Below are 104,730 nucleotides of genomic sequence, written 5' to 3' on the forward strand. Positions count from 1 at the left end.
TGTGTGTGTGTGTGTCTGTGTGTGTGTTTCATCGCAGGTATACTTACCTCAGTTTTTGAGACAGAGTATCTCACTGAACCTGGAACTCATCCTTTCAGCTAGACTGGCTGGCAAAGTGAGAGTAGGGATCTACCTAGCTCTAGTTTTCCACTGCTTGGGTTATATAGATTTTCATCCTCATATCCGGTTCTTTACAGGGATGCCAGGGATTGAATTCAGGTCTTCATGCTTTTGAAACAAGCACTTAATCCACTGGGCTGTCTCCCCAGCCCAAGAGAGAAGTGTTTTCTGAATTAACTTTATCCAAGTTTCATTTACTAAAAACTTCAAACTGTACATTTACAATAAGTTCTTTAAAAAAGATTTATTTATTTTATGTATATGAGCATTTTAACTTCATTTAGGTGTGCTCACCACATTGGTACCTGGTGCCCTGGGAGGCCAGAAGAGAGTGCTGGATCCCCTAACCCTGGAGTTATAGGTTCCCATGTGGGTGGTGGTAACCATCCATGTGGGTGGTGGGAACCGAACCTGGGTCCTCTGTAAGAGCAATAAATGTTCTCAACTTCTTAGCAACAATGAGTACCTTTTATATTTAAACTATATTTCAGTAAAGTTCTTAGAAAAATAAAAACCAAGTTAGCATTGGTGGTGCATGCCTATAGTCCCTGCACTTGGGAAATAGAGGCAAGAAAAGAGGACCAGGAGTTCAAACCCATCCTCAGTTACATAGTGAGTTTGAGGCTCTATGAGACTGTCTTCAAGAAACCAAACGAAACAACATTTGGGGAGTAAGTAAAATATCTGTCGCAGTGGGATTGCAAAGTCCTAAGGGGCCCATTATCCCGCAAATATAGAAGGCTCATTGGCGCCTAATAGGTGGGAAACAAATCATCATCCACAAGGCTACTCAATGAATGAAGCAAGGGGGTGGGGGTGGGGAGCTTCCGGATGGCAGCTGGGCCCCGCTCCGCGCGTCATCGAACGATTAAGGCAGTGATTGGCCAGTTAGTGGCAGCTGTGCAGAGAAGGGTCGGGTTGTCGGGAAGCTCCACGAAGATACGAGCTAGGGGCGGGGCCGCGCGGGCCCTCGGGGCGGGGCCTGCGGGGCGGGCTTCGGGGGCGCCGGCTACGCGCATGCGTCCTGGTGTTGCGGCTGTCGCCGAGGTGAGGGAAGTGGATGCGATGGCCGGGTCCGCGTGGGTGTCCAAGGTGAGCGCCACGGGGTAGCAAGCTCACCGGCGGGCCGGGAGGGCAGACGGTGATCCTTCGTCATACCTGGCGGAGGCGAAGGCGCGGGGCTGGTGGAGGCGGCGCACGGCCCGCGGGGAGAGTTTCGGGGAGTGTGGCCAGCACGCCGAGTCTGGCGAGCCCTGAGCCCGGACAGCCGCGCCCTCGGCAGGGACGGCGTCAAGGTCAAGGCGGCCGGATCTGCTCCGAATGTCCCTACCAGCCTCCTCCGGGACTGGAGCTCAGGCCTCGCACGAGCCCCGGAAGGTCATGGAGTGGCGGTCCAGGCCCCGCGGCCCTATTACCTGCCTGTCTCAGGGCAGCCTGAAGCACGGCCCAGCTTGCGCCTCGCGGGTCCCTTAGCCTTTGACCGGCTAAACTATGGGAGCCAGAGGTTTTCTCAGGTTAGGTAATCCCGGGGCGGCCCTGCCGGCCAGATTTTTCTCCCTCTTGTAACTCTTCCTAGACTGATGCCTGATGCCCCGGTAGCTATTTTCCCTTCAGAGGACACAGGGCATCATGCTCCTTGGGATTGCACTCAACACTCAAGACTGGGAGACTACAGCATCGTCCTTTCGCCTTCCGTTGTTGGAAACCCTGCGATCCGGTGCTCCAGCTCTCTTTGATAGCCTAGGTACCAGAGCTGAAAGGCACTTAGGTTACATGTGCAATCTTTTGGCAGCTTACCTGCCTCCAAGACAAACTTACTCAAGGTCATAGAGGTTGTCATTGTCATCTGGGAGAGGAACCCAAGTATTTTGGTTTTTCAGTTCCCTTCTGCCTGTCCAGTAGCCAAGGTCACTTAGCTAATTGTGTATATAGTACTGCTCAGGCCTTAGGTCATCTGATGCTATAGTGAGTGATTCCCTAGAAATCTGCTGTAAGCAGTACAAATTTTTTATAAAATTTGGTATTGACCCTCCCCACTTTCTTGAGTTTAAAGATAGATTCAGAGATACACTGTTATTTACTGGTAATTCAATTTAGGGGTCTTAGTTTTAAATTCCAACAATGCCATTGACCCGCTGTGTGTCCTGAGCAAATTGCTTAATATCTGTGAACCCACCTGTAAGATGTCTGCTTGTGTCAGAGTTGTTTGTGCATGAAAGCACCTAGCCAATGCAGGACATGAAAACCTGAAGCTTTCTTAGCTATCAATATATCTATTTTGTCAGTTGCCAAGCAGACAGTGGTTTTTGGACAGAAGTAACTAGGCTATTTTGCTCAATAGCTAGCATCTACTTTGCCACTTTCTTCAGACCCACATTTACTTTTAAAATGTAGCAACAAGTCCGTCCTTTAATGTCTGGGCTTACATTCTCTATGGGAAGGATAAATAAAGCTATACTGGTAAAGAGTATGCTGGGAAATTGTTTTTGCTTTTTTCCTTGTAAGAAAAACTCTTAAGAGTTCAGAAATTATTGACTGTAGGGTCAGAAGATGTTCTCCTGGGACATGACTCCTTCCCTGTGTGACCTTCGGCAGAGTGGCCCAGCCTTTGGGTCAGCCTCTCTCTGGGGATTAGGGCTTCAGAAGAGGCTCCTGAGGTTAACTCGTGGTGAAGTGCTAGATGACATTTGGGGTTTCCATCAGGACAGCTACTTTACTAGGTTTCCATTTAAGGGTTTTGTTTTGGTCTCAACTAGTCTACCTGAGGCTGTAGCTAAGGCTGACCTTGAACTCCTGATCCTCTTTCTACCTTCCAAGTAGATTATAGGTCTGAGCCACCACGGTCAGTTTTCATTTAAAGTTTTGGGTTTCCTTCCCCACACACAGAGAAAATGAGGGTTTTAAAGACTTTTCAGGCCCCAAAGACTATGATGAGCAGTTTCTCACCCTATTTCCCACATAGTATCTCTTGTTCTTAGGTTGGAATATGAAGGTAAAAAGGAAAAGAAAAGCCATGGGGTTCAGATGATCCAGGGCCTGAAATCAAGTTCATGAAGTCAAGGCTAGGCTCTTTCCCTTGAGAACTCATCTCCTTAGGTTTTATAGAGGAAAATGACATACATGCATATTATACAGTAAAAGGCATTGTGTGTGCTGAAAATTTAAAGTGCTATTTGAATGAACTTTGTCAATGTGTTATTTTGTCCAAGATCATAGAAGAGAGATGGAAACACAGAAAATATGGGTTGTTAGAAGAAAGTCCTTGTAGGCATGGAAGCTGGGATGGGAACCCTCAGTTACATGTAGGATTGAGGGTGGCCTGGGTTGTTTTAGAAGGGATTTATTGAGTATCAACTATGAGGCAGGAAGTGTACCAGGCACTGTAGATACAGTAGCAGACAAAGCAAAAGATGGCTTGCATGTCTTAGGATAATTGTTTGTTTGTTGCTGTGGTGTTGGGGGTTGAGCCTGGTGCTGGGGAAGCACTCTACCACTGAGCTTCATCCTCAGCACCTCACTTTCCCTCCATTTTTAATTTTAAAGTCAGGTCTCAATAAATTACTCACTCTCTTGGACTTTAAATCCTCCTGAGTACCTGGGCTTACAAGCCCCAGCCATGAGGCCTAGGAAAAATAAGACCAGGTGTAACAAATGTTTCTTTGCTCATGTATTGAATATGAAAATGTTATATTATTTTTTTTTAGTAGATTTAAGAACCTTTGGTCTGTATACTCAATTATTTTTTTATTTTATTGTAATAAGACTTTGTACCATTTCTGAAGACGGAGCTATTACATTTGAGAGCTTTTTCTTTGAGACAGGGTCTCACTATGAAGCCTGGAACACACTATATAGACCAGGCTAACCTCCAAACTCAAGAAATCTACCTAACTCTGCTTCCCGAGTGCTAGGATTAAAGGTGTACACCATGTCACTTGGCTAGGGTTTGAAGTACCTTTTAAAACGTGTACATATGCTATTGTTTGTCAGAAAAAAAAATGTAATAGTAATGTCTTAGAGTGGTAGGATTTTTGAGTGACTTTTACTTTCCTTTTTTATATCTTTCTATAGTCTCAGAAAAATTACATCACAAGTAAAAGCAGTAACTATTGCCTTACTACTAGAAGAACTAAGTAATTAAAATATTCTGTGTGGCGTTGATATCAAGTAGTGCTAAGTGAACTGTTAATATTCTCAAAAGAGTTGGTATGTGAGTGACACAGAAGACTTGTTTTTTGGTTGTTGCTTTTTTTTTTTTTTGCCTCCTTTTGGCAGAACTGGGGCTGGTACATGATAGGTAGGTAGGTGGTCTGCCTCTGAACTATGTCCCCAGCTCTCCTTATTTTTTGAGATAGGGTCTTACTGAGTTGTCTTTGCTGGTCTTGAGGAGTACTTGTAGCCCAGACAGGCTTTGAGATTGGAACTTCCTGCTTCAGTTTACTGAGTAGCTGGGATCACAGGTCTGTTCTAACAGGCCAGGCAAGATTGTTCCTAATTTGCTGTTTGGGTGTTCATGAGATGACTTAGATGTTCTTCCAGAGGACCCGGGTTGAATTTCTAGTGTGGTGGCTCACAGCCATGTATAACTCTAGCTCCAGAAGATCTAACTCCCTCACTGGACTCCCTGGGCACCAGGCACACATGTGCAGGCAAAACACCCATATACATAGAATTCCATAATAGTAATTTTAAAAAGAACTCAGTAATTTGCTGATTGGTCACTTGAATCTTAAACAAATTCTGGATCTTTGCCCCTCTAGAAGTTTGTAGAGTCCTTCTCTGGGTCTCTTAAGGATCCTGTTGGTTTTAAATCTGGTGATAATTTTCTTTCTTTCTTTTTTTTTAAAGATTTTATTCATTTATTAGGTATACAACATTCTGCTTCCATGTATATCTGCACACCAGAAGAGGGCACCAGATCTTATAACCGATAGTTGTGAGCCATCATGTGGTTGCTTGGGAATTGAACTCAGGACCTCTAGAAGAGCAGCCAGTGCTCTTAACCTCTGAGCCATCTCTCCAGCCTCGTGATAATTTTCTTAGAGCATATAGCATCCTATGGTGGTCAAGAGCATTAATAAAACTAAACAAGAACATTAGAGAAAAACTAAGGTTTGAGGCAAAAAAAAAAAAAAAAAAAGTATAGTTCCATTCTGTCTTCAAAATCTTCGGACAGTTTACACTTATACTCAGACTTCAGAAAAGTTCAATGCTGAGATTTGAGGGGGTGAATGTTGGCCCAGTCTTTAAAGTGCTTGTCCTACAAGCATGAGAACCTGAGTTCAGATTTCCTGCGCCTACATTTAAAAAGGCTGGGCGGTGACATGCCATGTTTTGTTGATACTCATGGAAGAGCTGCCCTTTCCTAAACAGAAACGGAGGAGTGGATTGGAGGGGGTGACATGGGGGGCATACTGGGGGAGAGGAGGGAGGGGAAACTGCAGCCAGGATGTAAAATAAATTTATTTAAAAAATAAAGAGAGGCTATATGACTATAATCAAGCATTAAGGGGGCTGAGACAGGAGGATCCCTGGGGCTTGCTGTCCAGTTCTTCCTGGATTTGTGAGCTATGGCTTCAGTGACCTCACTCTTCTCAGAAACTAAGATAAGAGAGGACACTTGGTGCGGGCCTCTGACTTTCACATGCATGCACGCATGGTCATATACACACTGATATACCACACATGCATACACGAACCCCTCAAAAAAGAAAAGGTACAGTTCTATGGTTTCAAGTCAGCTACATTGAGCTAATAATATTTGAGAAAAATATTCCTGGAAAATCCTCAAGTTAAAAAAAAAAAAAAAAAAAGAATCAAATTCCTCCAACTTTCCTGAGAGAAACTATCAGAAATGACTTTGTCTCAAGCATTTATGTTTTAATTCTGTGCATTTCATTTCTCTGTTGTATTAATGTAGGTCTCTCGGCTGCTGGGTGCATTCCACAATACAAAACAGGTGACAAGAGGTTTTGCTGGTGGTGTGAGTATAATTATGTCTTTTTATTTTTTCTTTTAGAAGTTTCTCAAGAAAGATGCTCAAATACATTTACTAGCATTCCATCCTTATTTATTTAATACTAAAGGGAATTGGCCATACTTCCAATGTGTATTAAAACTATTGGCTGACAATTACATAAATCTGTCTTTTTTCTATTTAAGATAACTCTGTTACATCTGGCTATGTAAGCCTGTCCCATTAATATCTCCAAGGAGCCAAGATAAAAATAGAAGTTACCCTGAGGCTGTTAACTTTATTTTGTAATCTCATTAGTGTCTTAAGACACTTAGGGGTTTTGTTTTTTCAGAAACAAGTGCAAGTTGAGAGAAAATTGTTGAGAAGCTTCAAAAACCTGTTTTGCATTTTTTTTGTTTCCTGAGCTTCCCTAAAATGATAGATTGGTCACCATCTATGAACATCTTGTGCTTCTCTGGGCCCTACAGACCTACACTTTCCGTGTGCAGTCTATAGACCCTGAGCTAGTGCATCACCTAGTGCCCATTCAATCTGCTGCTTTTAGAATCCCTGGCTTTAGAGTTCTGTGCTTGAAAAGCTGATGCCATATTTGTGGAGTATTCCAAGACTGTGTGTCAGTGATTTCCTATTTATTATTTTCCCCCTTTTATAGAATCCTATTTGGATTTTATAATTCCTTCATTCCTATACTCCCACATCACCTTTTATGCCATGAGGAATTGATGAGACCGTAATACATTTCTCCCTCTATTTGGTGTCTATGGAGAAGAAAAGTAGCTCCCTGGATGACATTACATGTGGGAGAACAGGAAGAAGGAGCCTTTGGCCCTGCTTATGCCAAAAATGCAGATATGAACTCAGAGCAGCTGAATGCAGGCACAAGACCAGTGCAAACCAAACCAGACCAAATCCTAGCATGGAAGTGGGGTTAGGCACAAAATCCTACCTCCAGCTGTGGAGTGATTGGCAGTTATTAGCTGCTGGGAGACAAAGAGTCAGCTTTTCTGATGAGATTATAGGCCCTGGTCAGATGGTCATGCTCTACTCCAAGTCCACACATTATAGAATATTTGAGCATTACAAATTGGTCTTGATGGGTAAAAAAGAAGAAAAGGACACAAAGTTGGATGGATGGGGAAGGCAAGGGTAGATCTGGGGAGAGTTGGGGAGGGAGGTGAGTATGATCAAAACACATTGTATGGAATTCTCAAAGAACTAATATAACTTTTTTAAAAATATAGAATAAGACTTTGATTTCAAGTTCAAGAATAGCCAAGCTAACATTTCAAAACCATTCTGAAGTTGGACTTGATGGTACAAGTCTATGACCTCAGCTGCTCAGGCAGGAGGGTTAAAAAAAAAAAAAAGTACAGGACCTGCTGGCTCCAGAGAGAGGGGAAAGCCAGCCAGGGAAACATAAAAACTGTCTCAGAATACAAAGCAAGAAGGCTGGGGATGCAGCGCCGGGGCAGAGCTCTTGCCTGGCATGCACATGGCCCTGAGCCCCATCCTCACACCAACATGAACAGAAGAAAAAAAGCCCAGCGCATCTGGAAATGGATGAGACGATCATGGTTCTCTGCTGTTATTTAGTCTTTGGCTACCGATTTTTAAAAATATATTAGGTGGATCTCTGTGAGTTCGAGATCAGACTGATCTACAAGAGCTAGTTCCAGGTCAGCCTCCAAAGCCACAGAGAAACCCTGTCTTGAAAAACCAAAAAAAAAAAAAAAAAAAACTTGAGAAATAATTAGTCAGCCTATCCAGGTGTCATTGTAAGGCAAAGGCCCAGGGGAAGTTGAATTACTGATTTTAAAAAATGAATTCATGATTTAAAATATATATAATATTTCTATTAATTCTTTGAGGATACCTTTCATGTGTGTATATGGTGTATTTTATCATATTTGTCTCACTCTTTCCCCTTAATTAGTGATTTTTAAAAAATATGTAGTTGAGGGCTGGACAGTGGTGGCCTACACCTTTAATCCCAGCACTCAGGAAGCAGAGGCAGTCAGATCTATGTGAGTTTGAGGACAGTCAGGGCTACACTGTGAAACCCTGTATTGAAAAACCAAAAAAAGAAAAAAAAATGTAGTTGAAGCAACTAGACCTGTAAGAGGCCAGGTGGAATGCCGTTCCCAATGAAGAGGGGTCTGAACGAGTCTTCAAACCCTCTCATCTTTCCTTCTGACATATTTCACTCATCGAGATGCTCGTTTACTGTTGTCCAGAACATTTGGAATTGACGTCATTGATGTTACACCATAGATACACTCAATGCCATTCTAACTGGGGCCTTGCAGCTCTGATCATGGTGTTGGTTGCTGCTGCCATCCCATGCTCACTTAGACCACGTGAAGGAGCCAGTTTTATAGAGGAACTAAGGAAAGTGGAAGCCATCTGGAGATGAAGTTTGATTTTTTTCTAGGTGTTAAAACAGACCTCTGAAATTCTGGAAACATTGGAGTCTTATGAGCCTGACTGTTTCCTGAGAACTTGCAGGATTCCACAGACAGTGAAGCCAGGGCTCCTGGGAGGACCTTGAGCTTTGGTGCGAGAACAGTGCCAAAATGCCGAAATGTTTGCTCTTTTGGGATTCACAGACTTGAGTTGTTAGTCATCAACGTTTGTCTGAGAAGAAATGCAAGTCAGGAAGTATACCCAGTAGTTTATTTTTGTTTTATTAAAGAGCATCATTTGTGTTACTATTTAAATTTCCAAACTCAGTTGAAAGCAGAGACATGGAGGATTTGGTTTCTTCTCCCCGTCATGATCGCAGGAGGGTCTGTCTGTTTCCTTAAAGCATTTGGCTCTTTCTGACATATAGGGAAAGTGAGTGTCTCTGTGAGTGATACTCTCTTTTAAAAAATTTCAAAAACCAATCCTTACTGTTTTCTTCAACGATTTTTCCTATTCAGGTTCAGACAGTAACTTTAATTCCAGGAGATGGAATTGGCCCAGAAATCTCCGCCTCAGTTATGAAGATTTTTGATGCTGCCAAAGTAAGTGTATTTAAAATCCTCTTAAAGATATTCCACAGAGGCTTTCTTAGCCAAGATGAATTGTTTGAAGATTCTACATAGTTTGTAGGGTCTGTTGTTAAATAATCTTCACAGATTTTCTACTTAAAAAAAAATAGGGCTGGTGAAAAACAAAAATATTCCTATGCCTAGCTTTCAATTCAGGTAGATTTTTTGTTTGTTATTTATTTATTTATTTAATTTTAATTTTTTTTAAGATTTATTTATTATATATAGTGTTCTGTCTGCATGTATCCCTGAAGGCCAGAAGATGGCGCCAGATCTCATTACAGATGGTTGTGAGCCACCATGTGGTTGCTTGGAATTGAACTCAGGACCTTTGGAAGAGCAGTCAGTGCTCTTAACCTCTGAGCCATCACTCCAGCCCTTTTTGTTTTTTTTTGATACAGGGTTTTTCTATGTAGCTTTGGAGCCTATCCTGCACTCACTCTGGAGATCAGGCTAGCCTTGAATACACAGAGATCCACCTGCCTCTGCCTCCCGAGTGCTGGGATTAAAGGCGTGTGCCACCAATGCCCAGCCTCAGGTAGATACCTTAAAACATTTTTGTTTGGGGAATTTAGGATCGTAACCTGGGTTTTTATTGTTGTTACTACTGCTGAGTGTAAGAAATAGCAGTGAGTTGAAGAATGAAATTTATTGAAATTATATGAACTCTTTTTTTCCTGTGTGAGTTTCTAATGGAAATTCCTGCAGATAAGATGATGCTTGTAAGCTCCTTAAGAACAAGGCCACATCCTTTCTCTGTCTAGTTCTTCATAGACAGTGAGATGGCTGTCAAATGTCAGTTCTCATATGACGGGTGGAAGGAGAAAGAAGTGACCACTAGTTTATGCTTTAAACCAGGACTTCCATAGGTATTTCTTGTTCTTTAGACAGTTTTATTTAGATATAATTCACATAATACTCAAACCATTTGTGAAAATGGTACAATCCAGGGCTGGGGCGATGGTTCTAGATAAAGTGCTGTGCAAGTGTGAGGACCTGAGTTCAAATCCCCAGCACCCACGTCAAACTGGATGCAGTAGAATGTGTCTGTAATCCCAGTGCTCCTACTGTAAGATGGGAGGCGGAGATAGAGTCCCTGGGTGTCTGTAGGCTAGTTAGCCTGCCATATGCAGCAGCAAACAGTAAGAGACCCTGTCTCTAACAAGGTGGAAGGTGAGAACCAACACCAGAGTTGACCTCTGACCTTCACACATTCATCAGGACACTAAAAATAGGATTCACAAATAACTGTACAATTGAGTCCACTGATTTTTAGTATATTCAGAGTTGTGTAGCCACCCACACTGTCTAATTTAGAATAATTTTATCACCAAAAAAAATCCCATAATGCGTAACAGTTACTCTAGGGTGCCCAACTCCCAGCCCCAGACATTCATTTGCTTTCTCTTTATAGGTTTGATAACCTATTCATGTCTATAGACTCTAACATGGTCTTTTCTGGTAGACTTTTCCCTCTTAGCACTGTGGTTTCAAGGCTCATCCATGTATCAGTGCTATGAATCATGTCTATGAACCTTATATCCTCTTCTTATGCTAATCTAATTATAGCCACCTTAGGAGTCCTTGGGAAGGAAATAAATGAGCAGGTGGCGGCTGGATGTGATGACTGGGCCAGGGTAATGCAGAGAATCCCTTTGAGCACACTAGTGAATATCACTTAGAGCATGTCAGGGACTTTCAGGACCTAATGGCCCATGTTTTTACTAGTTGCATCCAGTCTTGATGAACCATCATTGTAGTCTGAATGCCAGACTCCAGTTCACTGTGCTATTGTGTGACTTCTAGGCCCCTATTCAATGGGAGGAGCGTAATGTCACTGCCATTCAAGGACCAGGAGGAAAGTGGATGATCCCTCCAGAAGCCAAAGAGTCCATGGATAAGAACAAGATGGGCTTGAAAGGTACAGTGGAGAGGAGGTTATGGTTGCTCACGGGCATTCTATGTTGAGAGTATGTGCATGTCAGCCAAATCCAGTCTGAAGTCTATCAAAAGTAAAGACCTCCTTTGATGAAGTGTCACCTGTGGTAAGGTACTTTATTTATTTATTGAATGTTTTATGTTTGTGAGACTGGGCCTCACAGTATAGCCCAGCTGGCCTAGAACTTGCCTTGAACCCAAGATTAGCTTTAAACTTGAGATTCTTTGTCCTCAGCCTTCTGAGTGATGGAATTACAGGCACAGCTCTAGATGCTGGCTTTTTTTATATGCTCTACTGGAATATATTCTTGACCTGAGATGGTTATTTCTTATTTGGGAAATTTGTTTTAAAACTCTAGTAAAAACATTAAAGTATTGTTAGCCAATACCAACTTTACTGTGTCTGTTATTTTCAACTCAATTTACCTCTAATGAGATTTTTAATTTATACATGCTTGAGGCCATGATTCAGACAGATTGAAATTTGGTGCAGGCTTTAAATCATTTTCAGATTCATCTTTTGTAAGCCACTGGCTGGTAGACTTAGACCTAGGTCTTTCTCTGGGATTGTTTAGTTTCTTCTTTTATTTGTAAGTGTCCCTCCTGGGCAGTGAGGCTTGGCAGATGCTAAGCATCTGATGTAGTGATTGGTCCTCAGTAGTTCTCAAGGCAGGAAATGCAAGTCATGTCCCAGAACCCTCCCTAGAAGATGTGTTCCTCCTCTTGGGTCTGAGGGAGAGGGTGAAGTTGAAGGCAGAACACATTTTTAGGAGCCAGGTGTGTTAGTGGGTTTCCTGTGAGACCAAGTGAACCCTGTTGTCATCCTACTGTTGTTCTTTCTGACAGGCCCACTAAAGACCCCAATAGCAGCTGGCCATCCATCTATGAATCTGTTGCTCCGTAAGACATTTGACCTTTATGCCAATGTCCGGCCATGTGTCTCAATTGAAGGTTATAAAACCCCTTACACGGATGTAAATATTGTCACCATCCGAGAGAACACGGAAGGAGAATACAGTGGAATTGAGCATGTGGTATGTTCATCTTAGAAGCTTTTTTGTTTTAGTTTGTTTGGGGGGAAGGTTTTCTGTTGTTGATGTTTTGGGAGGTGGTGTGTGTGTTGACACAGGGTCTTTACATAGTCCAGGCTGTCCTGGACCTCACTCTGTAGACCAGGCTAGCCTCGAACTCACAGAGATCCACCTGTCTCTGCCTCCCTGGTGCTGGGATTAAAGGCATGTGCCACCACACCTGGCTCAGAGAGGTTTTTATTCCCTCTGGGATTTCCTTTTGTGCAAATGAGGCAATTGTTCAAATTCTCAGTTGAAAATATCTCTGAAAGACAGATGAGTGTCACCTCTTGGGGGGGGGGCGGGCATTGGTGGGTGTCTTGGTGCTGTGTCACTGTCCAGCAAAGCTTGTGATGCCTGTCTCAGGGGCGGGGGGGGGGGGGGCTGGAGTTAACACTGACTACGCAGCCAGCCTTCCACAATAACGGGGTCCATACTCTGAAGCTGGCTGGTACCACAGTGTTGCCATACCCCTTCCAGTGAAGCAGGGCTTCCTCTCTTTCAGATCGTTGATGGAGTTGTGCAGAGCATCAAGCTCATCACGGAACAAGCGAGCAAGCGCATTGCTGAGTTTGCCTTCGAGTACGCTAGGAACAACCACCGGAGCAACGTCACAGCGGTGCACAAAGCCAACATCATGTGAGTCCCGGAGAGGCAGAGCTGACTTGCTTTGTGGTGGGGATGGAGCTTCCAGGACTCAGTCTCCAGCTTGCTCGCTGAGTCTCAGAGTTTAGAAAAGAACATTACACCAATCAGAGTGGAGTTTTCTCCTTTGGTACCTAGCTGGGGAAGTGAGAGGGACATATGAAGAGGGCCAGGATTCAGGGAGTTAAGAGGGCAGAGGTATCAGAAGGAAGCTGGAGAAGACGTTAGGTTAGCAGAGGCCATGCAGTTCATGTTTCCCATGTGGGAGAGCAAGGGTGTTTCTGAAGTGCCAGGTGCTCAGGGCTTAAAATAGAGCAGATCCTGTCAGAAGGGTTTCTCTGGCGGTGCGTTCTCAAGCCCCGTCTATTAAAGGCTCCTCTGACTGGACAGAGTCATGACTTTTCTAACCTAAGAGAGGACTGAACCTGCACAATAGGAAACCATTTAACTAAGAGTTGCCCTCCTAAAGCAATTTTCATATTAGCCAGGACATGAGTCCATATGTACCTATACTCCCAGCACTTAGCCTTTGAGGCCAGCTACACACCAAGTTTGAGGCCCTCCTGAGCTGCATGAGGCCCTGTCTTTAAAAAAAAAAAAAAAAAATGGCCAACCAAACAAACACAACTTAATTATCTCTTAGTTCTTGATGGATAATACTACAAAACTCTAGTCTTCTCTATGGTGAGTGAACTGTCTTGTTTTTACACTTTTGTGTACCAGTAAGGATCTGAAACTTTCCGACTCACAATTTATTAACTGCCCAAGAAATAATTATACTGTAATAGAAACATCATCATTTGAATTCTGGAACTTAAGTTATTTATTTGTTTATTTTCTTTTGTTTTTGAGACAGGGTCTCTATAGCCCTGTCTGGCTTGGAACTCACAGATCTCCACCACCTCTGCCCTCTAGTGCTGCCATTAAAGGCATGAGCCACTACACCAGGCTTTTCTTCCTGTGTGCATGTGTACGTGTGTGTGTGTGTGTGTGTGTGTGTGTGTGTGTGTGTGTGTGTGTGTGTGTGTGTATGGTGGACAACCACAGGTGTCCTCCTTAGGAGCAGTGTCTACCTTCTATGGGACAGGGTCTCTCATTGGCCTGGAGCTCATTGCTTGGCTAGACTGGCTGTCCAGTGGATCCTGGGGCTCCTCCTGTCTTTATCCCCAGCACTGGTATTACAGCTTTTCTGTGGGTGCTAGGGGTTTGAACCCCAGTCTTTAAGCACTTCACTGACTGAGCCAACTTCCAGCCACTTGGAGCTTAGCTTTCTCAAACTTTGATTTGATTTTATTCTTTGCTTTGCTGCAAGTCTTCATTTTAAATTTATCTCTATTTCATTAAATACAGGCGGATGTCAGATGGGCTTTTTCTGCAAAAATGCAGGGAAGTTGCAGAGAACTGTAAAGATATTAAATTTAATGAGATGTACCTTGATACCGTATGTTTAAATGTAAGTATGCATTGATGGTTACTGGTTGCTTTTCACAGTGTATAGTATGTGTATCCATGATGTGCAGATTATGATTGCTAAATGCACAACTTATTCCTTGTAGATGGTACAGGACCCATCCCAATTTGATGTTCTCGTCATGCCAAATTTATATGGAGACATCCTTAGGTAAGTTTGACTATGCCCTTTTTATTTTTGACCTAGAGTTTATATATAAACAACCTAAAGTGAATCATGGCTTTATGTTTTCAGTAATGTATTATAAGCTATCTGCTACAAAAGAACTAAATTCAGTGTCATTTTTAGTGTATTTTGTCACATGCACAGCTAGCTAGATTGTTGGTCATTATCACAATGTCTTTCCTCCTCCTGCCCCTTTGTGCTGAGCTATCATGGAGCTTTACCCACAGCCCCAGCCACTTGACATAACCTGAGACTGATAGAAGCCCCCTGTACTGAGTATCTGAGTCCTCAAATGTTGGCATCTTGCAAGCTCTTGCTCTAGCATTTCTTCCCTCTTTAGATTCCTCCTTCCTCCCCCATGGGATATTGGGAAATGTTGACTTTCAAAGCCTATTCTTTTGCATTTCGTCCATGGTGTTCTGTTGGGAAGCTTTTCCTTCTCAGAGTCTTCACACAGGCTTTTAACTCAGGAGCTTTGCACGTTATCAGGAAACTATGCTGTATTTTAAATTTTAATTTGTTTTAATTTTTGAGGTGGAGTCTACATCATCTTTTATTCATTGGTGAGTTCTTCATTGGCTCAGGTTGTCTTGACTGGGCTCCGTGCCTCCTGTCCGTGGCTCCTGTGTCCTGGGCTGGGTCTGCCCTTTGCGCCTTGCCTTACTCTGGCACAGTGAGCTGCTGCAGGCTCCTGTGCATTTCTGACCCTGAGGACTGGAATGAACACCTCCTCCAAGAAACTCTGCTTTCCTCTAGTGGCGCATCACAGTAAACACTAGAATCTTAGTGCTAGGTGACGTGCTTTCTTTGTCACAATGTTCTTTCCTGTCCGCAGTGATCTGTGTGCAGGTCTGATCGGAGGTCTTGGTGTGACTCCAAGTGGCAATATCGGAGCCAACGGTGTTGCCATCTTTGAATCGGTAAGGACCCTGATACGTACACAGATTTCATGTCTCATTGTATAGCCCAGATTGCTATCAAACTCATGATCCTCCTGCTTCAACTTCTGGAGTTGGGATGATAGATGTGTGCCTGGCTTTCAGTTTTTCAAGACTCCCATCTCAGGCCACCACTTCCTGTCAACCTAGCTTGTCTCTCTAGGATCCTGATTCCTAGAGTTCATGGCCAACTAGAACCTTAATCCACTTGATCCTGCCCCCTTGTTCATTGTTTTGCACTCCCTTTCTCTCCTTTGCCAGTTTATATCCTGCTCTGGAAAGCCCTGGGCTTCACAGAGCACTCAGCCCATAGCTGCACATGTGCAGCTCAGAACAGCACTTGGCCCTGTTGTTGGGTTCCCTGTAGTCTAAACACAGGCTCTTAACTGCAGTTTTGCACATTGTCTGGGAAGTTACTTTGTTTTTATTGTATGAATTTTTGTGACAGGGTCTGAAAATATGCCTGGCATAGAATTTGCTATGTAGACCAGGCTGGCTTCAAATTCAGAGCTCCACCTGCCTCTATTTCCCTAAGTGCTGACATTAAAGTCATGTGCCATCTATAAATTATTTATTTATTTATTTATTTTTCTGCTCATTGTTGTGTCTGTGTGAGGGTATCTGATCCCATAGGAGTTAGACAGTTGTGAGCTGCCATGTGGGTGTTGGGAATTGAACCCTGGGTTCTCTGGAAGAGTAGCCAGTGTTCTTAACCACTGAACCATCTCTCCAGTTCCACAGCTTTTATTTTTTATATAACATTGGTTTGTTTATTTTTCACCAGACATTTCTGCTTATTTGTATATTTTGGGGAGTTTTGTTACGCATCTCAGACTGGCCTCAAACTGGAGACCCTTCTGCCTTGTGTCTGGTCAGATACTTTTTATGTGCCCTCCTTCACTTTAAAATGTTTTACCAAAATTTGCTGGAAATAATTGATCCACAATTTTGTGTGTGTGTGTATGTGCTGAATGTATACAGTGTGTATGTGATGGAGAAAAAGAGAGTGAGACAGACAGACAGACAGACAGACAGACAGACAGACAGACAGACACACACACACACACACACACTCACACACACACACTCTCACTCACTCACTCTGTAGGCATGAATGTGCCATGCTTGTGTGTGTGTGTAGGTCAGTGTTAGTTCTTACTTCAGCATTGCTTGAGACAGGATCTCTTGTTTTTCTGCTGCAAATAACAGGCTTGCAAGCCCATGTGCTCCCTGAGATTACACCGTCTCCACCCCCAGTCTCACCATTGGAGCATTGGGATTATGGATGCTCCTGTTACATGTTGAGCTTTTATGTGGGTTTTGGAGATGTGAATTTATGCAGCAAGTGTTTTTCCTCACCCAGCCATCTCCCTAGTTTGGGCCCATATTTTCGCACTCAAAAATTAGCTCTTCATTTCTTCACAGCTTTATTTTATTTCTAAGATCTGTGTCAGTGAATTGTACACAGTGGCTTTCTACACACACACACACACACACACACACACACACACACACACACACACACACACACATACTTCTCCCCAAAGAAAGAGGATGGAGACTTTGGCTTCTCCAGAAGGCTGCATTGTCTTTTCATTTTTGTTGGTGTTGGGGATTGAGCCCAGAACTTGGGGCATGCTATGACTAGCACCTGTTCATATGCCTGGTCCTATCTCCCTCCTTCTGATGCTGTCTTCTTACACCATCATAGGTTCATGGAACAGCCCCAGACATTGCGGGCAAGGACATGGCCAATCCCACCGCCCTCCTGCTTAGTGCCGTGATGATGCTTCGTCACATGGGACTCTTTGACCACGCAGCCAAAATCGAGACTGCGTGTTTTGCTACAATTAAGGATGGAAAGGTATTTGTAAGCTAGACCACTGTAAACTGGGTGAATCGTGTTTCTTCTGTGGGAAGGAAACAGCCCTGAAAGACTGGATGTTAGACAGGAGTTCTGAATGTGGACTCCCTGACTGAACTTAAGAAAGGCATGTGCGCATGTATGTGTTTTTCTTGGGGAAGATCCAAGTATTTCCTCTGAAAGGGTTAAGAGGCACTGATGGCAGCAGAAAGATCATGAGAGCCAGAGAAAGGCACAGGTGCACCCCTCAGGACTGGTGTTAGTGTGTGATCTGGTCAAGCATTCTTAACATAGTGCCTCAAAGCTGGTCCCATTACTTCTTATGGCCAACATACAAGAAATGTAAACATGTTTTTAACAGCCTGACATCACTTTAGCAGCACATGATCTTGTTATTTATTCAGAGCCTGTGTTTGGGAAGTGATAGTCTAGAGCCGAGCAGAAAGATGCCTGGCTGACACAGGCTTTCTTAGTTCTGCACCATGAGCTGCAGGAGGGAATTCAACACACTGATGCCTGTTTGCAGTGAAGAGGAAATGAGTTGGTAGAAAACAGATTGGCCATACTAGAAACTTCTCCTAAAGAGGAAAGTTAGGAGTTATGTGTTTTCATGTTATTTGTCTCCAAATACTAAAATAGAGCAGAACATGTCTTATAATTTTTTTGAACTTTGAAATTTCCTCTCAGCCTTTATGCTTAGATTTTCTTTCATTTAACTATCCATAACCAACCAGTATTTTCTCAGCCAATAGTTTGAACAAAGGATAAATTCTGGAAAATTTCCCTTCTCCTTAGAAAGGCCTTATCCTTGAGAGGTGCTTGTTAGGTCTCAGGCACTGAGTGCAGGCTGGACTATAGAAGTACTTTTGGTGGTTGGATAAAACCAGTGTTCCTCAGGAACTTGTGAATCTTTTTTTGTCTTCCCAGAAAGTCATTTCTCTTGCCTCTGGCAGGAAGGACATATGGCTTTTCAGTGACATGCTCCAGTGGTTACATGCTATACGTTACAAAGCCAGCACCCTGGCCCTTCTCCCCTCCCCAGGCTTCCCTCCTCCCAGGTGCCCATTTTGTCCTTGTCTCCACCACCCATTGCGCTGCTTGCTCGCTTGCTCGCTGCACTGTCTCTTGCTGTCTCCACGGTTCTCTCATGCTTTCTCACATCTCTTGAAGATAGCCATGGACATGTCCAGTGTGTTTCTTTTTTTCTGTGCTCTGAATCTTCCAGGTACCTCTGGATACTTTTCTCTTTGTTTCTTTTTTTTTTTTTTTTCCCCCGAGACAGGGTTTCCTTGTATAGTTTTGGAGCCTATCCTGGCACTCGCTCTGGAGACCAGGCTGGCCTCGAACTCACAGAAATCCGCCTGCCTCTGCCTCCCTAGTGCTGGGTACTTTTCTCTTTCTTATTCACAATAAAAACATTGCCCTTAATGGAGCAGCCATTTCTGGGATTTCTTTCTTTTTTGAGACAGGGTTTCTCTGTGGCTTTGGAGGCTATTCTGGAACTAGCTCTTGTAGACCAGGCTGGTCTCGAACTCACAGAGATCCACCTGTCTCTGCCTCCCGAGTGCTGGGACTAAAGGTGTGCACCACCAACGCCTAGCTGTTTCTGTGATTTCTTTACCACACTTCCTTAAATACAGTGTTGTTTTGTTTTGAGATGGGTGTCTTGCTACCAAGTCCTGGATGACCTGGAACTTGATGTATAGACCAGGCTGGCTTTGAACTTGTAAGAATCTTCCTGCCTCAGCCTCTCAGTGCTGGGATTCTTGCGGTGCACCATCATGCCTGACTTGGGAACGTTTGTTTGTACACACCTCATGGGGTTTCCCCAGGCCTCCTATGGTAGGTAGATAGTATATAATGGGACTTCCCTTTAAAATCAGTAGGCAGGTACCTTGCTCGGTTCCTATTTTACTGAGTGCTTTAAGTAAATATATTCTTGCCTTAATTTAGTGTGGTGATAGATGTTTATTTTTGCATTTCCCTTTTCTCAGAGCTTAACAAAAGACCTGGGAGGCAATTCGAAGTGCTCTGACTTCACAGAAGAAATTTGCCGCCGAGTAAAGGACTTGGATTAGAACTTCTGCAGATGGATTTGCTGCTGTCAGTCACTCCAGAAGGGTACCCTGTAATCCTCCTTGAGAACACCCGCCATTGGTTTGCTTGCTTCTTGACAGAGTACATTTTCAAATCTGGCCTTTTCTTAACAAAACCCTTGCAACAGATGCACATGATGGCCTTTGGCCTTCAGTCAGAGGGTTTCCCCAAGTGCTTGTTGTATTTATTGTCTATCTGGTAAACCTTTTTTTGTAAACTGTAAGTGAACTGTATCATTTACCATTGTTACCCATTTTACACTTCAGGTAAAATAGTTTTTCCTCAGCTGTAAATATTATGATACAGAATTAATAAGAGAAAATATTTAACTTTTTAACAAAAGCCCTGTTTTTTGGTTTATGAAAAATATACTGAGACTACAGCAGGGTTTAAATGTCACACAAGATAACATTACCCTAAAACTAAATGGGCACAAAAGAAATTTCCTAGGAAAGTTCACAGCAAAAAAATGGTATATTTCTTAGCAATATGGAAAATAAAGATATTTGTCCTATACATGAATTACTATTAATAAAAATTTAAGCTCCAAGAAATATATAATGAACGATGTGTAATTTTGTTAATAACATATAGGTAATCCTTGAGTTAAAGCCCTAGATGCCCTGTGTATGCAACTATTTTGTTACCTGGAGATTTACTATTTTTGGGGGGAGTACTTTTAATTAAGGGCAGTCATTCCTCTTCACTAGACACTAGATTGTGAGTGAGCATCATGAGCTGTCTGAACCTCTCAGCCAGGGAGCCAGCCACTGCAGATCCACTCCTATAAGGCCCTAGAAAGGGCCACACTCCAGTCGGTGCTCAGGTGATACTGGAAAGGCCTGGCCGCCTGTATTGACTGTAGTTGAGGACTCTGGCATGCTGGCTATTGACTTATATTTCATAGTTGTCCCTTCACTTCCCCCTAGAGCACCCAGTCACTGCCCTCTGCCCCAGTAGCACCTACAAAAGACCCCACTGCAGAGGCGGAACTGACTCAGCCCAAACTGAGGCCCATGCTACCTGCTTCTGACCATCAGGTTCCTGTCCCCATGCCTCCCCAAAGCCTCTGCTCTGCAGCATGGAGCTATCCTCTGGCCCACAGCTAAGTCAAGCTGTCTTCCCTCAGCCCTTGTGCCAGTTTGCATAATGTATCCCGGTCACAAGGGGATCTCCTAACAACAGATATCCCCATCTGGGTCATTTTTAACGCTTTTATTCAGATTTACCATCTGTATTTTACTTTCAGCTACTGCTTTCTCTGTCTTACTGGATTGTTCTAGTTACCAGTGGCTTTGGGTTCACAGTAATAAAGAATTTAAAAACTCACTGAGATGGTTGCATTCTCTGCCTCTTTCCTGGTCAGGTGCCTTAGGGCATTTTGGCTTAGCTTGCTGTAATAGGTGGTAATAGACTTGGCTGCTTTAACTAGAACGTTCCACCTGACCCCTTATGCACCTTTGTTTATTGTAGGCCACTAATAATGTACTAATGGTTACACTTCTGTGGGTTAACTGTTCATGCATGCTCTGTCCCACCCACCCAATCGACAGAAAACATCAGGTACTTGTTGCAGGTCTGTTAAAAGTTTTAATACTCAAAATTACATATTAAATACAGTCACATAGGCAGCAACAGTTTGTTAAACATCAAGCGTGTAAGGTGGAGGAGTATCTGATAACTAGTGTTCAAGATGGTGCCAGAGTTAAGTCAGGCTGTTAAGTCAGCTGTGACTGCTGTCTGCAGCACACATTAGTAATGGGACTGTCAACCTCCTCCCTCTCCTCCAACAGCCAGCCCTGGTAGACCTGTTCGGTGAACTAGAACCTTGTTAAGTCTGCCTGGACTGAGGCCAAAATGAGCAGTCTTCTCTGTTGGAAGGAGAATGATCTCGTTTGACACTTGAACAGGAGCAGTGGTTAAAGTACTGGAGATGTCAGTGCTATGCCCTGAACTAGGGGTGAAACCAACTTGTCAGAGGTTCCTGTGTCCAGGAGGAAGACACTTGGAGCTCAGTAAGATGCTTGACAGGCTGTCTTCCCTCCAGTAGATGCCACAAGCATAGCCCCTGACTACTGTTTTTGCTCTTGGTAAAAGGCATCGATGATATCTTTGTACTTCTCCAGAACCGTTAGCCGTTTCAATTTCATGGTGGGGCCTAAAAGAAGAAATTGGAGGAAATGAGTAAAGCCTAGGTTTGGTGATTTGTGGAGGTATGGTAGTTTGAATGAAAATGGTCTCTACAGGCTCATGTGTTTTTAGGGCTTGGTTCCCAGTTGATAGAACTGTTTGGGAAGGATTAGGAGATGCGGCCTTGGAGGAGGTTTGTCACTGGGGGTGAGCTTGAGGTTTCAAAAGACTTGTACCATTTCAAATTAACTCTCAGCTATTCTTGCTGCCAGGCCTTTGTTCTGCTATTTTGTACTCTAACCCTCTGGAACTATAAGCCCATTGGATACTTTTTTTTTTTTTTTTAAGATTTATTTATTTATTATGTACAGTGTTCTGCCTGCATGTATGTTGCAGGCCAGAAGAGGGCACCAGATTTCACTACAGATGGTTGTGAGCCATCATGTGGTTGCTGGGAATTGAACTCAGGACCTTTGGAAGAGCAGGCAGTGCTCTTAACCAAGGAGCCATCTCTCCAGCCCCCCCCCCATTGAATACTTTTATACATTGATTTGGTCATGGTGTTTTATCACAGCAGTAGAAAAGTAACTAGACAGACCTCATATGAAACCCAGGAGACAGGAAGTAAGCCAGAGAAGCAGGATGTGTCACACAGCCAGCCTCTGAGGCAAGAGTCCCTCAGCTCTATCCCCTGAGCCTCCCTGTGTCATGGTCAGCTAGGGTTGGTTGGCAGCCAATAAGATACAGAGGAGGTGATAAGAGTGTCATTTCCAGGAGCAGAAGTGACTTTTTTTCCACCATTACGTAATAAAGTAGTATTCACTTTCTCCTTGACTTGTCTGTCCCCATCACAATCCTCAGCTGATTTTCCTTTGAATGAACATACCCTATCTCAGAATACAGGGGGTATTGGTCTGGAAACCTCAAATACCTAATCTAGAAAATGCTCAAAGCCTTTTATAAAACTGTGTAGTATTTACACAAAGCCCATGAAAATCCATACACGTAAAGCTATCTCTAGACTGCTCAGAATACCAAATACAGTACAAATGGTATGTAAATAAACTAGTGTTCATATAATGGGAAAAATGTATAGTCAGAGCTCTGTGGCCTGTAACCTGAGCTACTCAAGAGGCTGAGACAGGAGGATCACAAGTTCAAGGCCTGCCTGAGCTACAATGAATTCAGGGCCAGTCAGGGCAATTTAGTAAGACTTGGTCTCAAAATTAAAAAAAAAAATAAAGAACCAGGGAGACAGTTCAGTGGTAAAGCTCTTGCCTGGTGTGTTGGAGGTCCTAGCTAGAGTCAATGGCAGTACTGGGGAAAGATTCAGGGAGGCTGTCTACATAGTCACACGAATTGTTTTTTTAAGTTTTTGATCTAATGTTGTTGAGATCCATAGATGTGGGACCTTTGCATGCAGAATGTCAACTGCAAATGATGCAGCAGTCATCCGCCGTGTCTCAATCAGACATTCCTTACAGGGTAAGCCAGCGGCCATGCCAGGATATATAAGCAGCCTGTGGGAGGTCTGCTGACCAAGTACTGAAGCCTCTTGCCTCGCTGAGCCAGTCTGAGTGAGCAATTATATGAGTGGGCAATCCTGGGCTCCAGGTGTCTGCCATGCAGACTACTCTGACCAGCGTCATGGAAAACTGCCAGTCTGGCCACTCAGATCAGCTGCTCCTGGTTCTTGGCTCACCAAAATGAAGACAATGTTTATTGTTTGCTTGTTTATTTATTTGAGACAGGGTCTTGTGTAGCCTCGGTTGGCTCTGCACTTGCTATGTAGCAGAGGTTAGTTAGCCTTAAACTCCTGATCTTCCTGCCTTCACGTCTTGAGTGCTGGGATGGCAGGCACATCCTACCATACTAGGCTCCATGTCTATTGTTTAAGTGCCTCCATTTGGGAGTAGCTGTCTCACAGCAATGGCTTATACACAAAGCCTCCTCCCCGTGTTTCGGGGTCAGTTCGTAATGATAGACTTAGCTTTGATGGGTTGGGATGAGGAAGCTCCCAACAACATCTTAATGTCTAAAATGGCTTCATCAAATTAGTTTTCTTAGCCTTTGTTTCTCCCATTTAATATAAGGTTGAAAAGACCCCCAACTTAAGGTGCTGGGTAACTTTTTTGTTTTGTTTTGTTTTGTTTTCAAGACAGGATTTCTCAGTGTAGCTTAGGAGCCTATTCTGGCACTTGCTCTGTAGACCAGGCTGGCCTCAAACTCACAGAGATCCTCCTGCCTCTGTCTCCCGAGTGCTGGGATTAAAGGTGTGTGCCACCAATGCCCAGCTGCCCTTGCATTTTAATTTGAACAAATCCGGTTATGTGTTCCCAGCATCTCAGACACAGCAGAGCATTGCTGTGGACAGTGTGACTACTTGCAGTGTGTGTAGATTTGAGAGAGTCTCACCAAGGAGCCTATTCAGTGTTCTGCCATGAACACCCCAAGATGCCCAATAGGTAGGAGAGCCTCACCTGGCCAGGTGGGGCTGCCACCTGGATCTTCAGGGCTTGGACTGTGGTCCAGATAGTTTTGTCCCTTTAACAGCTATGTGGCTGATGTCACAGACTATGGTGGTTTCAGTTCAGCCCTGATGCCAGCAGGGCTATGGTGTGTGCCTGATGGGTGCACTCCAACTCAACAGAATTGAGTCTCATGGCTAAGGCAAAGCTAAACATTTCATGCTCATATTGATAAGCTCTGGCACAAATGTAATACACTCATGTCTGTGTTCACAGGTCTCAGGAGCTCCCTACTCAACACCAGACACCAGTCCAGTGTTCTGGACCCATATGTGAAATCACACGTGTTTGCACATGACCAACATGTCTTCCTTTATGCTTCTAAGTCATCTGTAGATGACTTTTGATACCTAAGACACTGTATTTTGTGAGGAGTTGTACTCTATGATTTGAGGGATAATAAAAACCCTGCATATGTTCAGGACAGATACAGCTTTTCCCCTGGGTGTTTCTAATTCAAGGTGGTTGCATCTGATGGAATTGGAAGTGACTGTTTTTCAGGCTGAACACAATCAAGGCACCCTGCTTAGATGCTGTCCGAAGCCTTATCTGACACCTCCTGCTGGCACGGTTTCCTCATAGGCTCCTCCTGCCACTGCCATGGGCTTTGCCCTTCCATATAGCCCCAAGAATAGTGAGAAGAAACCCTTACCCAGTTCTCCACCGGAAATGGAGAAGTCACGTTTGAGAATGGCCCACTTCTGGATGTGGTAGGGCCGGGCTGCTGCGTTTGCATTCACCCTCTGGATCCCCTCCTGGATGGCCTGATACACAGCCTCGTCTCTGGGCTCCACAATCTCCGATACGGTGCTGGCCCTGCTGCCCACCCTCTGGCAGAACTCCATAGCTTGCTCAGTCAGATTGTCCGTCGGCTCAGATGTCTCTGGGTCCAGTGTGCACTGCAGAGAGGAGAAGTGAACTTCCCATCCCTTGGCTCCACAGAACCAAGCTCTGGTTTGGGAGGATGTCACAGACCACAGGGTGGAAATTCCTGTGGGCTCAGGTTTAGAGTGATGCATCTAGGGTGGGTAAGATTCTGTGCTAAGCCCAGAGAAGTGTCGAAAGGAACAGTGGGCTGAGGGTTAAACATTTGTTGGTGATGTCAGCACATGTTCAACAGGGACCAGATTCCTACCTGGCTGTGCTGCTGGGGCCCTGAGCATGTGGGTGGGAATCTGGAATGGGCCGGCAAGCGGAAGGATCGTCTCAGCAGCCCAGTGGGGCAGAGAGCTTCCACCCACCCTCACAGTGCGCGGCACTGGCTGAGTGATGCCCAGATACAACTGTGAATGTCAGGTGTACCTTGGGCTACACCGCAGAAAACCATCCTGCTACACCTCCCACAGGGCCACAGGGTCAGAGCCCTTGACATACCTTCAGGGTTAGCAGCATGGACAGGAACTTCCTCTGGTCCCCGATCAGCATGGCACTACTGATGATAGGCAGCTCTGTCTTCACAGCCTCCTCAATGGGCACTGGGGGCACATTCTCCCCACCAGCAGTGATGATTAATTCTGTGGAGGCAAGTCAGGTCCAGGCTGAACCACACTCCTAGGCCACAGTTGGAGAGGCCTAAGCAGCAAGCACAGTGCTGGAGATACGGCAACTGCTGATCACGTCTCCTCAGCCTGTCGTCTGAGTTCCTCTCTGCTCAGCCAGCTCATCCCTCGATGCTCATTAGCCTCTTACTCTGCCCCTGCTTAGCCAGCGACATTTCCCTTCCCTGCCTCTGCTTGCTAACTGCCTGTTAATTATAAGGCAGTCATCAGGCCCAGGAGCTGCACAGGCCAGAGCTTTACCCTCAGCTGTTTATCAGTTCCCACAGTCAGCATCTAATGAAGGGCTCTCTCACTACCATCTGCAGAGAGGAAACTGGGGCCACTGCCTCACAGTGCTGAGTAACAAACCTAAGGTTTACACCCAGTTCAGTTCTGAGACCCAGCACTTAACATCCTCCCTCTCCTGCTATGGGGTCCCTCACTGCTTGTCATTCCCTCTGGACAGACCTGTCATTTCCACATGGCCAGCTCGCCCCATTCTGACTGCTTCCTTCTCTGCGATGTCCTCATGAATGTCTCCCTGCCCAGGACATTTCACTCATTATTTCTCATGTCTCTCTGGGAAAGGCCATGGCCACTGCACACCACTCAAGGTTTCAGCCTTCTGTTCTGGGTGATGACAGATTTCCAGGCTAGATCGCAATAAACTCTATAGAACCAAACACGGAAAAGCTTTCCAGTGAACCCTGTGCTGGGCGTGAGAGCAGTTGGAAAGCCTAACCACCAGAGAAGAGCCATCTCCCAGGACAAGAGTCTGACAGATTAGATCCACACTTCCTGCATTTCCAGAAACTGTAGCAGCACACTGTGGGCAAGGCCAAGAGGAGCTGAGAAATTCCTCTAACCCCCTAGGTCCGACCAAAGTATAAACAAACCCAATTGCCTTTTAGAAAAAAAAAAGATAAAATTATATAAAATAAATGCACCAAATACACTTTGACTGGTTCGTGAGATTGTCTCCTGCCCTCCTATGTTATCTAATTAAAAAAATGGTCACTGGCCATGATCTGTGGACATTAGGCCCAGAACAGAACAAGACTGCCTGGCTGTGAGGACTTCACAGTACCACGGGGCTGACAGGAACACTGGAGTTATAAGGACAGGAAACATGTAGCCCCACAGATGAGAAGCATGAACGGAGGTTTGACAGGCAGAGCCCACAGAAGCACATAGCTTTTGGGGGCTGAGGTGGTGGGTGAACCAGGGTGAAGAGGTCATTGCAAGACCTCTCTGCAGACGGGAAGCACTGAGTTTTGGATCAATGTTTTAGAATATTCCAGTGATTGAGGGATCAGGGGTTACTGAGGGGATGAGCTGGCCAGAGAGGGATCCACATGAGTTCAAATGACCAGGGTTTGCTGGAGCAGCAGGAGGCAGAGAAAAACAGAAACTCTGGAAACATGAAAAGACAGCTCTAGGCTTGCTCATACGCTCACATCGTCCCTCGTGAGCTTCATTCCTGCCTTTGTCTCTCACTCCACCCTCCTACCAACATCTTCAATAAGTGATTAAAACCCTTTAGAAAACTAATATGGGATGGAATTTCCTAAATCTAATGAAGCATATCTTCAACAAATCCATAGCAAACATACTTAGCAATAAACTATAGAGGATAGGCCCTTTGATAGGTGCAGCAAGTTCAAATACTAACTGAGCAAGCCTGATGAGCCAAGTTCGATTCCCCTGAACCCATAGAAAACCAGGTGTGGTAGTATACAATTGTAATCTCAATGCTCCTACAGTAAGGTGAGAGGTAGAGATAAGAGAATTACCCAGAAGCTCGTGGGTAACTAGCCTAGAGTATGCAGTGAAGAAAAAATAAGAGAGGTCCCACTTCAATAAGGCAGAAGGCAAAACTGACTCCTGAAGGTTGTCCTCAGACCTCTACACATGAGTCATGGCATGTGTGCACCTGCAAACAAATGTTAAAATTTAAAAATGTTTTTAAATGTTGAAGATAATCTGTCGAGATTAGGAACAAAACATTGTATTTCTTCTGTGTTTTTTTTTTTCTTTCTTTCTTTCTTTTTTTTTTTTTTTTTGTGGTTGGTGCTCAGGGTCAAACCCAGCTCAACTATTGCCATTTCTGTTCAACACTGTGAACGAATAAGTTTCCCCAACCTGAGTGAGAATGCCTAAATAAAAGCAGTAATAATAACAAATAAAAAGGAATAAAATTGTTATTATGTACTGATGACATGATTTTGTCCATAGGAAATTCCAAAGGACATACATGCTAGAATTAGCTTTGGGGTCAGAGGGGCAGCTCGGTGGTAGAGTACTTGCTGGCTGTAGACAATGTCTGGTTTCATTCCACAGAAGTCCAAAAAATCAATAGCAGTCATGCATGGGGCATAAAACCTGTGATCCCTGCATTTCAGATGGCTAAGACAGAAGAATTGCTATGAGTTCTAGGCCAGCTCAGACTACCTAGCAAAACCCTGTTTAATAAATGAACAAATAAAGAAATAAATGACAACAAGGCAAACACAAGACTCCAAAACAACTACTCTGTGAACTTGTTAAGGTCATTCGAAGCAGGGCCTGGTAGCATTTGTAATCTCAGCAGCTTGGCAAGTTTAAGGCACAAGGATTAAAAGCTCAAGGCCAGCCTAGGCAATGTGGCATGATCCTATCCTCAGGCACAAAAGTAAGAGTCTGGGCAGTAGGTCAATGGTAGAGTTCTTGCCTAGCCTGCTCAAGGACCTATACTTAATCCCTAGAACAAGACAAAGGATCACTTGACCCAAGACCAATATAGAAAAACAGATAATTGCATTCTATATCTTAGCAATAAACAAATTGAAAACAGAAAATCTTTAATGTCATTATTTACAATAGCAAACAAACAAAATTCTCCAAATGCATATTAGTAAAGGGACACAAAACTCTACACTGAACACTGGAATACACTGCTTAGAGAAAAGTCAGAAGATGGAAGCAAACAGAGCGGGCGGGGTGGCACATTTACGGATTGGCAGACTCAACTCTGAAAGGTGTACAACCTCATGAAATTAATCTACAAACTCAGTGAGCTGAAAATCATCTTAAGCCAACCTACCTATCAATACAACCGAACAGTGAGTCTAAAATCCAAATGGAAATGCAAATGTCCAAGGTCGACATGGAAAGGAAGACCATGGCTACAGAACCAGACCCCCGTTGCTCCAGGCCCCACCCAAAGCTACACAAGGGGAGATTGTGCCATGTAACAAGAGAATCTCAACATTGACTCGTCGACAGTCATTTGGCAGATGAGAAAGGTGGTTCTGAGGGACAGTGGAGAAACTGCGTCTTTTTGGTGAACAGTACTGGTCTAATTGTATGTTTCGGAGAAAAGATATCTGGATTCTTACCTTCTTCTTCTTCTTCTTCTTCTTCTTCTTCTTCTTCTTCTTCTTCTTCTTCTTCTTCTTCTTCTTTTCTTCTTCTTCTTCTTCTTCTTCTTCTTCTTTTTTTTTTTTTTTTTTTTTTTTCTAGATTCTTACCTTCTTCATGCTACCTAAAACCATGGCTATTCCTCCCAGGGCTGGAATGCAGGTTTCCTCATTTGTCATTACAAAAGTGAACACTAGGTGGTGGAAGCAAGCCTGTTCCCATAGCAGCAACCGGTTGCTCTAGGACCAGGTTTTTACCTGGGCTCACTGGCCAGTACAGCCCAGGGTGACCCTCTGTGTCTCCAAATGACCAGAGACTCCTTCAGTTGGGACCTAGATTGAGCTGCACCCCTGCCTGAGTAAGCTCCAGAAAGAGTGCGGTATTGCCACCTGGGGGCTATGGTACTACACAAATATCTTTCCATGGAAGAGTTGAGTTCCTATACTTCCCTTTCTCTGCAGAGAATGCCTTTGAAGTTTCATGTTTTATTTTAAATTTTATATCCACCCTGCTCTACTTTCTATTATGCCCATGTTTCTATACAAAAATACATGATACTTATGCTTTGGAGTCTCTTGGAGTCTTGTCTTATTTCTTCTGGGGAAGTAAATCCCAGAAGTCCCCCATTCACTATCTAGGTGAACCTGAAGTAGTTACATAACTTCTCTGGATGTCCTTATTTATTTGTGAAAGTACTTGCCCAGAGCTGATGCTGATAGAGAGAGGTATATTGCAGTCACCGAGGGCTCCGGGCTGGCAATGGTGATGAGCAGTGTTAGAAGCAGACTTATTTCTGCACTTATTCTGCCTTCAATCCCATCTTCCCCAGGGCAGGGGTGCTCACCTTTGAGGCGCCCAGTGATGTAGAGGAAGCCATCAGCATCCAGACGGCCCATGTCACCCGTGTGTAGCCAGCCTTCGGAATCAATGGCCTCACATGTTTTGTCCTCCATGTTCAGATAGCCCATGAAGATGGTGCGGCCCCACAGGCAGATTTCACCAATACCATCTGCATCCTGATTCACTAGCTTCACCCGGCAGCCAGGTACCACCCTGCCAGAGCTGGCAATAAAAGAGATAAGGACAGAGGAAATCCTGGGTCAGCCCCTGCTGGGGTGTTCTGGGATCCCTAACATCTCAGACTTCACTGGTGGCAGGGTACCCTCTCAAGATTTCCTTTTAAGACTTAAAAATAATTGTGTGTGAGCGTGCGTGCGTGCGTGCGTGCGTGCGTGCGTGCGTGTGTGTGTGTGTGTGTGTGTGTGTGTGTGTGTGTGTGTGTGTATAGACCAGAGGTCAATATTGGGGTCTTCTTCTATCACACTTGACTTTATTTTTTTTTTAATTGTACAGTTCTCCATCTTTCTGAGGAAAACCTTTTATTTCATGATTTACCTCAAAATCCTTATGCTCAATGACAGGTATATAAAATAAAATGTTTAAACTCCTATAAGCATAGCTAGTTATTTTTAAGTTTTAAAATATTGTAATTCTCTGGGGTTGGAGAGATGGCTCAGTGGTTAAGAGCACTGCCTGTTCTTCCAAAGGTCCTGAGTTAAATTCCCAGCAACCACATGTTGGCTCACACCATCTGCCTTCTTCTGGCCTGCAGGCATACATGCAGACAGAACACTGTACATAATAAATAAATAAATCTTTTTTAAAAAGATATTTCTTTAAGAGAAAAAAAGATTGTAATTCTCATGTTTTCTCATGTGACATTTTTCAGAAATACATTTAAATATTTCATATTTAAGTTGTAACAAAATATGCACACTACTAAAATTAAGAGTATATACACATTATCATGGTATAAGGAGGTATGAATGTGGGACAAGAGCCATTTAATGTAACAAAGGCAGAAAAGAGAGAATAAAGGAAAATACTTCTAAAGTATTTTTATAAGTAAATACTTATAAAGAAGAAGTCTTGAGTTACAAAGGGCCATGAGTACAAAATGCATTCTTTTTGGCACCCGAGGCTGCTTATCACATGCCTTTCCTCAATTCGTAACTGCAACGTTTGTGTTCCTCACTTGTTCATTCCCAACCTGACAGACTGACTATCTGTTCACGTATAGCATCTGGTGCTTAGTGCCCTATCGCCAAATGTCATAGGTTGGTTTGCTTTATTCAAAGATATGTTATTCATTTTTTTTAAAGACATGCTATTCTTTCACAGGGCCTTGACTGGAAAGATCAAAATCTTGCCTCAGTATTGGGGAATTAGATTTGACTTTATTGTTTATGATAGGATCTCTGATTGAAACTGGGACTCTCCAATCTGAGAGTGGCTACCCAGTGAGCTCTAGAGCTCTTTCTGTCTCCATATCCCCAGCATTGGGATTAGGCATGAGCCATGACACTTAAGACAGAGTCTCACTATGTATTTCTGCCTTACCTGAAACTTGTTCTATAGACCAAGCTGGCCTTAAATTCACAGCGGAGCATCTGCTGTGTCTCCCTCATGGCTTTCTACATGAGTGCAGGGAATCGGATTCTCATGCTTGTGTGGCAAATGATTTACCAGTTGAGCCACCTTAAAAGCAGAGGATTTTTGTACTTTAATTAGCACCTTAGCAATGTAAGGCTGATCCACTTGAAGGGTTTTCATCAAATGAATAAGTGAATGAATGAATGGCCAAAATGCTAATAGTAGAACTTAGAGGCCTATCATACCAGATACAGAGGGAGGTGCCAAAGTACAACAGACCACTCTTAAATCACTCCCAGAATGGACTGCCCTCCCTGCCTTCCAAAAGCCTGGCCCTGACCCTTAGCCCCACCCCAGTGGGAGCCTGTTCATCAGGTTTAGCATTCCCTGCCTTATTGGAAGAAATGGAAGGAGGAAGCGTCTTCACAAGGGACTCCTGCCCTTGGCAGCTAAGGTGTCTTCAGTCACAGGACACATGCCACAGTGACAAAGACTGCCCATCTAGATGGAGGAGGGCAAGCAAGGGGCTTGGCCCAAGACGGCACTGTTGACACTTGAGGCCAAGGCTCCATTGTGGAAGGGAGAGTAAGAGGAACAGTTCCCCAAGGCACCAAAGGACACATCTGAGGTCTCCATGTGTCCCAAATTCAGGCCTTACCTGTAAAGGCGGTAGTTGTAGGGGCTGGACATGAAGTGGGGGCCTGTGCTCTCGCTGAGGCCATAGCCTGCATACAAACGGATGTTAAGGCCCAGAAAGAAGCGCAGTGTCTCTGCAGTCATGGGGGCTGCTCCATAGAAGTTCTTCTGACACTTGGCAAAGCCCAGAGCCTGACGGACCTTGGCTAACACTAGGTAATCCGCCAGTCGGCTTGTGAAGGGCTTCAGGTCACTGTGAGAGGGGTGCGGGGAAGAATGGTCCACAGAAAGAAAAACAAGAACATTCACATGAGCACACACCTGCACGGCCATTGAAGTTGTCTGTTTTGATGACCTGCAAATATTTTGGATATTGGCCTTGTATGCAACATGAATTTGCATGCAATTGTCAGTGTGAGTGCCCCTGATTGCAGGCAAACATTTCACAAAGTCAAACAAGCCACACCATCTCTCTAACCCCTTCTTTTTGATTTGTTTTTCTTTTGAGACAGTTTCATGAATTTACTCAAGCCTTGAACTTACTCTGTGGCAGACGCATTCCTTAACTGCCATCCTCCAGCCTCAGCCTCCTGAGTGCTGGGATTACAGACTTGTCCCCCACCCCAGGCCTGGCTGCATAGTCATCTTTCATGTGTGTTAATGAAGCTGTAGGTAAGCAGATGTGTCCGCATCTCTGCCACTGGTTCAGAAGACACACTTACCTTGGAAGCCCCGCCCTTCTCCTCCCTCTTTCAGGTCAGTTGACCTGAACCCAGAGCTTTGTCCTTGCTAGGTCAACACTCTAACACTAAGCTGGACCCTCAACTTGAAATGCATTTTTATGTTGAAACAAGGCCAGATGTCTACTGTGCTATCCCCACAGCACTGTGTGGGAATTTAAAAAGCAATCACGAGACAGGCGATGGTCTACACCTATAACCCTAACATCTGGAAGGGCAAGGAAGGAGAATACTGAACTTTAGGCTAGCCTGGGCTACATATTAAGACTTTGTCTCAATAAACAAAAGGTGATAATAATAGGTAATCAGAAGGGATTTGGGAGAGATCTGAGCAGTCAAATGGAATGCTGGGAAAACTGGAATGGCTAAGCCTGTATCACTGAAGTCAACTACTGAGGGCTGTCAAGAGCGATCTATCCCTCTATCCCTAGGAGGGGGAATTCTTCTGAAAAAACAAGCCAGTCCTCCCAGCTAAGCCTCGGTCAGGTTTGTAATTGAATCAGAGTACAAGCCCAGATGTAGGCAGACTACTGCACAACATTTCCTCAAACTGAAGACCTCTGGAACCAGGACAGCCCATTAGATTCCTGCTTGTTACTGTGTATGAGCCAGCTCTGCACTTCCCCCAGGTCACCTGCCCCCGACTTACTCGCTAGGGCAGGTGAGGTTCTGTTCCAAGGTCACTGACATGGCCCACAGCAGCATCTTGCGCCGGATGAAGCCAGACTGAGCCGCCACCTCCTGGATCCTTTCCATGATCTTCTCCCACACACGGGGCACCCCCATGTGGGATGTAGGCTCCACCTCCCGCAGTGTGTTCACAAGGCTCCCCTGCTCAAGGCCAGAGAGAAGCAGAGGTGGTACCAGGCCTGAAGACACAAGCCTCACACTAAATGCTATACACAGGAGCTCCTGTAGATGGTTTTTTTTTTTGTTTTGTTTTGTTTTGTTTTTTTTTTCCGAGAGAGGGTTTTTCTCTGTGAGCTTTGGAGCCTATCCTGGCACTCGCTCTGCAGACCAGGCTGGCCTTGAACTCACAGAGATCCACCTGCCTCTGAGCTCCTGTAGATGTACACATACTTGTACTCAGTTTGTGCACATGTCTGTGGCTGTGGTTCAACAGCTGTATCTCTGTGTCTGTTGCAGAACTTTGGTGTCCCTTGCCAACCACTGTATCCAGATGCCTGAGCAACCCCTGGATCCCTCAGATCTTTCCGCATCTGTCTAACTCAAATATGATAACCTCATTTGCCAGATAAAGTGGTGCACGTTTGTAATCCCAGAATTTAGGAGACTGAAGCAGGAGGATTGTGAGTTCGAGGCTCAGACTGGACACATAGCAAGTTAAAGCCTGCCTGAGCTACTTCATGAGAGCCTATCTCAAGGCAAACAGACATATAAAACAAAACAAAAACAAACAGCCAAAAACAAGGGCCAGCAGGATGGTTCAGTGGATAAAGGGGTCTGTGGCTGAGCCCAACTGCATGAGCATGAGCTCAATCTCAGAACCTACATGGCAGAAAGATACAGCTGACCCCTGTAAGTTGTCCTCTGACTTGCACAACACTGTACACTATAGATACATAAGCCCCTGCTGTACTCTCTACAAATACAAGAATAAATAAATAATAGATATAGGATGTGGTGGTGCATGCCTTCAATCCCAGCACTTGGGGGGGGGCAGAGCAGGAGGGTATCTGTGAGTTCAAGGCCAGCCTGGTCTACAAAGCAAGTTCCAGGTGAGACAGAGCTCCTCTCTCCTCCCTCTCTCCGTATGTTTGTGTGTGTGTGTGTGTGTGTGTGTGTGTGTGTGTGTGTGTGTGTGTGTATCCCTGTCTCTAAATATTCACAATTAATTAAAAACAAAGCAAAGGGCTATGGAGATGACTCAGTTTTGAAATCATGAGACCCTGGATTCAGCTCTCATCTAAGAAAATGGTCATTGCACGTGTGCCTGAAACCTTATGTGAGAGAGTGGATCCCAGGGACTTGGCGACTGAAAGCTTTCGCTGAAATGGGGAGCCCCAGGCTCAGTAAGAGGCCTTGTCTCACATAAATGTCCTTCGTTTGCATAGTGAGAATGTGGTTTATATACATTATTATTCGGTCATGAAAAAAATGAAATCTTGAACTTTGGAGGTAAATGGATGGAACTGGAAAGGATCGTATGAGTGAGGTAACCCAGATTCAGAAAGACATATGTCACACATTCTCTCTCATTGGAGGCACCTGGCTCCCAATCTTCAGATGTGAGCACATGGCCTGTAGTTACTATAGAAACCAGGAAAGTAAAACAGGACTACTGCCAGAATAGAGGGATTGAGAGCAATAGTGAGAGGAATAGAGTACAAGTTATCAGGGGAAATGTGCAGGGGGGGGTAGAGCTCTTTAAGGAAGAGGAAGGGAGGTAAAAATAGAAGAAGATGAGTAAAATAGCAGTAAGGATGCCTGAAAAAGCCACAAGGACTCATACTATTAACTATTCGTCTAAAAAAAATCCTACAATACAAAATCCCATGCATAAATGAGCATACATAGTTTTAATGAACTTTTCTCATTTGCACTGACAATGCTCCCTCCAAGACCATCCAACAAAAATCCAAATACCAGACATAAGAAGCTGTCTTTTCAGTTGTTGACCAGGGCTGTCAAAGAGACTCACAAAATACAGCCTATTGCTGTTGCCCTTGGTTACCCACTCAGAGATGGAAAGTAAACCCCTGGAGCTGAAGATACCACATACTCCAGCAACAGGGCTCAGAAACCCCTGAGTTAGAACTGAAAGCCCCCTCCCTGAGGACTGCTTTCATGATATCAAAAGTTACCATGCAAACTGCCAAAGGAGAGAAGCAACCAATAGTCCCACCCAGGTATGATATTTATGAACCACAGCAGTGACCAGCATGGCCCCATAACCCTAAAGGTGAAGTAGCAGCAACGTCTTTAATCCCAGTACTCGGGAGGCAGAGGCAGGCGGATCTCTATGAGTTCATGGCCAGCCTGGTCTACTGAGTGAGTTCCAGGACAGGCTCCAACGCCACATAGAGAAACCCTGTCTTGGTGGGAAAAAAAAAAAAAGAATTCTGAGTGCCATGTGCACCAGGAACCAGCAACCTATGGATGCACACAGGGCCGGAAGTTAGGAAGACAGACTGACCTTTAGAGCATCGGGATCTGCAAAGCAGACCTGGGCCCCCCACTGGATGCCGGTCCATAGGTCGTAGATCTGGGCAGCAATGTGGCTGAGGGGCAAGTAGCTGACCACAACCTCCTGCTGGACTTCTGCTGGCTGGATGTCCCCAGCCTGACTGCCGTACCGTGCTGTCCATGTGATCTGAGGGGAAGGAGGTTATGAGGGCTTGGACTACCTCTGTAGAGATTCCCAGAGTATGTAGGCGCCCTCTCAGGCATTTCTACAGGTTCTGGGGACCTCTAGGGACAGGCCTCCCACCTGCTCCCTTCCCTTTCTCCTCTGCAGGGCTGTCTGTACCACAAATGGGCGGACATTCCTACTCCTCTAACTCCTTAAACTGAGCAGCCAGAGAGACTTCCACAGGCAGTTAAGTCAGGACCACAACCCAGAGTCACCCCCATCCCACCCACCCATCTGGACATTTGTCCTACATTGTCTTGACTCAGCATCACACCCTTGGGGTTTCCAGTGGTGCCTGATGTGTAGACCAGCACGCAGCACTGGTTGGGCTGCTGGGTATCAATGATGGTGTCTAGGGCCTTCTCAGGCATTTCTTGCCCCAGTTCCATGAGTTCATCCATCTGTGGCAACACAGGGCAGAGGAGTCTGTCTGAGTCGGCTGTGTAGGCACAGCCAGGCCCACTCATTACCCAGGACCCGCTATGCATACCGTGTACACATTAGGCATCTTCTTGGGAAGGGGGTCTTGGTATATGACCACTGCCTTTAGATGAGGCAAGTCTTTCCAGATCTGCATTGACAGGAAAACAAATTAGGTTTAGTAAGAAAATGGTCACATCTTGGAAACAGCCTCATCTGCATGTGTTGGTTTGTGGCAAAAGTTTCCTCTTCCTTCCTTTCTTCCTTTTTTTTTTTTTTTTTTTCTGAGACAGGGTTTCTCTGTGTAGCTTTGGAACCCGTCCTGGCACTCACTCTGTAGAGCAAGCTGGCTTCAAACTCACAGAGATCCACCTGCCTCTGCCTCCCGAGTGCTGGGATTAAAGGCATGCGCCACCAACACCCGGCCAAAGTTTCCTATTTCTGATCATTGACTCCAATGGAGCATCTCTGTCCATGGTTCCCCATTATGGGAACTTGGGTGCAGTGATGGTGGGGACCTCGGGCCTGACTGAACAAGTCACACAACAAAATGTTAGGCTGGTGCAGATGACAGAGACAGAGGTGGTATACAGGGAGTGCTAAACTCTAATATAGAGTGTCTCCTAAGTTACTAAGTGAGAAAGATGTGTGCCTCCAGCATGGCATCTTCACCCGAGGAAGGAACGCAGTGTGTACATACATGAATAATGTACACACATACAAGCAAGAGGCACTTGTTTATGATTGCCACAGGGGACTCTGGAAGGTTAAAACTAATTAACCTGACTTCCTACAGGCAGAGAGGGAACAAACACAAGAAGAAAAGGGAGGGGAAAAAATTCTTCAAGTGTAACATATGGTTTTGACTTTGGGATCATGTAAATATTATAATTATTTAACAAATACACTTATGAGTAAAAGAAAAGGATGATTCTCCAGTATATGAGACCAACCTGAAAGAAATGAATAAAACAGTCAAGTGTGGTGGTGTGTGCCTGTAACCTCAGCACTGGTGAGGCTGAGGCAGGAGGATCACAAGCCAGCCTGAGCTATAGAGTAAGATTCTGTTCAAACAAACAAACAAAAAACTAAAAGCCTCAAGCAGATACAAATGAAGACTACACATCAAGCTGGTGAAATACACACAAACATAAACACACACACACACACACACACACACACACACACACACACACACACACACACCTGCATCAAGGGTTTTTTGTCTTATTACTTGTGTGTTTTGTTTGTTTCCTAAAGATTAGGTCCCTTTATGTAGCCCTGGCTGTCCTGGAACTCACTCTGTAGACCAGGCGAGCCTTGAACTCACAGAGATCCCTGCCTCTATCTCCCAAGTGCTGGGACTAAAGGTGTGTGGTGCTGGCCCCATCAAGGGATTTTATACCTGAATTTTGATTCTTTGTTCCTAGGGGAAGAGCTAAAAGAAATCTCAAGTCATCTAGCAGGGTTGTTGTTGTTGTCTTTTTTTTTTTTTAAAAAAAAAAAAAACCTCTGTGTGATCATGTGTATATACATTTTGCCATGCCCAGCTTTAATAAGGCCTGGGGGCACTTGGGTCCTCATGATTGTACAGCAAGCACTTCACTGGCCGAATAATTTTCCTAGCTCTCTCCCAGTTTCTTCTGCCTTTAAATGCTTTTTATTTATTATTATTGCTCGTATATGAGGAGTATAATCATGCTCATGTCATGGCATGCATGTGTCAGGTCAGACAACCTTGTGGAGTTAGTTCCTCATTGTTTGTGAGTTCCAGGGATCAAACTCAGGTCATCAGACTTATACAAGTGCTTTATCTGCTGATACATCTAGCCCCCTCCCGTGTGTGTGTATGTGTGTGTGTGTGTGTGTGTGTGTGTGTGTGTGTGTGTGTGTGTGTGTGTTCTTGAGTGTGCTCCTGTGAGAGCATGTGCATGTGCTTTTTAAGACAGGGTCTTATGTAATTCAGGCTGGTTTCAAACTTGTTGACCTTGAACTTCTAAACCCTCTCCCTCCACTTCCTAAGTGTTGATATTACATGTATTTGCCACCATGTCTGGCTTCATCAGTCTTATTCTGGCAATAGATCTATACTGTTATTTTGAAATTATTTGATATGTGTTATAGGATTAGATCAATGTTAGTAGCTTCTACAATTTTTAAGGGTAGATAAGAGAAATTCAAGAATAAAATTAAACAAAGTTAAATCCCTGTCATGTAATGTTTGAATCAGAGCTATCACTCTGAATTATGATTTAAATGGACACAGACAGACAGACAGACTGACACACACACACACAAACAATACACACACACACACACACACACACACACACACACACACACGCTCCTGAGAGAAATGAGTGAGATGAGCTCCTATGAACTCAGTGTTCTGTCTGAAGATGTGAGGGGAGAGGGAAAAAGAGCAGGGGGAGGGGAGGGGGGAAGGTGAGAATAAGGGAGGTGAGATAGAGAGAGAGTAGGAGAGGGAGGAAAGGAAGGGGAGGCATGTAGGATGCAGTGTTTCTTGAACTGAGGTGGGAGAGAGAGGAGTCAGGAAGGCAAGGTAGTTCAGATGAATGGTACAGAGAGCTACAGAAGGAAGAGTTCCATACATTCTCCTGAGGTCAGTGACTCTCTGACTGAACATGCCTGCTAACAGACATTTCATTGGTGAATGTTCATGAAACTGGAGACAGAGCAATGGTGGAGCCAGAGGAAGCAGGCCCTGCACAGGTGTCTTTGTGCCATGAAGCAGAGACCCAGAAAAGCCATGTCTTAAGGGGGTTGAGACTGAACTTCCCTTCAAAAAGTTTAGAGCAGAAAAAATTAGTTGTGGCATAATATAAAGAATTTTAATTATATTCATAATTGAAATCCCTAAGTATGCTTTAAAAATAAAGCTGGAGAATTATCTAAGTTAGGTTAAAACTATAAACCCACCAAGTCAATAATCTCAGTGAATTCAAAGCACGATACACACACACACACACACACACACACACACACACACACACACCCCTGTACATTCTCAGCACAAATGCAGAGACCTCACTATTTTCCTCTGAGGTTACTTGGTTTGCTTCTGTGAACCCCAGTGTGGGGTTTGTAGGTCTGTCAGTGTGCTGCTGTGGGTTCCCATCACAAGTGACATAGTATGCTGTCTGAAGGTACATTGTAACATGCTCAAGATGCATATCATAAAGTCTAGAGCAAACTCTGAGGTAAGAATTGCAGTGGAGATAGAATGTAATGTCAAACACAACACAAGCCCAAATGCAGAAGTCAGAAAGGAGCAAAGAACAAGTAGCCACATGGTTGATTAGTGACAATTCTTTTTTCAGACAGGACAAAAAGTTAAGACTCAAATAAATGTTGTGTGCAAAAGACTCATCGAAATTTAAAGACATAAAGTTATGTTTATTTACTTATGTCTGTCTAAATTGCATGGTTGGGTATGTGTGTGGAGGTCAGAGAATGATCTGAGGAAATAGATGGCTCCTTCCTTTTACTGTGTGGATCATGGAGATCAAATTCAGGTCACCAGGCTTGGAACATCTTTACATACTGAACCATCTTGACAGCTATTTTTCTTTTTCTTTGAGACAGGGTCTCATATATCCCAGGTTGGCCTCTAACTTTATATGTAATGAGAGAATGGTTTGAGCTTCTGTCCTTCCTGCCTCCATCATCTAAGTGCTAAGACTACAGTGACGTACCTACTCATCCAGTGAGAGCACACTGATAAGTATGAAACCTGATGATGCAGGCCCTGGCTCTGTTTTTACTTGTTTGAGAGTTTTGATAATACAAATTCTGTTTCAAACCTAAGGCAGTCATTTAACCGAGGTCCTGGGTCTGGACCTCAGGTTCTTCAGACAAACTCGAGAGATGGTTTGTCTCCCAGGCAGAAAATAGTAGGTAGCTTTTTAAGCTGTCCAGCCCTCCCCAGCCCGGCATGGGAGGGTTCAAAGAAGGTGTACCATTGGCTACAGAGCCTGTCAAGTTGGTTTTCCTTCTTCTAAGTGAGGGCTCAGTGAAACCACTGAACTAGGCCATTCCATGGGTGGGAAGGAGGTTTACAGTAAATATGAAACTGCCTCATGGCTATCAGGAGAGAGATAGAGAGACAGAGACAGACAGAGACAGAGACAAGACAGATACACACAGAGAGAAAGAGACAGAGATACACACAGAGAGACAGAGAGACAGAGAGGGAGACAGAGATACAGAGAGAGACAGAGACACACACAGAGACAGAGAGATAGAGAGATAGAGAGACAGAGACACAGAGAGACAGAGAGATAGAGAGGCAGAGAGAGACAGAGACAGAGATACAGACAGACAGACAGACACACACACACACACACACAGAGAGAGAGAGAGAGAGAGAGAGAGAGAGAGAGAGAGAGAGAGTAGCCAGAGGCATTTGGGGAGTCCAAAGCTGCATGGCTCCCTGGGCCAGGAGTGAGAGCGTAGAGGGGCAGATGTGCTTGCCAGTTTTAGAGAGAATGGTATAGTTGTGGAAAGGGAGGAGGCAGAACCTGGAAGTTTAGAGTGGGGAAAAGAGGAAGTGCAGGCTTTCACATGTGTTACAGGTAAATGTTAATGTTAATGTTAGTAAGGGGAAAAGAGTCTGCAGGTTAGCTTGGAGCTTTGATATGTATTACATGTATGTGCCAACAGGGAACTAGATGTCCCAATTGCCAGGAGTAGGGAAAGTGGCTCTTCCTGGCAGGCAGAGACATACTTCCCAGGCTTCTAAGGAATGCCATGTGAGCTTCTAACTTTCGGCCAGCCTGAGATGTGTGTGCGCGTGAGTGTGTGTGTGTGTGTGTGTGTGTGTGTGTGTGTGTGTGTGTGTGTGTCCACAGGTTGACAGCAGATGCCTTTCCTCAATCACACTCAACCTTATTTTCTGAGGTCTTTTGGTGAGCTTAGTCATGGGCTTCAGGATCTACCCACTTCCTCTACTTTCGCCTGTGCACACAGGCACTTGCTACAGTGCCTGGCTTTTCATGTGCGTGCTGCTGATCCAAACTCGGGTTCTCTTGCGTACCTGGAAGGCTCTTTACTCACTGAGACATCTCCTCCAGCCCAGCTAGACTGGTTCTTTAAAAAAACAAAACAAAACTCCTTCCTTCCTTCCTTCTTTCCTTCCTTCCTTTCTTCCTTTCTTTCCTTCTTTCTGTCTGCCTTTCTTTTTTGAGATTATAATATAATTACATCATTTACTCTTTCCCTTTCCTCCCACCAAATGTTTCCACAGACCCTTCCTTGCTCTCTTTCAAATTCATGACCTCTTTTTTCATTGATTGTTGTTTTTACACACACACCACTCCCACATACGTTAATACAGCCTGTTTAGTCTGTATAATGTTACTTGCATATATATTTTTTTTTTTCAGAGCTGACCATTTGTTATTGGACAATCGGTTGGTAGGTATGCTTGGCCCTGGGGAGGGTTGGTTCTCCTGCTCCCAGTATTCTCTAGGTGCCTGTAGCTTTTTGTGCTGGAAAGATTTACGATCCAGAGGATCAGGGAGTTTGCTGTGAGATTGTGTCTCATGGTAATGTCAGAGGCTATGCCAATCAAGTCTCTAAACCTGAGCTGAGCCAGGGCAACAATAGAAATGCTAATATGGCTGGTGCGGGGAGCTCCTGAGGCCTCCACCCTATGCAAGATTGGTTCTCTGAACCATCAAATCTTCAGACCTAAGTGGGCCTGAGGGAGCCTGGCTCTGTTCTGGGTTAGGCTGTGATGAGTGAGGCCCAGAAAATGACCCAATGCCTTGGGTGCTTCTAAGGCCACTGGGCTATCTGAGGACTTCCGGGTCACGTTAAATCTAAGGGCACTTTGGAAATGTCAGAAATAGATACATGCCCCTTGTGACTACTCCAGGAAAGACAAGGGAAGGCATTTTCCAGGGCCTCTCTGGAAACCTAGGACCCATGGTTTTAGCAGGTTGACTACTTAGCCCTCAGACCAAGAGTTTGGAGAAGGAGAGAAGGCTGCCTTTAGAGAGCTCAGCCCTCCTTGTCTCAGAGTATAGTCGGGGCCACATAATCTGTACCTATCTGTTCGCTCCCAATCCTCCACTTTCATCCAAGATAGACAAATGGAGATGCTCAGAGTGATATCCAGAAAGCAGGGCTCAAAAAAAAAAAAAAAAAAAAAAAAAAAAAAAGGGCCCTGTGAAGAGGCAGGACACTCCCTCACAAGTCAAGGAGCCACTGGAGAAACCCCTCCCAGTAAAACAGAAGGCCAGCGAAATGGAGTTTTCATAGTTACTCTAAACTGGTGTGAGAGGCTGTGTTCACATGTCCTAGACTAGAGCAAACTCTCCCACTTTCCTGGCCCCCAGCTCTACATTTCCCCCAGCCCCTCTTGGGGAGGAGTGGCGCTTAGCTTTCCTTGTTACACTAGTGTTTCCTAAGCAGACCTGGACTCTGGAGGCTTCCTAGGGGTTTTCTCACTGCTGTGAGCTAGTGAGTCTCAGGGAAGCTCACAGCCTCACCCGAGGGGACCCTCTCCAGGAGTTGGGCCTGTCCCAAGGAAGATCTCCACAGCCAAGTGACAACTACAAGCCCCAGCTTGCTTCTTCTTGGTTTAAGAGACTTCTCCATCAGAGAGGAAGGGAGGCACCTACTGTGGTCTCTCTGGAGACCGAGGTTCCATGGTTCTGGAAGGTTGACCACTTGACCTTCAGGAGCAGATGAGTGGCTAAGACCCAAGGAACATCTTCAGAGTGCAAACTAAGCCACAGAGGGCCCCAATATCTACAGCTCTCCCTTTAGGTAAGAACCTATCCAGAGGGAAAGTCGTGGTAGAAAGTGAGGCTGGTCAGGAGTATAAATGAAAGGTGTTATCCCCCCATCCCCACCCCTGTGTTCGTGTGTGTGTGTGTGTGTGTGTGTGTGTGTGTGTGTGTGTGTGTGTGTGTGTGTGTGTGTGCATATGAGCTGTAGGAGATAAGGATTCTCAATGGTCAAATACAAGCATCCTTCATACACCACACGTCCAGCCTCTAACCACACACCCACTGTTCCTTCCCGCCAAACCTTCAGTATCTTTTCCAGCTGCTTCTGTGTGTCAACCACGATGACATTGGCACGGCAGTCATGGGCGATGTACTGGCAGGCTTCTGGGGAGCTAGTGGTGTAGATGCCAGTGACAATGCCCCTGTAGGAGGCACAGGAAGATTCATGTCAGGTGCAGAGGAACCATTCCCCTCCCCACAGCCTCACGTCCTCCAACCCCGGGAGAGCTCCAACACCCTTAGTCATCTCAGCAGACAGGGATGGGAAAAGGCAGGCACAGAAGTGGGGGAGTATGAGATGCTGGGGAGTTGTAGAGGGCTCCCTAAAGAGATAATTACCCTCTCTGTACTTTTTGCCTACCACCAACCCCCAGGAGACCTTTCCCCTGCCCAGCCACTCACCCAGCAAACACCGTGCCCACTGCAGAGAAGAACCACTCTGGGGAGTTGAAGCCGAGGATCGCCACGCTGTGGGCTCTCTCCAGGCCGAGCTCCAGGTCAAAGGCAGATAGGCAGGTTAGCTACACAGAAAGGGTCTTTCCCTACCCCGCTGCCTCCCAGTAGACTGCAAAGTCCCCTCCAGGCTCATCCCAGAATCCACCCAGCTACAATACCTCCCGGGGGATCAGTTTCTGGCAGCCCTGTTGGCTCTTCCTAAGGCTTTCTGAGGAGCTTTGTCTACTTGATTTCTCAGCCTTTCTTGAAGGTGGCCTGGGGTAGAAGCTCCATAAATGTAACATTCTTAGCCCAGGGCCCAGAACATAGTGTTAGCCTAACTGATGGTGTGGAGTTTTACAGTGGTGGTTTCTAGGGACCTTGCCTGGTGGGGAGTTGGGGAGGAGGCCTATGAGAGCTCAAGCTAGAAAGCAGGTCCTAGGCGGAGAAAGAATGTGGAATGGGGGGCTTCTACCTTCAGGAAGCCTTTGGCGACTTTGCGGGAAATCAGGTAGTACTGGTAGTAAGAGATGCGCTCCCACTTGTTTCTGTGCTTGAAGCCCAGGGCACTGAGGTCCCCGTACTTATCCAGGGCCTCGTAGAACATCCGGTGCACAGTATAGGGAAGCTGTGTGCAGAAGGGTTCCAGGCGAAGGCGCACTCTCCCATCAGCCCGAGTTGTCCATAGTGCTTCTTCTGCAAGGGGGAAGATGAGCACAGTCTGGTCAAAGCTCCCTGGGTTGTCTGTAGGAGATCCAGTTCTGACCTGGGTAGAGGCTCCACACCTCCTGCTGTGGCTACTGACAAGCCAGGCCTGTGGTGAGCTGGAAGCAGCTTTCAGGAGGCAGTCTTGCTTGGCCTTGGAAGGCGAGCAAGGCTTAGGGATACAGCAGGGAAGAGGAGTGGAAACAACTGGAGGGAAGCCCCAGAGATGGACTTCTAAGTCATTCTGTGTTTTTATCAGGTTGGAGTTTGCCCGCCAAGGTTGGGATGGGCAGAAGCAAAGCTCACACCCACTCACAAAAGTAAAACTGTTTCTGGGCTCAGAGCTCCTCAGGCTCCCAGCAGCAGGTGGGGACAGGTCCAGCTGGACAGAAAGTCAAGGCTTTAGAGGCAAACTGGGGAGGAGAGGTGGGCTGAAAACCAACAGGCCTAGATCCCTAGCCAGCAGAGCCTGCAGGGCAGAGGACTGGCAGCAGAAGTCTGGACAGTCAGTTATGCTTGGATCTTCTCATTCCATCCTCATGGTGTGAATCGAGGCAGCCTTATGTCACACCTGGGCAGCTGTGGCCCAGACAGGTTTACTCACTTTCCCATTATCACACAGCAAAAGAGTGGCAGAGTCAAGACTTGAACTCACATGTGCCTGATGCCTCAGACAACAGTTTGGGAGATGGTAAGGGTGGAAACAGAGCCCAGAAGCAGGTATCTTCCTCTTGGATGAACTACTTAACAGGGTGGGTTGAAGAAAACACTACAGCCTGAGCCTGCCTCCTCAGAAGGAAGGAGGGGCATTTGTCATCCAGTATGAGGATCAGAAGGAATGACATATATGAAGGAGAGTTGGGTGCTCAGTAAATGTACACTCTCCCCCATTTTTCTGTTTGTAAAGGAAGTTTGCATGGGTACTCTGAACTCTTTTAGATCCTTTTGGCTTTTATCTGTTTGTTTGTTTGTTTTCAGGGTCTTGAAGGCCAGCCTCAAATTTACAATTTTCTTGCTTCTGCCTTCCAAGTACCGGGATTATGCTGGCTGGGCCTCCCTTCCCTGGGACAAGGGTGAGCATTCTAAAGATGAGAGTGAGCTGTCCAGGACCCCCATGAGGCCTCACTGCTGCTCACTGGCCACACACGTCTTACCAATTGTTAATCACCTGTGGAAGCCAACTCCTTCATAGTGCTTGCCTCAAGGCTGGCATCAACAGGGTGTCTTGCCTCTGGTCCTGTCTGACTTAGACAAGCTGACCAGATGCCCTCATCCTTCTTAGATAACCTTCTTAGGCTGCAAATAGACTTTGATGTTGGCAGAAAGAGGCAGAGCTCACGGGGCTGAGACAGGAGAACATGTCTAGGCCCAGTCAAAAGGAATTATGAGGGACGGGACATGGCAGCCTATGAGAGATACAGGCTGGGCCAGGGGATACAGGCCAGGGGAAGGCACCAGAGAGAAGGCTTTATTGTGCCCTGTATTGGCAGAAGCCAGAACACATTGTTTGCCACCCTCCCCCTTTCCCAGACCAACTCCCTGTTGCTGCTGTTGCTACAGCTCATTGCCCATAGGGTGGAGGTGTAAGTCTTGTTCCAATGTCCTGGCCCAGCAGCCCCAGTCCCCCCAACCCTACCCTTTGCAGACTCCATCCACTAATCCGTAAGCTGAAAAAGAGTCAGGCTAACTTGGGTACTAAGCCTTGGCCCTGTCATTCCCTGCTGTGACCCTAATAAATGATCTTCCTCTGGACTACACTGTAATCATGGGGGGTAACGAGGGGTTAGTGAGGACAGAAGCTGATGCTCAGGCAGTGATGGTGGGAAGGAAGGCTGTGTCAGTCCTATCGGGAGACAGTTTAACAATTTCTCAGAGAGTTACTACACCGCCCATCATTGTGCCTCCTAGGTATCTTCTCAAGAAAAACAAAAACATGTGTCCCCTCAAACACTTGTTTGTGAATGCTCACACCAATATAATTTATCAGTCCAAGAGGGGGAAGAACTCAGATGTACACAGACAGGTAAGTGAAGGCATGATGTACTCGATACGATGGGATCCATTTCTACTCTAAGAAGGAACAAAGTACTGATTCCTGACTTGAACAGGGAGACAGCTCAAACCATGTTCAGTGAAAGAAGCCAGATGCAAAAGACCAGGCACTTCGTGATTCCAGTTGTAAGAAGTGTCCAGAAAAAGACTAGTTTGTTGCCTAAGGCTAGGGGTGGGAATGAGAATGACCACAAGAAGAGTATCAGGAATCTTTTGGGGTTGGTGAAAATATTCTAAAAGTGAATTGAAGTAATAATTACAGAACTCTGTAAATTTCTAAAAATCATTGAACTGAGCCTGGCAAGATGGTTCAGCAGGTAAAGGCGCTTGCCTAATGACCTGAGTTCAATTCCTAGGACCTACACACTGGAAGGAAAGAACTAACTCCTGCATGTTACCTGTGTACCATTGCACTTTCACATGCCCAGCCTACACACATATAATACATAAGTAAATTAAAAAAAAAACAACCTTTGGATTGCACACTTACAATAGGCAAATTAAATGGCATATCTATACCTTAGTGAAGTTGCTTCTAAAATAACTAAAGGAGGAAAATAAATGGGAGAAGGGATGGCGATGCAGCTAAGTGGGCAGGGTGCATACACCAAGCCCTGGATTCAGTCTCTGGCACTACATAAATCAAGTTTGGTAGTACATGCCTATAAAACCAGCTCAAGAAGTAGACATAGCTGGATCAGAAGTTCAAGGTCGTCCCTAGCCAGGGTCGTCCCTAGCCATAGTAAGTTTGAAGGCAGCTTGGGCTGCATAAGACCCTGTCTCAAAAAAATAAAATAAAATAAAATAATGTTGATCTTCCAAACAGAGCAAGGACCCAGAAGCTGGTGTGTTTAGTGTGTGTGGAGCTGGGCACTCAATTTCTATCTTCCTGGCCGCCTTTCCCTTCCCAGGGGAACAGAAACTTCTGACTTTTTGGACCAGAAAAAGTGGCCTCCTCTGATCTCTCCTAGAAGCCCATGCCCCACTGCACCTGTTCCCCTAGCTGCCAAGACGAGCAGAGGTAAGCCTCAGTCTTGTGATCATTGCTAAAGCCTCCCTCAAGCCAAGACTTTTCTTCCTTCTTTTTCTCCATGGACTGGAGATTGAAGCCAGAGCCCTGTGCATGCTAGGGCAGGTGCGCTCCTGCTGTACTGTATCCCCAGTCCAAACCAAGAGGCTTAACGTTAAGCAGTTATAATCTCTCGTTTTAATGACAAAAATGGAATACTTCCTCTAAGAAATATGAAATGGCCCAGAGACCTGTGCTGTGCAGAAGTGGGTGGCCTCCTTATCCAGACAGCAAAAAGAAGTTGGTTTTTATTTGGCTGTTGCTGCTGCTGGGTTGGTTTGGTTTTGTGTGCTGCTGGGGGGGGGGGGCGGCTAAGCGCTATACGCCAGCCTACCACTGAGCTACAAACACAGCTCAACAATGCAGTCAGTGTTCATCCAAAATGAAGTGGGGCAGGGGAGGGAAAGATCATGCCATTTGAGTAATTAACCAAGGAGGGAAAACTCAAAATGCCCTTGAGACTCTCATGGCTCATGTGTCAACATCATAATAAATAATGCACAGTAATAAATAATGAATGAATGAGCGCCCCAGGAATGAGGACTTGCCAGTGGAACCCACAGCACAGTCTTCATTCCCACAAAGAAAGGGACCCTCTTGCTTTCTTTGAGACCCGGGGCCTCCACTTGCACCTTCAGTTTCTTTGCCTTTGAAGGGGAACCTGAACAATGTGACATGTCTCTAATCTGAGAAAAGCCACAAATTTTGAGAGAGCACAATTAATAACAACATGTACTTTTGAAAACGGATGAGTAGATTCTGCATTCTCAGCACAAAAAGTTTCGTCTGTGAGACAGTGCATATGTTAACAGTCTCAATTTATCCACCGCACACTCACTATATATGGTTTTAAATTTGTCAATTAAAAATTTTGAGGGGGAAAATCTATAATGCAAGGACAATAATTGTGTCCCCAAGCCTTTATGTCAGAGAGGGAACAGGGATTGGTAGGGATCACTAAGGAAACGGAAGAGGATGTGCCACACTAAAAGAGGGCCTTGCTCCTCACTGGTAGAATTTGGTGCAGGCAGGATGGTGTGGTGATTTGAATGAGAATGGTCCCCTTAGGCTCATATGTTTGAATTCTTGCTCCCCAGTTGGTGGGGCTGTGTGGGAAGGAGTAGGGTGTGGCCTTGTTGGAGGAGGCATGTTACTTAGGGTGAGTTTGGAGGTTTCAAAAAGGTCTCACCATTTCCAGCTAGTGCTCTCTCTTCCTTGTGCTTGCAGATTGAGATATAAGCTCTCAGCTGCTACCCCAGCACCCTGCCTGCCTGCCTCCTGCCATACCCCCTGACATAATGATCATTACATGTAACCCTCTGGGACCATGAACCCCAAATTAAATACTCTCTTTTGTAAGTTACTTTAGTCATGGTGTTTTATCACAGCAATAGAAAAGTAACCAAGACAAATGGATACCAAAAGTTACAATAAGAAATCAGAATATGTGTGTGTACATTTTTATTTGAACATTAAAATATCTAAAAGATTATGTGGGTCAGATCAAACACAGTCATTAACCATGTATTCCAGGCCTTTTAGAGGATGAATATCTAGAGGCAGGATTCATTAATCAGGAAAAAAAGTGTTTTAAAAATATTGTTTTGATATTAGGGAATTTGATGCTTGGGGTTGAACACAACACACTCTGCCCCTGCTCCTGGTCTCCAGCCCCAGCCTTGCTTACATTTTTGGTGCACATTTTTTGACAGAATTCCCCATCTAATCCCTTCTGTCTTGTTTCTGTTTTAGCTCCTGGAGCCTATGCTTTCGTGTGCTTGGCTTACCCAGTGCTTGAGAGGAAGGCAGACAGAATGGGAAGAGAGGAGGAGTTGGTTGGTCTTTACTCCCTCTCAGTCCAGCTGTTTCATCACACAGGCCAGAGCCCTAGTCTTGGGGAACTATGCTACAAGAACAGGGCTTTCTAAGTAGCAGCATGAATCTTTCTGGCCCTCTTTTCCATAGGCCCAGTTAAGTCAGTAGGCCCTTTAGATTGGCCAGAACAGAAAACCTGGGGAAAAGGGTCTTCCCCTCCCCTCCCTGAGGCCCAGAAAGAGGTCACCATGGTCATATGAATTGGATGCTGTCTTATATGCCCACAACCTTCCATCATCTAGCTAAAGCCATACGTCTCAGGGAGGCTAAGTGGCAGCAGAGCTGGGTGGCAGAAGCGTGGTTCACAGCCATACTGCCTGACACTTAGATGGTCCTTATCTGGTGTACTGTCCCTCATAGTGGGCTTTTCTATAAACCTGGTTTCTGTATGTCCTCTGGGAAGAGATAGTTGTTCCTGCCCAAATCCTGTCTTGGTGACCTTGGACTTCTTTCTAGCTGATAACTTGTCCCACATTTCTCAAGCTTCCAAAATGACCTTTCTGAACCCAAATCAGATCTGCTCAAAATCTTCCTTTGAGCTCATGGGCCACAGTGTGTTGGCTAGCCACCCCCTCTCACAGGCTATCCTAGCCTCAGTGACCCCTTCCTTACAACCTGGGATGTTTCCAAGCCCCTCTGCCTCCTTCCTCGGTACTTTTATGCATGTTGTGACTCTAGCTGGAAGACCCTTCACTCTACTACAGGGACACATTCTGTGTTACTTCAATACCTAAAGGCCTCTTCTCTGTGCCAGGTTGCTAATACTCAGGATCCAAAGAGGCCACGAGTATGGCAAGCAGGAGAGGCAGGTGTAGCCACGGCTCAGCACCCAGTTAGCTTGGACATGGAGATTTCCAGTACTCATAGAAGAACAAGTTGGCCTCTTTCTCATCCTAGTAGAGGACTGGCCTGAGTAACTGTGTGTCAAAGAGATGCAAGGCTTTATCTTTCTATGTCACCTGGTCCCAGAGGATAGTGTGATGACAGGGCAGCGAATGATGCTATCTAAATTCAGGTGGAGAGGACCCACAAACCCGTAGAGCAGCACATACCAGACCAAGATGCAAACAATAGGGTCTGGTAGAAGGAACTTACACTGGCCAATAACCCTCTGGTTTGAGTCTACCACAGGTCCCTGACCCCTGGGTTTCTGGTGCCAGCTAAGAAGCCTGCCCTTGGACTTGGGAATAGAAAGGTGAACAGAGATCTGGGGTACCTCTTCCCCAATCCCTCCTATCTGTATTTCCTATTCCCAAGCCTGTGCAGACACAGCCTTCCTCCAACCTCTAGTCCTATAGCCAAGGGAACAAACTGGACAACAAGTTAAAAGGCCTGAGCCTAGGTCTTAGCTATTGGTGTGGTGTAACAAGTCTTTACACCAAGTCGCTGGAGCCCTGCCACCACATGGGCACCCAAAATAGTGTGGTATGTTGAATGCAGGCCAGAGAAGTCAGAAGGGTCCCATGGGTGCCGGGCCTGGACAGTAAATAGTCCTGCTACCTTGGCCAGATGAGTAAAAAAGAGCTTCAAGCTTGGCCATGTGCCCATGTATCACTGTGCAAGAAGGCAGTACAGTTAGACTACTCCAAGTAGGTAACAACTGACCCAATGAGAGCTCTTCCTCTTTCCCTCCCTCCCAGAAGTGACCACCTGAGATCAGGATAGACAAGCTGAGAGGGCAAGGTATTCAGAGTCACTCCATAGAAAGCGAAATATGCAGAAACAAAGCATAGGCAGAAGCAGCAAAGCCGAGGGAAGCTGGATCCTGTTCACTGGGGACCACAGAAGTCCTCATTTCCCACTAGCCTCTTCTTATTCTTTTTCTCTTCCCATGTCCTCTAGATAAATGCTATTTATAGCATTTCATCTCCTGAAGCATCTCACCTGCCTGCCACCTTTCATTCCTGATTCTCCTAGAAGGAAGAACCCGAGCAGCAAAGACACAGGAGGGCTCCATTGTTGGGAAGGGTGTCACACAATGTAGGACACGAACTGATGATTTTACCAAGGGTGGCTGACAATGCTGCCTCACAGAAGGAGTGTTCCTCGAGTCAGCAATGATATTCTTAAGACATCGCTCAAGTGAAACAATGAGACAAATACAGCAAGCCTACAGCAATGGGCCACCTTGTGTTCAGTTGCAAACAGCCTCAATGTCTAATAGAGATTAATCAGCTGCATCGTGGGAATCAGGGGTTCTTAGACAGTCATTGAAATAAGATATTAAAACACTTAATGACACAAAGTTGATGCTTGATGCTCATGGTTGGTGGGACGATGCCACCCAAGCATGAAGATCTGGGTTCAAATCTCCAGCACCCATGTAAAAAGTCAGACAGTGTGGGAGGTATCTATAACCCTGGCACTGTGGGGGTGGACTCAGGTGGCTTTCCCAAGCTTACTGGCAAGACAGAATATCTAATCTATGTACTCTGAGTTTAGTTAGAGACCTTGTCTCAAAAAAAAAGTAGAGTGCAAAGGCATTCAGTGTGGCTTCAATACACACATGTTACCCACATGCACACCTGTAAACAACACATACATACACAATTATCTTAGTTTATGAGAGAGAGAGGAAGGTAAGGTAAGAGGGAGGGAGGGAGGGAGGGAGGGAGAGAGGGAGGGAGAGAGAGAGAGAATTTGCTTCTGAGGAGGAGATTGAATCCCAGGGGAGCTATGGATGGGCCAAAGTCAAAGGCAGGGTTGGGACACTATCTCCATTGGTCCTGGCATTTTTCTTGTGTTCAGTAGCTAGAAAGACTGTGCAATGAATGGAGGGTAGGTCCAGGGGCTATGGTAGGCTGCTCAGAGCCATGCAGGAGGGGAAAGATCATGAGCCAATTCAGGCTTGCTGTGAGTACCTCTATCTCCCTGTCTGGGGTGGTCTGCTAGGGACTGGAAAGACTTAGGGAATCAGGTAGGACTGCTGATACCCCTCAAATTTTAACAGGGCCACAACCCTTGGCTCTTTGCTATGCTTAGGTTAAGGTTAGTGCTGGGATAATAGCTATGATCCACAGCTAGAAGTCAGGTGAAACATCCATCACCCAGCAAGGTGCCAGGACCCCCATTGGAGAAGCCTCCGACAGCAACTCATATCACTCAATCTGCCATGTCAATGGAGCCAAGCTGCTAGGAAGCCTGTGCCAGATCCACAGCCCAGCAGTCAGCTGGTACTGCCTACCCCAGACCCAGGCTGCTGGACATGTGGGGTGGGCTTTTCCTGCCCCACTCACACTGTCTATTGCCTCCCTTTTCTTCCAGTACCTTTCATGTTGCTTCTCATCTTGGCCCGGCCCTGGCGGGGTGTTTTACAATCTACCCATTGTGCTAAAGGGTGCTGGGCAGGCAGGGAGGTGTGTGCTCCAGATTTTTGGAACAAAGACTTCTAAACAGTGGAGAAAAATCACTACATTTTCTGGGAAGGAGAAAAACTCCAGCACAGGGGTGGAAGGTGAGGGGTGGAGAACAGGGGACAGGGGGTGAGGGGTTGGGGGTGTTTCCTGTAGCCTGTGGGAATAGCCAGCCCCAGAAGCCAAGTATATTTGTCGGGGATGAGGTGGGGATGACATACACTGGAACTGAGGACAAGAGGTTCTCAGGCCAGTGACAGGGTTCTCTCCAAGACCACAGGAATGAAATCAGAACAGCCTCACGGCACAGCACAACACACACAGCTCCTCCCCAGATGACCTATGGAGAATCAATCCCAGGAGGTCTGCTCACACAGAGGTCCCATGAGGGCCTCTAGGTGGGTAGCTACAGGGGCACTTTTAGGGATATAGAAGGTGCAGAGGTCACATTGGTCTCAGGACATGAGGAGGGACAAGGACAAGGCACACAGGTCTGAGTGGCCTGTCCAGACCTTGGTGGTGTGGTCTAGATTATTCAGCTGAAAGTCCAGTGATTATGTTTCTCTGTACTTGGTAGGAGAGGCCCTGAAGCTGGAGGCTTTTGCTAGGCTTCTCTGTGATTGTTCAAGCCCTGAGTGACCATAGGTAGATGCCTGCCATCCCAGAGCCTTGGTTTCCTGTCTGAATAACAAGGAAAAACATATAACTACTATGAGTTCCTTCCAGTTATTGCTCTCGGGTTTTTAGCCAGCTTGGAAGACACATAGGAGACTCTGGGCTGAAAGCATCTCTGTAGATGAATGAAGTCTAGAATTTTCCTACCTGCCCTGAAAAGGAAGTCCCCAGAAGAGAGCAGAGGGCCAGGACATCAAGCATTGTCTGAAGAATGTCTAGGAGAAGCCACACACCTTGACTCCTGGGAAGGTCTCTCCAAGTACATCTCAGAAGCGTCTTTGGCTGACAGGGCTGGGATTACCTCCTGTTTCCATCTTACAGATGAGGAAGCACTTCTACCATTTCTCCAGATCTCAGGGGAGGCCTTCCCATTTCCCCCAATCCTATTCCCACAAAGGCTAATGTAAGAGCTGGACCCCTCCCTGATCCCCAGCTTCAGTCTATGAGCTCCTAGACATAAGGCTGCTCCAGCCTAGGCACATGTAACAAGCCTCTTGGATAAGAGTGAGGGGGCAATGAAATGGTATAAATCCCTGAGGCCCTAAGGTCCTCTCTGGCCCAGGGACAAAGTAGGGCTGAATATTCCACTTCCCAATCCTAAACTTAGAGCTCCCCAGTAGGACTGGCAATTCCTTGGGGTTAGGGGTGGTGGATGGAAAGCTAGCTCCAGTCAGCACCTCTATCAGCTTTGTCCTTGGAAGCTGCTGTCCCTGGGTTACCTCCCTTTCTTCAGCTGGGGTTCATGTCCAATCTAGAAAGGGCTAGAGAGAAATGTGTCTCAGGCCCTGGCACAAGGCTGCCTTTGTGTGGAGGTCAGATTCCAGCATGGCTTGGCACCACTGCTCCCTGGGAGTCCAGCCTGGGGACTGGAGTATAGGACCCCCAAACCTCTTGGGAACTCAAGGAAACCAAAGCGCCTCTGCGGGGCCCACGCTGAACCCTGACTCCTGCAGGCAAGAATCCAGGAGCTCTGGAGCTAGGTGGTGGGAGGCTAGGACTGGTCTGACTCCTGTGTGTAACAGAGTCCAGAGCCAAAGAGACCAAATGGGCTGTTGCGAGGGCTACCTCTAGAAGGCTGTTTGGCTCACAGAAAACACTTCTGGCTGTGGAGACCTACACCTTTCACCCTAGCACTCAGGAGGTTGAGGCAGGAGGGTAGCAAGCTCAAGGACTTCTGGGCTACAGAGTGAGATGAGAGAGAAACAGAGAAAGACAGACAGACACACATAGAGAGAGAGAGACAGGGAGAGAAGAAAATTAGAAAGCCCCTAAAGCTCTCTGTGGGGTTTCTCTTCTCAGTTGGAAAGGGCATATGCACCATCCCCTCTGCTGCCAGGAGGGAGAAAATGTAAGTGTGCCTTCCTATCCTGGCCACAGTAACTGCTCAGCAAGGGGAGCTGTATTGCTGGAGAGGATTAGGGACTGGATCCTGTTGCTACCTTTTAGCCACTCTGGGGCTCCAGCAAAGTCCAGTCATCAGAAACACAAGGACAGAGGATTTGGGACAGAGGCCACAGGCTTCCTCAATTCTCTGGTCTGATTCTAATATCACTCTGTGTGTGGTTCAGGGACTTAGAAATGGCCCCTTCTTCCCTGCCTTGCCTCATTTCATACACTGCCACCCATGCTCCCAAACTTGTAGACACTTCAACCACAAGGAAAACACAGGCATACCCAAATGGAAGGCCATACAACAAAATACACCACCACTTCAAACATAGCCACTTGATAGCAATTCCCCTTCAATCTCAACCAGCTCCCCTTAGATGGCCACTGGGCTGTCTGCCTGTCTCGTGGAGGAGCCTACAACTAGCAGGCTCCTTGCTGGGAAGACCAACAACACAATGCTCAGCCTTGAAAGGTAACCCAGGCCAGGAGTGGTTACATCTCAAGGACAGCACGGAGAGTGGGAAGCTGGGAACCCCTGAGCTGGGCGCCTGTTGTTTCTTTTTTGATTTTGAAATGCTGCTTTTGTTACAATACTGTTCTGCACATAAAAGAGAACAAATACTGACATGATACAATTATCATCCAGATAAATTTTCAGGATGAATGATAACTGCCTTCCTTGAGGCACATTTATCTGAGGGGAAGGTCACAGAGAAAGCATGTGACAATCCAGCTTTCAAAACAAACTGTGCTAGCTTGCACCCATCTGCCTGCCCCATGCCCCAGTTAAATAGGTCCAAACTCCTAAGGTGTTGCTTAGCTGGCTGGGCCCCTTCCTGTCCATGGGCAACCTAAGCATGCAGGCCCTGCCTGCTAGAGTCTCCCCATTGTTGGCCTCCTTCCCAACCTTACTGAGGAAGGATTCAGACCCCAGTGATTTTCCATCATGCCTGGCCCTGACTGCAACATGGCAGTCATAAGTGAAGAGTTAGATGGGGGTTTCTGGATTGTGGACATAGCAAGATTTGGATGGACTCCTCCCAGCAGCCCCCACAACTCCCTCCAGAGACATTCCACTCATGCAAACTTACCTGAGGCATTTGATGGTGAGGCCTTCTCTGGAGCTGAGAGTTCAAGGCCATGACTTGGGGACTCTTTGGAGAGTGTTTGCCCATCAATTAAGGAGCTGGTGGGGAGGAGGGAGATGGGTAACATAGGTTAGAGTGTCCTGTGTTCTATCTCACTTCCTCCAGTCCCCTCCATTTCCCTCTGTAGGAGAGATCAAGTCCTGCTGTGTCCCAATTTGTTGTGTGTCTACCTGCAAGATCATGTCTCCCTTTGAGTCTTGGTGTCCCCATCCAGACTAGAAAAGGGTTGGGCTCTAGGGGACTCTGAGCTTCCATTCCAAGACAGTATAGACTTTAAGGGTTGGGCGAGGCCCCACCCCATCATTCTTCACACCTACTAGTCCTGGAGTTCCACTGGGAAGCTCAGAGTGGAGCCGGGGATGCTGCCAGAAGTCTTGGAATCCTAAAGGACTCCCTCATCCATGGTGTCTTCCTGCAATCTTAACTGATTACCCCGTGGAGAAGACATCAGCCAGGGAGAGCTGGGGTTTTGTCTGTCCTAGCTCTGTCTGGCCTCCCAGGCTAGGTGGCCCTGAGTAAGTGTCTTCTCTATCAGCTGCAACAGGCTGGTTCCTGGATCTCTGTTACCATCTCAGCCTCACTGTCCCCCAGCATCCGTCCTTCCCAGGGTTTACCTGGCCACACCTCACCTTCCTGGCTAGATGAGCAGAGGGATTTCAATACACACCCTCAAGACTACACAGGGCTGCAAGATTGTACAACAGCAGGGACACATACATCGTCGTCATAGCTATGTAAACAAAACCTACTGGAATTGTGTAGTGGGTAACCTGTATAGCTGGTCACAGATGCCCTAAGGGTATGACCCTGGCTCCAGGGAGTCCCATCTGTTTGTCAGGGTGGGGTTATCCCCATCCCTGCCCAGTTCCCAGGAAGCCAGGTCAATTACCTGCTTCGTACATTCGGCCTTATTCCTTGTTGGTACTGCAGGTTCAAACTAAGTTTTCGAACACACCCAGGCCCACCTGGCAGCAGTCTGCTTAAGAACCTGAGATACGTGTTAAAGCAAAAGACATGGGAAGTTATGAAGGGAGAAGGATTGGAAGGGGAAGAAGGAGAGGACTCAGTTGGTCCTTTATATGTGCACACTGTGAGTAAGGCATGTTCCACAGGGCTGGAGCATCCCTTCTGTTGCTATGGTGACCTGGCACAGAAGGGGAGGACTGAGCTGTCTCCTTGTGCACACTGTGAACAAGGCTTGGGCCACAGGGCTGGAGCATCTCCTCTGTTGCTATGGTGACCTTCTTCAGAGAGGATGGGAAGGATGACAAAGCTGGGGTTTCTGATCATTCTGGATTTCCTGACTTCAGAGCATCTGTCACACCACGGTTCTCTAGGGATGCTGGATGGAAGCTGCCCCACTAGGGGACGAGGATGGTAATGTTACCAAACAAGCCCGTGAGCTCCCTTACTGAGGCGTGCCCTCGAAAGATGGGGCCTGGACAACAAGGCCAAAAAAAACCCCTGTGCTCAGAGCTGATCCCCTTTTGAAATCAAGGACAGGAGAGCCACCACAAAATTAGCCTGTAATTGCCCACCATCTCAACAGCCTCCTCTAAGCAGGTGTGTTTTTAAGTCCCACCTTTAAAGGTACAAGTGCACTTCCACTCCCAATTAAATTTGGGCAAACTGGTTCTGGCTTTCACAAAGCTAAACAGAGGAAATGAAAAGACAGCACCGGGAAAGCCAGAAGGCTAAGCTACTTATTCTGATGAGAGCCTTCTGGTTACAGAGGGAAGCCCTCTTCCCACAACAGGTCTTTCCTGAGCTCTGGCACCCAGTGCAGAAAGCTCCATCCTTATCTGGCCACCCTATGCTTCTCTCTCCCTTCAAGGGGACCCTGATCTTCCACCAGGACTTGGTGGGAGAGGACACCTCACTTACCCTTGCAGCTGGCCCACAGAGGGTCACATTCAACCCTCATGTCCTTGGCTTAAAGAATTTGGGGTATCTGGGTTAAGAAAAAAAAATCAAAAAGGAATTTTCCAGAAAAATTGAGCTGATCTCCCCTTGCAAGGGCCTTGGAGACTGAGGTCCTTCAAGGGACTATCACCTGATTTACAATGGGTTTACCATCCTTCCTGCTGATTTGGGGTTCTAGCTAGTGGCGGAAGTGGGTTCAACTGCATGACAGCCAGAGCCATCCACACAAATCGCCAGCATGGTACTGCCTCACACCGCTTGTGTGTTTTTAAACTCTTTCCTACATCAGTTTTTGCCACTGTTGATGTAGACTCCTAGCAAGGCAACAATTTATATCAGGACAGGAGGGAAGAGGGCTGGCTGTGCTCAGACTATAGGTTCTATCAAAAGAGAGGTCTCAAGATGGAATGGCTCATGTTTTCCTCAAAAGCCTGCTCTTCTTAGACTGTCCAGAATCTCTGTGGAGTCCTGGGTGGTAGAACACTCACCTAGCACGTGTGAGGCCCCACATTCAATCCCCTGCATTAACGGGGAAAAAATGAGGGCTCTCTTTTCTTTCCAGAAGGACAGGTGACCAGTGAATGATCCCATCAGGTGAGATGACACTGTGGATAGTAGGGAGCCTGGTGGCAGTGATCGACCTTTTATGCCTGTCATTCTGGAAATTAGTGAATCAGTGCTCTGGAAGCTGGCCCGTCTCCAGCAGGAAGTCACCTCAAGTAATAAAATGACAGTGATAGTGGGAGTAGGACCTGAGCTGACTTGCTTCTGTCTATGTTTTGAATTCCAGAGTGCAAGAATCCCAAGATGGCAAGAGGCCAGCTCCCTTTCACCCAGAGTTCTTCTCACATGAGCATGCTATTTGCTTTTCACAAAAACAAACCAACAAAACCCAGCGTTCTTTGCCACCTCCCCAGGTGTGCAGGGAACAAGAAAACCAAGGTATTGTTTGAGCAACTTGGTATGGTGCGAACAGGGCAGAGGCGTGTGGCAGAGCCTGTTCACTACCTCTCTCTTAACCATTATTCTACCTCGCCTGGTCGCCCAGACTCGCCAGCATAACTAGGGGGAACCATCTGGGTGCAGAGCCTCCCTAGCCTCCTTAACTCTTCCTCCATGAAGCCCTTCTAGATTCCCTCAACACTCTCTAGCTTGACCTTTGAAGGTCATACACAGGAAGTTCCTGGAATTTCCTGGAAATTCTTCTGCTCTCTGGCCATGAGTAATCACTGTGAAAGCTTCGTAAATGATGGTTGTATATACCCATCATATCATCACTGTATGACACATAAGTTAAGGAGAGCCCTGGCTTTCCGTGCCAGTCCCTCACAGTGATCCACTTCCTATAGATTCTTGTCAAAAATTCTTCCCAGTTAGCCCTGAGCAGTAATGCAGCTGGTGTTAGATAAAAGTTTTCTGGAAACAGCCTAGCATCAAGTCTGTTCATCTGTTAGGGTGCAACTAGCTTTTCAAGCTATATGCTGTGGTCAAATAGCCATGTGTTTCTGAGCCGTTTCTAACCCATATCCTATGCTATCATGAGAAGATGAGGTAAAAAGGTACTCGGTGTAGTCGTCTGTCCTCATTCCTGGTGAACTGCCACGGATCTCTTGAGAAGTAAGAAGACTTGACAGTGAGATGGGGAGGGTGAGTGAGTAGGGCAAAAAGTCTTAGACCCAGGCCTGGGACTCGGGTGCTGTGCTAAGTACTCCCCCATGGGAGATGGTGATAAGCAGGAGGCAGGAGGATGTGGTACCCTGGATCCTTACACAGTCCTCAGGATGGAGCTGGCAGACCTGAGAAGCAGCGCCTCGGGCATGGTCCCTGTGGGGTGGCTGCACCCCTCGAGCTCACCCAGGAGAGAGCGAGAACCTCAGAGGGCGTGTCTCAGCGTCCCCTGGGGAAAGCCACCGCAGCAGCCCCCAAGAGGCCCAACTCGACCAGACCGCCCTGCAACAGAGACACAGTGTGAGTCACACTGCCCAGGCCTAGCAGGGCAGGGGCAGTTGCCTTCCTTTGAGGCATGACTCACCACTGCTGGGGCTGGGTACCTGGCTGCAATTTACTGCCTCCTAAACCCACACGTTCCTTCAATCTGGGGACAACACAAACTCACAAGAGGTGGCTTCCGTGAGTTTCTGAGCTCACTAGTCTCTAGAGCCAATTGCTTGCCCACAAGAGCAAATCAATCAGATTTCCAGGACTTCTGTTTTGCAAAGATTGTTGACTGTCCACTAGCCGCTCTGGTACATGAAGTGTTCATCTCTCTCCATTCAGAGGCAAAGAGAAAACCAACTTCAGAAATCCTGAGAAAGTTCTTAATGGAGGTGTTGGTTACCTCACTACCACCCTTCATCCTAAAAACCCCAAAGACATGCAAGGGCTCCCTAAAGAAGGCTGAGTCCACACTTTGCCATCCTGTTACCTTGTTCACCGACCCCATATCCCAGCTCCCTTTAGGTCTATACAGAATGCCTTGTCTCAAAGATGAAGCTCCTGACAGCTCTCTCCAGTCCTTGCCCTGACCCCAGATCCCCATAGAAGACTCACAGCAAGGACTTGCCCAGCAGGCTCTGCCCCAAACTCCCCGCTCACCTTCCTCTTCCTTGAGACAGCAGATTCAGGGCTACATACCCCCTGCTCCTGCAGCTAAGGCATGGTGAATATGAGAACTGGCTGCTGAAGTGGCCTAGGTTCCGGGTGATGAGCCACAAGGGCTGGGCATGAGTGGGGACCCGCCCCAACCTGCCTTAGGGCTCCTGGTGAGGTGTGGCCCCAGATACCTCTGACCTACATGGCACAGGGCCCAGCTGCCCACCTATGTGGCTCTTACATAAGTGGGACGGGAAGCAGGACGGGTACCTGTCAGTGCAGTACTAGAGACAGCTTGTTGGCTTGGAGACAGCCTTGGAGAAATTACTCCTGCTCCTGGGCCTGTATGCCTGGGAGAGCCCACCTGGGGCCTCTGGGACTAGACCAGAAGATTGATTTGTTTGTTCAGTTTGGTTTTGGGGGTCCATTTTTACGGTTCCTAAGTACACATACCTTGTCAAGTAGGCTGAGCTGGGCTTCCTGTATCCTCGGTTCTATCTTGTAATGTCAGGGTTATTAATGGCCCCATTTTCCAGATGAGTAAATGCAGACCCAGAGAGCGCTAGACTTGCTCCTTGCTACACAGCCAGTAAGAGGCAGAGCCAGCGTGTTTAAGCTGGCTCTCCACAGCTGGAACTGAAGCCAGGATGCAGGGACACTGGTTTATCCGGCACTTGCATCACAAAATCAACCATTCTATCCACCTGCCTCAGACTGCCCTCCTCCATGGACCTTGCCCTTGGCTTTCTAATGCCTCCCACTCCCCACAACACTGGCACGTTTGCAGCTGCAGCGGCTCCTTTAGTACTCTCTAAAACAAGGGTCCTGCTGCCAGGGGAGCCTCCGACTGCCTCTCCTTCTGGCTTCTCCTTAGATTTCGCTGTTTCTTGTCCCTTTTGAGAAATCCAGCCATATCTTCATCTTTAATTATCCTCTGGGAGCTAAACTCCAAACCCCAAACGGCTCCTAGGCTGAGACGAGAGGCTAGAGGCATCCCAGTCAGTGGGAGGGAAGATTCCACAAGCAAGGCACAGAGACAGCCAAGGGGGCAGGAGATAGTTGGGAGGTCCTCTGCCACTTGGGTGACAGATAGCTACCAGCAGCCCATCTTCAAGATAATTCTAACCTTCATCCTGTTTTGACACCTTAACAGCTTCTTTCCCAAGGGGCCCCTGCCCACTGCTCCATCTTGTGACATCCAGGGCATTTCACTCTTCACTCTGAAACCTGCTGAGCTATTTTGAGAATCTTCTAGAAACCCACTGCTCATTCCATCCATAGACTTCCACACTCAGAAGCATGCTTCCTATTTGAAAAACCTGTGGGACCCCAGGAGTCCAGGCCCAGCCATATGAAAAGCCCTCAGAGTTTTCTCCCACCCAGAGAGCTAATAATGGAGTTCCTCTCCTTCCCCAGTGCTGGCTTAATGCTTGGGAGCAGCTCTGGGTCTTACTGTGGGGGAGGGGTGGCAACGGTAGCCTCATACCTAAGTTTTCAGGCTCCCTGGGTGGCTGAATATAGTTTCTACATTGATGAGGTTCAGGGAGCTTGGGAAATATGTAAGCCCCTTTCTAATCCTTTGAAAAACCCATCAGTGGGCCTCCTCCAGCTGAGTTCTACTTCTCCAAGCCACACTTGCTCCAAGATGTGGTCTAAGAGGGACCCCCTCCTGTCACATCTCATCCTGGAGCTGCTAGCTAGTCTAAGGCATTTAGTTAGAGTTAGCATTTAAGGACTAGAAATCACTAGGAAACTAAAATATCAACTCAGTCCTTATTCCCAGGGTTGGAAATAGCCTCTCCCTGTCCCAGTGACTGACAGCTTCTGGGGGGGTCCTTCCTTCTACCCTGGGATGTAATGCCTTCTATGTGCTAGATGCACATGTGGGCTGTATGGGCAGAGGTGGGCAAACTGGATATGGCTTAGAGATGGTGTGCTTGATGGCTGATGAGCATTATGTATTCAAGGCTACTGGGGGTGGGGATGTCATCAGTGACAGTCTTGGGGAGGGAGAAGAGAGAACGTTGAGTGGGGCTTAAGGTATGATTACTTCGTGCCAAGCGATAGGGATAAGGTAGGGGAAGCTAGTACGGGTAATAGATTTAGGTTGTGGACCATCCAGTCTTAGTTCCCAACTCATGGGTGGAGTCTTGGGCCAAAGTAAAGATCTGCTGGGTATGTGTAGTCTTTGGAAAAGGATTAGGGTAAGGCATATATGATCTAACATGGCTCAGGGCCACCAGAAGGAACAGATTAGAGCAGAGATCCTAGGGCCCTTGACAGACTGAGTCCCAACAGGAGTGTGGTGTTTACTGAGGGGCCTCACCCTCCAACAATTCATCCTAGCTAAGCCTTGGGATGGGTGGGGCAGTCATCTAGCCAGTTCACTTTTAACCCAGCTGGCAGTACCTAGACTGAGTGTTCAACCTTGTCAAGCCAAATTGTCTGCATAAGGAAATAAATACACCAATCATCAAGTTCTATTACAGTTACTCAAAGGAGTTGGCTAGCAAATTGGTCAAACCCAAGGCACAGTTCTCTGGACACTAATCTTTGGATTCTGGCACAGGCTTTGCCTTGATCATGTGACTTCAGACAACTCCTGGTTTCCCTCTGGTACTCCACATTCTGAGATGTCTCAGATAAAGAGCCTCCCAGTTTCATGACTGTGACAATTAAGGGCCTGGGCTAGAATTCTGTTGTTCTAAGTAGAGAAAAGGCTACAGTAGGTTTGTGAGTTTCCAGGATCCCATGCCTGAGAGGGTAGGGGGAAGCACACGGGAACAAGAACAGTATGTGCTCTTATCTTTCCTATACCATGAACTTACTGGGTGTTGTGCAGTGCTTTCCACGATTTTGCATCTGGGTGGAAACATCCATCCTCACAACAGCCCAATTAAACACTGGGGCTGTCTGCATCTTATAGATCAAGAAACACACTCAGATCCAGACTTCAGAGAGGTGGGCTCCAGAGCTCATGTCCTTAGCCAGCTATATAGCCTGGAAGAAGACTTGCCCATCTTCCCAGGTGATTGGAGGGGGAAAAGGCTGGAACAAGAAGGCCAGTAGAGAATGGGGCATTTCATTGCCTTCTGCACCTGTTCTTGACTGTGTATCAAATATCCAGTGTTGTGAAAATTTTTATGGATAATAAGAAGGGTCAGAACTCAAGTTTCGAAATCCCAAGGAAGCATATTCTTCTTTTTTCAAACTCAAATATTTATTTGTGCGTGTGTGTGTGTGTGTGTGTGTGTGTGTGTGTGTGTGTGTGTGTGTCTGTGTGTGTGTACATGGACATGTGTACACACATGTGGAAGTCAGAAAACAATGGTTGATTTGAATGTTTTCAGGGGTTGGTTCTCTGGTTCTACTATGTGGGCTCAAGGGATCAAACTTAGGTTTTTAGGCTTAGCTGCAAATGCCTCAGCCCCGAGGCAGTGTGAAGCTCAAAGCTGACAGACATCTAGCCCAAAAATGACTTGAAAACCACTGATGCCATTTTTATTTGAAGTGCTGCATGTGTGTCTCTGTGCTCTTTTTCTCCACGGAGCCTCAGCTGCCCCATCTACAGAGTAAAACTGGGATATGTGGGAGGCTGTAAATATCAGCTCTGGTCTACGAGGAGTCTCTGCTTCTCTCCCAGGAAGATGGGGGGAGGGAAACACTGCTGTTCCTCCAGTTCTAGATCCTCACTGTAGATGGACGCCTTCAGTCAGTCCACCCAGCTGTGTGCAGATGCTGGTCCCTGCCCTGGGGGACACACCACCCAAAAAAAGAGAGACACAACCACAATCTGTACTTCTTGGACCTTGGTAGACAGGGGGCTCTGCTGTAGGGTGGTTGGAGTGTCACTGAGCTGCAGCAGGGAATTTAACTCTAGGATTTCTGAGGCACTGGAATATACCAATAATGTTACAGTTACTGAACAGAACTTGCTCATTTAGCTGTCTTCACTGACTGTCTTGACTAACTGTGACTCCCATTTTATGAGGAAACAGAAGTGCAATGAGATGAAGTAAATTGCCAAAGGTCATACAGCCAGTGGTGGGGACAGCTGGGACCCAGGTAAGCAGACTCCAGAGTTCATGTTTTTTGTTGTTAAATTTTTATTTTGTTTTCTGGTGTGGGGAATAGAATAATGTTGAATAATTCACTTGTGCATGCTGGGTAATCTCTGCCTTAAACTATACCTCAGGCCCAGCTCTGAAGCCCCCAACGCCATTCTCTGTCTTAGCAACATGGAATTTCCTAGAAACAACTGACCCAGAACAACAGATACGGTGGCTAAGGAACTGGCTTAATATGTTTGTTTGTAAAGCCTCCAAGCTAACATAGTCTTATTCCTTTCAACACCCAATTCATAATATTGACCATTCAGCCAAGAAAGAGTAAGACATCTGAAAATATGCATGATCAAGGGGCAAAGGCAGTAACAGAAACAAACCCTGATATGACGCAGATATGGAAATGAAGATACCAGGACTTTATAGTTGTTATTAAGACAAGCTGGAGAATTAAAGGGGGAAAAAGTAGTCACCATCCTTTGTGTGTGTGTGTGTGTGTGTGTGTGTGTGTGTGTGTGTGTGTGTGTGTCTGTCTGTCTGTCTGTCTGTCTGTTTGTCAGTTTTTCTGTTTGTCAGTCAGTCTATCTGGATACATGTATGCTGTATATATGTTTTGTCCTATTCAATGTGTATGTGTATGTGTGTGCTGGGATGTATGTGTGTACATGCTTGTGTGGGTGTATGTGGAGGTCAGAGATTGACACTGGGTATCTTCTCCCAGCTCATTCTACCTTAGTCATTGAGCCAGAGTCTCTCACTTGAACCCAAAGCTTACCAATTTGTCAAGTCTAGTAAGTTAGCTTGCCCCAGGATTCCTTCTTTCTACCTCTTGAAAGCTAGGATGACAAGAGGACTACCACATCTGTCCAGATTCACATGGGTGCTGGAGATCAATGTCAGTCCACTCACTTGCATGGCAAGCTCTTCACTGATTGAGCCTTCCCCCCAGCCCTCAGGGAGGAAGTCTCCATAGGACAAGAAATCTATGACAAGTACAACCTCTGAAGTGAAAGGGTCACCAGATGACCGCCAGGAAAATTGAAAAGAGGTGTTATAGAACTTGAAGACAAATTATAGAAAGTATTCAATCCAAGGAAAAGAGAGGAAATAATTTTTAATTTTATTTATTTATTATGTATACAGTGTTCTATCTGCATGTTTTGCCTGCACACCAGAAGAGAGCACCAGATCTCATTATAGATGGTTGTGAGCCAACATGTGGTTGCTGGGAATTGAACTCACGACCTCTGGAAGAGCTGCTAGTGCTCTTAACCTCTGAGCCATCTCTCCAGCCCCCAAGAGGAAAGAATTTTAAATTGAACAGGACAAAATATTACTGAGAGAAGTTGAAAAACTGATTAAATAGATGCCTACGGAGAGAGAAAACATTGTTGGAGCCTTCATGATGGCACGAACCTGCAGTCCAGAACTCGGACTTTGGCAGGATGGAGAGGCCAGCCTGTGCTACATAGGGAGACCCTAGCTCCAAAACAAATAAAAGGAAACAGAGAGGAGGAAAGAAAGGTAGGAGAAGAGAGAGAGATTGATTAATATAGGCCAAATTGACCAAAGATCAATAAAATCTCATAAAAATCCCAGATGGTATCATTGAAAACATTGAAAAGACCCGGGAGCTGGAGATATGACTCAGCAGTTAAGAGAACTAACTTCTCTTCCAAAGGACCAGAGTTCAATTCCCAGCATCCATATGGCAGCTCACAACTGTAGTTCCAGTTCCAGGAGATCGAATGCTCTTTGACCTCCATGAGCACCAGGCACACACCTGGCATACAGACATACATGCATGCAGTCAAGTTACCCTCCCACACACAAAATAATAATAATAACAATAATGATGATGATGATGATGATGCTTCCAAAAAGAAAATTCAAGACCCAGAGTAGGACAAAGTTGAAAACTTCACATTTCCTGACTCCTAAGAATATTGAATACCAACTGTAATCCAAATGATGAGGCACTGGCACAAGGGTAGACATATGGACAAGTGCAGCAGAGTAATTAGTTCAAGTTTCTTGTGAGTTTACAGTGAGCTGATTTTCACCAAGATGAGAAGACAACTCAACAGAGAAATAAGGATCTTTCCAACAAGTTGGGGTGACTGAGGAGGGATGAAGGCATAGCTCTTCCCCAACCAGCCACAAAACATTAACTCAAAATGGAGCAAACTAATATAAATTATTTGATCTAATTCAATGTGCATTCAATTACTTAACCCAAAAGCTAAAGCTGTAAAAACATTGGAAGAAGTAAATCTTATAACTGCAAATTAGGTAAACATTTCTTGAACTCTGTTGGGAGCCAAAGATCTCAGGGCTTGGCATGAGATCCTAGGCCATTCTTGGCCGGCCACATAGTCGTATATTAACCTTTACATAGCAGCTCCTTAGAACCTCAGCTCAAGAAAAGAAACAACTTGACCCAGTCCTCCACCCACAGGCTCAGTCACCTAGACAACCCTTCCTAGACCTCTTACTCATGAACTCTTTACCCTGCCAAACATCCTCTTTGTAGCTTCCTAATATCCTGCCTACACTAACACCTGGTACACAAACAGCCCATTCTACCCCTCCGCATATCCTGCTCAGCTGACTTTATAAGTTAGCCTGAGAAAAATAAAGTTTGCCACTTGATCAGAATCCTGTCTTGTGGTCGTTCTTTCTGCATCTGTTGTCCCCATTCCCTATCCCTGACTCTCTTGCCCCAGGTTGACATCCTGTGTGGGTCAAGACAGAACACCATACGAAAAACAACAACAACAACAAAAACCTGGTTAGTAGGGTGTAATCAAAATTAAAACTATCTGAACTTCAAGGAACATGATCAAGTACCTGAAAAGTTAACCCAGAAAATTAGAGGAAATATTTCCAAATCAGATATGTGGTAAAGAGACTTGTGTTTAGAACATGTAAGAGTCCTCATCACTCAATAAGGAACAATAGACAAAGGAGATTTGAGAAGACATCTCTCTGAAGAAGAGAAAAGGCTCTTTAAGGGTTACTCAATGTCCTCAACCATCAGGACACACAAATCAAAGCCAGATGAAGTAACAGCTTACACCTGCCAGGGTTGATGTAATAAAAGAGGTGAAGGGAGTTGGCAAAGGTATGGCAACGCTGGAGCCCTTGCAACTCCTCAGAGCATGGCTTCTTTAGATTCACAAAAGATTATGTGTTGAGCTGGGTATGGGGTGCATTCCTTTAACCCTCAAACCTGGGAGTCTGAGGCAGGCAGATCTCTGAGTTTGAGGACAGCCTAGTCTACATAGAAAGTTCTAAGCTAGCCAAGTGTACACAGTGACACCCTGTCTCAAATAGGAAAATAAAAATTTAAAAGGTCATGTAATGAATTTCATCTGACCCAGCAACTCTTTCATATATTTATATATTTATATATATTTATATATTTATATATTTCATATATTATTTCAGGAGAAATAAAAATAGATGTTGACACCCAAACTTGGACATGGATATTCATAATAGCCTGACAATTATAACACCCAAATGCCCATCAATGGATGAAGGGTAAACAAGTTGTGACATATAATGGAATATTACTTAGGCATAAAAGAAATGAAAAACAGCTGGGTGTTGGTGGTGCATGCCTCAGGAGGCAGAGGCAGGCAGATCTCTGTAAGTTCGAGGCCAGCCTGGTCTCCAGAGCAAGTGCTCCAAAGCTTAGCACTCCAGGATAGGCTCCAAAGCTACACAGAGAAACCCTGTCTCAAAAAAGAAAGAAAGAAAGAAAGAAAGAAAGAAAGAAAGAAAGAAAGAAAAAGAAAAACCGCCACACCTTTAATCTGGCACTTGGGAGGCTGTGGTAAGAGAATTGCCATGAGTTCAAGACCAGCCTGGGTGGCACAGTGAGACCCTGTCTCAACACCCTACATGCACAGACACACAAACAGAAGGAGACAATAATAATACATGCTACATCATGACTGAATCATGAAAGCATTTATGCTAAGTGAAAGCGGCCAGGCGCAATAGGTCATATATCAGCTTGTTTCAATGGATTGTCTCTGTAGAGACAAATTAGTGGTTTCCAGTAGCTCAAACATTGAGATTGACAATTAATAAATGGGACCTCCTGAAACTGAGAAGCTTCTGTAAAGCAAAGGACACAGTCAGCAATAAAAAACACCAGTCCACAGAATGGGAAAAGATATTCACCAACCCCACATTTGACAGAAGGCTGATCACCAAAATATGCAATGAACTCAAGAAGCTAGCCACCAAAACACCATACAATGCAATTAAAAGATGGACTGCATGGGCTGGAGAGATGGCTCAGTGGTTAAGAGCACCGACTGCTCTTCCAGAGGTCCTGAGTTCAATTCCCAGCAACCACATGGTGGCTCACAACCATCGTTATAAGATCTGGTGCCCTCTTCTGGTGTGCAGATATACATGGAAGCAGAATGTTGTATACATAATAAATAAATAAAATCTTAAAAAAAAAGATGGAGTGCAGAACTTAATAGAGAATTCTCAACAGAGGAATCCAAAATGGCTGAAAGACACTCAACATCCTTAGCCATCAAGGAAATGCAACTCAAAACCACTCTGAGATACCATCTTACTCCTGTCAGAATGGCTAAAATCAGTAACACCAATGCCAATCTATGCTGGAGAGGATGTGGAGAAAGAGGAACTCTCCTCCATTGCTGGTGGGAGTGCAAACTTGTACAGCCACTTTGGGAAGCAGTATGGCGGTTTCTCAGGAAAATGGGAAATCAGTCTACTTCAAGATCCAGCAATCCCTCTCTTGGGCATATACCCAAAAAATGCATACTCATACAATAAGGGCATATGTTCAACTATGTTCATAGCAGCATTATTTGTAATAGCCAGAACCTGGAAGCAACCTAGATGCCCCTCAACTGAAGAATGGATAGAGAAAATGTGGTATATTTACACAATAGAGTACTACTCAGCAGAAAAAAACCCAGTGGAATCTTGAAATTCGAAGGCAAATGGATGGAACTAGAAGAAACCATCCTCAGTGAGGTAACCCAATCACAAAATGATAAACATAGTATATACTCACTCAGTTTTTATTTTTAGACATAGAGCAAAGGATCACTAGCCTTCATTCCACACTGCCAGAGGAGCTAGGAAACAAAGAGGAACCCAAGAGATGATTGCATAATCCCTGGAAGAAGGGGATGGGGACAAGAACCCCTGACCAAATTGGAGCCCAAGGTCAGAGAGAGGAAGGAGAGTCTTCATCCAGTTGCTGTTCTAAGCAGAAACAGACACCCATAGCTAAGCACTGAACCATACTACTGGAATTCAGTTGTGGAGAGGGAGGAGGGTTGAGCAAAGGAGCCAAGATGGGGATAGAGAGACCTGCAGAAATACTGGACCTGACCTACTGATAGAATGGAGATCCTAGTCATAAAGCTGGGGAAACAGCATTGGACCAAACCAAACCCTCTGAATGTGGGTACCAGCTAGGAGGCCAAGACAGTCTATGGCCCCTCTGACAGTGGAGCCAGTCTTTATCCCTAGAGCACAAATGGACTTTGGGAGCCCAATCCCTATGGAGGGATACTATTGTAGCCAGATACAGCAAGGAGGGTCTAGACCCTCCCCTAAACAATATGACAGACTTTGAAGGTCCTTGGTAGAGGGCCTCACTATCCCTGGAGAGGAGTCGAGGGGTAGGTTGTGGGGGACATGGGAGGAGGGGAGGGTGAGGGAATGGGGGGATAGATATGTAAATGAGTAATTAAAAATAATAAAAAATTTTTAAAAATTAGTGGTTTCCTCAGATTGACGGCATCAAAGGGCTGATGGGTACAGGAGAAGACAATATTCTAAAATCCATTGTGGTTATGGTTACATGTCCCTTTGAATATACCGTCAAACAAAGTGTGCACTTTAAACAAGTAAATTTTATGCTTGTGACTTTATCTCTGGGAAGCCATAGTATTTTTAAAAATAAAAGATTCATAGAGACCTATTACATACTTTAACATATACTTATAATGCATACATATTTAATGTTCTAACATGTGTGGGTTTTATTTTCTGGGATTCCTGAGAAGAAGAAAGGGAGAACGGGGCAGAGAGAGATATTTGAAGAAACTGTTTCTATATTTTTTAAAGTTTGTTTAAAAAAAACACATTAACCTATAAATTACACAAGAAAGTCTAGAGCCTTCATGTCACTAAGCCTCAGGTGGATTTTAACAAAAAGGAAAGAAAAATGACACTTAAACCCTTCATGATCACACTCCCTGAAACAAAGAAAGAAACAGACAAACAAAACAAGGGGCAAAGACAGTATTTTAAAAGGAATGTTGGATGGGGGGGGGAGGACACATTACAAAAAAGGAACAAAGCCAGAAGTGACTGGCCACCTCCATAGGAAACCATAGAGATCAGGGATAGCAGTATGGCTATAGAAAAATCCTTGGATTCAGGGCAGAATTCTTTTCACTTTTAGAAGGAAAGTAAAAAAAAAAAAAAAAAAAAAAAAAAAAAAAAAAAAAAAAAACCGACATTTTTCTACAAATGAAAGATGGGAGGATTTGTCACAAACACTGCTGTAATAGGTTGAAATCATGTCTGCAAATTCGTTTTTAAGATTGGGTCTCCCTGGGTAGCCCAGCCTAGCTTGAACTCAAGCTAGTGCTGGAATTATCCTGAGTGCTGGAATTACAAGTGTGTGCCACCATGCCTGGCTATCCTGCAAATTCTTAACACTGCCTTTGTCAGTAGGTGACGTCTAATTAATCCCACCCACAACCCTTAATAAGTGCTTGCCCAATGTTGGCGTTAAACAAACATTGTAGGGAAGTGTCTAGCTTCCAAGGCTAGGTCAGAAAAAGCAACAGTTTCCTCCTGACTCTCTCGAAGCAGGTCATTTTGAATCCCATAATGTCAGAGATCTACCTACCTGGAAGGCATGATGGTGACATCATTCAGGGAAGACACATAGAAATACATATGCTGAAGAGTCCCAGAGGGTCACTTCTCAGCACACTGAGTTTTCCCAGCACAGGCTCCAGACAGGTGAATGATGACTCTCAGACATCCCTAGCAGCCCTGCTGTCCAGCCACCAAGTTGTGAGGATACTCAAGTAGCTCATAGAGAGGACCAGTGGCAAAGAACTAAGTTCTTCAGACAATGCCAGTATAGTAATTGAAAACATCTCCCAAAGTATCCATATCCTATTATTGGCAACATGTGAATGTGACTTTACTTGTGGGTGGGGGATGGACATGATTAAAGACCGAAGGACAGGAAGAGTTTCTTGTGTTACCAAGAGGACTCTAAATACAATCACACATGTTCTGAAGAAGGTGACAGAGTTCAGGATGGTGGTAGTCGTGGTGTGACATATACCAAATAAAACGAGAAACTCAAATGACCCTTGGCAGAATAAAGAATAAATACATTGTGGCATACACACAAAGAAGCAGAAATGTGCTTGACAATCCAAAGAATGTACTACTGGAACACTTAATGACCTGCCATCTCAGGCATAAGGTGTGACTAGAGCCAGGCTCAGAAGGGTACATTCTGTGTGCATTGTCTTGCACAAATGATGTTCAAGAATGGCCAGAGCAATGGGTGGATATGAAGGACTTTTCCGGGATGATGAATATTTTCTATTTTCAGTTGGGTTGTTGATCATATGATGTGCACGCTGAAGTCATCACGCTGTAAGCCAGTATGTTTCACTGTATGAAACATTTGCCCCCATTAGTAAAACTCCACCTACCCCCTCAGCTCCTCAGATGGACATCCTACAAGTGGAATTGTGAGGAATGAGGCCCAGATGTCTCTTCTGTGATCATGGCCTTTACAGTTTCACAGCACCAAGCAAGTCCTGTTCTTAAGCATTTTCCACTCACGCCTCTTTCAGGAGCCATAACAAGGCATCCAGGAGACGGCCTTTTCTTTTAATTAATTAATTAATTTAATTGCTAATTTTTAATTAATTTATTCCTTGGCATTTCACACACACACACACACACACACACACACACACACACACACAAAATACATTCTGGTCACAATCACTACCTACCCTATCTTAGCCCCATCCCTTGCCTCAAGTTTCTTCTCAACAAGTGCCCCTCCTCCTATCATTTTTAAAGGTTTATAGTTATGATTTTTAATTATGAGCATGTTGGGGTAGGGCACACACGTGCCAGTGCCTGTGGTGGCCAGAAGCTGGAGTTACACTGGGTGCAGGGAACTGAGCCTAGACCCTCTGCAAGAGCAGAGGTGCTCTTAACCACGGAGCCATCTCTCCAGCCCCATACTAGCATGAATTGTGTTTTATGACCCACTGAGTTTAGTCAGGGCTGCATACATGGACATGTATGGCAGCATGTATAACTCACCAGGGGCTGTACCACTAAAGAAAATAATGACTTCCATTCCCGCAAGAGCCATCGGCTGCCAATAACACCTGGAGGAGGGTCCAGGCCCCGTGAGCCCCTTCTGTCATGTATGACTGAAATGCTGATGGTTCCAGGTTTGTGCAGGTAATCCCAGCTGCCTTTACTTCATGACTGTGACAGTCACTTAATGCCTAGAAGCCAGTATTCCACAGCCCCACAGCCTCATTGTCTGGCCCTTCCATTCTCCCCGCACCACAGGGTCTCTTGAAGCACTGTGTGTGAAACAGAACCCTCTCCCACCACCACTGTCCTCTCCAGAGATGATTAAATGAGTAGGAAATTCTCCTTCCCTGAAGGTATTTGAGTTAGAGTAGATTGATTCTGTGTGGGTGTAGTGACAGAATGGGTAAGACTATGAAAGAACCCATCCTCCTAGAAGGGCATCAGTCATTTAAAAGGGCTTGCCTGGGGACACAGTGATTACCTTTGGTCCCAACCCCTGACTTTGAGCCAGCTTGGCCTCTGCTGCTCCCGGCTAAGAACCGACAAACCTGAAAGGCCCCAGAGCTGGCCTGGGTTAGTATGAAGACATCAAATCGGATTTCATATATCTGGGACCAGGCCTAGTTTGCCTCAGGAACTCTGAATTCTCAGACAGGTACTGTCCTTTGGAGACTCTTGGCACTACCACCTTGACTTTCTGTGGCCATTATACTCCCCAACTCTGCCATGTTCTCACTGGCCTTGAACCCCAAGGTCCTTCCCACTCTTTCTGTAGAGCTCTTCAGAAACTCTGCTTACCTTTCAGGTCTCAGGCTTAAAGTCTCCTTTAGTCCCCAAGACAAAGTCGGATCTCACATCACCTCTATTTTTTTTTTAAATACCAACATTAAAAATCATTGTTATTAAGGTAAAATAAATATAACATAACAGTTGAGCCCTTTTCCATTAAAAATGTTTAATTCTCTGGTCCTGAATGTTTTCTCCTTTATTTTCTTTTACTACATTAAATTTTTTTTATTTGTGTGTTTGGGGGATGTGCATGAGGGAGGGCAGAGGACAACTTGCAGTAGTTGGTTCTCTTAGATTCTGGGGATTAAATTCAAATTGTTAGGCTTGATGGCAGGCAACTTTTCTGAGCCATCTCACCAGCCACACACCCCTGCCCCTCTCTCCACTGGGAACAGAACCCATGTCCTCATGAAAGCCAAAGTAGTACCTACCTCTCTCTGTCTCTGTCTCTGTCTCTCTCTGGCTCTCTCTGTCTCTCTCTCTCTCTCACACACACACACACGTCAGCATTTTTCTTCGAATTTTAAAATACCTTTTTGTTATCTATCATTAAACCTAGTTTAATGACTCATTACATATTTATTTATTAAAGTCTGTCTTCTTGGCTGGTATGTAAATTCCTTAAGGCAGAGGTTTGCGTTGTAGTCTATAATGCTCTCTAGTGTTTAGTGCACTTCCTGAAGATTCAACAATAAGTAATTTTGAGTGAACGGGTATATTATAAAACAGAGGCAAACAATAGACATATCAAAGCACGAAGGAAAGAAAGACCAGCCACACTTCTGTACTATGCAAAGTGGGTAGTGGGAGTCAGGAGAAACTTCAGAACTGGAAGGCTCTGTGTATTCCCAATGCCAAGGACACTCGCACCTTTGGCAACATTCTGCTCTGATTGTTCCTCTTAGATTAGCATGCCTCTGAGACGCAGTGATTCCTCCCTGCCATCCTTGGCAAGTTTTATCTGTGAGGACAGCCTTTCTTGCCTAGCTTGCTGCAGCCTCCTGGGCTGTCTTCCGTTGTGGGTTCTCAGGGACAGGGCTCCTGTCCACACCTGGCAGAGCTAAGAGAGTAGCAGGCAACTCAGGGTGAGTGTGGGCAGTTCAGAGCCAGCAATCCTATGGACCAATTTCTGCCTCACTTTCCCCAGGTACCTCATATCCAGTCCCTTTGTGGCCATTACCAGATCCATTCCTTACTTCTCACAGACTGCCACCTGCTATGAGGGGCTCCGGAGCCTTCAAAGGATGAAGGGACGCAGCTACCTGCTTCCTCCTCCTCTCTAGCTGGCTGGCTGCCCTAGGCCTGTCCATCACAAATAGAGCACATCAGACTCTCCAGACCCATGAGGTAGCCTGGTGGCCTGGTGGTCTGATGGCCACTTCTGCACAAGCACACTGCCCCTGCTACCATCCTGGGCCCCAAAGCCTTTCAAACCTGGGACCAACTGTCCCCCTCTCATGTTCCTTTGAAGACTTCTTCCATTGGGGTGTTTCTCCTGGACATGGGACTTGACATGACCAAGGCCTAAATGGCTCAGGGCATGCTCAGTAAAGTCTCAGTCTCAAGAGGTACACCAGTTCTAGGCACCCCTTGGCTGCCCAATGTCTGTTCCTCTACCACCAGCCAACCCCTATGCATCATGAGGGAGGAAAGAGGAAGCAGGGGTCTCTCAGCTTATGGGAAGTTTCTGGAACCACCCTGACCCCAGGAGCAGCTGTCCCTGGCCACAAATGTGGTGCTTTGGTGACTCCAATAAGGATCCAATGGTCTTTCCTTGCAGCTACACTGAAAGGCTGCTGTGGTACATTCACATGTCAGACAGATGGGGAAACTGAGGCTCAGAGAGGGTATGTCTTGCCTTGGTTACAGGGTAAGTCAGGATTATAGCCTGACCAGAGTCCAAGCCCTGAGCTTTCCAGCCTGCTGCCAAGATGCCCTGGGGTTTGCTCTGGGGTTTCTGTGCCTGTGGTGTGTGAGCCTGCAACTCTGGAGACATCATGCATGATCAAAGTCAAGTGAGGTCAGACCGTTCATCTTCAATTGCACAGAGAGGTTCAATAACTTACCCAAAGTTTCTCAGTAAGAAGGTGGTGGAGCTGACACTCCACCCCTGCCTTCCAGTCCTTGTCTGTCCTGCAGGGCCCTGATCCTATGTTCTGTCCCATAACAGAGCCCTTCCCCGCCCAGTCTGGAGATGGGTCCCAGGCTTGGCCATCTCAGTATTTTTAGTGAAAGAGACCCAGGTCCTATCAGCTCAGATGCTCAGCTTCCTCCCTAGTGGCCAAGTCCCTGTCAACATGGACCTGATACATTGACTTCAGCAAACACTGGGGCTACTGACCCTACCCAGGCTCTCACTTAGTAAAACAGGGCACTTTGAAAACCAGCAGATGTTGCTATTCATTTTCGAGGTCTGAGCTTGTAAGCCATCTTTGAGCATTACCTGGGATAGCGTGTTAGGCATGAGAGGTGGTACCCAGAGCCTCCAGGGCCTAGGCCTTTCTGTGCCAACAGCCCATGTCCAGTGCCATAGTTGTTCCCCTACACTTGCATCCCCTACAGGGGGAAGGGATATTAGTTCCGGTGAATAGCCGCCCACTCTGGCCTGGAGAGTTTGTCCAGAGGACCTCATGGGGCAGATTAACAGGTCCTCCCATCCATCCGTCCTTTCTTTCTGCATAGCCCTTTTGAGGACAGTGGCCATGTTCACAAACCCTTGCAGGTTCTGCATCAAGGGCTCAGACCTTGGCACTTAGCCATGAACTACAATCCAGCACTTAGCACACTGCTGTTCCTGAGCCCCTGTCTTCCACTATTCTGGGGTCTATCTATTTCTTACTTCTTCATGGAGCACAGACACAGTCCCTTCAAATCAGTGGCTTTGAACAACTTCAGCGACAGCAAGGGCCAGGGACTTGCCAAGGTCATGCACCAGTCTGAAGCTGGGATCCTGGGCACTTTTCTGAACATATCAGTTACTGACCCCATTTGCCACTCCACCCCAAGCCCCAGGGAGACAGAGGAACATGCCTGTTGACTGAATCCTTCCTTCTTAATAACAATGTGACTTGTTCCTCAGCTGAAACTCTTAAGGCCACCAGAGGAACACATTAAATGGCACCCCAAAGGACAAGTGTCCCTATCCCATTCCTTTTCCATTACAGAGATCAGAAAGAAGCCGCTTGTCCGGGTCCTACAGTAGAATGAAGTTGGCCCCAAGCTCCATGTGCTGACACCTGACTCAGACTCACCTGGTTTGGGAGTTGTCTTGGGTGGTCCCCACGTTGGCATCCTGCTGCTGGACATCTCTGCTGTCAGGCATGTTGGAGTCCCTGGACAGGCAGCAGTATCCTGCTTCAGAACTGCGTGGCATCTGCTGTGGGCATTCACCGAAGACAGCGCGATCTCCCACAATGAGAGGTTGGCCTTGAGTGGGCAGCGGGGGCGGGCACGGAGCAGAGGTAGGCGGTGCCTGAAGTGACCCAGAGGGCCCCATTTCCTCTCTATTTTCAGAAGCCCAGAATGTTCCTAGGCAGTGAAGTTGCTCGGGACGAAAACTTTCCTTTTCTTCCTGATTTCCCTGTACTCTGGATGAGGAGAATTTCAATGAAGGGAGCCTTCATTTTTATGCAAATCGACCCCAGTTCTCCCAGAAGGTCTAGCCAATGGGCTCAGGACTTCTAGGCCCCCAGAAAACCTCCTCACTTCTTTAAAGGGACACTTTGGAGCAAAGGGGGTTCCCAGCACAAATCCAGACCCTGAACCGGAGATGGCTGCTAGTCCCAATGCCCGTCCTACAGCCCCAGTTTGAACAGATGAACGCAACCCAAGAGGGTTTGTCCGGAACCACCTGGCTCCACATGCTGTACTGGACACAACAGGGGATTCCACAGCTTCTACTCTCAAGGAGTCCAGTATTGGGGGAGGGCAGGAAAGCAGAACTGCCAATAGGGGGAACTACTATATAGCCCAAAGAAGCATCTGCACTAAAGCAGGCATGAGAGGGGATCCCAAAATGGGGCCATTCAGGGACACCTAAACACAGTTGAGACGCAGTATCTGCAGCCCCTCTACTTTTCCATGTCTATCTTCCTCTCTGTCTGTTTGTTTTTGTACAAGAGCTCCAAGTATCAGACCGGGCCCTTCAAAATCCCACATGAGTTCTTCTTAGCTGATTACACCTACATAAACCACATTTCCAAATAAGGCCCTTCTCCTAAGCTCTGGGCGGACGTTAATTTGGGGAAGATAAAATTTAACTCAGTGCAAATTGTGTACAGGAGTTTTGAGTAAGGATTGCTATTGTTATTGGGGAAATCAAGGCCCCCTTTGTAGGTCTGTAGTCTTGTTAATAAGAGAATTTAGGAACAGACACAGAAAGAAGCCTGAGAACGATTTTATTATAATTTGAGAGACAAACATGTCAGGAGGTTTAAAAAAAAAAAAAGTACCTTGACCTCTGCCAGAGAAGGGAGCTGGGGAGCTGGGAAGTCAAGTTTAAGTTAGGTATAAGGGTCAGAGGAACAGTGAATGATAAGGGAAGTATATTTAGGCTTTTGACTGGCATCTAAAACACAGACAAGGAGGAGAAAGAAAAACGGGTTTAGTACCAGGCTATGGATCTGGATTCACAGAGTACTGTGGGGGTCCCCACAAGCTTTACAGATAGCAGAGAAATTAGCCAAGCTGGTTCACGTTTCTGGAGTCTGACCCTAAGCAGTTTTGTTTTGTTTTGTTTTGTTTGGATATATTTAAACATAGCACAACTTTGGGGAAAAGTTTCATCATGCCAAATATCTCAACAAAGCTTAAGGCATGGCTACACCTAAATTTCTTTGTAAATCACGTTTCTTTTGTACAGTACCCACGAGCTCTGCCACAGAATGGATTCTAGTAACTGAGGAAGAATGCTCAGGTTATGGGTCAAGGGAGACAGGGTTTGTAAAAAACACAATAGCCAACTCTTTACAAAGTACATGGGACCTCCTTCATAAGAATGGATGAGGCCTACCAGGTTTAACATCCACTGCCTCCAATCCCAGCCTTCTGAATGGAAAACAGGCATGCACATCCCTTCTGTTGAAGAGAAAAGCCTCTGTGTTTAACAGTTCTTGATTCTTATTGCTATCTGTAAGCCTGTGGACCTTGTGCCTTCTACAGGGTAGCAGATTCCAGGCTCTTGTGTCCCAAGACAAAAGATTGCACCAGGGACACGTGGCTAGAAACAGACATAGAAACCATTTATTAAGAAGGAGAAAACTAAGTGGCACATTGCTTTAATCTCAGCATTCGGGAGGCAGAGGCAAGCAGATCTCTGATTTCAAGGCCAGCCTGGTTTACAGAGTGAGTTCCAGGATAGCCAGGAACTACACAGAGAAACCCTGTCTCAAAAACAAACAAAAAAAAAAAGGAGAAGAAGAAAAAGAAGAAGGAGGAGGAGGAGGAGGAAAAGAAGAAGAAGAAGAAGAAGAAGCCGTTATATTTACATAGCACCCATCTTTATCATGTTTGTATATCATGGGCTTTTGTGGGGTATATATGTACATGATTTGTTTACTAGATGAAGCCCAGGCGTTTCCTTGTCAGGCATCCTTTTTCATATTTTAACCTTGGTATAGCTTTCTATGATCTCTACTCTGCTGTCACACTAAGAAAAAATCAGTTACCAAAAGATCAGTGAGTCTGTTAGTCACAGATGACACTACCCTAAATGAGGACTGTCCCAAGCAATTCAGAGCACGTACCACATTTGCCCAAAACTGCCTCCAAAGTATAGCTGAGGGTACATCGGGCAGGAGGTCCAAGTCTTACTCAAGATTCTCTTTAACTTTGACCTGGCCCCTGTGTCTCCCTGGGCCTCAGTTTGAACTATTCCGATCATGAGATGACAGCCTGGAGGCAGGCCAAAGTGACTCCAGTTCCAACTGGACATGAAGAAGTAATGGGAAGAGCCCCTGACTGGCTGTGCTGAGGGAAAGGTGATGTCACCGTAAGTGATATTAGTGGACCCCCATCATGGAGGATCAGAAGTGGGAAGACGGGATTGCTGGCTTTTAAGTTCAGAAACCTTGTTAAAGATGAAAGCTGGGAAAAGTTGGAGAAATGAGTGACCTGGGAAGGGGTGGGGTACCTGGGGAGGGGTGGGGGACCTAGGGAATGGAAGTGATAAGGCCCTAGGGTTCCCAGCAAAGGCCACAGAGGAATACCAGATGCAGCAACATGTGTTGTCTGGCTATGGTTCATGGGGTGTATGAGATGACTCCAAAAGCTTCTAAGTGAAAAAGCAAAGCCAAAGGTTCCTTCTAAAATCCAGCTTCTGCCAATGTTCTCTGTGGTTCACACCGACTGCTTTTTGGTTCCTTTACCCTCCATACTGGATCACACATTGAGAAATTTTACCTTTGAAGTGTTTCTAAGTGTCTTCATGCCCGTATCTTGAATGTTTATTCAGTGTGTTTATGATTTAAAATTATAGTAGAGATCACAAAGCAACTGATCAATTTCACAAGTTTTCATTTGACAAACTATATGAAGTTGTCACTTAATCAATACCATCACCTGGCTATTGTCATAGAGGAAAGTACTTAAAAATAAACAAAAATTGTTTTGGTCTTTGTAAACTTTTTTAAATGCTTGCAGGTTAAAAATTTAGCATAATTTACTATTTCAAAAATTTAGAACGTAAGTAATGGATGCCCAGAATGTATTTTTAGATTTTTTATTTGTGTGTGTGTGTGTGTGTGTGTGTGTGCATGTGTGTGTGTATGTGTGTGTATTTGAGTGCACATGACCCTTTGTAGCTTGAATGAGAATAGCCCCTATATGCTCATATCTTTGAATGTTTGTTTTCCAGTTGGTGGACTGTTTTGAAATGGCTAAGAGGTGTGGTCTTGTTGGAGGAGGTGTGTCACTGGGGGTGGGAGGGGGTGAGTTTCAAAAGCCCATACCAGAAATCTTAAATGGAATCAACAAATGAAGGGGAGACAAAGCCCCAAACAGATATCTGTCACCACCCAAATGAAACCTCCAGTGCCAGGAGTGAGTTACATCTGACTGAGCTGTGGACCAAAGTGCTCCATGGAAAACCCTAAACAACGCTGGCTATTGCGGAGGCTATTGACTACTCTCTACAAACTGAGGCAAGGTCCTTTTGCTGAAGACATAACTCACTGAACATGGAGAAGTCAAGCCGATGCCTACCTAGAGCCTTCACCCCTACTCACTAGAGTTCAGGGTACGAGAAGGAACTCCTCAAACTGCCAGAGGAAAAAGGTAAACAAAACCCAGCTATAAGTCCTGTGAACTACAACGGTGACCAACCTGCCAGACACACTGGTGCAATAGTAGCACAAAAGTTATGGAAGTAACCACCACTATCTGATTGGCAGGCTCACTCCATGAAATGGAGTCCATGCTTGACGCTGCTCTGGTAGCCATGAACCTGAGACTAAGTAGGCCATGAAACTAGGGGGAAAACAAATACTACTGTTCTGTTAAAGGGATGTAGCAACAAAATGACTCCAATGAGTCATTTTGCTCTACTCATAGACCTGTGTTTTGCTCAGCCATCATCATAGATGCTTTCTCCTGCAGTAGATAGGAACTTATACAAAGACCCACAACTGGACCATGAGCAGAAAGTGAGAGATCTTGAAACACTCAGTCCTAAATGGAGTGTCTCCATCAAAGCCCTCAGGGCTCAGAGAACTCTGTAGAAGAGGAAGTAGAAAGATTGTAAGAGCCAGTGGGGATGGACTACACCAAGGAAATGAGGCCTTCTCAACAGGAGTGACTCATATATGAACTCACAGAAACTGGCTGCATGCGCAGGGCCTACACAGGTCTCAATAGTATTTTTGAGTTGGTTTTTTGTTTGTTTGCTTTGTAAAGCTTTGTCAGGGCATTTAAAAAAAAAACCTTACAGATCTTTTGCTTATATATTATGGTTTCCAGTTTTATTTTTATGGGTTTTCTGTGTGTGCAAATGTCTATGTGTCTCTGAGTCTATGTTACTTGTATTTTTCCTTGGCTCTTTTTTTTCTCTATTTGTTTGTTTTGCCCTATTCTGGTTTATTTATTTATTTATTTATTTATTTATTTATTTATTTATTTATTGGGGTTTTCGAGACAGGGTTTCTCTGTGTAGCTTTGGAGCCTATCCTGGCACTCACTCTGGAGACCAGGTTGGCCTCGAACACATAGAGATCCACCTGCCTCTGCCTCCCAAGTGCTGGGATTAAAGGCATGCGCCACCAACGCCCAGCTGGTTTGTTTATTTTTATGTTATTTTCTTCTTTAAATTTTTTTTGGATTCCTGTTGATTTCTACTGAGAGAGAAAGAAAGGGTGTGGATTTGGGTGGGTGGGGAAGCAAAGAGAACCTAGGAGGAGTTGGGGGGTAAAAATTATCAAAATACATTGTATGAAAAATATTTCTATTAAAAAAAGAGCCCATTTCAGTCTTGCCTTCATCTTGCAGATAAAATGAGATAAGATAAGCTCTCAGCTACTCCTCCAGCACCATCTCTGCCTGCCTGCTGTCTGCCTCCAGGTTTCAAGGCCATGATGATTATGGACTAACCCTCTGAAGCTGCAAGGTCCCCAGCTTAATGCTTTCATTTGTAAGCTCCGTTGGTCAAGGTGTCTCATCATGGCAATAGGACAGCAAGTAAGACACACAGCATGTGTGTGGAGACCAGAGGACAAGTTTTCAGGGGATCTGACGCAGGTTTTCTGGCTTGGCAGTAATCCTGTTTCCCTTCTGAGCCATCTTGCCAGCGCATAGAATGCATTTAAAAATTAGGCTTTTCTTTCTCAATCATCCATTATCTATTTCATAAACAGTGAAGAATTGTATGGAGGCAGAGAAAGATAACTGTGGGTTCTTGGCTTTTGAAACATATAAGAGGTGGTTAGCATTGACTGCTTGAGAAATAGCTGTGTACTTTATAACCTGTTGGAGAACCAGAAACAATGCCTGGCAGTCTGTGTGTGAATAGCCGCTGCCTATAGTGTTCTGACGTTTTGAAACAAATGTATCATGCAGTGGATACCATTGGGTCTTTCTGTCCTTATTTTGAGAATTTGGCCTGTCTCCACCACAGATTTAGACAACAGAGAAATTGATATCCCCCCCCATCAAAAAGCAGACAAGCAAACAAACAGTAAAACCCTGAAGTGTGACAGTCGACATAATAAGATTCATGTATTTAAAGAAATGTCTGTGCCTAATGCAAAGTTACCAGTGTTCAACTAGAACCTAATTCTCGTGTCTAAAGCAACAAAGTTTTCTTAAGGATAATGGCTTTTAAATTTATTTTATTTATTGTAAATGTTTACAGAATTAATGCAACTTTAATACATACAAAGCAAGCAGAAGATGCTTTTTTCATACAATATGCATTACATATAAAATAGTGTAAATTTTTTGACTTTTCTGCTCATTTTAATTAGTGCCTTTTCAGAGGGTTTTTTTTTTTGCCATTTTGGACAATCCTGCTATTTGAAAACCTATTTGCCCCAAGTAAGTAAGTATTTTGTTATTGCATGAGACACATTTTCACATCAGCAAATGAGTGTGTTTCTAGTCCCTGACTGTCTCCAAAATTTGTCAGGTAAAAATGTTTTATTTCTGACATGTTGTAGCCCAATTACCTACTGAGCCCAAAATTCTACATTTTGATCAGTAGGAGGAACTGAGTTGATGATCAGAGGACTTCTGTGTAGTGTTGGCTGATGCAGTTGTATACTGTAGGAGCTGTCAAAGATGCAAAGCTTAGGAGGACTCAAAGATGCTAAGCTTTTCCTGGTTTGTGTTGTTTCTAATTGTATCATGGCTATTTTCTTTCAGCAATGATAATTCAACACTTCCTAATACTGTGCATTCCAAGCCATGCCTCCAAGCAGTTAAAAGGGACATTGGTCACCAAAGAGATACATCTGTAAACAAGCATTTAAAATCCAAACTAGTTTAAAAAATATTTGCTCTTGTTGGTTGTGTTTTGTATAACTCTATAAATGTCTTTTAATAGTGTATAGAAGCATTTGCTCTTGTAATTGTGTGTGGGTATATGTGGGTGTCTGTATATGGTATACACATGTTTGTGTTTGTACAGGTGTGTGTGGAGGTAAGAGATTAACATCCGGTGTCTTTCTCTGTCATTGCTCTCTATCTTATTTTTCAAAATAAGGGCCTCTCATTGACGCCAGAGCTCACCAATTTGGCTAGACTGACTGACCAAGGAACTTCAGGATTCTGCCTGTCTTTGCTCCTCCCAGTGCTGGGATTGCAGACATGCACCCCTGCACCTGGCTTTTATTTGGGTGCCAGGAATATGAACTCAGGTCCTCAAGCCTGGACATCAAGGACTTTACTGACCAAGCCATCTCCCAACCTGGTAGTAGTGTTTTTATAAAGTTTTATAATTAAGTATTGTCTGTTAACATTTTATATTAGTACTGCTCTTTTTACATTAAACATTAGTGTGTGTGTGTGTGTGTGTGTGTGTGTGTGTGTGTGTGTGTGTGTAGAGGTTAGAGAACAATTTGTGGAAATTGGTTCTCTCCTTCCACCAGGGATAGAACTCAAGTTATCAGTCTTGTCAGAAAGTTCCTTTACCCACTGAGTCATCTTACTGGCCCCTAATTTGTCTCTTGAATTGGCCTCTTGATGGCAGTGGGATTCTAACACACTGCTCAGAGAACATCTTCCCCAGGATTGATGGGGGATGACAATACCAACTGAATACCAACACCTAGATGCTTGTGTAATCAACCTCATTTCACCACACAGGCACTGTATCACCTCAAATCTTCCCAGAAACAATGCAGAAACATGAGGTAGTTTGAGAGTGTTAAGACTGTATTTGTATAACATGATGATATACTACTATAATTATTCTATTTTTGTTACTATTAGCTATTAATCTTTTACTTACCCAACTCATGAATTAGATTCAATTTATGCATGGGTGCTGATATATAGGGTATCTATAAAGTTGATGTAGGCCATCTACTTGAGGCCTGCCCTAGCTAGTTTCATGTCAACTTGACACACACTAAAGATTTTCAGATAAGGGACTCTCCATTGAGAAAATGTCCCCACTAGATTGGCCTGTGGGCAAGGTTGTGGTACATTTTCTTGGTTGATGGTTGATATGGGAGGGCCCAGTTTACTGTAAGCAATCTAACCCTGGGCTGATTGTCCTGTGTCTTGTATGGTGGTCCTGGGTTCTATAAGGAAAGCAGACTGAGCAAGCCATGAGAGCAAGCCAGTAAGCCACACCCCTCCACGGCTTCTGCATCAGCTCTTGCCTCCAGGTTCCAGTTTGAGTTCCTGCCTTGACTTTCCTCAATGAACTGTGATTCAGGGTATATAAGCCTAATAAACCCTTTCCTCCCTGAGTTGCTTTTGGTCATGATGCTTTATCATAGCAATGGAAACTCTAACAAAGACAGTGCCTAGGTTTAAGTTCAGTGGATAAAGAAGGCAGGTTCTGCACTTTGGGACTGGAGAGATGGCTCAGAGGTTAAGAGCACTCCAGAGGTCCTGAGTTCAATTCCCAGCAACCACATGGTGGCTCCCAACCATCTGCAAGGAGATCTGGTGCCCTCTTCTGGCGTGCAAGCATACATGCAGGCAGAACACTGCATATATAATAAATAAATAAATAAATAAATAAATAAATAAATAAATAAATAACTACTCCTTCAAGGGCACATCCAATGTCCTAACTTTGCCGGGCAGTGGTGGTGCATGCCTTTAATCCCAGCACTCGGGAGGCAGAGGCAGGTGGATCACTGTGAGTTCGAGACTAGGCTGGTCTAGTTCCAGGACAGACTCCGAAGCCACAAGGAAACCCTGTTCTCTGACAACATTTGCCAAACGAAGGAACTGGGTGGCAAAGAAGAATGACTGAGATGAAGCCTCAAGCTGAGGCATGATCACAAATGAGGGAAACAAGATGATTGGAATTATCAAGACAACTTGTAAAACTAAATCGTGACAACTTGAAGGCAATGGAGTCCACTGTCTTCAACATCAGGCATGTTGTTGCTTGGGTAGGCCAGGATGTTCATCCCTGGGCTACCTCCCTGATTTTTCCTCTGCCACTATACATCACTGAGAAGAAAAAACTTGTGTGTATGTATGTTTGTGTGGCATGAATGCACAGGTGTGTGCCCGCTCCCATGTGTGTCCACATGTGTGTGCAGTTGAATGTGTATGCATGTGGAAGCTAGAGGTTAAGTTTGGGTGTCTTCCTTTGTTGATTTCTACCCCTGTATTGGGGCAGGATCTCTGACAAACCCCCAGCTCACTGGTCTGGCCAGTCTTGCTAGGCGGCTTGCTCCTGGGAGCTCCTTTTCTTGAGTGTTGGGCTCACAGGCCTATAGTCAGGCTTAACCAGCATTTACATAGGTGCAAGCCATCTTTATTCCAAGCCATCTCTCCATCATCTAATATTTTTATTGACCTCAACTCATTTTTAAAACTTAAAAATGGGGGCTGGAGAGATGCCTCAGAGGTTAAGAGCACTGACTGCTCTTCCAAAGGTCCTGAGTTCAATTCCCGGCAACCACATGGTGGCTCACAAACATGTTTTGAGATCTGGTGCCCTCTTCTGGTTTGCAGATATGCATGGAAGCAGAATGTTGTATACATAATAAATAATAAAATCTTTTAAAAAAACTTAAAAATGGGTTTTAGTTTTACCCTAAGGAATTATAACTGTGAAATCACAAAAATGAAGGATGTATGTCTAAATGCACACACACACACACACACACATATTCTAATATATTGAAATTAATATGAAACAAATTTTCAAATGCTTGTCTACCTATTATGTAGTTTGTTATAGAATGCTTTTGGAATCTTCTATAGGAAAAACTGGGGGAAAGTTTTAAAAAGAATATTTAAAAATGTATCCTTTCATAATTTCATACATTTATGCATCTCTCCAGTCACACACACACACACAGTCTTTTTTAATGATCCATGGAGTCCTATCAGTGATGCCCACACGCAGATGGTGTGGGGACATCCACTGAGCATGGGCATCTTCTCAGTAACCAACCCCCAGTGAAAAATGACTCCCCTACCCCAGCAGTCATCAACTGCCAATGGCTCCTCAGCTAGGGGTGGGGACTCATGAGTCCCTCCCTGCTCATGCTGGAGTGTTGACTTGATCTTGTGAAGGTCATGATAGCAGCAATGAGTCCCCCGTGAGTGCTGTGGCCATGGCAGTTCACCGAGCTCCTCCACATCCTCTGACTCCATTCTCTCTACACCCTTTTCCTTCCTGTGGGAATTCTTTTCTGTTTAATAAAAGAGTGTGTTATTTCAACAATGGCAAAGCAAAGGAATGGTTGAAGGGAGAAGGGGGTAGAGGACAGAGGGGACGCCCAAGTTCTCATTGTTCGGGAATACTGTTCAGAAACAGGGTCAAACACCAGGGGGGAAATGGCACGTGAAATTATTAAGTACTGGACAAAGGTGGGAAGGAAGCCGACTATAATGACCTAAATCTCTGGGGCAAGTGTCATGGCAGATGACTAACTTTTAAGATTTTTGCGAAAATAAGACCAAGCTCTGGGGCTGGAGAGATGGCTCAGAGGTTAAGAGTACTGGCTGCTCTTCCAGAGGACCCAGGTTCAACTCCCAGCACCCACATGGCAGCTCACACCTGTCTGTAACTCAAATTCCAGTGGATCTGATACCTTCACACCAATGTACATAAAATAAAGTTAAATAAATTAAAAAAAAAAGACCAAGCTCTGTAGCTAAGGATGACCCTGAATTCTCTAGATCCCCTCCCTCTGTCCTATATTTGGATCACAGGCTTGTGCCACTAGCCCGGTTTATGTGGTGCTGGAAACCAAACCCAGGAACCCAGGGCCTCAAGCACTCTACCAACTGAACTGCATCCCTAGCCTTTTGTCGGTGCTTTTAAAAGGTGCCTCTGGGTCTTGGATAGGAAGCTCATTGCACACGTATACCCCAAACTCCATTCCTCCCCACTTCCTCTTTTTTCTCCTCTCTCTTTCTCTCTCTCTCTCCCTCTCTCTCTCTACCTCTCTTTCTCTTTTTGCCTCCCCCTCCTTCCCCCCTCTCTCTCTTAATTTTCAAATATTTCACATGGGGCCCCTGGCCTGAAGCCTGCTTGACTTTGCCCTGCCAAAGAAGTGTGGACATTTTGGGTCTCTGCTGACCTCTGCTGGCTACAGTCCCTCTGCGCTACAGCCTTCTCACCAGCAATTTTTGCCTTCTGCACTCATACCTCTGTCTGGAGTATGAAGGGTCTCAGCTGTACTCTAGAGCCCTGGCCTGCATTTGTGGTCTCTGGGTCTGGGCGACATGAACTGAGTGGTGGGCTCCAGGTCAGAAAGCCAGTCTCCTCCAGCTCTGGATGAACCTGGAGTTTTCGGAGGCTCAAGGCCTGGGGATGGGTGGTGGGTAGCAAGCGTCTACATCTGGACAGGGTTGTGTCCAAAGTTGAGGCCAAGGACTGTGGACACAGTGGGGATTTGGGCTGCTAGGGACAAGATGGAGCACTGAGGTCCTCTTTGGAGGGAGAAACCAGGTAGAAGAGGAAGGTAGCAAGCTTGGACACCTGCCTGACCACGGCAGAGAGAATGCTGCTTTCCTCGCCCGGATGCAGGGCCAGGCATGCTGTCCTCAGTAATGTGGATGATTGGCTTCACCACATGACCTAGGCCAAGTCATTTGCCATCCTGAGGGCGGGTGGGGACGGGACTTGCAGTTGCCAAGTACAGAAATCCTATAGGAAACCAACTTAGGCAGAAAGGACAGCATGGCTCACGGATCCCAGACGGTGTGAACAATTAACAGTGTGGTTCCTCTGCCAGATGCCCATCCCTTCACTTGGACTGCTTTTCTCCCTATCACCTGCTCTGCACTTTAACACAGGGAATGGGTAAATTCATATTCGTTCCTATCCAGCTCACTGCCACGAGTGCCGTCCTGTCTTTTTCTTCCACACTCCCTTTCTCCACCGGGTCCTGCACCTGCTCCCTCAGTCTCTGGTTGTGAGCTTTGCCTTGGTCCAGTTTTCTAGGAAACCTAAGCCAGCTGTGTAAGAGGGAGTCATACCTCACGAGGTCACACAAGTTAAACACAGGACACACTGAGAGCAGCCTGCTATTCTTCAACAAAAGTGAGTATTGCTGGTCCCAGCGGTATACCCTGCCCACTCCTGAGGCTACGATGGGAGGGTAGCTTGAACCTGGGAGTTCCAGGTCAGCCTGAGCAATATAGAGAGAACTTGTTTCCATAAATAAATAAGTAACACAAAGGGGTGTGTGTGGCGCGAGGGGGGGTGGGGTGGGTGGGTGTTGGAAAGATGACTCAGCAGTTAAGAAAACTGGCTGGCTGCTCTTGCAGAGGACCTGGGTCCAGTTCCCAGTACCTACATGGTGGCTCGCAACTGTCTACAACTCCAGTTCCAGAAAATCAAGTCTTCTCTGGTACCAGGCCTGCAAGTGGTACATAGATATACGTATAGGCAGAATATACACCTAAAAATCAAACGAAAATAAGTTTAGATTTTTTAAAGAGTGTTTACTGGTTTTGTAAAAGACCCGAGTTCAATTCCCGGCACCCACGTGGCAGCTCATAACCACCTCTAGCTCCAGTTCAAGGAGATCTGACCCCTCTTTCTAGCCTTCAAAGGCTCATGTACACACATGGTATGCATACACTTGTGCAGGATAACACAATGCACATATTTAAAAATCAAAAGAAGTAGACTTAGTACTTGTTCACAGCATTCTGGGGCCTGAAGTAGCCTGGGGTTGAGGCAGATCACGAAGAAGAGCATGGGGGTAGGGAGGACTTTCTCCAGAGTCTGGCACTTCTGGGGCTCAGCGTGCTCCCATAGGCTGTACCCCACTCGGCTAGTTGTGTCTAAACTTGGGAGAGGGTCCTGAGGCTGAGGAAGGTGCATACCAACAGAGGCAGGGACTGGGGTCCAGCCCACGTGATCCTGAGAGACTTCCATACCTCAGAACCTGTTTCCTCCTCAGCCAAGTGGCCACACTGACTGAAGGGAAGGCCAGTGGACACTTACCTGTGGGGTCTGAGATTGCCAGATCTGGGAAGATTCAAAGAGAGTTCTTCCAGCCCTATGCATTCAATAACAGAGGCGGAAATGGAGAAAGGGGAGAGGGGGCAGAATGGAGGTGGGGAGGAAGAAGGGAAGAAAGGATGGAGAGAAGCTAGGAGAGCAGCACCTCTGGTGCCGAGTCCCCAGATCTTGGAAAGGCATGTCCACCCTAAGTCTGACCTCTCTAGTGTAGCACAAATAATAAAAACCCAGAGACAGACATTGTGTCCAAGCTTAAGATCAGAAAAGCAAAGCAGCCAAGCCAGTAGCTCTTACCTCTACCAAGCTGAAATGGCAATCCTGTCTCCATGAATCCTCAGAAGCAAATGCCCTCCCTGTCTGGAAACTAAATATCACACGAGACCTTCTGCTTCTTCCTTTTATACCTCCCTAGTGCTGGGATTAAAGGCATGAACTGTTATTCTTTTTGACTGATTCACTCTTGTGTATCCCTGGGTGGCCTTGAACTCACAGAGATCCATTTGCCTGTCTCCTGAGTCCTGGGATTAAAGGTGTGTATCACCACTGCCTGGATCTATGGCTGTGACTAGCTTTGCATTTTGATCCCTGGGGGCTTTATTAGCTCATAAACAATAAATCCCCACACTCTAATCTCTGCCTAGGCTGGTGGCTGTGGTTAAGGACTAGAGAAGAGGTGTATAGCAAGACTCAAGAGTCCTGGCAAGTGGCCTTGGAGCCAGGGACCAGGGCCAAGGCTGGCAGAGCAATACTGCTCACCAAGGCCTGGACACCTAAGTGAGGAGTATTACGATAAATCTTTCTGCCAAATGCCGCCTGAGCCCCACCACCATGTGTGAGCTTTACGCCAGCCGCCTGCCAGAGTTAGGCCCAAATGAATACACAGAAACTTGTATGAGGTTCAAAGCTGCTTGGCCAATGACTAGGATTCTCATCTGTTAGCTCAGTCTCAATTATCATACTACTATATATTTTATAAGACTTATCGGACGCCTTATTGGCGTCCCTCCTTGTCGGTGGATCACATTGTGCCGCTGGAGCAGGAGCCAAGGGGAAAAAGGGGGCCCTTCCTGTTTCTCCTTCGCTTATATATGAGTCTCCTTGCTATGTCACTTCCTGCCTGGATCAGCACTTCTCTACTACATTTCCCAGAATCCTCTTTGACTCCTAGTCCTGTCTACTTGCTGTCTCATTAGCCAAACAGTATTTTATTTAACAATCAATAAGATAAACATACACAGTACATTCCCCATCAGAGGAGAATTTACTTCCTCACTCAAATCTCATGTCCCACTTAATGACAAACTTCTGAAAGAAGCAAGAGAAGGCAGAGTGGGGGGTCAGGGCCCAGGTGTGCTACTTCACATTGAGGGGGAAAGAGATCAGTTGATACCCCACCCCCTAAGACTGGATTCTGCTTCTTGGTCTTCCCAAAGGAAGAAGAGGATGGCAGTCACACTGGGGCAGATAGGCTCAGACCCACACTAGACACTCACAGCCAAGGCTTCATGTGTGCCTTTGACAATACAGCCAGGAAGCCTAATAATGACATCATCACACTAGTGAGGATGCTCTGAGGGGTTTGGCCCATGCTGAAGTTCCATGAAAGCCAGGCATAGATCTAAAACCTCAGACCCAGGCCTCGATCTCTGAGATCAAGGCCTCTGTTTTGGATGGTGGTGTTCAACTCTGCAGTCAGCTGTGGATAAGCAATTGTGATGGTGACAGTGACCCAGGAGCCTCAAGAAACCCAGTGGAGCTCAAGGTACAGGGTCACAGCTGAATGACTTGTTCTTTAATGTTACCCACAAGTCTAAAGGTCATTTTCTTTTCTTTTTTTTCCCCAGGTAGAATCTGATCTGTTGTGTGGATGTTTTCTTTATTGGGACAAGGAAAAATCCAGACAGACTCTGCCCTCTCTCAAAGAGTCTTGGCTGGGTCAGGTGGAAACTACCTTGATTGGCCTGTTCTGAGGAACCCCGGGACACAGAAAAGCCACCTCATCCCTGAGGACATTCTCAACATCTAGGAGTGACTTTAGCACTATTTATTTAAAAAGCCCACATTTGAGGCTGTGGAAGGAGAAGTATAGGTCAGAGGGGTGGGGAGAGCCTGGTAGCTCCCATATTTGAGGAATGGGCCCAGGTGGACAGGGCAGGTACCCCGCAGCCTCCTCTACTGTAGCATTTCATATTTACCTCCTCTAGAAAGTCTTTCTGGAAACCTCTGCTTTCACTAACCCCCTCATATTCCCCCTGGAGACACTTCCTTTTTGCTGCTGTCAGCCAAACTGACATTTCTGATACTGCTTGGCCTGGGTCATACTGCTTGTTGCTGTCTCCATGGAGTGCAATCAGATGTGACCATGCTGGTGTCACCCCATTAAAAACTCATGGTAACCTACAATTGCACCATGATTCCTCCTCCTTGGAGGCCCAGAGTGAGTGACATCTCCCACCCACAATAAGTTATCTCGGGAGCCTGTAGGGATCAGATCTGAGTGATGAAGGGCTGTGTGCTGTTGGCATGAATGAAGCCATGTCAAGGACTCAGTTCCACAGGAGGGACAAACCCTTACCTGGGTAAAGCCCAAAAGGGATGGCAAGGACCTGGGTGTGAATGAGTGATCGGTGTATGCACAGACCACTGGAACAACTTCATCCTCCAGAATCTTTACAGATACAGACTGTTTGCCCACAGAGACTGCCTTCTGAAACTAGCTAGTCCCTCCCCCATGCTGTCCCTAATAAACATGATGAAGCTCCGGGTTGCCAGTAGTAGAGGGTGCCCTTCATCAAAGCTTGCATCTCCCATTGGCTAGCTCTCCTCTTTCTTTTCTTCTTTGAGTTGTTGTTTTTTAATTGTATCCAAATGTCTTAGTTATTTTTCTATCACTGTGACAAAACACCACGACACCAAGCAACTTATAAAAGAGGATGTTTCATTGAGCTTATGGTTTCAGAGGGTTAGAGTCCACGATGGTCATGATGGTGAAGCACTGTCCAAAGGACAGGGGAGTAAAACCTAAGGTGCTGTGAAAAGATGCTCTGAGGGGTAAATGATGCGGCCTGTTCCCCCATGCTGATTTAGGAGCTAGAGTATGTGCATGCATGTGTCTTCCCTGAAGGTGAAAGAATCATTTTGGGTTCACCTGAGAGCCTGAATTAAGGTATGAGGAGGCCTAGGGACAGGAAATAACACAGTAGCTGCATTTCTGATGTGTCTGTCATATCTGTGCAGGTTAAGTAAATCTTGTCAGATGAAAGCCTACTGGACTTACGTACTTTTTGGTTCAGTAGCTTGGTCACATTCTTCAATACCTAATGTTTATACTAATGACTCCCTTCATTTGTGTTGGGGGGCTTCTGTTCTCATCACCTGGAGTCCCAATAGGCACTGTTCAAGTAGTCAGGACAGATTATATATAGCCTTTTGATTTAGACAGTATTTAATTTGTCACATGAATTATCAACACACATGTGTGGTGACAGCTCCTGAGAATTAGAACAGATATAATTGGGAATTAATTGGAGCCTACCTCTTTGGTGTTTGGACCCATGATAATGACACCAAGGATGTGGCCTAATTATGTCAACACAGTCTAGAAATGCAAAAGGTTTATGATCAGACTGTTTCTCCTGCTAGCATTGCAAAAATGATCCTCAATGAGCTTTGGGGCTTTAATCCCCTTATCCTGTTAAAATGTCCTTTTGTTCTTCTTGGGCATGGCGGCTTTGTCCTTCCCTCTTCTCATGATTACAGTCTGTGTGGAGCATTGCAGGGAACCACCCCTAGACTAAGCATGAAGATTCATCCTGAACATCTTATTAGAAAGAGGGCATTGTAGGGAGTGGAGGAAGCCCTGAGTGAGTGGATGTCCTGAGTGACTGTGTATTGTTGACATGGGCACAGTCATGACACAGACCAAGGTCCCAACCCATGGGGAAGTTGACAAAGCTGTTTCCACAAATAAGCCAGGCTCAAGAGGGATAGTAAATCTTTCCTCCCAGATCTGAGTGTGTGGGAGTGGCCAAAGTGTGTGGGAGTGGCCAATGTGTGCAAAAACTAGCAACTGCAGCTTCCTCCTCTTCCTCCTCCCAGACATTTACAGCCTAAGAATCCTGGCTTGCCCACAGAGATCTTCTACTGAAACTAGCTAGCCCCTTCCCCTATGCTGTACCTAATGAACATGCTGTTCAGGGATGATGGGCCATAATAGGAGCTTTCTATCCCCTCCATCAGAGTGAGCAGACCCCCACCTGATCCCAGCTTTCCTGTATATGTATCTGTGTGTCTGTCCTTTCTTTATTCTCTCACTGCCCCTAGTCAGGGTCCAGGACCAAGCTGCAAGACATAAGGCAGAAGCCTCTGATACAAAAATAAAAACAGTGATGTGTATGTGTGTTACTGGGGATGAGCCAAGCATCTCCTGCATTCTGGGCAGCCATTTTACCATTGAGCTATATCCCCAGCTCCAGACAGTACTGTTTTAAAATCCTGCTTTTACTGTACATAGGGCTCTGTGCTATAGCATTTAAACAATCATTTTTATTTTATATGTTATGCATATTTTGCATCCATATATGTTTGTGCACTGAACTCTACCTGCCAGCAGAGTTCAGAAGAAGGCATCAAATTGTTTGAAATTGGAGTTACAGATGGTTGTGAACTGCCATATGGGTGTTAGGAATTGAACCTGGGTCCTCTGCAGGAGCAGTAAGCACTCTTAACCACTGAGCCGTCTCTTCAGTTTTATGCTACAGCACTATATGCACAGTCTTTTGCCTAACACACACACATGCAGCCTTACACAATTTTATCAAGTCACTATTATTACTGCTTTGTAAGAGAAGACAGTACAACACAGGTGTCAGGTTGTCTAAGTTTGTTTCCAGGGACCACACACAAGAGATTCAGACAGCAAGCAGGGTCACCCGACAGAGCCACCAGTCATGTGTGAGACAAGAAAGGAGGCCACTTTCATTCATGTAGAGGCAGGAGTGACTTCCTGGTGCAGTGACTTTTCAGTGGAACTCTGAAGGAAGGACATGCTTGAAGGCACTGGATTTGGGGACATTAAAAACACTAAAAACAAGGTATAAAAGTACAAGGGTTGCCAAGAAGCTGTGTGCTGGTTGGGGGAGGGCAACATGCATAGGAACTGACAAGAGCAATGGGACAGATTGATAGATGTCATAGTTACTTTGTTCTATCACTGTGTTAAAATATCATGACCAAAGTGACTTAAAAGGAGGAGTTTTATTTGTGCTTACAATTCCAGAGAGATAGGAGTCCCTCACCATCACGGCAGGGAGCACGGCAGAGGTTGGCAGCATGGTACAGGAGCAGCAGCTGAGTCCTGATCCATTAATAGGAAGAGAGAGTGCACTGGGGATAGGGGAAAGCTTTTGAAAGTTAAACTTCCCTTCAAAGACATGCCTCCTCCAACAAGGCTTCCCAATCCTTCCCCCAAAGCCACCAGCTGGATATCAAGTATTCAAATGCCCGAGACACAGGGAGGACAGATAGGTCATTCAAACCACTACAATAAGTCTGAAGCCCTTCAGTCAGTCAATCCCAGGAGGTGGCAGACTGTAGCCTGTAAAGATGTCCCAAAGTGTGGGAACATATTAGTCTATTTGTCGAAAGCAGATTTTGCATGTGGTGTTAGTTAAGGATTTTAATCACAGTGACATTATAAGAGAGACAGGAGGGTCAGAGTGAGAGGTGACATAATGACAGACTTGGGATTGGAGAGACTTAAAGATGTGACTCTGCCAGTTCTGCATATAGAGGAGGGGACATGAGTCAAGGAATGCAAATGCAGGAGGCTTCTAAAAGCTGAAAAAGGTAAAGAAAGTTTCCAGAATCCTTGTAACCTCCAGAAGGGCACAAGCTGTGAATATCTTGATTTGGACCCAGTGAGACTCAAACTCTTTTCTTTTTTACATCTATTTATTCAGTCTCCACATACCCCCCTCCCAACTGTGTGTGTGTGTGTGTGTCTGTGTATTTGGGGAGGATTGTCACAGAATTCAAATGAAGGTCAGAAGACAACTTGCAGAAGTTGGTTCTCTCCTACCAAGTGGGTCTTGGGGATTGAACTCATGTCCTCAGTCTTGGGAAGCGCCTTTACCCTGAGCTATCTCACCAGCCCTTCCTTTAAGTTTCTGACATCCAGAACTGTGTGACAACCAGCACATCCCAGTTTAAGTGTGTGGGGCCATTTGTTACAACAGCCCACAAGAAATTGATACAGGGCCCTTGCCAGTTCCATGTAGGCACTGGGTTTTCAAGCAGCATTTCTAACTGGCATTTTAGCATGTTAGGTTCATTCCACAAATACTTGCCAAGCACCTTCTATCTATCAAGATCCAGGCTAGGCCAGGGGAATATGTGGCAAGAAAGTGTCATGACCACAGTGTCATTGTGGGCATTTCAGCTGCCACACAGGACTAGAAGTGGGTGTAAGCTGGGAGACTAGCAGCCTAACAGAGCCTTGCCCTCCAGGCAGCTACAGGGCTTTATGTAGTCCAGGGGGCGCTTATCTGACATAAACAGAGAGAACACTTTACAGATGTACCAGAGACTGTTAGCAGCCGTTTACTGTGACAAATCTGTGCCCTGGCTGTCCCCTGCCCTTTCTCAACTGGACATCCTGACTGCTCCTGCATAACATAGGAAAGTAGGCTCTGGGGATTTCTCAAGGCTCCAAGCAGAAGTCTTCACTGCTAAGGGGAAGTATGCTGGAAGAAGTAAGAGGAGCATTGAAGTGTCACCTCCGAACCACCCAGCCATTCCAGTGCTGGGGCAGGCATCCAGGAAAAGACATACAAGCATTGGCTCCTCTGCCAGAGGATCCAGGTTCAATTCCTGGCACCCACATGGGAGCTCATAACCATTTGTAACTCCAGTCCTAGGGAATCCGATGCCCTTTGGTCACTGGACATGCATACAGTGCACAGACATAGATGTAAGCAAAACACTCATGCACTTATATAAGATAAAGTTTAAATCTCCAGTGTCACATATATGGAAAAGAGTCAGGACCCAAGTCCCTTAGGGGTGAGTGGAGAGAACAATGATGAGGAGGTGGTGGCACAGGGCATCTGTGGCACTGGCAATGTCCTCTTTTTCAATTTGGGATGGAGTTAAATAGGAGCAGCCATTCCTTGGTTTGCTACAATGTCTGTTTACAATCGGTGTGTTTTGTGTACAGTGTATCATGTACATCTATTGAGAAATTAACATTTTCTCTTTATGCAGTGGGGCTTGCACATGCTACTACTGTCGGGACCCCAAATCCCCACAAAGTGCTAATGAATGTACTTAGGCATATTTAGGTGCCTGCGTGATGTGAGTGTTGGTGTGGCAAAAAAGCTCAGGTTTGTAATGTTAATCTGCCTGGGTGAAGATGCTGGGTGACTCTGGGCAAGCTCTGGTTCCTTTAGGTCCCTGTTTCCTCCATCCAAAATTGGGAAGGGTGCACATATTGAGAATGACCGTTCTCTAAAGAGGCTGTGTCCATGGGCCTGGGGGTGTAGTTCCAAGATAGAATGGTCACTGGGCAGGCACAAAGCCCTGGGTTTGATCCCCAGAGGTGAAGGTAAACAGAGAAGAACTTCATCTGCATCAAAGATTCTTCAAGCTGCTGAGCCTTGACTAGGACATCGTGGTTACAGAGAGGATCCATTTTATGCTCTAGATCCAGAACCAAAATTATCCTGGGCTGTTTAACAGCTATTAACTTTTGTGTCTGATCTAATACTGTGACTGCTAGGTAAATGTTCCAGAATGCATCACACAAAAGCAGATCACTGGCCTCTACTGATCCTAAAGCTGCATGATGGCATCTGGGACCTGGGAAGAGATTTGCCCACCTTGCTGTATCAGCCCCCCTAAACCCTCCTCCCCCATCACCAATGTAACCGACAGGTGCATTTATCTGTTTTTTTGTTCTGCTGCTATGGAAATTCATGTGACCTCTCCTACTCAGGGTAACCTGAACATGTGTTTCCTGACCATGGTTACTCATATTTGGCCAAGAATAAACTGATTTTAAAATTTCCTTTAAAAGCAGAACGAGAGGCTCAGTGGGGAAAGGTGTCTGTTTATGGGACCCAACTCCTGAGAACAGTTAGTTACTCTCTGACTTCCATGAGTGGTGTCATCTGTGGTACCTGTGCAAGCATGCTTATGTGAGCACATGCTCACGAGTTCACTCACACGTACACACACACACACACACACACACACACACACACACACACACCATGAAGTACTTTTTAAAGAAAAAAAAGAGTACTATTTTATGCTGCGTATGCATTGTAGGATTTTTCGCAGATGCTCAACAAAATGCTGGGGCTAGAGCTAACTTGACTGAAGGGGAGGGGGAGAGAAGGCTCTGTTGGAGCTGGAACTGCTTTCCCGTTTTCCCTGTTAAAGGGGTCACAGGACAAGTTGGCTCCATTACTGTTGGCTGGATTCCTGGCCCTTGACCACGGAAACAGGTGCGTGGTGAACTGGAAAGAACACGGTGGGCTTCAGGATCCTTTTGTCTGGGTTAGAAGTCTGGCATTTTAACTGTGTGTGAATTTGGGCAAGTTTCTGTCTCCTCACTAATTAACTCAACGGTTGTGACCATGGCCACACTACTGGCCAGAGTGCTGGTTACCAGAAAAGTGCCCAACCACCTTCATGATGAGGCCTCTGAGCTAAGTGGCTTCCCTGCTGGGAGGGGGGCAAGGAACACATTTGATCTCAGTCCAAACTAAACAAAGACGCAGCCTACTGCCTCCTCTGAGGCTGAAGGACCTCCAGAGAGCAGACGCCTCCTTTACAGCCACAGAGACTTTGCTCCAGAGGCCCAGTCCCACCCTATTGTGGGGACTTAGGCCTGCCACTGCTGCCAGGGAGGCAAGGGTGGGAGCCTCACAGGGTGAAATGCTGCTCTGAGAACTGGGAGGGGCATGCGCTAGCACTATTCGAACCTGGGCTAGCACTCTGGGGACCTGTCTTCTAGCCCAGTGTCTGATGAAAGCACTCAGAGCAGGTGCCTGGGGAGTCTTGCTGACCTGGAGCAGAGCTCAGCTCTGGGTCTCACACTCTGGACAGTTAGATTGCAAGTGGGTGCGTCCAAGCTAGGAAATAGGGAACGAAGTCTTTTCACATGAGAGACAGCCGGAAAGTCTGAGTAGGAGCAGAGCAGCTCAGAGAAGATTCAGGAATCCTGGAGACACTGCTTTTTCATAAATCCAATGGATTCCGAGTTTCTTGGCTTTTAAATAGCAACTAGTTTTTCTCTGACCCTGAAAATCCAAATGTTTGTTAATAAATACCCCCTAATTGTGTAGTATATACCTGTTCATGCAAAAAAAAAATTGAAGCACATGAAAAAGCCAAATCAGAATATTAATGCATCCATTCATTGTTTGAAGATGGCTATTGCTAACATTTCTCTGTGTGTCTTTCAGATCCATGCACATTGGTCACCATGCACATTTGATCCTTCAGTTGTCGGCTGAAGGCAGTATAAACTGGCTCTGGCTAATTCTATCATTTAAGGCACAATTAGCTGCTCTATTGGGAAAATCCCCAAATAATGACAGCTTTACACCATGCAAATTTATTTCTTGCTCATGTGATGCTCACAATAGCTACCATTGCTGGGAAGAGAGATGAGCTATGGTTTGTATGTATCCCTCCCCCAAAAAGTTCAGGTGTTGGAAACTTAATCCCCCAATTCCCATGTTGGTAATTTGAGGAGGTGGGGCCTTTGGGATATACTTAGCATTTGATGTAGTTACATAAGTAGGCCCCCATGATGGCATTAACTCCAGCCCCTCCCTCCTGATCATCAGGAAAAGATCTAAAAGCAAGTTCATTGCCAATGATGGAATCAATACTGCCCACTTATCAAAGCCTCTTATAAGAACCAAGAACAGGTTTGTGAGTGTTCCCAGAGAGCCAAGCCTTCGAAGGACCTGGAAGGTGACACTCCAAGAGAGAGAAAGCACATCAGCTTGTTGCCTTTTCCCAGATGTCAAACCCAACAAATTTCTTCTATCTGTTGGTTCAGCTGTGTCCTTTGCACTATCCATCTTATTGAACTGGAGTCTATGAACTGCTCTCATGAATTCATAAAGGCAAGGAAGGTGTCAGACAACCTCTGTTTAGAACCACTGGGTCAGAAGCACTGGTCACAAACACATTCCTGGCACCTGAAGTGAAGGACAGTCTCATGGGACTGAGTCCCTCCACTGTAGGGTCTCGGCTGTCTCCAAGTAGACAGGATCAGAACAGCGTGAAACTGAGGACACTCGGCAGCAGTAACAGTAACAGCAGTAACAGTTGTAAGCACTCAGCCCATGAGTCATTAAGTTCACTGTCAGGTGGGTGACCTGACAACTCAGGCCCAGTTACTCCAGAGGCTGAGGCTGGAGGACCAAAATCTCAAGACCAGCCTGGACAATGCAATGAGACCTTGTCTCCCTGCTCAAAAGGTGTTTAATGGTAGAGTGCTTGCCTAGCAGACATGAAGCCCTGGGTTTAATCCCTAACATCAGGAAGGGAAAATGTCAAAAATGTATGGCGAGCAAAAGCTGGCAAGCTAAAATAGTATTGCATGTAAATTTAAATGGAGGTCAAGTGCAGGCAAACTCTGAGTGATAGGATTCAGAATAATGAGCAAATTTACAGGGCAACAGACTTGTCCTATATCTGATTCAGGTGGTCGTGTGTGGATGTATATATATACAAAGAGTCACTGAGTTTTGTGCATTTTACTATTATGCTGTAGTCAAGCACTGAGAAATTTAGAAGTTAAAAAGCGTGCTCCCCTTGGTCAGCTGTGCTACACCAAGTACTTAGGGGATGCTTACCTCCATGTCAGTCACCAGCTCCTAGGGATGCAGGAGGATTTACTCCTCTTCCCTGGATGTTGGACCCCGGTGCCTGTTGCCCAGTGTGCTCAAGCCCTGTTGGCTTCCTCCGTGAGGACTGCAGTGGGTAGCATTCTCACTACTGCACAGGAACTTACTCACCAGATTCTCATTATTCCTCACTGGCAAAACCAAAAACCAAAACCCAAACAAAAGAACCCCAGCATCTCATCACTTAACTTGGATTTCTCTAGTTGGTAGAGGGGCTGAACTGCTGGAATAGAGTTATGAACCTTTTCAATTTCTTTGTTCGGAGCCTGACATTCTCTAGGGCTGTGCTAGCTGATCAGGAGGGAGAAAGTAACTTGTGTCATTGCTTTGACAAGAGGCAACTTCAGGGGGAAGGCTAGTTTGGCTCATGATTTGAAGATACAGGTCCAGCATGGGCTGGGAAAGCATGTCAACAGGAGCACAAGGCAGCTTCTCGCAGAGCCAACTGACAGGGAGCATTAGGGAGAAGAACAAAGATGCTCAGCTGGCTCTTTCCCCTTTTCATTCAGCCCAGGATTCAAGTTCACAGGATGGTGTGTCTGTACCTCTCTGGAGGCTGCACGCTCACAGACCTGTGCAGCAGTGGTGTCTCACGTGACTGACAATGAAGACAAACACATTTCCCATCCTAGAAGAATGGTATAATGGAGGCAAATGAGTCAGCTGATTTCCCTGGAGAAGGGAGTGATTTCCCAAACATTTGTCCTATTTGGCTTTGTGTGAGTGTTCACGTATGCACACACATTCCTATGGATAAATATGGGTGTGTGCATGTCACATGTGTGTGGATGTCAGGAGACAACCCGTGTCATGGTTCTGTACTTTTTTCAGACAGGGTTTCTCTGTGTAGCCCTGGCTGTCCTGGAACTTGCTCTGTAGACCAGGCTGGCCTCAAACTCAGAGATCTGCCTGCCTCTGTCTAGTGTGACTAAAGGCATGAGCCACCATGCCCAGCCTTACCTTCCACCTCTTTGTTGTTTTCTTTCTTCCACCAGACTGGCTAGCCTTTGAGCTTCCAGCAAGAGACTCCAGTTTGTCTCCCTTCTTCCCATGGGAGTGTGGGCATTACAAATGCTCCCTCCACACCTCTGGCTTTTACAAGGATTCTGGGGATTTGAACACTTTACCTACTGAACTACCTCTCATCCTTCCTGTTCCACCCCCCATGTGGCTTTTGTACATTTAGGCTGAGTGCTTTGTAGCAAATAACAATGGCCAGCACTGGCTTCTCTGCCAAGCACCACCTAGGGCTTTTTATTGTATGTCAGCATTCCCTACAGTCCCGTGAGGCAGGTACTTTTTTTATTTTACAGATCAAAACAAAACAGAAGCAATGAAGTAACCTGGTTACACAGCCAGAAGCTGACAGAGTCAACATCGCACCCTGGTACTGATGGGTTTATTCTTCAAAGAGGTTATTCTTTAAAACAGGGTGTGGCTCCAGCTCAGCTGCTGAAGCCTACAAGCCTGGGCAGGCCACCCTGAAATCACCCAGGAGGAGATTTTGGAAGCAGTGAATATGTTCACTATCTCAATTAAGAGGATGGTTTAATGGGCACATATAAGGACATCCAAATGTATCAAAAGGTATGTGCAATTTGTTGTGTGCCAATTATTCTTCAATAAAGGCATTTTTAAAAAACAGAATCCAAGCACATAATGGAAGAAAAATATTTGTAGTTTTTCTATAGTGACTGTCCCAAGTGATTGCATTACAATGTTCAAGTCTGATTCATAAAATTCATGGTCATTTTGAATCTAACATTGCTTTGACAATTGAGAATCTCACTATGTTTCAAAAGAACAAACTGTCTTCAAATTAAGTCTAAAAGACAATGACTCAAGAAATAAATGTTTTATAATTCCACATTACTAAAGCTAGAACAAAGAATGAAAAGATGTTGCTTATGACAACATGGTGAGTTTGCTAAAGTTAAAATTTAACTTAAAAATAAAAAGCGGTGTACACCTTTAATCCTAGCACTTAGGAGACAGAGGCAGGTGAATCACTGAGGCCTGGTCTACAGAGTGAGTTCCAGAACATGTTACATAGTGAGACCTGTCTCTAAAAAAATAAAAAAGTAAATTTTATGAACTAAACATGAAACAATCTTACCCTTAAAGACTTTTAGAGGCAACTCAGTCCCCCAAAAAAGTACAACCCCCCCCAACAAAGGTCTGTATCCCCACTTCATCTCTATCCTGGAGACAACTGTCCCTTTCTGTTTTTTGGGAGCCAAGGTCTTGCCACCTAGGGCCTTCAGTCTGCTCTGGCACTTTCCTCCCCAGACCTGCAGGACCCACCATGGAGCTCACCAATGCCAGGATACCTCTTGACCACCCAGAGCACAAGAGAATACTCTTCCTTCCCTACTCTCATCACAGCACACAGTAGGAGCTTTATCTCCAACTTACTCTTGCCCTCTGTGAGGGTGAGAATGGCACCTGGTTCACACTGTGTCCTACACCTTCTTTAGCTGGACACAATGGGTCACAAACACTTGGATGTCATATCACCACTTCCATAGTTCTGCATCCCCAAATAAAGGTGACATCAACTCTGGGTAAAGGCCAACTTCCAGAAGGAAGTGGCCTCTCAGGGACCAGAATCTATAACCCACAGAAACATCAGAGGACACTTGGGCTATGCCTGTTCAAGCAAATGACAGTGAGTGATGAGCTCTTTCAATGAGTTCCTTAAAATTTCTATGGTGTGGAGAGCTCCATGGGTCACCCAGATACCCAGGCATTGCTAGTCTATGAACAACTGAAGGACCCAGGTCCCCATTGAGCAGGTACACACAAACCATGGCACAATCACTTGCTCCACTTACTGTGTATGCTGAGCCCTTTATACACTATCCATCTAATTTACAGCAGCCTTGGAGACAGCTGCTCGAGGCCATCCCTCCACCCTTTCAGGCTTCCTTTCCTTCTCGCCTCCCTTCCTTTCATAGTTAATGCTAAGACAGATAATCCTATCTCTGCCTCTCTAGCGCTAGGATTACCAGCTGGTGCTGCCATGTCCAGCTGATGTGGGCACTGGGAGTCAAACTCACGTCTTCATGTTTGCACATGAAGGAAGCTACAACCCAAGCCTTCTTTTTACTTTTGGAGATAGGGATGCACTAAGTTGTCCAGGTTGGCCCTGGACATACTCTGTAGAGCAGCAGGCAGGATTCTCAGCCCCTAGAGTAGCTGGAATTACAGGTGTCTGCCACCAGGCCTGGCTGACCTAGGTGCTCTTCTCATTTTGTAGAGGAGAGGATGGAGTGGCCCAGAGAGATCTAGTTACTTGCCCAGAGTCACACAGCCAGTGAGAGGCAGGGCTTCCCCAAGCAGAAGTTCCTTGTGATAGTGTAAGAGTGGTTTGGATGGCAACTGTTTTGTGAGCTGATAAATTAATATCTCTTCATTGGAAAGCCCCATGTCTTCCCCTGCCAAGCACCAGCCCTGCCACCCTAGGCTCTGGAGGACTGAACAGTCAGTCCTCTCTGCCCCTTCTCCATCCTCTGATCCTATGGATTCAGTCCTTTCCATTTTCCAGGGTGGGGAGGTCTCTGCCTCACTAATGGCTGTTCTTCCTCTTTCCATCTCCTGCAGGCAAGTGTCCCCCCAAGGCTTTTCCTTGGTCTTCACTTCCTCTCCCACACTCTTTCTCTGGGCCAGCCACTCAAACCTGTTTATCA

The 104,730-nt window shown here is 45.7% G+C and overlaps 2 protein-coding genes across 3 annotated transcripts; one reads left to right on the forward strand and one right to left on the reverse strand.

Moving 5' to 3' along the window:
• Positions 1 to 1,089: 1,089 nt before the first annotated feature.
• Positions 1,090 to 19,875, forward strand: Idh3a (isocitrate dehydrogenase (NAD(+)) 3 catalytic subunit alpha). 2 transcript variants are annotated; one of them, XM_027415060.2, is made up of 11 exons: positions 1,090 to 1,212; positions 6,041 to 6,103; positions 9,019 to 9,102; positions 10,936 to 11,050; positions 11,914 to 12,101; positions 12,643 to 12,776; positions 14,133 to 14,235; positions 14,339 to 14,403; positions 15,254 to 15,338; positions 17,068 to 17,220; positions 19,215 to 19,875. In XM_027415060.2, exons 1-11 carry the CDS (start codon positions 1,138 to 1,140, stop codon positions 19,296 to 19,298), a joined length of 1,149 nt encoding a protein of 382 aa, XP_027270861.1. In that variant the 5' UTR covers positions 1,090 to 1,137; the 3' UTR covers positions 19,299 to 19,875. The 2 variants fall into 2 exon arrangements, with proteins under 2 accessions (XP_027270861.1, XP_035299598.1); XM_035443707.1 differs by having other exon boundaries at positions 1,100 to 1,212; positions 6,041 to 6,079.
• A 1,024-nt stretch (positions 19,876 to 20,899) lies between these two features.
• Acsbg1 (acyl-CoA synthetase bubblegum family member 1) lies at positions 20,900 to 77,504 on the reverse strand. Its single transcript, XM_035444217.1, has 16 exons — positions 77,260 to 77,504; positions 60,208 to 60,270; positions 60,030 to 60,125; positions 56,196 to 56,290; positions 44,462 to 44,682; positions 43,954 to 44,042; positions 43,574 to 43,694; positions 36,585 to 36,665; positions 36,346 to 36,495; positions 35,879 to 36,055; positions 33,371 to 33,552; positions 32,004 to 32,234; positions 29,757 to 29,974; positions 25,350 to 25,489; positions 24,628 to 24,874; positions 20,900 to 21,475 (listed from the first exon to the last, which is right to left on the reverse strand). Exons 1-16 carry the CDS (start codon positions 77,502 to 77,504, stop codon positions 21,390 to 21,392), a joined length of 2,442 nt encoding a protein of 813 aa, XP_035300108.1. The 3' UTR covers positions 20,900 to 21,389.
• Between the last annotated feature and the right edge of the window lie 27,226 nt (positions 77,505 to 104,730).

Source organism: Cricetulus griseus, chromosome 4, assembly GCF_003668045.3.
Source record: "Cricetulus griseus strain 17A/GY chromosome 4, alternate assembly CriGri-PICRH-1.0, whole genome shotgun sequence".
Taxonomy (NCBI): domain Eukaryota; kingdom Metazoa; phylum Chordata; class Mammalia; order Rodentia; family Cricetidae; genus Cricetulus; species Cricetulus griseus.

What these genes read in the sequence shown, in the direction of transcription:
- Idh3a (XM_027415060.2), top strand. Translation starts at nt 1,138, where the DNA reads ATGCGTCCTGGTGTTGCGGCTGTCGCCGAGGTGAGGGAAGTGGATGCG. An exon ending in TTGATACCGTATGTTTAAAT is followed by an intron (nt 14,236 to 14,338) that starts GTAAGTATGCAT and finishes TATTCCTTGTAG; the next exon opens with ATGGTACAGGACCCATCCCA. An exon ending in GTGTTGCCATCTTTGAATCG is followed by an intron (nt 15,339 to 17,067) that starts GTAAGGACCCTG and finishes ACACCATCATAG; the next exon opens with GTTCATGGAACAGCCCCAGA.
- Acsbg1 (XM_035444217.1), bottom strand. Translation starts at nt 77,504, where the DNA reads ATGGGGCCCTCTGGGTCACTTCAGGCACCGCCTACCTCTGCTCCGTGC. An exon ending in CAAGACAACTCCCAAACCAG is followed by an intron (nt 60,271 to 77,259) that starts GTGAGTCTGAGT and finishes TGTTGTCCCCAG; the next exon opens with ATTGAAGGAACGTGTGGGTT. An exon ending in AGATGCCTAATGTGTACACG is followed by an intron (nt 36,496 to 36,584) that starts GTATGCATAGCG and finishes GTGTTGCCACAG; the next exon opens with ATGGATGAACTCATGGAACT.